At 39.4% G+C, this 105,670-nt stretch overlaps 1 protein-coding gene across 5 annotated transcripts; it reads right to left on the bottom strand.

The window, feature by feature from the left end:
• Nucleotides 1–18,968: 18,968 nt before the first annotated feature.
• Nucleotides 18,969–104,706, bottom strand: RNF8 (ring finger protein 8). 5 transcript variants are annotated; one of them, XM_072641971.1, is made up of 9 exons: nt 104,413–104,661; nt 79,270–79,467; nt 73,277–73,405; nt 58,626–59,363; nt 51,395–51,457; nt 48,757–48,846; nt 37,367–37,474; nt 34,325–34,529; nt 18,969–20,397 (listed from the first exon to the last, which is right to left on the bottom strand). In XM_072641971.1, exons 2-9 carry the CDS (start codon nt 79,270–79,272, stop codon nt 20,381–20,383), a joined length of 1,353 nt encoding a protein of 450 aa, XP_072498072.1. In that variant the 5' UTR covers nt 79,273–79,467; nt 104,413–104,661; the 3' UTR covers nt 18,969–20,380. The 5 variants fall into 5 exon arrangements, with proteins under 5 accessions (XP_072498072.1, XP_072498069.1, XP_072498070.1 ...); XM_072641968.1 differs by lacking the exon at nt 79,270–79,467 and having other exon boundaries at nt 104,413–104,706; XM_072641969.1 differs by lacking the exon at nt 79,270–79,467 and having other exon boundaries at nt 18,969–20,394; nt 104,413–104,706.
• Nucleotides 104,707–105,670: the final 964 nt, after the last annotated feature.

Here is a 105,670-nt window from a genome sequence, read left to right as displayed (position 1 = left end):
CCTGTGTATAAGGCAGCATGACAGAAGGAACAGCCAGCCTTGGAGAGGGTGCCCAGAAATGTTGGTATCTTCAAAAGAAAGCTAGATTTCACTGGGCACCAGAAGATGGAAGGATGTGAAAGGGAAAGATAAAGATGAAAGTGAGCCTGTTAGCAATAAAAGAGGGTTCCTGAGGGCACAGTGGAAAAGGAGGGCAAAGAAAGACAGAGACTAAGGAGGATTAGGACTGAGTTTATCCTAGGGAAGTAGAGGTGATCAACTTGCCATGTCTTAAATATTGATTCCTATCCTTTCTCCTCACATTCCAAGATGATCCATACTTATTCTGTTTCTGGCCATAATTTGTATGGTAAATATCATCTTATATATGTAGGAATTTAATAAGTGCTTGTTGAATCCATTTGAACTGAATTATAAATCTTTACTGGCTCTGTCTTACTCATGTGCTACTTGGTCCCAAAGTTTAGAACTAGGACTAATGGGTAAGAAGTAACAGAGAAACCACTTTGAGAACTGCCCTCAGTTTGGGGCTGCCCAAAAGTGCAATGGGATATGTTGGTAGGTGGTGAGTTCCCTGTCACTCAAGCTCTTCAAAGATGGCTCACCTTTCTAGGAAATGTAAAGGTGGTTCCTCTTCAAGAATGGATCAGACTAAATGACCTCTAAGATCCCTTTCAAGTCCGAGATTCTGTGATCCTTCCCAGACCCTTCCTACTCTTTGATATCAAGATATTAAGGGAATTCATTTTTCAGTCATTTCACAGTTGTTCTAATAGTTATTTTTGCTATTTGTCCTTCATTTTCAAAGAGGACCAATGATCTCATGAAGGTGATATCCTGACTTGCATCTGAACTGGATTTAAGTGAGACTGGGCTGCTCAAAGTCATCATTTACCCTCTCTCCTCCAGAGTCATTGGAGTCCAGGGGCAAGATAAAAGGTCAAGATGAATGGGATGAACCAGGATGCAGTAGGCAACCTTGACCTTTTTAAATTGAGGTCTTTTTCAGGTTTCAGTTTAGAGAAAGGGTGTAGGCCAGTGATGGAAAGAAGATGAGAAACTGAAGAAAACAAGCTGTGACTATTAATCTATTGACCCATGAGGGGGCCCTTGTCTTTCTTCCTTTACAGAGGGAGGCACTGGTCTTGTTTGCCCATTCCTAGAAGAGGGATAGGGTGGGGTGGGGAGAAGATAAGGAGAATAGAGAGAGCAGCAACAGCCTACAACTGTGGACACTACCCAGTGTCCTGACCTAATGGAAATATGGAAAGATAGGAGCCCTAAAGTTTCATCTTCATCCCCACTTTGAGCTTCAGGGTCCTAAAGGCAAGCTTTGCATGGGTGGGTGGATGTGGAGAGGGACAGAAATAGGATTGATGATCAGAACAAAGACCTCAAATACAACCCCGCATGAAAACAAAACACAGGGATGTGAACAGGGACCATTACTGTCTACAAAACTACTCTCCCCTTGGCTTCCTGCCCTCTAGTAGAGTCAGCTAAATTGTGACTGCACTATAATATCTGTTTTGTAGCTGCTATAAACCCTTTTATAATGTATATAAGGAATGCGTTTGTTACTTAGGATTTTTGCAGCTGCAAATATTACCCTTCCTTTGTGAATGAATTTGCATTGCTTGCTGGAAAATGTGTCACGGGAAAGCCCTAAAATGCTTGAGCAAAGCCTCCATTTATTATCTTTTTACCAAACAGCATGCCTCAAGGCTGTTTCTCTTGGCAATGATCAAGTTATTTGGAGATAAATTAATTCCATTAGGACACTATTAGGATACACCTACTAGCTGTGAATTTGCTTGCTTGCCCATACCTACTGCTTTCTACTATATTCCTTTACATCCCTAAGTCAATGAGGATAACTTTCCCTGTTCCTCCCATGTTACATGCATGGAGAATGATCATGGAACAAAAACTCAACCTCAGAAAGTCCTGGGTTCAAGTCACATCTCTGACATACATTGATTGTGTGACCCTGAACAAGTCCCTTTAGTACCCCGGTAACTCTCTAAGACTATAAGTTGCAGAGCAGGTGCCAAAGAGTTTCATACTACTGGTGAAATTACAATCTGGCCCCCCCAAAAAAGTAGTTCTTAAAGGTGTCTTTGTATCACCCTAGCTCCTAGGATTATAAATATTTCATATTTCAGCATCCTCTCATTAAGAGGGTTTGAGTGGAGATAAGACACGCTATCTTAAAACTACCATGATATTTAGCCAATCCCTGTCATAGAATCTCTGGAAAACATGCCAAAGATTGAACCTTTTCTGTATAAAAAGGAAACATTGTTGAGCTGTCTCTGGTGCTACTCTATCTGGGGTGCTGCCAAGGCTAAGAGCCTGGTGGTGTTACAATCCCCACTGGAAAGCTGCCACCTTTCACTAGCAGATCAGAGACCTGGGGACTTCAGTTGAAGATAAAGCCCTAGAACCACAATGTTCCCATTTCCAACTCCTCTGAGACCTCTGCTGGCTGTAAAGAATATCATTCAATAAATCTTATTAGAACACAAAAGTTCTTAGCTAGTTTACCACAACACCATTAAGAAATAATTGCTTGCTAAGTGACAGGGAAGAAGGGATGAGAGAATTTGAGGGCTCAGAATGTGTACTCAGAAACAGCATTAGTTCATATTCATGCAGGGAAACCACTTAAAGATATAATATTCTTTTTTTTCTTTTTTTTGTTATTATTTCATTTGTTTTCAGTGTTCTATAATCACTTCCATATAACTCAGATTGTTTTCCCCTTCTTTCCCCTCTGTCCCCTCTCCCTCCTTCTTCCCTCCCCGAGGCAGCATACAATTTTATATAGGTTCTACACATACCTGCCTATTAAGTACATTTTCACCTTAGTCATGTTTCATAGAAGAATTAAAATGAATGGAAGAAATCATAAAACAAATCAAAATGTAATACAAAAGAAAATGATCTGCTACATTCTGTGATCCAATTCCATAGTTTTTTCTCTGGATGTGGAGGCATTTGGCCTTAAGAGGCCATTGGGAATTTTTTAGTCCTTGCATTGCAATAAAGTTCTAAATCTACCAGAAAAAATTCTCTCACACTGTGGTTGTTGCTGTGTATAAAGTTCTCCTGGTTCTGCTCCTTTCACTCAGCATCAGTTCATATAAGTCTTTCCAAGCCTCTCTGAAGTCTTCCTGTTCATCATTTCTTATAGTGCAATAGTGTTCCATTACATTCATATACCACAACTTGTTCAGCCATTCCCCAGTTGATGGACATCACCTTGATTTCCAGTTTTTGGCCACCACAAAGGGAGCTGTTATAAATATTTTTGTACATGTGGGACCCTTTCCCATTTTTATGATCTCTTAGGGATACAGTCCTAAAAGTGATATTGCTGGGTCAAAAGGTATGCACATTTTTGTATCCCTTTGGGCATAGTTCCAAATTGCTCTCCAGAATGACTGGATCAGCTCGCAGCTGCACCAGCAGTGAATTAGCGTTCCAACCCTCCCACATCTTCTCCAACATTTATCATCATCCTGTTTTGTCATGTTAGCCAATCTGATAGGTGTGATGTGGTGAGATGTAACATTCTTAAAGAAGACAGAGGAGAACTGGAGGTCACAGCTCCAATTCCAATGTCTAAGACACTGGAACATGACTGGCCATGCATCCAGACGATAGAAGCACTGAGATGGTGGATGCCTAAAAGCTAACTCACTCACTCATACTAACTCACTAACTTGAAGAAATCACTGCCCCTCTCTGGTCTCTTCATGTTGTCAAATGAAGGGATGAGGAGGATTAAATGGCTTTTCTGGGTCTTTTCCAGCTCTAAGTCCATGGGCAAAACGGGGGGCTAGGTTACTAAGTGCAAACTTCAGAATCTGGACCTTTGGCCGCGCCCCTCCCACTCTTGGGTGGCATTCATTGGCTCTGGTGCCAAGGACTACGAACAAAGAGAAGAGCCTCTCTGCAAGCAGCTGATCCCTTCTTTGACCCAGGCAAGTCCCACGAGCTGCTGGGAAATAGGCACTGTCTTTTGCCTTTCTTTGTATCCTCAGCTAGCCTATAAATAGGTATTCAATACATGTTTGTCCTTCGTTGCCGAAGAAGACCACGCCATCAGAGAAATGATGGCATGACTTTCACTTGACTGTGTTCTGAGTGAGGGAGGGCTGCGCAGGTCACCAGCCTCACTTCTTCTCCAGAGCCATCTGAATCCAGTGGCCAGATATTTATCAGGATGGCTGGAGATGACCCAGGATGAGACAAGTGGGGTTAACTGACTTGCCCAAGGTCACACAGCTAGTGAGTGTCAAGTGTCTGAGGTGAGATTTGAACTCAGATCCTGCTGACTCCTGCACTGGTGCTCTATCCACTGCACCACCTAGCTGCCCCAGATATTCAATAAATATCTGTTGACTGACCAATTACTGTGGCTCGTAAGAACGTGATGCAAATTTAAGAAGATCTACAAAATTAGTGCCCAGAGCCTGAAGGAATTGTCAGGCAGCTGAAAAAAATGGATATTGAACAAATCCTGATCCTTCATAAATGTGTATATACTACAGAATCTATGAAAAGTCAAATGCTTCTGTATATATAGTAAGGTGAGAGCAGTAGGCAGTGTGGCTGGGTAAAGAAAAAGAATAAGCAAAGACCTAGGAGTACACATTTTATTAAGGAGCCTTAGCTACAGTGTTAGAGAATAATCTGAAAATACCTCAGAAGTAGGATCATCGTCAAGTATTATGTCAAACTTAGAACAGATATGTCTTTAATCTGATCAATGGGCAGGGTAGCAGCTTACACTATTCACATTTTCAGGAGCACTGGACTTGTCAACAAACCTGGATTTGAGTTTCAGCTCAGCCACCTTGGGTCCTTGATCACATTATCTCCTATTGGTTTTCTCACTTGTAAAATGAGGGAGTTGGACCTTTCCTGTTCTAATATTCTGCTATCCTATTCTGCCAGGGGCCCCTGTCATGAGAAAACTAATCTGGATTAAGAATATGGTCTGTGAAAACCTGGAAAGATTTATATGAATTGATGCAAAGTGAAGTGAGCCGAAACAGGAGAACATATATGATCAATTACAACGATCCAAGACAATTCCAAAAGACTCATGATGGAAAATGCTATCCACATCAGAGAAAGAACTGATGGAGCCTGAATGCAGATGGAAGCAGACTATTTTCATTTTCTTTATTTTTTCTAGCTTTTTTCCCTTTTGTTCTGTTTCTTCTTTCACAACATGACTAATATGGAAATATGTTTAACATGATTGCACATATATAACCTATATCAAAGTGCTTACCATCTTAGGGAAGAGGGAGGGGAGGCAGAAATTTGGACCTCAAAATTTTATTTAAAAACAAAGAGGACTCTAGGAAGATGGCAGGGTAGGTCTGAAAACTTTTGGCTCTCCAAATTTTCTCCACAACAAAAGACAGAACATCACCACAGAGCAACAAAATTAAATATGAGTTAAAGTCTAAGACAATATGAGAAGACCCCTGGAAAGACCCAAACTCCAGGGGTGGAGGTTTGGCCTGAGTGAAGAGCAAATACCTCTAGGTTAACTGCAGAATCAACAAACAACCAGCCCTGGGGACGGCTGAGTTGAGAGGCAGCCTTAGCCTTAGAAATTTTCATCTTGTAGACAGTTGGGGGTCTGATGACTGAGTAGTAGAAGACTGAAGGATCTTCCACTGTTGGGGATGCCAAGCATAGCTGTATTGACCAGACCGGGTTGTGAAGAAGGAGCTAGGACACACCTGATGAGTGCAGTAGTGAGGGGCAGGGACACTGTTGGCTGTGGGCACTTGCAGGAGAGCAGAGTCCCTGGTTTCAGTTCCAGGGCAGAGAGTACAGTTGTACTCTGCAGCCACCAGAGGGAATGCAAGGAGCAAGATCGTTTGTGGGATAGAGTAGCTGGGGGCCCTGGCTGTGACTGAGTGGAGAGGAGGACCCAAGGTTGGGTCCCTAGACAGACTTCAGAATATAACAGTAAGGATGACCTGAGGCTTGGAGCATCATTCTCCATACCTCAGGACTACAACCTGATTACAATAATAGCTTCTAAAAACAAAATAAATAATTAAAAATGAATAAGCAAAGGAGAAAGAACCCAAACATAGATAGTTACTATAGGGATAGAGAAGATCTGGGTTCATATTCAGAAGAAGATAATGGAGCTAAAAAAGCAATTCCTTTTTCAATGAGAAATTTCAAATGGTCCCAAGCACAAAAAAAGTTCTTGCAAGAACTTGAAAAAGACTTTAAACATCAAAGAAGAGAGATTGAGGAAAAAAATAGAAAAAAGAGCAATCCAAGAAAATCAAGAAAATTATGAAAAAAAGTCCAACCAACTGGAAATAGAGAACCAAAAACTTAAGGAAGAAAATAATTCCTTGAAAACTAGAATTGGGCAAAGGGAAGCTGATGATATTCTAAGACACCAAGAAATCATAAAACAAAAGCAAAAGAATGAAAAAAAAGAGAAAGTGAAACATCTCATCAGAAAAACAACTGATCTAGAGAACAGATCAAGGAGAAATAATATAAAAGTAGTTGGACTATCTGAAAATTATGATGAAATAAGGAGAATCTTGATACAATATTACAAGATACAATATTACAATTATCAGGGAAAATTGCCCTGAAGTTCTAGAACAAGAAGGCTAAGTAGAAATAGAAAAAAATCCATTGATCCCAGGAAGAAAACTTATAGGAATATCATAGCCAAATTTCAAAGCTTCCAGGTTAAGGAGAAAATATTGGAAGCAACAAGAAAGAAACCATTTAAATATCATGCCGCTGCAACAAGATTACACAAGACCTAGCAGCTACTACGCTGAAGAACTGTAGGTCTTGGAATACTAGATTCTGTAAAGCAAAAGAGCTGGGGTTATGACCCGGGATAACTTACCCAGCAAAGTTAAGTATAATCCTGAATAATTTTTTAAAAATGGATATCTAATGACTTTCAGTATTTTGTGACAAAAACCCCAGAACTTAAGGGAAAATCTGACATATAACTATCAGGCAAAATATAAGGTAAACATTAAAGACCAGTTATGAAGGACTCAATGAGGTCAAATTGTTTACTTCACATATGTGAAAATATTAGCAATGCTCTTACAATTGTCATCATTATTTGAGTAGTTTGAAAGAAAGAGTATAATGGAGTGATTCTAAAAAAAATAAAACTGTGTAGGGTGAAATAAAAAAGAGTAATAATCTCATACAAAGGAGGCATAAAAAGAAAAATTGATACAAAAGCTAGTGAGGGAGGAGGGCAGGTAGTCCTGGAACTTTTCTCTCATCAGGAATGGGTTAAAGAGGGAATAACATATATCTAGAAAGGTAAAGGTCTTCTAAATTCAGAAAGAAATAAGAGGGCAAGGGTGTAGGGTAGGGGGAGAGGATAAGGGACTCGTGGGGTAGGTAGGTTAAGGAATAGTAGGACTAGGTAGTAGGTAGAAGTAAAGCATTGGAGTGAGGAGGGAGGGTAAATCGAGTAAGAGGAAACATAGGAAAGAGGAAAATACACAATAAGTAATTGTAGCTTAGAATATGAATGGGACAAATTTACCCATAAAATGGAAACAGAGAGCAGATTAAAAATTTAAATTCAACAATATGTTGCTTTCAGGAAATGCTATAAAAATGAGATATATACATAAAGATAAAATAAAGGGCAGGAGTAAAATTTAGCATGTAAAAAAAACAAGGATAGTAATCATGATCTCAAACAAAGTTAAAGTTAAAATAGATTTAATCAAAAGTGAAAAACAGAGAAACTACATTATGGGTCAGCAATATTATTCAATATTGTTTTAGACCATCTAAAATACCTAGACAGTATAAAATGCTTGCACATATACCTGCCAAAACAGATCCAGGATCTATATGAACATAAAACACTTTTCATACAAATAAACTGAGATCTGAACAACTGAAGTAATATTTATTGTTCGTGGGTAGGTAAAACCAATACAGTTTTAAAAATGACATTTTTACCTAACTAATCTATTTATTCAGTGCCATCCCAATTAAAATATTAAAAATTATTTTGCTGAGTTAGAAAAAATAATAACAAAGTTCATTTGGAAGAACAAAAGATCAGGAACTTCAAAGAAACCAGGGGGAAAGGATATAAAGGAAATAGATTCAGTAGTATCAGATCTTCAGTTATATTATGAGGTAAGAATATTGTTGAAGTATAAAAAGGATGATATCAATTATTTTGAATTAAAATGTTCTTGTATAAATAAAACCTATGTAGCCAAGAATGGAAAGAATGCAGAAAACTGGGGAAAAAAACTTTCATAATTCTCAGATAGGATGTCATTAGGTTGGAATATTGCCGTGGTATAGGAAATGATGAGTTGGTTGATTTAGAAAAACATGGAAAGCCTTGGACTTAGGAAGGAAGATGCTATCCACCTTCAGAGAAACAGATGATAAGAGAAATAAGCATAGTATGGTGTGTCAGTAAGCACCCCACAAACACACAGACGCCTGCTATCACAGGTTCTTAGATCTGCATTTCTAAAAGGAAAGTAACTTTGATGGGGTAAACAATCTCCTTTAATCAAGCACATATATCATTCACCCATAGAGAAAATACAAAAAGAGAAATAAAGACCAACAGACAGGCTTCCAAACTGTCTGATCATTACATTCATATATAGTCACCAGAGAGGGAAGCGCCAACATGTTGGTTTTCAAAGCCCAGGAGGAGCACCCCCCTGGTGCTGCTTACCAGTTTCTCAGAGTTTCATCTGGCCCCCAAAGCTTCTTCCAAAAACTAAGCCCCAAAGCAAAACCGCACCTGAAAGTCTTTATACACTTTTTAGAGACAGAGGGCCTCACAACCCTAGAGAACCTGTGCCTCTTTAACAAAAGGTGTGGGCCTTCCTACAAATCTTCCCAGGTCCATGAATGGGTGGGGAAGATCTTCAAATCAACAATATAAATACATATACTGTCTCTAGTTTAAGAAACTCTTGTTTCTGTACTTTATTCCTAGTAAAGACTCTTGGTTGATAAAGGCAAGATTCAATCAGAGGCCCTTGATTATACTAAAAAACAGCAAAAGATCCTACTTTGCTTGCCCTTACATATGGTCTTACATGTATGTGTATGGGTATATTTATATAAAAATATTCACACACACATATGTCCATGCTTAATTCTAACCTTCTTTAGGGTGATGAGGGGAGGGGAAAAATAAAGTAAAAAGTGCACAGCAGAGAAAAGAAAACCAACAAGGAAGCAAAGAAAAGATGGGCTGTTTTGAAAACAATGTGTAGTATTTATTACACAGGCTTTCTTGAAATGGAAATTTATTGTGTTATATTGAACCCTCTTTTACGGTCTGCTGCGTACATAGCAATGGTTTTTTTTTCTAATTTTGTATTTAATTTTAAAATAAAAAAAATTACCAAAAAAACATCTTTGCAAGTAATTGGAAAAAATGAAATACTATTTAAAAGAAAAAAACAGAATATGGTCTATGGCTGTGAAAACTTTTCACTTTGTGAAGTGTTAGCAACAGGCTTGACACACAAAAAGGTATCAAGGAAAATTTATTAAAATAGAGTTCAGAGAAATGGAACACTTTGGCCAAAGCTGATTCCTTCCACATTCATTCCCTTGAATGAACGTGTAGCTTCCAAGTAAGGCTACAGGAAGACGACAGCTTGGTCAGACTAATGGAAGCTTCTTAAACTGTTGTGAATTTTGGACTCTGCGCCCCACCATCCCCTGCCCATATGATTTCATATTCTGCTCTCTGATAGGCTTTCCCTCATACAGCTCATCAAGCCTGTGCACAAATTTCTGACCTCTACCTGACCGTGCTAGGTCACAACTCTGTGGAAACAGAGCTTCCTTGTTTCCCATAGATGCTAAAGATTTTAGGAAGATAAAGCCCATGATTCCATTAGTACATTAGCTTCAAATGAGCTAACAAGCCCAAACAGGGATCTAACCAATGTATATCAAAGTTAGACTGTGGTCTGGCCACAAGGACCAGGAACTTCCTGATGATCTGAGATCACTGTTTTGCCCATCCTTACTTTACATCAATTTCTTTGCCAAACAGAATCGATCATTATAACTCAGCAGTAGCCTGGAGGGAGAATTATTGTTGGGACAGTATACTTCTGTAGCACTCTAACTCTCTTTGGGTTATTTTAGATTGACTTGGAGAAATATACCCATGGAGCCAGTATGTGAAAACCTTTAGCACCATTGGTGAGATCTGCCCTGGTTAGTTCAGATTTTCAACCCAACCACTTGTTGGGTGACAACCTGCAAGGACCACCAGTGATAGTCTTATCAGTGCACAAAAGTGATAAGGACAATGGCTTTCTTCTTTCACTAAGAGCTGACGCACCTAAGGAAAGGTGCTATCATAAAAGGTGAAAATATTGCATGTTAACATACAGCAGAATTGGAGTATTTAGCCACACGCTGGTCTTGATGTAATCTGATGACTTGGGATGAACTGTGCCAGGAGCTAGAGAAAGCAAACCCTTTTTGGGTTAACATAATCAGATGAATATAGGACGCCTGCCAGTCACTACGAAGCAGACTATAACTGGTTGAATTCATTTGCTTTAATAATAAACCCCAAACCTCAAACAAACCTCCCCTGCTCAGTTTCTCAGAGCATCAGCGTACAAGAATACATTCCTAATTAGAGCTAGGCAGCACAGCACATTGGTGGGGTTCTGCTAGGGTAGTTCAGTGCCTGAAGGCAGAAAAAGTTTTATTTTTCCCAGGCAAGCAAAATGTAGATGATTTCCTTAATGTCAGATGTCCCTCCAGGGAACAGTCACTCAACAGCTCCCGGAAACAAGATGAGGGGCTTTGAGTTTTGTTTGTTTCTGTTTTTAAAATGTGACATACAGGTTCTTGTTCATGAACAATGCAGTCACATTTGGACTGTAGGAAAGAGAGAGACTATTTGGAACAGAAGGATGGCAAGTCACCTGTGTTTCAGTGCCCTAAGAGGACAGTGAAGACTTTGCGGGTTTCAAGCAAGAGTTCCATGCCCATTCTAGTACCCCCAAGGAGAGGGAAAGGGCGTACTACATATGATGGCCTCATTGGTTGATACTCAGGGATCATCTTCCAGGAATGGGAGAGGTCAAGAAATGTCTTATTCTTAGCCCTTACCAGAGGATCACAAATCAGAGATTCAGAGTTAGAAGGTTCCTTAGGGGTGACTTTCTCATTTTATGTCAATTAGTTTAAAAGACAACCAACGCAGAAACTGAATGCCGGAGAATCCAAATCATTCCATTGCTCCCATGCAGAGATCAATCAAATCCTACTTCCATGGTGGTGCTCCAGCCCTAGAACAAGGAAGATGGGTGCAGCTGCCCTTTCCCATTAAACATTGCTACAAGAAGCAAAAGGTCAAATAAAAGGGACTGTGTAACAAGTTTGATCTCATATGTATCAGTGGGACTCGATGAGATGAGACTCATGACCAGAATAGGGCAATGAAAGAGTATACTAACCAAAAGAAATGGGATAGGTAAAGGGGGTATAGTGGCATAGCACTATGTACTAAGAAAGCATACCCATTGGAAAAAAAATTCAGGAATCTGGAGGGAGACAGGAATATAGCAGAAAATATTTTGGTAAAGATTAAGGGATACAGAAATAGAAGTGATACTGTCATCTGAGAATACCACATAGATAAGTAGTTCTGGAAAGACAGCACAAGCTTGGCATGATGTATCAGTGAAGGAGGATTTCAATTATCAGGACATCTGCAGAAATCCTAAAACCAAAAGCAGAGCAAGTTAATTTCTCTTAACCTGCCCTAATAATTTCATCCTTCAAAATAGGTAGAGGAACTAACAAAAGGAAATTTTGTTTTGCATCGTAATATCCCTACTGCTTAGCACAGTGCCTGGCATGTAGTAGGAAGATAATTAACTTAACTGACAAATAGAATGATTGTTGGGGTGGAAGCAATGGGAACTGGAGGGGGGGGGGGGAAGAAGTGACCACTCTATCTTAGAATTTGAGACAAAAGAGGGGAAAGTCAAAAAGAGACTGATGTGCAGGTTCAGAGAAAAGGCAGGTAAGATCCTGTAGCCAGAGCTTCTTAAGTTGTGGGTCACGAGTGGAAAGTTTAAGAAACCCTGTGCAGATTAAAATTCTACATGAAAAGTTAATTCAGGCGGGATAAAAAGACTTCAAGACTGAAATTCTTAAGGCTCAAAGAGAAAGAAATATAAGAAAAAGGGGGAGTTGAAAAGAGAATGCACTAAACCACTGAGATTTTAAAAGGGAATTACAGAAGATGAAAGCAAGGACAGCAAACAGTTGAAATACAAAAGTTTAGCATGGTCCTGTAAAACGTCAGGAGTGTTAAAATTGACAATGACCTGAAGCTGGTTAGGAAAGCTAAGGATAACAAAGACGATTTGCCTGAGCCATACTGAGGAAAAGACAAGGATCAAAAAAGAGGAGAGAATTGATGTGGATGGGGCAAGCACAACTTGACAGCTGTTGACACAGAAGCTGCTTAAATATTGCTTTGCTTCTGTTTTCTCTGCCAAAAATGATCTTTATACTGGAAGGGCCAAAACAAAAACGGCTAATACATAGTTGATATCCAAGGAGAGAGAGAGATCATGAAACAGTCCCCTCGCCCAGATGCATTACAACCAGCAAACACAATTGCTGAGCATTGTCAGTGGTCTTTGAAAGATAATAGAATCACAACCCTAATTGCCTCGCCCAAAAAAGAAAAAAATAATAGAGGATGGGAGAAGTACTATAGGATCTGAGACAAATGAATGTACAGAATCTGGGTCCTCAAGTGCGGCCCTTTGACTGAATCCAAACTTAACAGAACAAATCTCTGAAGGCTGTACCCGAGGACCTAGAAGATCACATGCGTCCTCGAGGCAGCAGGTTCCCCACTCCTGGTCCAGATTGTCAAAAAAGAAAAAGAGAGAGGGAAAGGGGGAGTAGGAGGAGAGAATGGACTCTGTAAATTGTAGACCAATGAACTCAACTTTTTGATTCCTGGTAAACTTCTAGAATATATTGGTAGAGAGATAATAAAAATCCACAAGATGAGACAGATCATAAAGAGCCAAGTGGCTTCATCAAAAAACTGGGTCTTTCCAGACTCGTCTTTTTTTTTGTTGGCAAGCTTACTAAGCTGGTACTTCAGACAAACACAGTAGATGTAGTTCACCTGGATTTTAGCATAGTGTATCACTCTCTCATGCACTTTTTTGGGGAGTGGGGGGGGAATGGGAGATATGGACTAGAAAATAGTATAAGTAAGTAACTAGGTTTGGTTCAGTTGGCTGGTACAAAAGGTGGTCACTGATAGTTCAGTATTAGCTTGGAAGGTCTCCAGTGGGGTTCCAAAGGGATTTGTACTGTTTAACTTGCTTTTTCTTTTTTTAAACAATTTGGAAGACTGAGTTGCCATGTTTTGAGTTTGCAGATGGCACAAAGCAGGGAGGGAGAGCTAACAAGTCTGGATGGCAGTCAGGCTTCCAAAAAAGTTTGGATAGGCTACAGCATTGGGACAAATCTAAGAGGAAATTTAAGAGGCAAATGGTTTACACTTGGCTTCGAAATGGAGGTATGCCTGAAAAAGACATATGGATTTTGGCAGGACAGGGAAAGGAATAAGCAATTAGATAGCATCTCCTTTGTGTCAGGTACAACTCTGTGTGGTGGGTACTATTACTATGCCTATCTTACAGCTGAGGAAACTGAGGCAAATCCTTGTCCTCTATAATCCATCACCGTTAGTTTTGGCTGCCCAATCTATTGTAATTGAGGTTCTAGGTAACAATATACAACCATCCCTACCCAGGCCGCCCCTATCCCCACCTGCACACCAGACTTGTTTTCCTATGAATTACTGTCTAGTCATATTTCTCCCATTCTGTACTTGTGCAAATTTTTTTGAACCCAAATTCTGGTCTTTATTTTTGTCAGTCAATAAATAGTAAGTGCCTACTATGAGCTAGGCACTATGGATAGAAAAAGAGGCAAAAAGACAATTCTTGCCTACAGAGTTCACAATCCAGTGGAGAGACAAGTAAATATGTACAAACCAGCCACATATAGAATGAGTAGGAACTAAGAGAAGGAAAGCATTAGAATGAAGAGCAGTTGGGAATGGCTTCGTTTTAGTTGGCAATTCAAGGAAGCCAGGACAGGCAGTAGGTGGAGATGGTGATTCTTCCCTAGTTCTCAAAGAGAAGCAATGACAATCACCTCACTGTCTCCTCCAGAGTCACTGGAATTCAATGACAAGACAAAGGTCAAGATGACTGGTGAAAGCTCAGGAGGCAGTGGGTAACTTTGACCTTTTTAAATAAGTTCTTTCCAAGGTCTCAGTTTGTCTGAGTCTAAACCCAGTCCATTAAATGACCAAGAATTAGATGAGAATTGAGAAAAAATATGGCCTAATTCACCATCCCAAAGAAACTAATCAGTTTCTGGCCAGTACAGAAAACAAGTGCTATTTACACTTATCCTAAGCCATCAGTACCTAAAAAATGAGCCACAGAGGCTTCGGTTGGGTCTATTACTGATCATTCAAAGAAAGCAGAATGATTTGGATTTAAAGGCTTAGTCAAATAGCTCCATTTCTGTTCAAATTGGACATCCATTTCAATATGTCTGAAAGACAGCTTGAGATATGAGACTGCAAGTCAGGTAAGGCAGCATGGGTAGATTTGAAATTAAATTTCACTTGAGGAAGGTGACCACCTTCCATGAAAAAAGATCAGTATAACATCGATAGCCCATCTGACTAACTTCTTATCTTTATTTTCATCCTTGAAAATGGGAATGGGGGTGGTGAGGGCAGAGACAAGATGGTTGAGTAAAAGCCAGGACTTGCTTGAGATCTCCTCCCAATCTCTCCAGATACCTGTAAAAAATAACTCTAAGTAAGTTTTAGAGCAGAATAAGCCAAAAAAATGACAAAGTGAAACAAATTTCCAGCACATGATGACCTGGAAGATCGACAGGAAGGCCTGTTGCACCAGGTTGAGAGAGGAGCTCAGTTCAACATGGGTCACACCAGCACAGACTGGGCCCTCAACAAACGTGGAGCAGGCCTCAGGGCACTGAATCACTGGCAGCTGGATGATTTCCATTCTTCTCAACCCACACATGCCAGAAGACAACTTAGAAGGTCAGTGGGAAAAGTCTGCCGGATCTGGGTGAGAGAGGAGCATGGTTCAGCCCTAGCACCAGGGTGACAGCCTTGGCTGCTTCTGGAGATCTGGCACCACAGATGGTGGGAGGATTATGCAGCTGATCAGAGCGAGATTGCAGGGATCTCTTTGCTGGCCCTGAGGCAGGATTCTCTTGCTTTGCCAGTGCTTGGATCTGGATCACAGTCCTGGGTTTAGGTCATGGACCAAGGAGGAGTATTGGCATAGCTTGTGGAAGCAGTAGAGAGGGAATCCTCACAGTTCCAAGGCAGAAAAGAGTGCCTGTGATCTCACACAGACCAGAGGACAGGCCAGGAGACGAGTAAACATCTCTCCTTTGATCATATCACCGTGGAAAAACTGAAAATTTACAGGTCCTTAGAAGCATCTGAAAACAGATGCACAGAACCCCTGGAGCTTCGGACAGTACACCCTCCATACTGGAAACAGAGTCTTACCTTAACAAAGAGTTAAAAAGTCAAGTAATTGGCTGGAAAAATGAAAAAACACAGAAAAAACCCTCAGACTATAGAATCTTACTTTGGTGACAAAGAAGATCAAAACATACAACCAGAAGCCAAAAAAGTATCTCCAAGAAAAATACAAATTGGTCTCAAACCATGGAAGAGCTCAGAAAGGATTTTGAAACAAGAGAAATAGAAGAAAAATTGGTAAGATAAATGAGAATGATGCAAGAAAATCATGAAAAGCACGTCAACACTTTTCTAAAGGAGACACAAAAAATGCTGAAGAAAATAAGACTTCAAAAAATTAACTAACCTAACCCAAATGGCAAGAGGTCCGAAATGAACAATGAGAAGAATGCCTTAAAAAGCAGAATTGGAATGAAAATGGAAAAGGAGGTCTGCAAGCTCAATGAAAAAAATAATTCCTTAAAAGTAGACTGGAGTAAATAGAAGCTAATGACTTCATGAGAAATCAAGAAAATTATAAAGCAAAACTAAAAGAATGAAAAAATAGAATACAATGTGAAATATCCTATTGGAAAAACAACTGACCTGGAAAATAGATCCAGGAGAGATAATTTAAAAATTACTGGACTACCTGGACGCCATGATCAAAAAGAGCCTAGACATCATCTTTCAAGAAATTATCAAGGAAAACTGCCCTGATATTCTAGAACCAAAGGGTAAAATAGAAACGGAAAGAATTCACCAATCACTTCCTGAAAGCGATTTCCAAAAGAAAACTCCTAGGAGTATTGTAGCCAAATTCCAGAGATTCCAGGTCAAGTAGAAAATATTGCAAGCAGCCACAAAGAAACAATTCAAGGAAACACAATCAGGATAACACAAGATTTAGTAGCTTCTACATTGAAGGATCAAAGGGCTTGGAATATGATATTCCAGAGGTCAAAGGAGCTAGGATTAAAACCAAGAAATCCCCCACCTACCTAGCAAAACTGAGAATAATTCTTCAGAGGAAAAAATGGTCATTCAATGAAATAGAGGACTTTCAAGCATTCTTGATGAAAAGAGCAGAGCTGAACAGAAAATTTGACTTTCAAAAATAAGGCTCAAGAGAAGCAGGAAAAGGGAAACAGTTAAGAGAAATTATAAGCTGATTAAAGTCAAACTGTTTACATTTCTACATAGAAAGGTATTTGTAACTCATGAGACTTTTCTCAGTATTAGGGTAGTTGGAGGGCACACACACATATATATAGAGGACACAAGTTGAATATGAAGGGATGATATCTAAAAATTTAAAAAAAGGGTGAGAGAGGAATGTGCGGGGAAAAGGAAAAAGGAAGAAGTAGAATGGGAGTAAATTATCTCACATAAAAGAGACAAGAAAAAGCTTTTACAGTGGAAAGGAAGGGGGAAGTGAGGGGGAATGAGTGAACCTTATTCTCTTCAGATTTGACTTAAGGGAATAACAAATACACTCAACAGGATACAGAAATGCATCTTACCCTACAGGGAAGTGTGGGGGGGATGGGGCTAAGGGGGCATGACAGAAGGGAAGGCAGACTGGGGGACAGGTAATCAGAAGCAAACACTTTTGAGGAGGGACAGGATTAAAGGAGAGAACAGAATGGGGGGAGTGGAATATGATGGAGGGAAATAGTCTTTCACAACATGACTATTATGGAAGTGTTTTGGATGACTACACATGTATAATCCGTATTGCTTGCCTTCTCAATGAGAATAGGTGGGGAGGGAGGAAGAGAGAGAATCTGAAACTCAAAGTTTTTAAAACAAATGTTAAATTTTTTATATGCACCTGGGAAATGATATACAGGCAACAGGATATAGAAATCGAACCTGCCCTACAGGAAAATAGAAAAGGATAAGAGAAGGGGTGGGGTGTGATACAAAGGATGGCAGATTAGGGGAAGGGGTAATCAGAATGCATGCCACCTTGGGGTGGGAGGGAAGGGAGAGATGGGGAGAAAATTTGGAACTCAAAATGTTGTGTAAGTGAATGTTGAAAACTAAAAATAAATATCTATTAAAAAGAAAATGGGAATGGGAGTCTTTTGCAAACAACATTCTGAAAGGTGGAGGGCACATAAAATCTCACTTTTTTTGCTTATTATAAAAACAGCTTTTGATTCAGTAGAACAAAACGTATTTTTAAAGGATCTCCTCCAACATGGTATTCCCATGAAGATATTATGGTAACATAACACTCCAATTGAAATGACCAAGGTAACTTTGTTGATCCTCTGATTATTACCATGCGGCCGAGGATATGTATTCACCACTCATTTACTGCCATCGTGGGAGGATGTCCAGGGGAGTCCAATTAGAAGAGGGTTTCCCTATAGATAGCAAGTTCTGCCTGATGTTTGTTTGTTGATGATGAACTGAATGCATTCCGTTTTTCACAATACTGGAGCATAGCCTAAATGAGGTACTTCACGACTACCTAGGTCAACCTAACAATCCAAACAGGAAAAAATAGGTGGAAGAAAAACTATTATTTTTTTTTAGCAGGTCCCTCCAGGGCCAATATTTAAGATATTAAAACACGGAAGAGGTAGATCTTTCCCCCTTAATTCCAGTGCCATTCCTCTGAGGACCATCTCCAATTTATCCTGTATATAGCTTATTTGTACATAATTGTTTGCACATTGTCTCCATTAAACCATTAGGTCCTAGAGCACGGTCGATCTTTTGCTATTCTTGGTATCCCTAAAGCTTAACACAGTGCTTAGAACATAGCAGTCCCCTAATAAATGTTTACTGACTGAAGTAAAAAAGGAAGACAGAGGGCATTTGGGAAGTGAGACAGTGCCTTCAATGACTGCAATCTCTGAATTAAAAAAAAACAAACAAAACCTTTTTAATACTAATATTCTTCCAGATATTCTGACTGCAGATCATGGAATACCATAGTCTCCAGAGAATCAAAATTGTGTGTCATTCAAAAGGCAGTGGGGAGGGGGCATATGGTGTACATAAACATGCTACAGCATGTTACCAATTCTGAATTACGTGCAAGAAGCAATCTGTCAAAAGGCATCACAAAGATAAATGCCTGGGAAAGATGGGTCAGTCAGGAGAGGTCAGGTAATAAGGCAGAGACTCAGGCAGAACCTGGTGGAGAATTTATGGGAGGACGTTGACTCTTGTCCATCGTCAGGATGAGGTCCCAAAGGGACTGTGATCTATACCAATGGAGCATATCCACATGTATGAGGTGATCCACTGAACACACTTGTACTGAGCAGCGCAACATATGCGGAGGATGTTAACCACTCTTGCTCTAGACAAGTTTTTAAATCAGTGTGATTTATTAACATGGCTTATGATCACATCAGATCCTTTTGGATCCTCATTCTGTCAACAAAGCAGCTATATCTCTTCCGGGTTTGTGGCATTTGTGAATATAGTTAAGTATGACATAATTATAATAACTCACATCTGCAAAGCATTTCATTTACAAAGCATTTTTTTTTTACAAGAATCCTATGACATAGACAGAACAAATACCATTATTACCATTTTTATGGATGCCATCAATGTCTTTATCCAAATCACTGGCACTGTGGCGTGCCATGAGAAATCTGCATTCAGGTTCACAACAAACCAGTAATTGACATTTTTTGGATACGGTTGTTCGACCAGTTTCAAATGCATATAAATGTATCGAGAGCAGATCAGGATACATATCACACAAATGACAACAACTGAACAAAGAGTTTAACCATCCTAGGAGGGTCCCCCACAGTAAGAATTTCTCTTCCCAATTTTTATACCCATCTATCTTTCCACATTCTTGTCGTCAGCAGCTAAGGATCCCATTAGTAGTCATAGAGGCTGCTGCTTCCCACTAGATACGGACACTTTTTTTTATTTTATAGAAAAAGAGGGAGTCACATAAAAAACTAATTTTTAATTAAATACCTATACATATATACATAAATACACACAGTTCTTAAGAAGGTAGATCATATTTTTATGTCATTTGGTAAAATGTGTTGGCAACTCCAGCTGTACAGCTGAAGGAAGACAAACGCCTCAACAGGACTGCAGCAGGGTAGAACGACATATTGGAGCAGAAAGGAAAACATGATTGTGTGAGGTCTTACCAGAGCACATCTGCTCTGAGGCAATGAGATCTGACTTGGCCTCCCTGACTGATGTCCACTAGTGTGGTATCATCTGTTCCTGGATACAGCTGCTTTGCTGCAGTCAGTGAGCTGCCGGTGTTTGCTTGTGTTGGAGCTAAAAGGGAAGGAAGGTAAACATTCCAAAGCCCAGCTGAGCAGCTGATACATTTTATTACTAGGAAATGACATCTTGTTTGGTAGGGGACCACCTAAGAGAGGTATACCTGTCTTCCTCCGCAGCAAGACACCTTAGCCATCCCAGGGAAGTTGGGTAATTCATAGGTTCCTCAGAAAGTCATTGTGGATGCTTTAACAATAAAATGAAAAGAAAATAACCCCCACCCCCAAAACCCCATTTGATGTGTGATGAAGTGCTTATGATAAAGCATCCTCCACAAAGTGACAAGTAGATATAATATCCAAAACTGGGGAGCTGTTCTGGTACACAAGATGATAATGCGGACGGTGACAGGGCGTGTCCAAAGGCAGGAAGGAGCTACTTCTGAACAGCGTCCCTCCAGATCCACGCGGAAGTCTTGTACCTCCATCACATGTAGTGCAAGAAGCTCAGTCTTCAGGGTCGGCTCTCTGCTTTGGAGGGATGACAGACAAGAATTAAAAATAGGTTGACATTGCTCTTTGACAGTGTAAACTGAGATCCAGAGAAAGAACTACAGAGTCTGCATGTAGACTAAAGCATACTATGTTCTCTCTCTAGGGGTTTTTTCCTTTTGTTCTGATTCTTCCTTCACAACATGACTTTGTGGAAATATGTACATGCAGAGCCTATTTCAAACCATTGGCATTTGCTGTCTTCGGGAGAGGGATGGGAGGGAGAAAAAAATCTGGGACTCAAAAATCCTATAAAAGTGAAGGTTGAAAACTACCTTTACACGTAATTGGAAAAAATAAAATATTATTTAAAAAGACTGTAAATTGAGAGGGGGAGTAGGGAGAGAGAAGGGGACAGAAGAGAAGAGGAAGTGTGTTGGGTGCCTGTGCACATGCATGTGTGTGTGCGTGCATGCACACACGGTATGAAAGAGCTGACAGCTTCTCTCTTACTCTGAAGGCAATGGAGGGTGTTCAGGGATCTGAAGGAGTGACTGATTAAGAATGAGGCCATGTTGTGAACTTCCTTGACTCCTTTCCTTTAGCATAAGCCAAACTTTCCCATTTCTGTCAAAGATGCATCAGTGTCTCAGGTTTATAACCCTGGAGTCATCCTTGTTTGTTCACTCTTTCTCATCCCATATATCCAATCACTTATCAAACCTTGCTGTTTCTACCTCTATAACATGTCTCACATCCGACTCCTCTCTACTAAAATCGTTCCCACTCTAGCTCAGTCCCTCATCACCTCTTGCCTAGATTACTGAAACAGTGTCCTTGCCTCAAATCTTTCCACACTTCAGTCTACTACAAACAGCAGTTACAGTGATTTTGCTTAAGAACAAATCTGATGTCATTCTCCTTCTCAATAAAGTCCAGGGGCTCCCTGTTGCTTCTAGATTCATATAAAGTTTTTTTAAGTCCTTTACAAACCAGGGGGCAGCTAGGTGGTGTAGTGGATTGAGTACTGGGCCTATTGTCAGGAAGACTGATCTTCCTTAGTCCAAATCTGGCCTCAGATACTTACTAGCTGTGTGACCCTGAGCAAGTCACTTAATCCCGTATGACTCAGTTCCTTCCTCATCTTTAAAATGAGCTGGAGAAGAAAATGATAAATTCCTCCAGTATCTCTGCCAGGAAAACCCCAAATGGGGTCACAGAGTTGGACACGACTGAAAAACAACAGGACTACAAACTGCTCCAACCTTTCTTTATAGTACACAACTTCCCTCCACCCTCTCTCATGATCTATGATTCAGACAAGGGAGCTCTTTCTGTTCCTTACACAGGGCACTCAAACACTCCAGAAACCCAAAATCCTTCCCCTTGACCCTGCTACCTTTCTAAGCTATTATCCCTTCTTTCCATCACTGCCAAACACCCATATAAAGAGAAATATGGCAGTTTTAGAGTCTAGAAACTGGCTGTTTCTAGAATCTAGAATACACTTTCTCCAAGATATGGCTAATATCCTCCTTTCCAAACTACTCTGTGTTTAATTACCTTATATTTATTTGAATTATGTCCTCTGTTTATTCTATATATGACTAAATATACTCCATTAGAATGTAAGCTCCTTATGAGTAGGGATAGTTTTATTCTTTTTAATTCCTAGCAAGAAACACAATATCTGTCACATAGTAGGCACTTAATAAGTAACTGTTGATTGATTAATCCACTCAGTGTCCTAACATATTCTCTGTTTTCCTGCCTTCCTCCTGGTCTCAGAGGACGATGTGGTCATCCTTCCCCAAGTCCCCTTCTCTCTCACTTGCAATCTCATGCACAGAGGTGGTGAGGAAGTGGATTTTCCTGAGTACAGTAGAAAGAATACTGGCTTTGGAGTCAGTTTCAAGTCCTATCTCATTTATTACCTGTGTCACTTTGGGCAAGTCATTTAGTCTCCCTGGACCTTGGTTTCCTCCTTTATAAAAGGAATGAATTGGGCTGAGTGGCTTCTAAAGGTCCCTCACTTCCCAACACTAACTCCAAATCTAGAGTCCTTTGCTGATAAAACAAATAGAAAAGCCCTTCCCCAGATATGGCCATTTCCTGAAGCTACACCCTTTTCTCTCCTTCACTGCCCAATACCCACATACACAGTAGTCTACACTTAGTGGCCCTTTCTTCCTTCACCACCCACTTGCTACTACTCAGTCCTTGACAAGAAGGTTTCCATTTCAACCACTCCAAGGAAAAGCTTGCTTTCAAAGCCACTAATGACATCCTTACCATCAAACCCAACTCTTTTCTCTCCTATCCTTCTTGGACTTCTGACTTTTGTCTTTTTCCTCCACTGGCTCTTTCAACATAGGTTCTCCCCAAGGTCCTTTTCTCTATCTTAGGACTCTGCTTTGCCTTCACTGTCAATCTCTACTCAGATCTCTCAGACCGTTGTTTTAGTATTATATTCCAGTACAAGCCTGTACTTCCTTCTAGCTACGTCTAGCTGCAGTCCTATCTGCACCTCAAATTCAACACACATCTAAAACTGAAGTCACCATCTTATTCCTCCTACCTTATTTCTGCTAGACTCTTAAGCTCAAACTCATCTTTGACCTTTCTCTTTTCCTTACCCCACACGGCCAACCAGTTGTTAAGTTTTTGGTCATTTCTACCTTTACAATCTTGCTGGCATCTGGTCACTATTTTTCACACTCCTTGCAACCATCCAGGTTCAAGTTCTCATCTTTTGTCACCTAGATTATTTTAACAACCTAACCAGTCTCCTGCTAGTCTATACAGTCTATCCTGTCTATTTCTCCTCCAAGCCAATAATACCCACCACTTCCCAGGCACTGTTCTTCACACACTACTCTATTCTTCTTGGAGTTCTCCATTGTCCAAAGAAAAAAAGTAAACATTCCTGAATCTGGTATTTAAGATACTTCCACAATTTGGCTCCAAAATACTTTAGTCCTTTCCATGTACTGCACATTCCAGTCAATCTGGACTATTTTCTGTCCCCATCCCTCTTATACTGTCCCTAAAACTTAAAAGAGTCCCCATATCTCCATCTGTGCACATTCCTCTCTTGCTTCAAGGCCCAAAAAAGATGTCAGTTCTTCCATGAAGCCTTCTCTGTGTCTCTACCCTACTTGAGCTCAAAGTGATCTTTCTCACCTCAAATTTTTCCTCACATTTTATCTACACCTCCACTTTAACCGTACCTCACTCAATCTCATTTTGCAGTTATTCACATACTTGTCATTTGGCTGATCAGACTGTTCAACCTTTTGAGAAAGATCTATTACTCATCTTTTCATCCTCAGTGTCCAGCACAGCACAAAATAAACATCAACATTTGTTCACCTGAACTGACCATGCTGTTCTTGGAGGTAAGGGAAGAAGCAGGAACCCGAATCACTCTGCATATATTTTAGGATCCTAAGGATAAGTTCATCTACTTCTAGGAATATTGCCTCACTATTTACCTTACTACAACTGTCTGTATAACTCCTCTCAGAGTCACTTAACAAAAACTGCTTTATCAAGATTAGTCCAAACAACACTGAATGATTAGTAGCATACATCTATATTCCTAGGTTCATGACTCCTGAAATGTCAGCTAACCCTATGTAGCCTACATATCTCTACATCTTCTCTCTACACTATGTGTAAAAGGGCTTGAAGGAGATCACTGATCTTGGGATTCTGGCTTTGCCAAGTTGCGCTCATTTCATCCACCAGTTTCTCAATAGAAAAATCTGTCTCTCACAAATTCTCTCAAGGCACAAATTAAACCATGTTTTTCAATTGCTTGTTTTATTTCTTTTTGAGTGTTATTCAAAGAGACTGCTATAATAAGCAAAGAGGTTAAGTTATAGTTTCCATTCAAGCAACTGATGTTTACCCAGAGCCTACTAATTTAAAGAGAACTTAAAAAAACAAAGAAATGAAACATATATCTGATACAAAATATTCTGGTCTCTAATCCTACCAACAGAGAGGAAAAGTTGCCACCGGAAAATAATTCTCCCTTTCAACGAAGCCTTATACCAGTGTTTCAGATATTCACAACCAATCTTCAACAAGCATTGAATGAGTAACTAATGTGTGCTTAGCACCAGAGTTCCTTCCAACCCTTACCCCCACTTTCTTTCTGGTACCCAGTGCTACACTGCTTTTTCCAAACCTGTCATCTGAAATAACTTTAGGTAGACACACTAAGAGGTAAATGGTTAATGAAGTTTAAAGTGTTATCTTCCCAGGGCATTAAGTGAAATGAAGGAAGAACTAGTTGTGGAAAGGCTAATCAGTGAGAGAGTGTGTGTGTGTGTGAGTGTGTGAGTGTGTGAGTGTGTGTGTGTGTGTGTGTGTGTGTGTGTGTGTGTGTGTGTGTGTGTTTTGGTAGTAAGGAAGTAAGATTTTAGGGCAATAGGGCCTTTGGATTCCCTGAAATTAATCCCACCAAACATTTCACAAGCGCTTGCATTCACAAACAAAACCAATGCAACCAAGATTAGAAGGAAAACAAAGTTGGGAAACAATTTTTACAGCAAGCATCTAAGATAAAGACTTCATTTCTCAAATACATACATACATATATATGCATAGAACTGAGTCAAATTTAAAAGAATATGTCATTTCCTAATTGATAACTGGTCAAAGGATATGAACACGTAATTTTCAGAAGAAGAAATCAAAGCTCTCTACAGGCACATGAGGAAATGTTCTAAATCACTATTGATTAGAGAAATGCAAATTAAAACAACCCTGAGGTACCACCTATCAGACTGGCTAATAGGACAGAAAAGAGAAATGATAAATTTTGGAGAGGATGAGGGAAAATTGGGATATGAATACACTGTTGGTTGAGTTGTAAACCAATCAAACTGGACATCAGTACTAGAGAGCAATTTGGAACTATACAGAAAGGGCAATCAAACTGTGCATATCCTTTGACCCAGCAATACCACTACTAGGTCTGTACCCCAAAGAGACAAAAAAAAAGGGAGGGGGAAGCACCTATATGCCCTATATGTACAAAAATATTAACAGCAGTTCTTTCTGTGGTGACAAAGAACTGGAAATTGAGGGGATGTCCATCATTTGGGGAATGGCTGAACAAAGTTGTGGTATATGAATGTAATGGAATACTATTGTGCTGTAAGAAATGACGAACAAGCAGATTTCAAAAAAACCTGGAAAGAATCACATGAACTGATGCAAAGTAAGCAGAACCAGAACACTCTAACCAGTAGCAGCAATACCAAATGATGATCAACTATGACCGACTTAGCTCTTCTCAGCAATACAAGGATCTAAGACAATTCCAAAAGATTCATGATGGAAAATGCTATCCACATCCAGAGAAAGAACTGTGGAGACTGAATGTGGATGAAAGTATACTACTTTCATTTTATTTTTTCCTAGTTTTTTTCTTTTTGCTCTGTTTCTTCTTTTACAGTATGACTAATGTGGAAATGTTTTACATGACTGTAAATATATAATCTATAACAAATAGCTTACTGTCTTGGGAAGGAGAGAGGGCAGAGAGAAAATTTGGAACTCAAAATTCTATTTAAAAATGAATGTTAAAAATTGTTTCCACATTATTGGAAAAAAAAAATACTATTTAAAGGGGAAACCAATAAGTGCTTGTGTTCAGAACACTGCTATGGGAAGATCCATACTTATCTAAGATACCGTCCCTGACTTCATGGAGCTTACAGTACAACAGGGGCATAAGACACAAAGATAACTCTAAATACACATGAGAAGTTGGCTACAGAAGTGCCTAACAAAACAGAAGTTATGGTCCGAAGAGGAAGACTTTTTTTTTTTTAAACTATTTCACCACAGTCATGTTGAATAGAAGAATTAAAATGGATGGGAGAAAACATAAAACAAAAGAAAATGGTCTGCTTCATCCCGCGATCCAATTCCATAGTTCTTTCTCTGGATGTGGAAGGTGTTTTGCCTCAAAAGTCCATTGGGGATATTTTGGGTCCTTGCATTGCTATGAAGGACTACGTCTACCAGAAAAATTCCTCGCACACTGTGGTTGTTTCTGTGTACAAAGTTCTCCTGGTTCTGCTCCTTTCACTCAGCATCAGTTCATATAAGTCTTTCCAAGCCTCTCTGAAGTCTTCCTGTTCATCATTTCTTAGAGCACAATAGTATTCCATTACATTCACATACCATAATTTATTCAGCCATTCCCCAATTGGTGGGCATCCCTTTGATTTCCAGTTTTTGGCCACCACAAAGAGAGCTGCTATAAATATTTTTTTACATGTTGGGACCCTTTCCCATTTTTATGATCTCTTAGGGATACAGTCCTAAAAGCGATATTGCTGGGTTAAAGGGTATGCACGTTTCTGTATCCCTTTGGGCATAGTTCCAAATTGCTCTCCAGAATGGCTGGATCAGCTCACAGCTCCACCAACAACAAATTGGTGCTCCAACTCTCCCATATCTTCTCCAACATTTATCAGGAAGACTCTTTTTTTTTTTTTAAGAGGAACTCGGCAGTCATTTGAGTAGGATGCTGGAGGATAGTTAAATACCCTAACACAGTGTTGCTCATAACTGGACATCTTCTTAAACTCTGATTTTGGAGAGCCAGTCTCCTGGGAATGATCAACTAGAAGAGAGATGGCACTGGTGCAACTTCAGAAGTATGACAACTACAGCCATGCCAACCTTGGTTCCTGGACCCAAAGTTGAGTCCTAATTTAAACTACTTTGCACCAGGGATTTGGATAACACAAACTTCCAATTGGCCCTAAAACCAATTATTTCCTCTTTGCACAAGAGGGTAGTATATGAACCAAAAATTTCTCTAACTCCAACACTGTAGAACAGTAAGACTGCTGGTAACTCCAACATACCACTCTCTGAATGAGAGCTCAGCAGCCTCTTGTTGGGCACTGGGGAAATTCTCAAAGGCTATGCTTGCTTCAGTAACTGCAAAAACAAAGAAAACATGCCAGGATGGCTTTCAACCATTTGTGTGCAGCAGGAAGAGAGTTTTTTGTTTAATATGTTGGCTCTAATGTTGCCAAATAGGAAAAAGGAAGAGCTTTCTTTCTCTCTAGCTTTTAAAAATAAAGGAATTAGGGCAGGCTTCTGTTAGGGTGGCTGAGTGGTTGTGCCTAAGACACTAAGCTCAGCTATTCCTCATTATATCAAAGAACGCACCAAATAAAGTGAGAATACACAAAAAAGAAGGGAAAGGGGGAAAAGGAGTAGGAATTAAGAAGCAGACTATTCTGCTGAATAAAATCTATATAATGGAGCAGAGGAGAAAAGAGTTTTCTCCTTTTCTTTCTCTTAATTCATGAAAGATATTTACTTACAAGATTAACTACTGTAAAATATACAGGGCTCTTCCTCTAGACTTCAGCTTTAGTTGCTTCCTCAAGTTTTGACTAACTCTCCATCCCTTGGAAACAGGTAAAAAGCAAGGCTACCCCCACCCCAAACAACTCTTCTCAGAGGTGAAAGAAAATGAAGACTTTCTATTGGCCGATTCTTGACCTACCATGCCACAAATTCTCTAGATAGAATAAAAGGGTGATTTTTAAAATGATTAAAATTAAAACCCAATACTGTTCTCACAGTGGATTTAAAAAAGGAAACTTTAATAAAAAGGTCACATATATAGCAGATTTCACTATCTACATATAAAAGCAAGGAAGGACACACATCTATATGTGACCAGAGGCTGGTATGATGTTCCTAAGGTATTCCTAACAAAGGAAGACAACAGAAGGTGAGTTACACACATATTGCCACAAAAACAACGACTAGAATCAAAGGTAACATTGGTCATATCACCAAACTTCACCAGAGAACTGAAGAGTTAAGAAAGGATTTCTGCTATGCACTAGTGCCCTCTGCTGCAGACACTACCACCATCCTTGAAGCCTGAGCCAGCTAAGCAGGGCACAGACCCTTTTCACTTACTCAGCTAGGCGAACTGGAGTGCTGGCCAGAGCCTAGTTCACAAGTTATAGTGATGAACATCTCTTAACATTTTTAATCTGGCAAAACACTGATTTCAAGGCCATCTGTGTTTTCCAGAAGGGATGATTTATACCAACCCTCCTCAAGTCTGTCTGCTGTGGGTTGCAACATGAAGGCAATCTGTCAGTTTTACTGGTAGTTGGTATCTCACTCCTAGGAGTATTTTTTATCCAGGTTTGGGGATAGAATGCCAACTTTTCCCGGGTCACCATTTAGATATCATTCGTGTATATAGTGCACAAGGCCCAGAAAATCAGGAAGGGTGTTATGAGCTGAGCACTGGTAGCAATCAATGAGCAAATATTTATTAAATGTGTGCATTATGTACAAGTACTGAGAAGGGGAGCACGATGGTAGAAGGAAAAAAAAATCTGGATGTTCAATGTTGGGACTAAAAATTCAATTATGTAAAATATATAATATACACATAATCAAGAAGAAAATTAGCAAGTATGTTGGTTACAATGTACTGATCAAAAACATCTCCACCCTCCCACATGTCAGAAATGCTGTCCATGGGTTTTCTAAGCATAACTTGCTTAGCACTCATACTTCTTGGCTCTGAGACAGACTGGTTGAATGTCCAGATGCATGAGCTACTGTGGTGGTTGTCTCAGGCAAGCTCTAGCCAGTCCAATCAGGAAGGGTTCACTAGGCAGCTGTTTTCTACTCATCAGAGTCAGAATATTCCTCAAAGTCCCTAGAGTCAAAAGTGCTTAGGAACGGGAGGCAGCAAGCTGAAGAGAATATTCTTACCAGCTGTGGCTAGGGATAGTAAGGCCTCCTTCTCTGGCATATCCACAAACACAAATGTACACCGCCTAGGCTAATAGCCAGATGGTGGACAGCACCTGGCGGGGAAACTAGTTGTTGCTATTTCCCTTGAACTATGATGCTTTGCCTCAGCAAACAACATTCTAGTAATCTGACTCTGAGGTTTCCCCTGAAGGCAGTACTTTATTGGATTACTGTGGGGACTGTACATATCATCCCATAATAATCAGATCCTTCCTGCTTTTGTTGTGGTCTGTCCTCTCTCAGGAGGGATGCTACGATCTTACCAACCCTTTTCAACCATTAACTTCTATGTGTTTTGCCCCAAGACACAAAGACTGACAGTATAACGATATCCAACTGCTAGGCAGGTAGTGAGGAATCCAGCAGTGTACATGAAAATAGTTCTCACCAGCCCCCAGCAGGTCCCAAGAGCAGCCAGATCATTTGGCTCAATAGGAAGATATCCATCACTGGGGCCCGGTGCAGAACTCTTTAACTCCCAAGAAAGAGAGAAATATCAGCAATCTCTTTCTGAGTTTCTTTTCTACTCTTGGAAGGCTTTTCAATGACTTCTCTGTGATCCACAAGCACAACCTTTGGGACAGGGTCCCATACCTGTTTTACATCAAAATGTCCTGACTACCAAAGGTCACAATGGTGAACACCCTGGTATGACATAACAAAAGCTGATTAGGTGGTTCCTAACTTCTAGAGGCTTCAGTGGTAGAGGATCTCTAAATCCTTTTATTCTATGACCTAAGGACTTATCCAGTACCTTTTCCTCAGGTTTCTGAGGAAGGACCAACCAAAAGGCTCTGAGCAACAGTGTTAAATTTTGGACACAACAGTACTTTCTTCCTTCTCAGAGGGACGATGCTCCCCACCATAGCTCCCCTTGTCTATTTCACTGCTCACAGGCTAGTTAATTCCATTTTAGATATCTCTCAAGCATACTTTCTTTCCACTGTCATTCCCTTGTTTTTCAAATCTTGTTCAGTTATTCAGAAAGATTCTTTTCCCTTTGTGATTCTCCGGCTCCTTTCTCATCCTATTTGGGAATCAGAACACAACTCTAGGCAAAGGCAGTAAGTTTAGGAGGAGTGCAAGTGATCTCCATTGTCACTTATGAAAACCACAAGTTCTGAAGTGAAACTAGATGCAAAAGAACTGGTGAAATCAGTGTAATACATCTTGAGAATTCCCACGAATACCCTTCAGAATCTTGATCCAAGTCTCCTCATCTTTCTCTTGTTAAATGTGTTATTATTCCTCAAGTAACATTACGACTGTCCTTTTCAATTTTAAGTTCTGTTTGTTTTTTTTTATTTTTATTTGTTTGTTTGTTTTTTACTATTTTTCATGTATGGTCCCTTTTAATTACATTATGGGGATAAACAAACTTTTAGTACCAGGCACACTTCCCACACACTGGGAACTATATGAATACCACTACAAAACAGTCTTTATACAAAGAAAAATAACCTGAGAAAAATTAAGTGTTCATAGGCAGGCCAAGCCAATATAAAGAAATGCCAATACTAGCCAAATTAATTTACTTACTCAATGCCATATCAAATGCTCAAAGGATTATTTTAGATCACTAGAAAAAACAACAAAATCCATTGGGAAGGTCAAAGAATGATCAAGAATATCGAAAGGTCAAAGGTGTTAAAGGAAATAATGAAAAAAGTGGGAAGGAAAGTGGCATAACAGTACCAAACTATACTACAAAATAAGGATCATCAAAATAATTTGGTACTGGTTAAGAAATAGAAAGACCAATCAGTGGAACAGATTAGGCACCCAATATACTAAATAAAGCAGCACAGCAGGCTAGTGCTTGACAAAGCTCAAGCTCTCAGCTACCGGAGTAAGAACTCACTAGCAGACAAAAAACTGCTAGAAAAGCTGGAAAACAATTTTGACAGAAACTAAGGATACACCTTATTTAAGCTCCAAATGGCTACAAGACTTAGACATAAAGGGTGACATTACAACAAATTACAAGAGCAGGGAGGGAGTGAGGGAAGAAGGGAAAAAGAATTTATATGGCTCCTATTATGTGCCAGGTACTGCACTCAGTGTTACCAATATCTTACAAGAAACTACTTGTCAAATCTATATAAAGAGGAGTAATTCTTGATCAAACAAGGGATAAAAAAGATCACAGAAAATAAATTGGACAATTTTCATTACATAAAATTAAAGTTTTTGCATAAACAAAGCCAATGTAGTTAAAATTAGAAGATAAATAGTTCAATGGGAAAAAATTTTTTTGGAGCAAGCTTCTCTAATAAAAGTCTCATTTATAAGCTATCTAGAGAATTGGTTCAAATTTTTCAGAATAAAAGCCACTTTCCAATTGATAAATGATCAAAAGATATGGCCAGTCAACAAGCAACTCTGACCAGTGACATGATCATGATTCCAGAGGATGCAGCCTGTTTGCTGTACAGAGAGAGAGCAGAAGAGGCTACCAGAAGGAAGAGCGGTACAGTGGAAAAAGCAATAAATTTGTAATAAGAGGACCTGGTTTTGCATTCCAGCTTTACAACTTAACACTTGTACAACTTTGGGCAAGTGACTTGACTGCTCTGGGTCTCACCTTCCTCATATGTAAAATGAAAAGATTAGACTATGAGACCTTCCAGGTCTAATGTATGATTCTATAATATCAAAATAATTTATTAAAGGTCAATAATAGTGACTTGAAGAAGAGGTCAATAATAGTGACAGCTTAATTCTTCTGATTCCTCCCCAACCCCAAAAGGCAAAGCAGGTTCAGATGAGTTTGGGAACACAGATAGTTTTCTCAGGACTGGTCAACAATATCTTATCCCAGGCAACAGCCTGTGGAATTAGAGACCCAAACCAAAACTATTCATCTACCTACTCAATACATACATCTTTCTGTTTAATGTACCAGGAGCTGGTAGTTACAAAAATGAATAAGACATAGATCAAATCACAAGTCATAGACTGAAAGCTAACAGAGACCTTAGAGTTCATCAAGTCCAACTTCCTCATTTTTCAAATAAGGAAACTGAGATACAGAGAGGTTAAGGTGCTTGCCCAGGAAGCAGTAGGCATTTAGTAAATGTTTGTTGAATTGAACTAAATCCATAGTCCCATGTGATAAGGAAAGTCAGAGAGTAGGAGGCAAAAGGGGTATTGAGCAGGACAAGAAACTGCTCTGAGTCCCCTTGAAAGACACCAGCATCATCCTGGATTTCTCATTTTCCTTTACCTCACATATCTAATCAGCTGCCAGGTCTGGTTTATTCTATCTCCAACATGTCGCTTATCTCATCCCTCCTTTTCTCCATTCATAAAGCTTCTATTCTAATTTGAGATCTTATCTTCCCTTGTCTGGTCTATTGCAATACCCGCCTCATTGGTTCCCCTGCCTAACAGTCCTTCTCTTCTCCACTCTACCGTCTACACAGCTGCCAGACCTATACTCTTATAGTACAGCACTGACCAAGTTGTCCCTTGCAATAGTAACTCATTCCATCTAAGATCAAATATAAATTCTTTCAAGTGGCATGTAAAGTCTTTTACAATCCTGTTCCAATCTATCGTTTCAACCTTCTCTCTATGGTCTAGTCTAACTGGCTTTCTTCTGCCCCTCACTCTATCTGGATCTAGGCTTTTGTACACATTGGAGATCCCCCTCTAGCCCCATGATACCTTGAGAATACATCTTCACCCTTGCCTCCCTAAGAATGAGTAGCTTTGTGTAAAGCTCAGCTCAAGTACCAGCCCTATATGAGGATTTTCCTCATTCTCCCAACTATTCATAATGGTACAATTGTGTGTGTGTGTGTGTGTGTGTGTGTGTGTGTGTGTGTGTGTGTGTGTACACACATGTATAGATAGAGATAGTACGCATTTAACAAATACTTGCTGACAGGTTAATACCTAGAGGCCTGAAAAGAGGGACAGATCTCTACGTTTTTATATCAGGTAACATAATACATTCCAATCCCACCTCCAATCTCTTGAAATACCATTAATTAAATCCCAGGGAATAAGCATTATTTAAAAAATGAAAATGCCTCTGGGAGAGCTGGTGGGATAACAGATACTGTGAATTAGTTTAATCAGATTTGCTTTTCTCTTAACATCTAGCTGGACTCATTCCATGGCCCTAAGATGTATTTTTATTGGGGAGAGAGGCATGTAGCACAGGGAGGGCAAAATAAGAAGAAGGCAGAAATAATTCTGGAGCAAGGTATATTGCTGAGAGCAGAGGGAAAGCCTGTGTGGGACATCACTGTAGGGGGCTTTGGGCAGCCAGAAGAAAATGGGGTGAAGAAAACATTAGGAAATAGAAAGATATCAAAGGCAGGCTTCCCCTATTTTAAAATGTTGCTTAAGGGCATAGCTGTTCCCTACTCCCTCCCTTCAGAATACATAACCCAAAAGGCAAGGGAGCTCCTTTGACAACTGGTAACAGATTGGGTCTGGGTTTCCACCCTGGCAAAATGGGATTATTAGGTCCCCTAGTACCTCACAGAATGGTAATGAGAATCAAATTATATAACGTTAATTACATAACTTTAAGTGTTTTACGAATCAGGTTTTTTCTACATATATGCACACATGCACATATATGTAAATATACATTGATAAAGTAGATGAAAACTGCATTAATGCAGATAGACTGTCATTTGCATGCAAGTGGGAATCCCAAATATAAATGCATTTGTCACAAAATAAATTCCTATATTTGTACGTAACGTATACACTTGACAGTGATATATATTGTTGAATACAAAACAGGACAGGAAGTGGTGTGTGCGTGCCTGTGTTTGTGTGTGCATGGACACTTAAGAGAAATTGAATCCTAAATCTAATTTGGAACTAGCCTAACTAACTAGGTAACTAGACAACCACAGAAGACTAGAATCACTCCAGTCTCCAACTCTTGTGGAAAAAAGTCAGATTATATGCAGCTTAAGGGTGGGGATGATGTCTGACATATTTATGGTATGTCCACAAAGATAAGTACTTGAATAAAAGTTTGTTGAATGAATAAAATGAACTATTTTCTCACGTCTGACATGTTATTTAAATACTGAATGCTCTGTGGTGAGGGATCAGGCTCCTCACACCTCACACACACAGAAGCTTCCCCCCCTTCTCTCCTTACCTCTTCTTTCATTAATTAGAATTTCTCGTCGCTCTTTCATTTCAGAGCTCAGTTTCTCAACCATCTTGCTGATGCAGTTGTCTAGCACGAGTGAGCGAGTTTGAGATACAATATCTTGTCGACAGATGGGACATTCCACTTTTCGCTTCATCCACTCGTTGATGCAGTAGGAACAAAAGCTGTGGGCACAGTTCAAGGTGACTGCCTAAAAAGGGCAGGAGGAAGCACGCATCAGGGATCTCACTCTTGGATGCTTTTTCAATGGCAAAAGAAACAATATGATAAGTAAATCAGAACGCGGTCCACAATGATCTATTAAGTGGTTACTGCCCGGCTAGTTCAGCCAGGACTTTGTAGGAACCTACGAATCCATCCCAGGACTGTGCTCAAATACCATCTTGAACCATTTTCTTTCTTTTTTTACTATGATTAAGGTCACTGAGTCACAATTAGTGATAGACTAGAAGTGCAGAATGAGATACACATTTTCTGAAATTCCCAATCTGTGGATTTATCTTGGCTGATTATGCTTATTTGCTTCAAGCCAGGGATTTTATTTTGAGAGGAGAGATTTATGAAGGGATAGAGATAGGAAAACAGATAGTGATGCCAAAACAAAAAAAAAACCAAGAAAAAGAGCATCCATGAAACATTTTTTTAAATGAATACAAAAAAGCAAGTTCAAAAAAAAGAGAAAAGGAAATTCAGAGGGAGACTGGGATAAGAAGCAAGGCAGCTTTGGAACTTTCATGTAGCATTTATTATACACTTAAAAACAACAACTAAGGTGTATGTACTAGAGATCCAAGGATTCACATATAATCTCCTTTTTATTTTGCATAGGGAAAAAATTATGATTGTTGTTTTTCAAGTTCATAATAACAATAAAGGAAAAAAATTTTAACTTAGGTGGGAGCCATATTGTAGAGAACTTTACATGGCAACTTGGTATTTTCTCCTAGAGGCAACAGGGAGCCATTTATGATTTTTCAGCAGGAGAGCATCAGTTTTGAGAAGGGAGATCTGTGTTTTAGGAATATCAATTTGTCAGCTATAAGGAAGACGGACTGGAGAGGGGAGACACTAGACAGAAGCAAATGATCAATGAGGGAAACTACTACAATAGTGTAGGTGAGAGGTGATTAGGGACTGAGAGTGGGAATAGGAGGAGAAAGACTGAAGAGATAATCTGGAGATAGGATAGCAAGACAGAACTTGGGATGTATTTAGATATAGAATGAGGGAGAGTGAAAAGCCAAGAAGGCAGCTAAAGCTAAGCAGCATGGTGGACAGAGTGCTGGGGTCTGGGATCACTGAATTCAAATCCAACCTCAATTGCTCACTAGCTGTCAAGACACTTGACCTGGGCAAGTCAATTAACTGTTTGCCTCAGTTTCCTCATTTGTAAAACGAGCTGGAGAAGGAAATGGCAAACCACTCCAGTATCTTTGTCAAAGAAACCTCAAATGGGATCATAAAGAGTCAGACACAACTGAATCATAACAACAAAAAAGCCAAGAATGATTCTCTAAGACCAGTGAGTTTGATACTGATTACTGGGAAGATAATTAAAGAGATGGTTGGCAAACGTCTGAAAAGAGAAGGGGTGACTGATTACAAAGACCCAACATGGCTTCATCAAGAGCAAATCATGCTGGACTAACTTCACATTCTTCTGAACTAGTAGATGAAGGGAATGCTTTTCATATACTTTACCTAGAGCTTAGGAAAGCTTTTGATAAAGCATCTCATACTTTTTATGTGTAAAAGATGATCTATGAAATAATACAATTAGACAGGTTCAGAACTGAGTGACTAGACTTAAAGAGCAGTTCTGTTACTGGGGCAAAGCCAACACGATACGGAGTCTTCAGTAGGGTACCAGGGATCTATGCTTTGGTATTATGCCATTTAACATATTTTGATCAATGACTTAAATAAAGGCACGGATGGTACGCTCATCACATTTTCAGATGACGAAAAAACTAAAAGGAATAACTAACACCAGGATGAAAGCTAGAGTATTGGACTAAACATAAATAAGATGAATTCAATAGGAATCAATGCAAAATTTTACTCTTGGGTAAAAAAACCCAGTTTCATCAGTGCAAAATGGAGGAGGCATTGGGTAGACAGTGACTGTTTTCAAGAGGATTTGGTGGTTTTAGTGGGCTACAAACTCAATGAGTCAAGAGTGTGAGGTGAAAGCCAAAAATTTAATGCAAGCTTGGGCTGCATTAGAGGCACACCTGAAAAATGGAAAAGAGGAAAAGAACCCACATGCACATATATTAGCACTTTTTTTTGGGGGGGGGGGGAGGTGTTACTAAGAGAGTGGCCGTAGGCTGAAAAATGGCTGAACGAGTTGATGGTATATCAAGGTAAAGAGATAATATGCACTGTAAGAAATGACAAAAGTGTGTTCAGAGAAACTAGGGAACATCTGTGTGACCTGCTGCAGGGTGAAGTGAGCAGATGTAAGAAAACAACTTATACAATAACAACAACGTTGTAAAGGCAGAGAACTCTGAAAGACTTAACAAGTCTGGTAAATGTAATAACCAACCATGATTCCACAGGGCAGGTAATGAAGCATACAACCCACTTCCTAATGGACTCAAGTGGCAGAAGGAGACATATTTTTGGACATGGCCAATGTGGGACTTTGTTTTGCTTGACTATGCATATTTGCTACAAGAGTTTTTCTTTTCTTTTTTTAAATCTGAAGGGGGCAGAGGTGAGAGGAAGAGGGAGAAGAGCAAAAGGGCTGCCCCCCCAAATGAAATCAAGATAGCTTTGAAGATCATACATCAAATTTATTATATACTTAGAAAGAATAATAAAACGTACGTGTTAGAGGTTTGCAGCTTCGTGTACAATCTAATTCTTTTATTCCATCTTGTATATCTAAATGCTCATTTTATTTGGCATGTGTTAGATTCACAAATTAAAAACAAGCACAAAAGCGAAGTGTACAGCCCAGATGAGATTTTGCCAGGGGACAGGGTAGGAGGGTGAAGAGTCCTTGTGTCTTGTTATTACCTCGATGAAGTGTTCCGAGCAAATGATGCACTGAAGCTCATTTTCTAGCACGTCGTTCATCTGGTTGAGAACCTCTTCCTTTTGTGCTCTCACCTTCTCTTTTTCTTCCTGCAAAGGTATACAACCCTATTTAATCACTAGAAGAATTTTTGATTGGTTTACTGATTAAACAAGAGAAGTGGAGTTCAAATGATTCAAATGGAAGAGCCCACTTCTAAGAGTTACTACTTCTCAAAAGTCATACTAAATTTAGGCCTTCCTGGAGAGTTCTATTTTTAAAAACTTCTTTCTATTTTTTTCCTTTTAAAATAAAATTTTATATTTTCTTCTCCATACAAAATTAAAAAGGTAGGAAACTGCTTTGTAGGCTGATACTACTCTTCATTAGAAACCTGCGATGGTACTTTAACACTGCAGACACAAGACAACAAGCATACTTACTTCAAGTTTGGAATAATGAAAATCTTGGTTTTCAAGAAACATACCTATTCCTGAACAATGACGAAACACTACACCAGAAGCAGGTTATTAAAGAGCTACTCTCTTCATGGTACACTCTTTGCCAAGCACACTGTACGAGAAGGCAGAAGACCTGGGGTCTATTCTGTTTTCTACCTCTTACAGGTATGTCATCCTGGGGGGGGGTTATTAAACCTCCCTCAAATTCAGTCTCACCCATTAGATTAAAATAATGCTATATATCGACCTGAAAGAAGAGATTTGAGCCAACTGCATTTCCAAAAAATTTACTGAGTCCTGATAGATTCAAGAGAAAATTCTATCAAACTTTTAAAGAACAATTAATGCGGGGAGAAAATTTGGAACTCAAAATTTTGTGGAAATGAATGTTGAAAACGAAAAATAAATAAATAAACATTAAAAAAAAGAACAATTAATGCCAGTAATATAAAAACTATTCTCAAAAACTGAGAAAGCTACAAGACTCCCTCAATAAGACAAATGTAAAATAAGAAATAACTAAACCTTGGAAGGAAAAAAAACCATACAAGAACTACAGAGCAACATCATGAATGAGTATCAATTCAAAAGTTTTAAATAAAATCCTGTCAGACTAGAGTGATTCATCCATGAAACCAATCACGATGATCACACTGGATATACCAGAGATGCATGAATGGTTTAACATTAGGAAAATCATCAAAACAAGAAACATACAAAACCATATGATTTTCTGAAAAGATGAGAGAAAAGCCTTTGAGAAAGTACAACACTCATTTATGTTAAAAAATTCTTTAAAGTATAAGCACAGAGGGATCTTTTTTTTAAAACATCATAAAAAGTATGTACCTGAAATCAAAAGCAAGCATCACATGCTACGGGGGTACACCAGAACCTTTCCCAATAAATATTAAAGCAAGGATGCCCACTCTATGATTATTTGACACAGTTCTGGAAACGCTAGCAATAGGAAAAAAAAAAGAGCTGGAAATTAAAGGCATAAAGATAGGCAACAAAGTTGACAAAACTGTGCTTATTTGCTGATGATACTACGGTTTAACTTAGAAAATCACAGGGAACCAGTAGAGACACTCACTGAGACAAAAGCTTTAGCAAAGGTTTTGCAGGCTACAATATAAACCCTTCATAATCAATAGTATTTCTCTATAATAATAACAAAACACAAGAGGCCATTAATAGAAAAGGAAATCCTATTCCAAAAAATTACAAAATTCATAAAATACCTGGAGGTTAATCTAACAAACAACACAAAATATTCACATATCCAATTACAAAATAGTCCTTAAAGAAATAAAAAACATAAACACCTGGAAAAATATTCAGTGCTCAAAGCCGGGCCACACCAATGTCATAAAAATGACAACACTTACCCAAGTTAACTTACTGTTTTAATGCTATGTCAATTAAATTTTCAAAGGGTTACTTAGCAGAACTTGATAAAATAATAACAACATTAATTTGGAAAAATAAAAAAAATCTAGAATGGCATGTGAAATAAAGAAAAACGGAATGGATAGAGGGGAACTAGCTCTTCTGGAGCTCCAACTACATTATAAAAGTAACACTCATCAGAACCATCTGGTTTTAATTTAAAAAGAGATAAAATGATGGAATGGACTATACAAGGGAGAATCAGAAACAATGGAACTCAATAAACTAGTGTTTGATAAGCTAGAAAACATAAATTACTAAGGTAACAAAATCTTATTCAATAAGAATCTTGCAGGAAAATTGGAAAGCTGTTTGGCAGAAATTAGGTTCACACCAACACCTTTTGTTGGAACACTTATTCATTGTCAGTGGAGCTGTGAGCTCATCCAACCATTCTGGAGAGCAATTTGGAACTATGCCCAAAGGGCTACAAAAATGTGCATACCCTTTGACCCAGCAATATCGCTTCTAGGACTGTATCCCCACAACACATGTGGACGTGACCTTAACATTAAAGACCATACTATAAAAAATTAAAGAGAAACATTATATAACTCTTATAGCTATGGGTAGGAGATGTATTTTTTTTGTTTAAAATTTTTTAAAATTATTTTATTTGTTTTCAGTGTTCTACAATCACTTCCACACATCTTGGATTTTTTCCCCTCTCTCCATGTAATCTTATATAGGTTCTACATATACATTCCCATTAAATACATTTTCACCTTAGTCGTGTTGAATAGAATTAAAAGGAATGGGAGAAACTATGAAATAAAAGAAAAGGAAATGATTTGCTTCATTCTGCAATCCAATTGCATAGTTCTTTCTCTGGATGGGGAAGGTGTTTTGCCTCAAAAGTCCATTGGGAATTTTTTAGGTCCTTGAAGGACTAAGTCTGCCAGAAAAATTCCTTGCACACTGTGGTTGTTTCTGTATGCAAAGTTCTCCTGGTTCTGCTCCTTTCACTCAGTGTCAGATCATAAGTCCTCCCAGGCCTCTCTGAAGTCTTCCTGTTCATCATTTCTTATAGCACAATAGTACTCCATTACATTCCTATACCACAACTTGTTCAGCCATTCCCCAATTGATGGGCATCCCTTTGATTTCCAGGTCTTGGCCACCACAAAGAGAGCTGCTATAAATACTTTTCTACATATGGGACCCTTTCTCATTTTTATGATCTCTTGGGGATACAGTCCTAGAAGCGATATTGCTGGGTCAAAGGGTATGCACATTTTTGTAGCCCTTTGGGCATAGTTCCAAATTGCTCTCCAGAATGGTTGGATGAGCTCACAGCTCCACTGACAATGAATAAGTGTTCCAACTCTCCCACATCTTCTTCAACATTTATCATCTTCCTGTTTTGTCATGTTTGCCAATCTGATAGGTGTGATGTGGTACCTGAAAGTTGTTTTGATTTGCATCTCTCTAATTAATAGTGATTTAGAGCATTTTTTCATATGACCATAGTTAGCTTTAATTTCTCCCTCTGAAAACTGCCTGGTCATATCCCTTGACCATTTATCAACTGGGGAATGATTTGTATTCTTGTAAATTTGACTCAGTTCTCTATATGTTTTAGAAATGAGGCCTTTATTCACAGATACTAGTTGCAAAAATTCTTTCCCAGTTTTCTTCTTCCCTCCTAATCTTGGTTGCATTGGGTTTGTTTGTGCAAAAACTTTTCAATATAATGTAATCAAAATCATCCATTTTGCACTTCATAATGTTCTCCGTCTCTTGTTTGGTCAAAAATTTCTCCATTCTCCATAAATCTGACAAATACACTACTCCTTGCTCCCCTAATTTGTTTATAGTATCAATCTTTATACCTAGATCATGCATCCGTTCAGACTTTATTTTTGTGTACGGTGTCATAGGAGATATATTCTTAAGTAAACAAGTGACAGAAACAATTACAAAAGATAAGAAAAATAACTTTGCTTATATGAAACTGAAAAGCTTCTGCACGAACAAAATGAGTACACCTAGGATAAGAAGGTGAATGGGAAAAATTTTTTCTGCATTAAATTTTTCTGATAAGGACTTAATATCCAAGATATAGAAACAATTAGCAGACATATACATATATATTTATGTGCATATACATATGTGAGTATAGGTATACACCCATGCAACCATATTTATTTATAAGACTCAAAAAAGTGTTCAAAGGATTTGAACAGTTCTCAAAACAATAACTGCAAACTTGCTCCATATCATTAATAATAAGAGAAATGAAAATCAAAACAATTCTGTGGTTTTGCCTCATACCCTGCAAATTAGCAAAAATGACAAAAGATGGGAATAGTCAATGCAGGAGGGATTGTGGGAAGTGAGTCCCATAAGTGAATTGTCTGTGGAGCTGTGAATCAATACAAACATCCTGGAAAGAAATATGTAAATAAAGTGACAAAATATCCATATTCTGTACCCAAAGATTCTATAACTAAACTTGGGACTCCAAGGAGGCCAATGATAAGAAAGTTTCTATATACATGAAAATACTTACATATAGCAGCTTTTTTTATTTTTTGGTGATAGCAAAGAACTGGTCACAAAGCACATGCCCGTTGAATGGGAAGTGGCTAAACAAACTGGGGTTCATGAATGTAATAAATGCTATAAGAAATGGCAAAACAGAAAAATATGGAAAGAGATATAAGAAGACATCTCCACTGCTTTGCAGGGTGGTTAAGTCCACAAGTGTTTTATAGTGTGTATATATATATAATTCTTCAATGTATTGATCAGTTATGTTGATTTTCTTCTTTTGTTTTTTACATTAAAAATTACTTGTTATATGAGATGACTCTCTGGGAAGGAGAAGGGAATGAATATGAGGTGAAATTGTGGTACCATAAAAAAAAAAATCAATAAAAATTTATTAAAAATAAACAGATTGGAGCATATGTTATCAGATATATATGTACAACAGGTTGCTTCATTTTACTTGTTACGATGGAGAATTCTATTGGGAAGTGACTCATATGGAAAAAAAGACTCAATAAGAATTTTTTTTTAAAGTGTAAAAAAGTTTATTAATAACCTAGGATACATAAATATTCTTTTAGGCACTGAGGATATCAAGACAGAAGACACAAGTCCTGATCTCAAGGTGCTAACACTGTAACTGGAGAAAAGGTATATTTGGAAATAGTCAAGGAAATGATCATCTGACTTCTGCCTGAAAACCTTCAATGAGGAAGAATCCAACATCTCCTAAGTGAGCTCATTCCACTTTAAGAAAGCTCTAATTGCAAGAAAGTTTTTCTGACATCAAACATAAAATGACTTCTTTTTAACTACCACCCATTGCTTCTAGTTCTGCCTTCCAGGGTCAAGCACAACAAATCTAATCTCTCTTCCTTATCATACCTTTTCAAATACTGTACCTCCTCCCTCTGCCCCCATCCCAGTCACCCATCCAACATTCGTAAGTATTCTCTCTTTCCAGGGTAAACACCCCCAGTTTCTTCAATTAATCCTCACGTAGTATAGAATGATGGCTCTTCACTATCCTGGCTGCTGATGTCTGGACCCTCCATCTTATCTTCATCCTAAACTGTGGTACCCAGAAGAGAACGTAATGCTCTAGACATGGAGTATGGTGAAGACAGAAAAGAGTATGTTTTCTCATTCCTGGAAGCAATTCTCTTCAATGCAATCCAAGACCACATGACATTTTTTTGGCTGTCATATCCCTACGTTGACTCATATTGAGCTTTCAATCACTGAAAACTTCTAGGTCTTTTTCCAGACAAACTGCTATAGAACTATGCCTTAATCATCTTGTACTTGTAAAACTGATTTTTTTTTTAAACCTGAGTGAAAGACTATATTTATCATACTTAAATTTCATCTTATAAAATTCAATCCAGTGTTCTAGCCTGTTGAGAGATCTTTTTGGAACTTGAATCTCTGATACTTTCTGGTTTTGTGCTATTTGGAAATCTAAGTATGATATCTGTCTTCATCCAAATCATTAACAACAGGGTTATTAATAAAAGCACAAAGTAACAGTACAAATCCCTGAGGTATTCCACTGGAGACTTCCTGCCAAGCTGGTATTAACTACTCTTGGGTCTGACCAATTCTGAATCCATCTCACTACTATTACCACCGATCCCACATTTCTCCAACTTTTCCCCAAGAACAAGAACACTGCTAAAATCTAGGTTAAATTATCTACAGTACTCTCCAGATCTACTAGCTTAGTAACTCTGTCCAAAAAGAAAAAAAAAAGGAAATAGGCTACTGTGGCATTTTCCTAGAAATGCCTATTCCCTAGAAAACTATGCTTCCTTTTCTACATGATCAGAAATTGCAAAGCTATATAGCACTGCTCCCCCCACCCCCTTCATTTTACAGATCCTCAGAAACCGAGGCTCAGAGACGCGTCCAAAGTTACAGTCAATAAGGAGCAGAGCTGGGATCTGCTCTGATCCTCTCTGATTCATAATCCAGCACTCTTTCAAACTATGATGTTTCCATCACAACCATCTCTTTATCTCTTTAATAATCTATCAAGATAATGGCTAAGTTTAGCCTCAGGGAAGGCTTCAGAAAATACACCTTCTTCCCTTCACTGAAGAGGTGAGGGAGGAGAGAAGTCAAGAACACCTTCAGGGATAGCTCAATGGGTAAGGGAGAGGAACAGACACATTTCAGAAACAAATGTGACTTAAAAAAAAGTTATCAATAAAACAGATAAAATTTAATAACTAAAAAAATCAATTTTGTAACTGCCAGAAATTGAAGTTGAGGTCACCGGCCTATGACATAACAGACTCTATTATCTTCTCTCTTCTTTTTTTTTTTAAATCAAGACATTTGTCCTATTTCAGGCTTCAGAACTATCTTTTGCCTTTCTTTGTATCTCTGGCATTAAGTACTGTTCCTAGCCCATAAGATCTTGGCTCTAAATAAATGCTTATTCATCAAGTGCTGTCAATTATCATCATTCCATCCACCACGAGCTGATTAGATCCACTTCTTTGATTCTCAACTCTTCCCCAATATACCTTTAAGATAACAACAAAAATTCTTTTCATAGAATTTAGCTTTCCTTTCAGAATCAAGTACATAGAGGCCTTTCATCAGGAGCTCCTCCTTCTCTCCTATTCCACATCTCAGAATCCTACCATGTTATTCCGCGTTCTCTTCTCTGCTAAGGTTTTTCAGAAGTGTTTGCCCTCCTCTCCTTGCCTAGACCAAGGTTAGGCAAACCATGAGTCACAGGCCGTATCTGGCCTGCTGCCTGACTGTCTTCATAAAATCCATGACCTAAGAATGGTTTTTACATTTTTAAATGGCTGGGAAAAAAAAAGTATCTCATGACAAATGAAAATTATATGAAATTCAAATTTCAAAATTCAAATTTGTCCATTAATAAAGTTTTATTGGAACACTCATTTGTTTACATATTGTCTTGCTGTTTTCACACTACAATGGCAGGGTTGAGAAGCTGCGACAGAGCGCTGCTCTGAACTGCTGTGTGGGGCACTCTAAATCACAGTGACATAGTTGTAAAATGACAGCATTTCAAGTGCCAGGCATATCACCACACTATGACATTTTTATTTACATTTTATTACCAGGGCATACCCATCAAGGTAATAAGAAAATGAAAGGAAAAAAAAAGTATTGTGATTTTTTTGAGCTCAGGACTGAGACTGAATTTTTCTGAATGAGAACCACCCAATAGTGATTTACACTATTATTGAAGAATGAATGGCTTCTGCTGCAGACTTTATAATTCTTCCTAGAGAACTCAGTCTAAAATTACAAGGCAAAACAGTGCTTGTATGTGAAACGTGCTACAATAAAACCAATCTGACAATAAGTTATGTTGTTTGGATTACAACAAATGTTTGAATGTCAAGCTCCTTATATAAAGGATATAAACTTATATAAACTTCCTATGCTGTCAAAAGTTAGAATAAGAATTGAGATCTACAATTCCACACAGATTTGCAGGGAATTTATTTTCCAACTCAAACTGCCATTCCAGCAGCATATTCTGATGCTGATGCAAATACAAAAGACATACCCATACTTCAAAACCTATTTGACTGTGAAGTTGAGGACCTTTCACCCAACCTTCATGAGAAGTTATTAATCTATAATGTAATGATATGCAAAAATGTAATGTCAGGTAAAAATCAAGAGAAGGATCTAATCAAGCAATAAAAATCTCAATTAAAATCATATGCTCATGGATTGTTATCAGTATTTGGCAGTACCTGTGGGAAAAGACATTTTCAAAGATGAAATGCATAAAACCTAATTGCACCATTACCGGATGATGATAGGGAATACTAATTTTGAACCCCAATTAAGTAAAAAGTTACTCCCCAAAAAAGAATTCTGTTCTCATTAGTAGGCCTGTATTTCAAAACACTGCATTCAACTGAATTTTGTCAATAAAAAGTCTGTGGAAGTGACTTTTCTCTCATCTAAGTACCTATGCACTAACCTCAGTTTTGCCTCCTGGCCTGCAAAGCCTAAAATACTGCAGACATTTTGCAGATTTGTGGCCCAGACCAACAACTCCAGTTGTGTTTTTTATCCTATCCCTTCCTGGATGTGCTGTGAGTCTGTGCTAGCCTTTTTCTTTCACCTTCAATCCCTCCCAATCCACTGGCTCCTTGCATAACCAGATCTCTGTTCTTAAGAAAACATTCACCTGAAGAGGACAACTTTTATTTGGGGTAAGACCAGGGGCAGTAGAGTTGATGGTAGCAGTGATACTACCACAATCACAACAACAAACACAACAACAACAAAAAAGGAAAAAATGGTGTTGAGACTATCATGTTAAATTTAATATAAACCTTAAAAATAAAAAAGTAAACTGGATATAATAGAAACTCAGAGTTTTATATACAATCCTCTTTTTCTGTTCTTTGAATAGCAAAATGTTCATGTTTGTTGATGTTAGTCAAGTTCATAATAAAAAAATTAAAATAAAAACTTAGACCTGTCACTTCTTAAACCAGGAGTGGGGAACCTGCAGCCTTGAGCCACACGTGGCCCTCAAGGGCAGTCCTTTGACTGAATCCAAACTTCACAGAACAAATCCCCTTAATAAAAGGATTTATTCTGTAAAACTTGAACTCAGTCAAAAGGCTGTACCCGAGGACCTAGAAGACCACAGGTTCCTCACCTCTGTCTTAAACTATTCCCCTTCACAGCCAAATTTAAAGGGGGAAAAACAAAACCTGTCTGTACTCACTGTCTCAATTTCCTTATTTCTCATTGACTTCTTAATCCTCTGTAATCTGGTTATTGATACCACTGTTCAAGTACAACTGTTCTCTTCACCTTTAAGCCCAAAAGCCTTTTCTCATTCATCACTGTACTTGAATTGAACTCTGTGCAACTGCTGACCACCTCCGCCTCTTGTATCTTCCTCCTTTCTGGAATTTGGTGTGCTATTCTAAATCGGTTCTTCTTTCTCCAATAACTCACTCATTTCCTTTAGATTATCATTCATTTCCCACCCATTAAGTGGAGGTGCTGCCTAAGGCTCCATCCTGGGCCTCTTCTTTTCTCTAGCCTTTCCCCTCAGTTATCTTAGTTCCCATAATTGCAACTAGCATCTCTATGTGACTGTCCATACTGTATATCCAAACTTAATCTTGCTGAAGTAGCTGAATGACTAACCACTTGAAACAAAAGTACTAAACCAAGCGTAAGCATCAACATTCTGCAATTTGCCTTTTGGTGGAAAAATAAAAAATCGATGTTCTCTCATGTTCAGGATATTCCTGGGACCCATACAACTGACATTTCCCCTCCACTGAGGAGAAGCCAGAGTATTTGCTCTAATAACTGTTCCATTGTAGGGTGCTGGGATGTTGCTAACAAACAAATTACGTGCCTTCATTTCTTCTCCTCCCACTGTTAACTCCCCACGGGCTGGCTTCCAACTTCTCCATTTCACCAAAACTGCTGCCTGCAAAGCTACCAATGATCTCATAACTGCCCCAACGGCCTTTCCTCAATCTTCATTCCTCTTGACAGCTTGGACATCTTTAATGCCATCAATCACTCTCTTGCCCTTGATATTCTCTTCTCTTAGGTTTTTAGGACATCCCTCTCTCCCAGTTCTCATCTGACGGCTCCTTTCCTGACTCTTCATTCAATTCTTATCCACTAACACTGGGAGTCCCACAGGGCTGTGTCCTGGGTCCTCTTCTCTTTTCCCTCTATACTATTTCACTTGGCAATTTCATCTTGGATTCAGTTATCATCTCTATAATGAAGATTCTCCAGTCTACTTATCCAGCCCTAACCTCTGAAGAACTCCAGTCTCATATCTCCAACAACCTATCAGACATCTCAAACCGGATGTCCTATAAAGCTTAAACTCAGTATGTCCAAAAGGGAATTCATTATGTTTCTTCCTAAACTCTACCCTACCCCAAATTCTCAACTCCCTCCAAACCTCCCTATCAAGGAATCTCTCACCCTCTCATACCCAGAGCCTGTTGATTTCACCTTTGCAACATTTATTGAATATGATACCTTCTCTCCTCTGATACTATCAGTACCCTAGTGCAGGTCCCCACTCAGCAAGTCCCATTTCCTAATACTTGGACTACTGCAGTAGCCTGCTGATGGGCTGGCTGGCCTCAAGTCTCTCCTCTTTCCCATCTATCTTTTATTGAGCCACCAAAATGATTTCCCTAAAGCACCCCCTAACCCCAAGACACACACACGCACAAACACACACACACATCACACACACAGACATCACACACACCACACACACACAGACATCACACACACACACACACAGACACATACACATCACAAACACACACACAAATATACATACACATCACACACAGACACACATATACATGCAGACACACGCAGACACACACATATACACACACAGACACACACACATCACACACATACAGATACACATCACACACACCACACATATACACACACACACACAGACACACACCTCTCCAACTCTTGTTTGGCATTTATAGTCCTTCATTATCTATCTAGCTTCTCCTACCTTTCTAATCTTCTTAAACCTTGCACCCCCATCATATACTTTCTGACCCAGTGATACTGGCCTCCTTGCTGTTCCCTGAAGAAGACACTCTATCTCCTGACTCTGGCTGTCCCCCATGCTTAGAATGTTCTCCCCTCATCACCTACTGACTTCCCTCAAGTCCCAAGATGAATCCTACCTTCTTTAGGAAGAGATCCCTTGATCCATCTTAATCCTAGTGCCTTTCCTCAGTTGATTATTTACTATTTATCCTGCATATTAGCTTGTTTGTACATAATTGTTCGTATGCTATCTCCATTCGTCTGTGAGCTCCTTTGAGGACAAGGACTGTCTTCTGCTTTTCTTTGTATCCCCAGTGCTTAGTACAGTGTTTGGCACAGAGTATGCACTTGATAAATGCTAACTTACTGACATTGAAATCACAATTTCCTTTGAGTACCTTGGTCAGTTCCAGCTCTTTATTCTTGGCTTGAATGATTGCTTCAAAGTCCTTCTTGCTCCGACTTAACTCTTCCATTAGAATGTGATACTGCAGAAATACAGCCAGATAATACATTTAACACAGCCTTTACTGTATCCTCCCCTCTCTAAAATACTCACATACTAGCAGCTCACTGAAAATGAAAATTTTATTAAAATTCTTCCTTTCCTGGATTCTAACAAATCTCACTCTATATTTTTTTTTGAAAAGGAATAGGAAAGAGAGAAAAGAGAGGAATCAGAGATCCCACATCCAGTAAAGAAATAATAATCTCATCTTATATTTGTATACTGTTTCACAGTTTCCAAAGCATTTTGTATGCTCATTTAATTTTCACAACACTTCTGTACAATTCGCCAGGCAGATATTTTTATCCCTATTTTATACATGAGAAAACTGAGATCCAAAAAGCTTACGTCACTGGGTCTGGGTCACAGTTAATACGAGGCAGAAGCCAGGGCCAGAATACCTTTCCTAACTCTGAGTCCACTGCAGAATTAGGACATGCAATCTGCAAAGAGGCAGGCTTTGGCTCAGTGCAAGGAAAAATTTTCTGGCAATTACAAGTATCTCCAATGTTCCTTACAAGTTAGTGTGTACTCCCCATCATACGAGGTTTTCAAACAGGGTGAAGAACAATTCATTTTCTTGTTGAGAGAATTGCTGCTAAGGGATTCATTGGACTTTGAGGGACTATCACTAGTGAGATCAGATAGGAAGCCTGATAAGGGAACTGAGGATCCAGAAAGTCCAAGTAAGCACACTGGTTGAAATAGAAAACTATCTTAAATAAACTACTTGAGCCAGTGCTGTCGTGGCTATTCCCTCAACCCATATGCTGCCAGAAAGCTAAACACCCCTAGTATCTGCTAGAATTCAAGAAGGCAGTAGTGATAGGAAGCTTCCATTTCATTTCTCAAAATTGTCATGCTATACATTAGACAGGGTGACTTATGGCTTGAACTGGGCATGAATCTGCAGTTGTAAATGCAATTTAAACAATTAACAAAAAAGAAATTCACAAATTCGACACAATTTATATCACAGTAATGACCACTAACTAGGGATAAAATATAAACCATTCAATAAAGAACACTGTTGTCTGGACTTTGCCACTCTACCTATGTATAAACCTCAGTTTCCTTATTTATAAAGTGGGGAAATACCTGCCTGACACACCTCACAGGCCCAATGGGAAATAAAGTCAGATTATAGTTGAAAAGGTACTCCAACAGCTTTTTCCTTCTTTAAAAGAACTATATAAATTTAAATTATGATGATTCCTTTAAGCCTAGTTTCAAGAATGGTATATAATTTAGGCTGCTTCTCACCCCTCGTGCCTGGGAAGTGGCTAGAATTTGTTCAGTTGTAAATTGAGAAATACCTATGAGCCAAGTAACCAAGCACATAGCAGCTGTTCTGTGTTTCAACATAAGATAATAAAGGGAGTTGTGTATTTCTCAAGAGGGAGTAAAAAGATATGAGGGGAGAGCAGATATTCCTAGAGTATCTTCATATAGCAGAACTTGACTCTTTTTTTTCCTCAATCGACCTCAACACCGCAATAAGATTTTTGGCAAATGTGATCATGCTAGAGAAAGGGAATATGTAAATAAATAACTTTTGAAAACAAAAAAAGTCTTCTCTTGAAAAGAAAACTAAGTCAGCACTGATTTCTTCAACATTCCTTTCCCCTAATGGCATTTATATGTTCTACTTGGGGAGTCCTGGGTGCCCTCTGGTATGGATAATATGAACCAGAAGACTGGTCCACAGGTCTGAGAGAGAAGAGCATGGAGTTAAACCTTCCAGGAGCTCTGCTCTCAGAACAAATTCGTGTTCTAATGCTCATCTTTGTTAAGGAGGCTTGAATCCATTTTCTTATTACCCTAAACCCTGACCATAAAATAAATTTATATTTCACTTGTATTCAGGATGAATAAAGGAAGGATAAGCCAAGTTTTCAAAGATTCCAAAAAAAAAAAAACTTATAGAAAGAACAAGGGAAGAAAACAGTGAGTAGTTAAAATAAATGAACTAAATTACAAAGAACCTTTATCAGGATTTCCACTCTGTACTAGCTTCTTGTCCTTTCAGTAAATGGATCTGCTTCACTGATTATTAAACTGCACATTCTCAAACTGGCTTGAAATGTTTCATTGCCATTTTCTGCTGGTCACTGCAGTTCCCATCTTTGGCTGGCTATAGCTCTGAATCGGTGAGGTCAGCAGGGGCAGCAATGGGTCCTACAGCCTAGGCACAGATGACATTTTCCCCCCCTTACCTTTCTAATTGCACAGCCTGCCCCAACCCATGAGCCTCACCATTCCCCAGAGCTCTTAGTCCGTTTTACTAGAGGGAGGACTGCTCAAATGAAGTTGGAGGCTTTCGTGCCAAGGCCTGGCATGTCTGTGGGGCTCCACATCTCTGAACTGATGATGTGAGCAGCTGCCATCTGCTCCATCTGACAGACCGGAGGTGCAGTAGAGGTGGAGGATAAGTAGGAGAAGCAGCCGTCAGTCATGCAAGGCTTGGCTGCACCCCCTGCCCTATAGTTGATGGAACAATCTCAGCCCAGTGGCAAGAGATGAGTTACCTCCTGCAGGGCCTGTGCCAGCTGCTCCTTCAGGTCCTTTTCCCCATGCTGTTTTTCCAAACCCTGCAAAGCCAAAAACAAATGGAAGGTTTCCTTGAGGGGAAGCGAAAGGAGGAATAAAACCCAGCACCATGCAGAGCAGAGTGGATGGCACGAGCATTTGGGAGCAGTGGGAGGAAGGTGGGGCAAAGGGCAGGGAGGGGGGGGGGGGGGCAGGGAGCAGGTGGGATAACTCCTGTTTTCACTCAAGCTGTTACCTACAAAGGGATTTAAGCAAAGCTGCCTGACTTGACAGTGCCTATGATGAGATTTTCACCTTTAACTCATTCCCAGGCTACTCTGGAAATACACTGAATTGTTCCAAGCATCTCTCACAAGATAACAGTTCTTTGATGTAAAAGAGCATTTGACTTAACCTCAGTTTCCTCAACTATGAAATACAGATAATATTATCTGTACCACCTACCTCACAGGACTGTCAAGAGGGCTTCTGTGGTAGAAAGAGCCACGGATTTGGAATCAAAGGTCTTGGGACTAAATTTAACTGTGCTGGTTGCTAGCTATGTCACTTCGGATAAATCACTTAATACCCCTGTGTCTCAGTTTCCTCATCAGTCAAATGAGGAATTGGATTGGCTGATCTCAAAGGTCTCTTCCAGCCTGAAACTCAATGAACTCCAATATACAGTGTTTCAGAAACAGTAGACATCTGATTGCAATGTCTCATTCTGGTCTGTAAGACCATTACCTTTCCACTTCCCATCTCACAGGATCATAGTTTTAGAGCTGAAAGATATCTTGCAATTAATTCAAAAAGTTTCACCCCTTAATTTTGCAGATGAGTAGTACAGTCACATAAGCAACGCGCAGCAAAACTGAGAACCAAATTCAGATGTTTGGACTCCAAAAATCAGTCTTCTTTCCACTGTACCAAACTTGCTATTCTCGAGTGGGTTTGAGAGCTGGGGAGTGGCACCTCTCCATCCCAGTATACATATTCTGTTCATTATCCTTTCTGTCACAGTTACATTTCTTCCTCTGTCCAAGTGTCTGTTGGCCTCATTTTTACCAATTTATGTCCATCACCTTCTATGTGAATTTTCCCTTTGAACTGCTTTAGTTCCCTTAATACAATCTGTATCAAACCATGCAGTTATTTACCATCACCTTAAAACTGTTCGTTGGTTTTTCCATGTGTGTTAAGTCTCATTTCCTCAACAAGATCGTAACTTCTTTGAAGGTGAGGACTGAGGTTAAGTTTCACCGTATCCCCAGATGACTTAGAACATGCACACAGTAAGAGCTTAATAAATATCACTGAAATAGTAGGATTAAATTAAATTAGGATTGAAATGCACTTTCCAACTTCTTACATAGATGAATAATCTTATCAGAAAATGTACCTGTTCCCTCTGTCAGGGAGGGGAAATAGGACCCGTAAGTGCCCAGAAGGTAATGCTGCTTATAAAGACGCATCACTCCCCTCAACTTCCACATATCCAACCCTCTTCTCACAATTGGCAAGTGGGCAGTGGAATTCTTCAACCCAGTTGTTTTTTTTTTGACTGTTGCTTTGCTGGGTCCAGGGGTAGTTATAGGTAGTTGTCGCCACATTAGATTTTTTTAAAAAAATTTTTCAGTTAATAAGTATTTATTTTCTCTCCCTGATGTCTTTTTCCATTAGGAAGAGAAAAGAAAACGCTTGTTTTAAATTGTAAAAGGTCATTTGAGCAGGTAAAAGGTGAGTAACCCGGAGGGGAATGTCCTCTGTTAATTTCCAGAATTGTACCAGGCTAAAGGCAGCAAAGATTTGCATACAGGCAATCAGCCCAAATGCATAGTACCCCATTTGCTGCCAATCACTTATCACAAGGGCATGAGGAGGACGGAACTTAAAATTCCTCAGAAATAAGAAAATTAGGTTCAAGATGAGCTTTTACATCAAAGAATTAATAAGCAGATGATTAATGTGAACATTACAAATGATCTTGTCCCAAGTCACTTGATTCAAAGGTGAAAGCTAGTCTTTACATAACCTTCTGGATCCTTGTCTCTTAATTTTACTTAGCTCTTGACCAATTTGATACTAAGTAGGCAGGGTATATGCATATACGATTCCTGCCGTCATCAGGAACTTGATGTTCTGAAGCATGCTGGTCTGCAGGCCACAGAATCCACTTATCTAACCTCATACCTGAGCGTTTAATTTAACCAGAAGTGATCCTTTGATTCACTAGTCATGATGAGAGAACTAGAATACTCCTTGTTCTCACTGTCATTTCCAGATTCTCCCTCTTCCCCTTGTTTTAGCTGTGTTTATCACCCAATCAAGATTGTGGAGGCTCTTCTCTCCTGAACTCCAGGACTCTTGCTTTCCTTCCTCAGAGAGTTCAGTACCTGATTCACAGTCTTTCCTCATTTCCCCTGTTGAATGGGACTTCAATATACATACTGATACTCCCTCAAACATCTTAATTTCCCACTTCCTTAGCTTACTCATTTCCCGTGAGTACACCCAAAAGTGGTCATACCCTTGATCTTGCCATCCCTCACAAAAAAGCTCCACTTCTATGAACTCTGAAATTCCTTTATCTGATCATAATCCATTCCACCGGAATTTCCCTCTGCTATGCAACCCCCCAGCCCCTAATCCTCACTGTGACTGCTAATAATTCCAACTGAATAGTTTTCCCAGCCATCACCCCTGCACTAGCTACATTTTTCTCCATTCTCTACCTTGACCCCCCCCTCTATCTTGAGTTAATTCAATTCTACCATATCCTCTTAAGTCCCTTGTCCGTGATCCTCTGGATAAACTTTCCTTGCCAAGTCTCAAACCCTGAATTACTCCCACCATCCACTCTGCTCCTATTCATATGCTGCTCAATGAAACTGAGGAAAATCATGAAACCGTAAGAACTGGGTTCACTACAAATTTATGGTTACGTAGTCTTAAATAGGTCCTTACTAAGGAAAGCAATCCTACAACTGTCTGATTGGTTCACTATTCTAGTCACCACAGTGGCTTTTAAAAACTGTTTCATCCCTCCTCAAACCTCTCATGCCTCCTTCTCTCCGCCCCCCCCCCACCCTCTCAGTTACTAATCTTGCTTCATATTTCACTGAAAAAACTAAGGTGATTTGCTGAGAGCTCTCTCTTCACTTCTCCTCATCTGAATCACTCAGATGTTTTCCATCACTCTTTTCTTTAATCTCCGTCTCATAGGAAGACGTGACCCTTCTCCTTTCCAGGGTTAAGACTTCTATGTGCACCTTTAATCTCATTTCATTCTACCTTCTCCAGCAGATTCCTCCTCTATCAATCCCCATTCTCCCACTAATCCTCAGTTTCTCCCTGTCTACTGGATACCTCCCTACTGCCTACAAACATGTGACTCCTCAAAAAACCCTTACTTGATCTGGTCATCCTTGCTAGCTGTAGGCTTATATCTCTCCTCCCTTTTGTGGCTAAACTCACAGAGAAAGTCCCCTGTAGTTGGTGACTCACTTCTAACATTCTCTTCTTAATTCTCTACAGCCTGGCTTCTCACTTCATCATTCAGCTGAAACTGCTTTATCTAAAATTAACAATGCTACCTTCACTGCCAAATCTAACGATCTTTCCCCAATCTTCATCTTTCTTGACCTCTCTGCAGCCTTTAACACTGTCAATCGTCCTTTTGACAGCCTCTTCTTTCTAGGTTTGAAAGGTCTCTTTCCTTGTTCCATGAGACTGCTTCTGCTCACCTCCCATTTCTTCACCCTTCTGCCCTTTCTTCCACCTTTACAGTGCCGTTCACCCTCTTACTACTCTCTAGATTTTGGTGACACTGCATTGGCTCTTCATCCAGGTCATACCCACTAACCAGAGGTGTCTCCCAAGACTGTCCTGGGCCCTCTACTCTTTTCCCTCTATATCATTTCACTTGGGCAGCTCATTTACTTCCATGGATTTAATTATCATCTTTATGCTGATTATTCCCAGACCTACTTTTCTAGCACTAACCTCTCTTACCTCCAAGGCCCACATCTCCAACTGCCTATTAGATATCTTGAACTGCATGTTTCAAAGACATCTTAAACTCAACATGTCCACTGAACCCATTACCTCTCTACCCTCCCCCAAATCTCCCTTCTTCCTCACATTCCTAATACTGCTGTGGGGGAGGCAGCTAGGTGGTACAGTGGATACATCACCAGTGCAGGACTCAGGAGGACCTGAGTTCAAATCTCACCTCAGACACTTGACACTCACTAGCTGTGTGATCTTGGGCAAATCAATTAACCCCAACTGCCTCATCCTGGGTCATCTCCAGTCATTCTGATGAATATTTGGTCACTGGATTCAGATTGCTCTGGAGGAGAAGTGGGGCTGGTGACCTGCACAGCCCTCACTCACTCAAAACATAGTCAAGTGCAAGTCATGTCATTATTTCTCTGATGGCATGGTCTTCTTTGGCAACGAAGGACGAAAACACACACTACCGTGGGGCACCATCATCCACCCCTTTGCCCAGGCTCACAACCTAGGCTGTTTCTCTACTCCTCCCCATATCCAATCAATCAGTTGCCAGGTCCTGTTGATTCTAACTTTAACAACAAAACTGATATAAGTCCCCTTCTCTCCTTTGACACAGACCACTCTCCTAGTGCAAGACCTTATCACTTCAAGCCTGTACTAATGCAATACCCTTCTGTATGGCCTCCCTGCCTTAAGGCTCTCCTCACTGAAGTCCATCCTCCATTTAACCTTCAAAGTGACCTTCCTAAAACGCTAGGGTAACAACGTTATACCTGCCTCTCTGCCACCATGCCTCCATTTAATAAGCTCCAAATCCCTGTTACCCCAGGGATTGCATGTAGAATTCTGTTTGGCTTCTGAAGCCCTCTATAAATTTGCTCTTTCTTACTTTTCCATCTTCTCACACCTTAATCCCCTCTACATACAATTCATTCACAATGGTCCCTTGGCTTTTCCTGGAAAATGATCCTCCATCTCCCAACTCTGTGCCTTTTCCATGGCTATACCACGTATCTGGAATTCTCTCCTTTCATCTTGGTCTCTTGGCTTTCTTTAAATCTTAGCTAAAATCCCACCTTTCACAGAAGACTTTTGTGAGCCACCTTAATACTAGTGCCTTCCATTCAAGATTACCTCCAATTTATCATTTATATATAACTGTTTGGATATAGCTGTTTGCATGATGCCTTCTCCACTAAACTGAGGTCCTTGAGAACAAACTGTTTTTGCTTTTCTTTATATCCCCAGAGTTTAGCATAGTGTTTGGCACATAGCTGATGCTTAATACTTGCTGATTTGACTTAACGAGGCGTTCAGGGATAGAGACATGGACACAGTTCTGCCTGGACCACAGCCATGACACAACTAAACCAGCATGTCTTTCAAGATCAAAATTGTCAGAAGTGGGGCTTGGCACACCAAACATACACCAAATATCTAAGTTGTGGAGGATCCAATACCTCTGTTGCTGGCTGTTTAAGATGGGGAAGGATCCTAAAACCTAACTAAATCATAACTTTGTCCTCTGCAGCTGAATTATTATCAAGGTCTGGTTTTGAGGGTTGTTCTAGTAAGGGCAAGAAAATCTGTTACCTGAAATTTGTCTTCCAGGTAAACATATTGAGCTTTTTATAAAAAGATGAAAGGTATCAAAAACCAATGGCAATAACCAAATCATTTCTTCTTCTTTTTTGGAGGCTGTTAGAGGTTAAGTGACTTGCCCAGGGTCACACGGGTAGTAAGTGTGTAAGGTCAAATTTGAACTCAGGTCCTTCTGACTCCAGGGCTGATGTTCTATCTAATGTGTCATTAGTTGCCCCACTCCAAATCATTTCTATGAGAAATGCATATTAAAACAACCCTGAGGTTTTACCTCTCACCCACTAGAGAAGAAAAAGTGACAAAAATTGGAAATGGTCATTAGTAGGGTTGTGGAAAGATAGGAAGATAATACACCGTTGGAGAAGTTGTGAGTTGGTCCAGTCCTTCAGGATAACAATTTGGAATTAGAAAAAAAAAAAAGCTGTTAAATCGCTCATATCCTACTGCTGTTTACATATACCCTAAAGCGGACAAAGACAAAGGAAAGTTCTATATATTCCAGAGTGCTGAATTTTTTTGCAATAACAGAACGCTGGAATTCTGTGCCCAGTGATTGGGGAATGGTGCGCAAATGGTGGCATATAAATGTAATGTGACTGAATTGTAAGAAACGATGAAGAATGCAAAGAAATGTGGGAAGACTTGTATAAACTGATACAGAGCAAAGAAAACTGAACCAGAAGACTGCAATAACAGGAAGGAAAACAACAGTTCAAGGCATCCACCGTCCACTTCAACATAACGAGCAATCTATCCCAGAGAACAGACAGTAGACAGGTGAGGGACAGAAGGCATGGAATCTTACATGCGCTTTCAGTGTTAGTCAATTTATCGATTGGCTTTCCTTAGGTGTTTTTCTTTGTTACGGGGAGGAGTCAGTGGTGCCATCATGGAAATGACTATGATGTAACAAACAAATAAAGAGCCAGAAAACCAACACTGAACTAACGGGCCATTTACTGTGGTGTTCCAACACCTGGATCTACACTGGCTCACTTTTCCTTGATTCACCCTTGTTCTGACTATGATGCTCGCCTTGAATGCCAATTCTAGTTTGGGTCCCTCTTCATCTACTGGTTCTGATTCTAGATGAGAAGGAAGGGAAGGGAGATGAGAATAAGCATTCATATAGTACCTATGATGCGCCAGGCACTGCACTAAGCACTTTACAAATACTATCTCATTTGTCCTCGCAACAGCCCTTTGAAATAAGTGCTATTATTATATCCATTTTACAGTTGGGGAAACTAAAGCAAACAGGTTAAGTGACTTGCCCAGGGCAACACAGCCAGCATCTGAGGCAGGATATGAATTCAGGTCCATCACTCTACTGTACCACCTGGTTGCCTCTGGGTTCCTGGGCTATGTCTGTCACTCATTTGGCCTATCCTAATTTCGATTCCAACTCTGACTTTTGTCTTACAGAATTCCCTTCAATCCTCAACCATGGATTACTTGGTCTCTGTCCTAAGTTTCCACCTCCTCTATCTAGTGCTCAGCTTTTATCTATAACAATATGAATCAATTCAGGACACCAAGTCTCTGGAAGGGACAGGTACAAAATTTATACCTCTAAGAAAATGCCATTTATTTTCTCACATTATGTACCTCTAAGTGCGGCTCCTTCTCCTGGAAATTCTTCTCTAGCTGCTCCACTCTCTGCTGCTGCTGGACCTGCTCTGTAAACAGCTGGTCCTGGAGCTCCTGGAGCTCCTCCTCCATCTTCACAATCTCCTTCTGGGCCCCCTTGTGGCTCTGCTTCTTAACACTCAGAACAGCTGCCTGCTTCTCCTGAACCTTCACCTTCAGCTTGAGGATCTTGGCCATTGTCCTCTTAAACATGTCCAAGTTGCTCTGAGACGGTGACAAGCCTGGGCCTTTGTGCTCCTTGCTCGGTGACACTGTGGCTGTCTCTGAAACAGTCTGAAGGTCATCCTCTGCCGTTCTCTCCCTACTTGGTCCAGGAGAAGCCAACTTTCCGTCCACATGTTTAGGGGCCTGTTCGGTCATTCCGGCTCTTCCACAGGACTTCCCTGACTGCTCATAGTCATGGGACACCTTATTTACTTTAGTTCTGGAGTCCGAAGAGCCCTCCGCTCCAGGGCTATCCAACTCCTCTAAACTAGATTTTCTTTTGGTTCTTGAGCACTTAATGACTGCCCTATCATTCCTCAGGGCAAGATAAGAGTGGACTTTTTCCCAGTCTTCTTCTATTACTTCGTATTCATATTCTGCATTCTCCCTATTTTCTAGTGGAACTCCAAGCTGAATTCGGTCTCCCTCCCGGATAGGATAGGCCTTTAAAGGTTCCAGGCGTTCCCTGTTCAGCCAAACACCATTCAGACTCTGGGGAATGAGAAGAGATAGAAATGAATGTCTCACAATGTTTATTCTCTTTAATGGGGCTCTCTCTGCTACAAATCCTTCTGCATGCTCACAAGGAACACTCTTGAGAACAAATTGCAAGGAACAACAACTCTTAGAAACAGCATTTTTCAAGTGCAGCTTTGGTCTATGTCCTACATATTTTATTTTCATGCCTCCACAGAGAACTACCTACAAAACAGGTGGGAATCATTTCATTTCTGGTAGTAACAATAATAATTAGTACTTAACACTCTGAGGTTTGCAAAGCAGAGTAGAATACAATGTTATCTTATTTGATCCTTACAACAACCCTGGGAGGTGGCTGCTATTATTATCCCTATTTTGCAAATGAGGCAACTGAGGCTAAATGAAATTGAATCACATGTCCAAGGGTCACAAAGCTACTTTCTGAGGAAGGATTTGAACTCAAGCCTTTCTGATTCCAAGTACAGCACTCTTGAAGAATCACTAAAACAAATGCAACAACACTGAAGGAAAAGTGAAATTAAGCCACACCTCTTGGTATCATGAAATGGAAAAAATTCAATTCAACTGTAGACAGTTTCTAATGGTGATGTCAGTGAAGAAGGATATGCCTAAGAAAGTCACTGAAACACCTGGACACGCACTCAAAACCACTGTGGAACTTATTACCTGGGAGCAAGTTACTTCTTCTCTCTGGGTCCTAGTCTCCTTACCTAGCAAATGAAGGGGTTGGATGTTATCCAAGTTCCCTTCCTGTTTCTTATAATCTGGTACACATCGGGAAAATGTGGCTTTGTGGAGAGGGTATGGACTTGGAATCAGGAAGACCTGGTTTTATGGGCACTTCAGATGCTTCCTGGCTCTGTGATGCTGGGCAAGTCAAGTAAGCCCTTTAAACCTTCTTCTTCACCTCTAAGATGGGTACTTTCCCACGTCCATTGTGAGGATGAAAACGACAATGTAGATAACAAAGCTCTCTGTCAAACTGAGAGTGCTATACTGTCAGCTATTATTATAATAACACTTACCAAGTACCCACAAAATCAAGGAGAACAGAATACCAAAGCCTTGCAGTGGGCATCACTATTCTGGAGGCTGAAGCAATGAAGACACCAAAGACCCTGAATTTTGTCCAGTTGATTCATTCATTAAACACTTAAGACCTACCGTGCTCAGTGATATAGGAGATAATTATGAAAAAATGTAAATATGGAGATGATACAGGCCCTACGCTTGAAGCATTTACAATCTAGTTGTGGAGACAAAAATGTACACACATGAAGCCACAGAACAATACAAGGTAATATATTAGCAAATATGAGGTTACGTGTACCAACCATAAATTCTGTAGTATTTCATAAGGGAAAAAGAATCAAGGGGTCAAATTTATTCATGGGAAAAAATAGTTATGAGCTAAGATTGAAAAAACGTGTGAGATTAAGAAAAGTGGGGGACATCTTAAGAGGGCTCATATGCATCCCAGATCCCAGATCTAACTTTGGGGCTAGGGATGGAGATGGAGCTAAGCCCTAAAATAAAGCTAAGATACGGTCAATCAGCATAAACGTGTCACAGTCAACTCCTGACTCTTATCTTTTTGTCAAAAATTAGGGGTAATATAAAATAGCATAGTAATTCAAGAGCACAGAGTAGGTAGCATGTGATACCTCCTATTCTCCTTTTCTCCATGTCTCTCCAAGGCTCTCAATTTTGCACACAAGATTTTCCCTACTATAATCTCCGGGGCTTGTTTTTCTAACTGAATATTTTGTTGAAGAGCTAGGCTAAGGCCAGTATGATCCTTTGGTGACTGTGCCCTAACACGGCTCACTTAGTCAACCCATTCCCCAAATTGTTTCAAGTCAGCCTGGAAGGGACCAGTTCTCACTGATGGCAGACCTCTGACTTAATACCTGACACATTAACAAAGAACAAAGCAGCTACCATCTGGGAGCTATTAGAAACAGGAATGACCTAAGAAAAAATTAAATTTGATATTGTATACATAGCAAACTTCTCAAAGTAAAAAAGCAAGCTGACCATGAGAGTGTCAAAGGTTTAGGTACAAAAATTTAAATAAACCTAAAAGGCAACAATGGACTTAGTCATCAGGTACCAAAACAGTGAGAGTTAGTATGGAACAGAGGTTTAAAGAGAGGTAAAGGGAACTGGTGCAGTAAGAAGCAACAACGGTGCCTAAGAGGTCAGTCTAAGATCGTGATAGCACATTATGACCCCCATGTACTTTCTCTACATGCTTTCTCAGTGTTCATTCTACTGGACAACCCTTGCTTCCCTATCTCTTAACTCCTGGTGCCACCTGGTGGCATAATTTATAAATCTTCCTACATCTGTCTTTCAACTCTGCTTTTCAGTTACAGGTGACACCAGAAAAAGAGGATTCAATCCACACAGATGCCTAACGTGCCATTCAGATATTCAGATTGCAAAGGATCATAGATTTAGAGCTGGAAGGGACTTCAGAGGTCACATGGTTAAATTTCCTCATTCTACAGATCAGGTAGGTTAAGTGACTTGTCTAACTAAGATCAAGGCAGACTAGGTCCCAGAGGTAGGAAGTAACCTATTCAAAGGTAGTATGTTCACAGGGTTTTTGATTCCACTGCTGTGTCAAGAGGTACAAAGTACTACATGCAATTTCAAAATGCTAAAAACAAAAATGATGAAATATGGAAGCAGTCAATGTTAGATGTGTTTGGGTAAGAGAGAAACACTAGGACAATGTTGGTGGAGTTATGAACTAGTCTAATCATTAAGGAAAATAATATGGATAATTATGTAAGAAAGTCATATATCCCAAGAGGCTGTATGGGGGAAAAAAGTGCAATATATAACAAAATGTTTGCTGAGGTACTTTTTGTGGTAGCAAAACACTGGAGATATAGTAGGTACCTACTGACTGGAAAATGGATGAATAAACTGGAGTCCATGAATGTAATGGAATATTACTGCACTGTAAGGAACGGTGAAAATGGAGGATTTGTACAAATATGAGAAAACTTACGTGAACATAAAAGAGAGAACAAAGAGCGGACCCAAAGAACAACACAGCTTGAAATAAGCCAATGGCTACAACAGCGTAAATGAATACAAGACATAACGACAGGAGGTTCTGGGAGAAACACAGTGGCCATCGTTGGTTCCATCTAATATTAAAACACACTTTCCTTAAGACATGGCCTACTGCTGGGTGAGACGGCAAATGCTTCTAATCCCTGCTACTGGGAAAGCTGAAGCTGGTGGATCTCTAAAGCTCAGTGGTTCTGAGCTGCAGCAGGCTGAAGCAATCAGGCGTTTGCAGTAAGTCTGGCATCATTCCCGTGAACCTTCATACTCAAGAGCTGCCTAAAGAAGGGTGCAGTGGCCCAGGTCAGAAATAGAGAATGGGTCATTGAGGAGCCACTACTATTCAAAAGAGATACTTAATCTTAAGAAGGAAGTTGAAGGAAGGAAGGGAAGAGGGAGGGAGAAATGGAGAAGAAATGGTCAATTAAAAGTAGTCAAAGACCCTTTTCTTTTTTCAAAGTTCTATCAAAGTCTTTCCATGTGCTATGGCTTATAATCATCTACAAGGATACATCACTGTCATAAGTATTTAAATGAGTAGGAACTAAAACACTCAGAAAAAATAACTTGCCTAATGTTTCTCAACAAATCAATGTGGGGGGAAAGAAACAGGTCAATAAAGAGATGATATTGTAACACCTCTTTTGTCTATTTCTTAGCACGCTAGTCACCCCAAACATTCAGGTATTTTTGTGCATTCCTAAGAAGAAAAATGCACCAAGGGTAAAGGAAAGAAAGAGATGATGATGAGACTATGTTCACTTGGCTACCTGAATACAGCTAAGCTGTCCTAAGCACCTATACTTAAAAAGCCATTGCTGAGCCCGAAGTCTGAGAATACCAATGAAATTTATCAGTTAAGGAACACTTGCACTGTGCTAGGCTGGGGATACAAAAGCAAAAATATGGTTCCTGTGCTCAAGGAGCTCATATTCTAATGGGAAATATAACATACAAACCAATATGTACACAAGATATATACTCTGTAAATGGAAGGTAATTCAGAACGAAGGCATTCACAGCTGGGGGAGTCAGGGAAAAACCTTTTTGGGGAAGGGGGACTTGAGACTTGAAGGAAGTCAGGGAAGCCAGGAGGTAGAGGGTGAAGAGAAAAGGCATTCTAAGAATATGAGACAGTCAGTGAAAAGGCATAGGCTCAGAGGATGGAGTGAGGTATAGGGAATAACATAAGAAGGGAAGTGTTGCTGGATCATACAGTACACAGAGAGAAATAAAATGTAAGACTAAAAAAGGCAGGAAAAGGTCAGCTTGTGAAGGGCTTTAAGAGCCAAATGGAGGATTTTATATTTGAGCCTCAAAGCAATACAAAGCCACTGGACTTCACTGGGGATGGGGTGTGTGAGGGGGATGAGGGTATGGCACTGTCTTCAACCTGTACTTTAGGAAAAATCAATTTGACAACTGAGGAAGGCGTGGAAAGAGAAAAGACTTGAGGCAGGAAGACCAATCACAAGTCTACTGTATTAGTCCAGGAATGAGGTAATAAAGACCTGTACCAGAGCGATGGCTGATGGAGCAGAGAAAAGGGGATGTATAGCAAAGACGTTGTGAAGGCAAAAGCAACAAGACTTGGCAAAAGAATGGATATGTGAGAGGAATATGAATGAGGAAGAGAAAATCACACCAAAGTTGTGGGTCTGAGTGACTGGGAGGATGATGGTGCCCTTGAAATGTAACGTAGAAGAGGATGCTTTAGGGAAGAAAGATAATGAGTTTTGTTTCAGATACGTTCAGACAGTTTGAGATGTCCAAGAAGCAATGAGTGATTTCAAGAATGGAACTCAGGAGAGAGATTAGGGCAAGGTGTCTGGGAATTAATCACATAGAAATCATTAACTGATGAGATCACCAAGAAAGATGGTACAGAGAGAAAAGAAAATGAGACCAACAACAGATCTTTGAGGGATACCCATGGTTAGTGGACATGATGTGGTTAAGGATCCAGCAAAGGAGAATTAGGACTGGATGAGAAGGACAGGCAAACCAGAGAGAGCAGAGAGGGCACCCAGGAGAAAAGGGTGAGCAAATGTACCACGGGAAGAAGAAAGGACAAGACTGGAGATGAGCGGAAGTAATGTCATCGGAAGGGTTAGGGTCGAGGAATCAGTCTGAAATGTCTAAAGGAACCAAAATGTTCCCGTTTCATGTTGTCACTAACCTATATTTTACACTCTCTTGAAAAAAAGAATGGTAAAAGCATTATGTGATCAGACACAACAAACACAAGTCTTCTCAACCACTTACTAAAAGCTGTGAGACCGAAAACAAATTCAATCCTGATGTTAAACTTTATCACAAGTCTTTTGCATATTTGTCTCTCAGTGTTCTTAAAAAACAAACTCAAAATACTGCAAACCCCATCAAACTTTCATAAAAAAACCAACAATTCCTGACTTCATATTTAAGTGTTCATTCTCCAACTATCCCAATAGACAAAACTGGCCATTCTGTGACAGATTATGGTGAGCTGAGTCTTTTTTTTATTAGAACAATACATCATCTAAGGGTCTCTCTTAGCATACATCCTCAGGCAAAAATGGAACAATGAAATTTTGAAGCTAAAACTCAATCAATCACCAACAAAGGGAGGAAACCAGGGTACTGAGTATACCACGTAGAGGGAGCTACACCAAAAGACTGCCTAGCAAAAAGGGAATTTTTCTCCCAACAGCTGCTTCCCTGACAACTCCCCTTTCCTACCTCAGGGATACCTTTCTGAAAGAGACAAAATACAGCACACAAACTTAATAAATGCTAATTGTCTTTAAATGTACATAAATGTTTTAAAAAGATCTTTTGCCAGTAATTTGCCTCTTTATTAGGAGAGTAAAATCTGAAGGGAGAGGTCATCTGAGAAAGAGAGCTCTACAATAAAGGAATATAAAGTTAATACTGAAACATGGTCTATGTATATAGCAAGGTCTTGCTTCTCAGAAATGTTGTCTTTGTCTGTTTCCCTGTTGAGGCTGTTCAACAATTTTTAAAATGTGCTAATCTGAAGGCTTGGGAAGGTCTCTTAACTTCATCATTAATCCTTTTCTTCAAAGAAATGGGTAAAGCTACCACATGTTTGTACTTTCTTTCCTCCCAAGGAAAGAAAAATCATAGGAACACTTACACTCCCATGCAGACCCTTAACCTCATCAACACAGACTACCAAAAAAAAAATCAACTCTTGTCTTAAAGTAGTTTTCTATAAAATTGTGCATAATTTCACGTTCCCTTCAAAATCCTGAAACCAACTATGGCAAGTTAGCCCTGATGTCCCTCTTGCTAAGACTGCGGAGTTAAACGATTTGGTATTTGTAAATCAAAACCTTCCTGCTACACAGTGTAAAAGCAACTCCATCATACAGCAGGAAGGTGCTTTCTCAAACAACATGAATTCTGCATTCATGTTTGTACAAAATGAAGGCCTGTTGGCTCTCATGGAGTTCTGAGCCCTCTTCATCCACCATCTAATATGCTCTTCCCTAAGTCTTGGTTCTGGCATTAATAATGAAATTCACAGCTACAGAGTTTCAGCAGACACAAGCATTATTGAGTTAACAATTCCCTGAAGGTGTTCATACATTAGAGATGCCTTGCGGTCAGATCTTTAAAAAGATATAGAGAGATTAAGGTACACACTATAAAACATTTGGGAGTGTACCTGTCAAAACAAACCGAGGGACTATATGAACACAATTACAAAACATATTTTGCACAAATAAAGTCAGATCTAACTAATGGGAAAAACATCACTTGCTCATGGGTAGGCTGAGCTAATAAAATAAAAATGACAATTCTACCTAAATTACTTTACTTATTCAGTGCCACACCAACCAAACTACCAGAAAATTATTTTCTAAAGCTAGAAAAAATATCAAAATTCATCTGAAATAACAAAAAGTCCAGAATATCAAGGGAATTAATGAAAAGAAATGCTAGGGAAGGTGGCCTAGCCATACCAGATCTCAAATTGTATTATAAAGCAGTAATCATCAAAACCACTTGGTATTGGCTAAGAAATAGAGGGGTAGATCAGTGGAATATGTTAGGTACAAAAGACACAGTAGTCAATGAATATAGCAGTCTGTTTGATAAACCCTAGGACTCCAGCTTCTGAGATAAGAACTCATTGTTTGAGAAAAACTGGTGGGAAAACTGGATTATAGTGTGGCAGAAACTGGGCACAGACTAATGTTTGACACCGTACACAAGAATGAAGTCCAAATGGTACATGATGTGGTTATAAAGGCTGATACTATAAACAAATCAGGGGAGCATTTATGGAGACTGGAGAAATTTATGACCAAACAAGAGATAGAGAACATTATGAAATGCAAAATGGATAATTTTGATTGTGTTCATCCTTTGTTTTCGAAGAAGACCATGACATCAGAGCTATGATGACATGACTTGCACTTGACTTTGTTTTGAGTGAGGGAGGGCTGTGTAGGTCACCAGCCTCACTTCTCCTCCAGAGCCATCTGAATCCAGTGATTAGGATGACTGGAGACAGCCCAGGATGAAATGGGAGATGTTAGCCTTTTGAGTCTAGGCCTTTTCAGGTACTCTCTTAGAGGGAAGTAATGCCCATTGAGTGAGTAGGCCTCTTTAGGAAGTGTTTAAGGAATGGCCTTGAATCAATACTATATAAAAACTGGCCTAAGGAACTAGGGATATTTAGCCTAAGGACACAACAGCTATCTCCAAATATTGGAAGAATTAGCTTTGTCCTACTTGGTTTCAGAAGATAGAACTAAGAACAATTAGTAAAAACTGAAGAGATACAATTAGGCTTTGTAAAAGACAAAATTTCCTAAAGATTAGATTTATTCAAATGTGAAACAGGCTATACCTTGGGATGTAATGGATTGCCCCTCCTCACTAGAGCTCCTAAAGCAAAGGCTAGATTGATCACTTGGTCAGGTATATTGTAGAGGGGATTCTTGTTCAAGTCTGAGTTGTATTAAATGGCCCTTGAGGTTCCTTCTAACCCTGAAATTCAACGATCCTGAGGTCTAAAGAAACCATTAGAGCACAAGAGTTGTTAAGTGCTTTGCATTTCCTGTCAAGTTAAATAAAGACTGTTCAATGTTTGATGTTTTATTTGCCTGAGTGCTTGCATGAGTTAAGACCCTTTTCCTTTTTAAAAGAAGGCGTGTATGTGTGCATGTGTGTGTGTGCGTGTGCATGTGTGACAGAAAGGAGAGAGAGAGAGAGAGGAGAGAAGAGGGAGGCAGAGAGGGAGGAAGCAAGAGAGAGACACGTTGGTGTAAATACAATTCTGATAATCCTTGGAGAAACCCTCAAAGAGAGTAACTAATAAAAACTACTCAAGATGAAATGGGACATACATGAAAACAGAGGTTCAGTTCCAGGTCACAGAAATCTCTTGTTGAAATGAAGCAATCTGGACATAAAATTGTCATCCCTCTTTTCTCTCACCTCACTTAGACCTGGCGGCTCCTTCCAATCTGCCTGAAATAAACTAAGGTCTCTACGATCCCACAGAAGCCTTCCCATTTTATCTTCTCTTCACTGCTAATGACACTGAAAAGCTGCCAAAATCTGACGCCTTTACTTTCTTACTCATTTTCTCAACTCTTGGAAGAGGGCTTCTGCCTTCAGCCACTTTACAGAAATTCTTCTTTCAAAGATCACCAATAATCTCCCATTTCCAAATTCAAAAGTGATTTTTTCTAAACTCTTGACCTCCCTATAGATTCTGATACTGTTTATTACTCTCCTGCTTCTAGATATACTTCAGAGAAATCACATTCTGGTGCTTTTTCTTCCTCTTTTCCTTCTGTTTCCTTGTATTTTGGTAAGGGAGGAGAGAAGAAAGGATTATAATTCAGAGTAATGTTTGTTAAGTCAGTGCTAAATTCTGTTCATAGATTTACACTATAGAGTATGTGCGTATATCGTAAGATCACATTAGCCTTCTTGGTCAGTTGCTCAAGAGAGTAACAACATGAAAACAATGTTTCAGGAAGATTATTCTGGCAGCAGGACACAAATTAGCCTTGAAAGTCAAGGGTTAAAAGTAAGGAGGGCAACCACAAAGCTACTGCAATAGTAGAGATGTATTAGGTAATAAGACCTACACTACAGTGCTAGGCAGCAATGGGAACACAGAGGAAGGGGTGAATCAAAAACATACAATGATTTTTCAAAACACACTAACCATATTATCAAAGGCTTCACAAAATTACAGGATGTGAAATTCTAAAGTGTACCTTCTTTTTCAATGTTCCACCACCCTAATCCTTCCCACCATCAAAAAAAAAAATCCAAAAACCAAATGATAGACGAATGCTTATCTGAGAGATAGGGAAGAAAGAAAAGTCTAGGAAACAACAGAGACTATAGTGAAATAGAAGTAGGAAAAGGGAAGAACAAGATGCAGGGATACAGCTACTGCCTCAGCAACCCTGCACGTGCTTCAGGTGCCTTAACTGGAGAGAGGTCAAGGACATTTCTAGGGGTAGCTGATGAGCTGAGGCAGGTATTGTGGATATAAAGCCTACTTAGGGGAACTGGATAGATCCATTTTAACTTAACAAAAGGGATCAGAAAGGAAAAGCCTACAGATTTTAGCTGGTCAATTTCTCATCATGCTTTTAGCCTTTTCAGAAGAGGCTTGAGCATGACATTCAAGTGACTTGCTGGGATTGTTTCTTCACCCTAATCCCTAATGAGCAGGATTTTTTTTCCTTTTCTGTTCACTAAAACTATATTTGAGTGACAAAACTACAGCCCGACTACCCTGAACTTCAGCCAATCAGCTCAGGAAACTAGCATTTATTGTACACCTACTATGTGTCAGGTAAGTGCTGGGAGATACAATCACTAAATGACCTCATTTTATTCCAAAACTGAACCTGAACTACCAGTTCAGGGAGAGAGAAGCATTTGGATAGCACCCACTACTTGCAAAGCACTGTGTTAAGGGCTTTTACATATATTTTCTCATTTGAGCCTAACAACAACCCTGGAAGGCAGGTGCTATTATCCTCATTTTATGGTTGAAGAAACTGAGGAAAAGAGGTCAAGTGACTTTCTCAGGCTCACACAGCAACCAAGTGTCTTACATCACATTTGAACTCAGGTCTTTCTAACTCCAGGCCAAACACTTTAGCCACTATATCATTACCCGCTTCTGCCTGAGTCAGGCCCAGTCCAGGATATCTGGTGCTCTCTTGAGGGACCGGAACATAAAGAGTTCAATGAAGGGAGGGAATCGGCAGTGCAGAAGAAGATGAGCCTGGATTGGCCGTCAGGCTTCTTTTTAGTGGCACTTTTTATGATGCCTTAAAAGTGTGAGTTGCCCACTGTGAGGCACTCTCCACTCATGAGAGATTAGAGAACAAACTGCCTGTAGCCATTCTACAGCAAGAAAACAACACTACACTGCTGACCTGTCTCCCTAGGACATTCTCTCTCTTGCCCCTGCACTGGGTATTCTTACCAACACCCCCCTCTCTACTCCAGCTCCCTTTGATAGATTTTCCTCCTTCCTTAGAATGTAAGTTCCTTGAGGACAGGCACCATCCTTCTGTGGGTACAGAGTAAGTGCTTAATAAATGACTTGAAAGGCAAAAAATACCATCCCTTGAAGTATGAGGCAGGTAAATTTATTCCAGAAAACAGTTTGTACTTCAGATATATGAGAAACCACAGAATCTAGCAAATTCAGAGGTTCCCCAGGGGGAGGGGGCATCCTAGACCTATTCAAAGGAAATGCTTTAAGTAGGAAAGTCCTGGATGCCCTGATCAGTTTCAAGCCTGACATTCTGTTTTTAGCACCTCATATCCTGTCCCCTCAAAACTACTGTCAAAATTCAAACACTTATAGCTTAAGCTATACAACTCTCTTCCCAGACCTCATACCTCCTCCTCATAGTCAAAACACATTAAGTTATATACGAAGGAAAAGAAATGGTCAATGTATTTTACGAGACATGTAAATACTCAGTGCTTAGAAAAGCTGCCTGTATAGCATGTCACCGGCCAGTTCTCACACTCAACAGGAATACCTCAGTTTAGTTCGTTTTCCTGCATCCTATTGGGGGTCTCCTGGTACCACACATTAACCCAAGACCTCACAGGCCAGTATGTATGAACTTCATCATGATCCAAACCAGACTGTCAGTTTTGCTTCCTAGGAATCTGTATGATGGCACTGAATTCACCCTGCCTGCTAAGCTTATAATCAGCACCTTGTCAGACTCCTAAAGCTAACTCAGCACGCCCTGGAGCAGAGAGACCAACCAGTCCACAGATCTATACAGATATCCTCACACCTGAAAGCTCCAATTCACAGTGGATTTTGATGAACTTTACCTACAGACAGACAAAACATATTCTACTAGTAATCCACTTTTCTTGGCAGTGTTCCTAAAAAGTCTATATCAACCGAACTGACACATATGGAGAAGGCAGACCAAGGAAACAAGATGCCCATTCAGGTGCCACCTTGTTGCAAGCACTGCCTCTTCTCAGGCCTCATGTAATATAAGCACTCTGCTTTAGCAAAGGTGTAATTACCTAGTATCACCCAGAGTATCAAAGACCACACCACCTCTCCCTATTAAATAATTTGGTTACATGCAGCTCAGATGTGCAGAGAAGTCAGTATTCTTTCAATAACCAATGGCATACTGGATCCTGAAGCTTCCCAGAACTGCCTATACCATCGTATGAGAACTGGAAGCTGAGGAAAATGAGGACACCAGGCTGAGAACAGGACAGAAGAAAGGGAAAAGAATCTTTTTTAAAGTTTATAGGATCAATTCAATTCACCAAACGTGTACCTACTATATGCAAAAGACTGTGTTAGACAGCAAAGGACAGAAGGAGAAAAATGAAACCATTCTGATCCTCAAGTTTATATTTTCCAGAGGCTGGAAATGGGGAAAGATAAGTATGTACAAGATCATTTGAGAGAAGACATAAACAACTGGAAGTAGGAAAGGGAAAACTCTGGAAAGGTTTTAAGGGCATATGGTGGTAAAGGGAATCTTGCTCAGGCTTGGCTTCTCCCAGATGACTTCTGAGACCAGAGGCTCATGGAATCAGAAATGGAAGAGAGTTTGGAAGAAGAATTCTTAACCTTTTTCACATCATGGACTCTTCTGGTTATCTGATGAAACCTAAGGTCCCTTCTTATTTTTTTAACACTGTTAAATTAATAATTTAGCATTGTTAATGGAAACCAATCATAATGAAATAAGATACATATTTTTTCTCTATCAAAGGTTACAGGCCCCCTGAAATCTATCCATGAACCACCTGGGGGGGGGGGGTGTCTGTGGAAGCCAAGTTAAGAACCCCTGACTGAAAGGGTCATCTTCAACCCCTTCATTTTACATATGAGGAAAATGAGATCCAGATAGGTTAAAAAACTCACTTAACAGCACATAATTAATGAGTGTAAGAGCTGAGATTTGAACCCCACATCCTCTGACCTCCAAATTACATGCCCTTTCCACTGTACCACACTGCCTCTCCAACTCAGATTCCATTCTTTTGCTGTCTTTTTTCCTTTCTATAACTCCTTGGTGATTTTATTTGTTCTACCAGTTTTAACCACCATTTCTATGCAGATAACTCCCAGGTCTCTAATTCTGATTACTTTTCCTGAGGTTCACACCCACAACACATACTTCCTAACAGGCAGCTTTACAAAAAGAAGCCCCAAACTAAGCTTCTGGTAGAGAGGAAACACAGAACATGGAGGAAAGAGCATCATATTTGTTATCATGAGCGACTGGAGTGCTGTTCCTCTGTTATGAGCTGTATGAGTCTGGGAAAGTCACTTAACCTGTTTAAGCATTCATTTCCTCACCTATAAAAATAGGATAAAAATAATTTTAGTACCTATCTCACAGGGCGATAGGAGGCTCAAACAAGAAGCAATCTGAAAACGTTTTAAACAATGTACATGGCCATTATTATTTCCCCCTAATCCAGCTCCTCCTCTGGACTGTGCTACTTCTATCTGAGGCAATATCATTCAACTAGTCTCACATGTTCATACAATCACCAGATCATCTTGATTCCACCCCAGCAACACTTTCAAAAGCTGTCCTTTCCTCCCTATTCCTTCTGCCACTACGCCAGGACAAGATCTTCTAACTACCTGTGCTTACAATCACAATGGTGTTCTCTGGACACTAATAATCTTTCTTAGGAATAACTCTGATACCACCTTTCTTTTCAAAAACTTCCAGAGACTCACTCACTACTAACTGAATAAAGTTAAAATTTCTTCACTTAGCATTCAAGGATCTCCATAAACTAGCAGAGTATTTTTCTGCTAGTTTTCCGTAGAATATTTTCCCAAATTTTCTACACACTCTTATTCTTTAGCTAAACAGAACTACTCTCTGCTCCTATAATACATAAGGAACTTTCCTGCCTCCCTCCACCTCTGCTCATGCTGTTACTTACAACTGGGATGCCCTCCTCCCTTTCTGCACCTCTTCCATGAGGCCTTCCCCGATTCTACTACCTCCACCATGACCTCACTCCATGGATCTCACACAGCACTGTGCAATTCTCTAATGCATTTATCATACAGTACTGTGTATTATAGTAATCTGAGTTCCTATCTTCTCCTCCTCTGAGACTGTAAGCTGTATGAATACAGGGACTATCTTATTTAAAACTTTCTATCTCCATATGGAAGGTATGTAATAATTGTTGGGTGAATGAGAATGGTCCTGGAATAGCATCTGTCCCAAAGGAGGTATCACTTCTGAAGACCATGAGAATGAGTACTACATGAGTACTATGAATTCTTCTACCTTGTTGTCCATAATTGTCCACTGGCCCTCGGCATTCTGCTTGAAAACACAGTGGTTTCGGGAAATCATCAATGGACAAATTTTAGAAAGCAGCTGGTACGTGACATCGAATCCTCGACCAACTGTTACCTACAAGGACAATGAAAATGAGAGGCAAAAATTAGATAAAATATTGAAAGAAAAGGTGCTTACAATGATATTAACCAGTAGCATTTAAACCATTTTACAGGGAAGATCAGAATTATCTTTAGGCTAACTAAGTGTGTTCATATAACTACAAATAAAATGTGCCTTGCTATCTGGGCAACTTCAACCAGTGCCCACCTTTTCCTGAATCCCAAGATCATTAAGTGTTTTATCATTCCAACATTTGACAGCAGATAAAAATAACAATCAAAATAAAACCAAAGGCAGAAAGAACTTCAGGTAAATTCTGAAAGAAATACAAAGCAAATATTTTGTCTGTTAATTTGATTCTATTTTGTTAAATGTTAAGGGTCTATAAATTGTTTTTTATTCTGCATGTATGATTTTGTTATTGATTACATTATAAAAAGAAATCACTCATTTCTAGAATGTCTTCCACACAACCACTCTATGAGGCAGGTAATAAAAGCACTATGAACACCATTTCTAAAAATATAAATTTTTATTAATGTCTTTTAAAAATCACTTATATTTTCTACTATATCTCTCTCCCCATGTCCCTCCAAGGGAGCCATCTTTGACAATAAAAAATTAAAAAGAAAAAAAAAGCTCCATAAACCTTAACTGCAGTGTAGGGGACTGCAAATAAAAAGAAAGAACCAACCTACACAGTTTTAAAGGCTCAGAGCCCCTCAGGACTTGACTTTATATGCCATCTGGGACAAAGAACCAGTATGATATCAATGAGAGACTGCCCAGTCATCTAATCTTAAACTATGGGTCATGACCTCACAGAAGTGCTGAAGGGGTCCCAAGTTTCAGGAAAAGTTTAAGAAGCCCTGATCTAACGGACCAGTAAAACAAGGAGAAAGGAGCAGGGAAATAAGAGGCTGTACTCAAGTTGGTTTTCAGCTGTGCACATTAGCCAAAATAACCAAAAAAAGGTGATATAAGATGGAGTATTCCACAAAGGGGTGGATATCATCTCATTTATCTTATTTGAGATCAATTCTGGTTGTTATATTTTATATAATTTTATTTATATATTTATAGTTAAAATTTTATAGCATTTTGCTTTGACTATTGTTGTTCTGTCCATTGATGTTATTACAGTTTATTGGGTGTGCATGTATGTGTGTGTGCATGTGCATGTACGTGTATGTATTTTCCTGGTTCTGCTTCCACTACTTCAGACTTTCCAGCAGTTCATATGAGTCTTTCTATACTTCTCTGTATACACAATGTTCATAATTTAACTTTTATTCAGAACTTAAACTATTGCCCAAGAACATCCACAGAAACAGCAAGATCACAAAGTTTATTTTGCTTGTATTTTCTTCCTGATATTCTCCTCCCCCCACTCCTATCCCTCCTCTTTCCCTTCCTAAACCCTCAGAGGAGCACCAATCTGATCCCCAAGTCCTCGGTAGTTATTGTTGCTTAAATTTAACACAATGACTGCCCTTTGAAGGCTTAAGGTTCTGAAGGGACACTAGTTTCTACTCTATCATTATAAAATCCTATATATACACCAATAATAATAGAAATAAATAACAGAAAAAATAATAGGTAGCAATGATACAATGCTTTAAAGTTTGCAAAGTGCCTTCCATATCAATCTATTTGATCCAAAACGTTCCTATCATTTTTTGTGGTTGTAAGAAACTAGAAACAGATTACTGCTTAACGGCTGAACTGAATAGGAATGGTTGCTTTATTTACATCACTATATTATGGTACTACAAGGAACAACTACAAGAATTTAGAGAAAATTGGTAAAGTTTATAAGAATAATGCAACAGACCAAAGCCTGACTCTGCACACAAGAATAAAGTTCAAATGGATACATGATCTAGGTATATATATATATATATATATATATATATATATATATATATATATATATATATATATATATATATATATATATATATCTAGATTGATACTATAAACAAATTAGGGGAGCAAGGAATAGTGTGTTTGTTAGATTTATGGAGAAATTTACAAACCAACAAGAAATAGAGAACATAATGAAGTACAAAATGAATAACTTTGATTACGTTAAATTGAAAAGTTTTTGCACAAACAAACCCAATGCAACCAAGATTAGGAGGGAAGCAGAAAACTGGAAAAGAATTTTTTCAATTAGTGTCTGTGATAAAGGCCTTATTTCTAAAATATATAGAGGACTGAGTCAAATGTACAAGAATATCAGTCATTTCCCAATTGATAAATGGTCAAAAGATATGAACAGAGAGTTTTCAGAGAAAGAAATTAAAGCTATCTATAATCATATGAAAAAGTGCTCTAAATCACTATTTGTTAGGGAAATGAAAATCAAAACAACTCAACCACATCACACCTATCAGACTGGCTAACATGACAAAACAAGAAGGTGATAAATGTTGGAGAAGATGTGGGAGAGCTGGAACACTTATTCATTGTCGGTGGAGCTGTGAGCTGATCCAGCCACTCTGGAGAGCAGTTTGGAACTATGCCCAAAGAGCTACAAAAATCTGCATACCCTTTGACCCAGTACTATTGCTTCTGGGACTCTATCCCAAAGAGATCACAGAAATGGGAAAGGGTCCCACAGGTACAAAAATATTTATAGCAGCTTTCTTTGTGGCGGCCAGGAACTGGAAATTGAGGGGGTGTCCATCAATTGGGGAATGGCTGAACAAGCTGTGGTACATGAATGTAATGGAATACTATTGTGCTATAAGAAATGATGAACAGGAAGACTTCAGAGAGGCCTGGAAAGACTTATATGAACTGATGCTGAGTGAAAGGAGTAGAACCAGGAGAACTTTGTACACAGTAACAACCACAGTGTGTGAGGAAATTTTCTGGCAGACTTAGTACTTCATTGAAATGCACGGACTTTAAAAATTTCTAATAGATTCTTGAGGCAAAACACCTTCCACATCCATAGAAAGAATTATAGAATTGAATTGCAGATAGAAACAGAACATTTTCTTTTGTATTACGTTTTATTTTATGGTTTCTCCCTTTGATTTTAATTCTTCTATGCAACTTATTTAATAGGAAAGTACATGTAGAACCTATATGATTGCATGCCATCTAAGGGAGGGATTGGGGAGGGAGGGGGCGATGAGGGGAAGAGAAGGGGAAAAATCTAAGATATATGGAAGTGATTGTTGAACACTGAAAACAAATAAAATAATTTAATTTTAAAAAATATGAATAATGCAAAAAACAGAATTAAGTGAACAATATGCACAATGAACAAAATAAAGGAAAACAAAGGTAAAAGGTGTCTAAACTCAAAAAACTGTAATTCTAGAGAACTGATGATGAAATATACTTCTCCTCTAGGTAGAAATGTGAACTACAGGTATAGGATGAGGCATATACTCACTTTACAGAGGAAGAAATAAATGATGTGGCTTGTTTTGATTAACAATATTTTGTGGCAAAGTACAGTGGGAAATTTAACAGTCGTTTTTAAAAGAGCACAAATTTTTTTTTAAAGATGCTCCACTGACTTGTGATCCTGAATGCTCTCCCAGCCTTGTTTCCTTCAACTATAAAATGGGGATAATGTCTTTACTACCAACATACAGGACCATTGTGAGGATGAAAGCAAGTATGTCAAAAACAACTTTGAAAAGTTTCCTAAAACATTATACAAAGTTACCAGGCATTAACAATTATGATTCAGACATGCTACCCATCTCTGACAGACAGGTGACAGATTCAGGTTACAGACTTTTTTTGGAAACATGACCAACATAGGAATTTGTTTTGATTGATTATACTTGTTTGCAATACGGATTCTGTTTTTTTCCTTTCTCAAAGGTTAGAGAATGCTGATCTTTGTAAAAATACAATTAAAACAATTCTGATTCAGAAACCACTATGTTTAGCTTCTATCAGAAAAGCAAAGAATCCATTCTTCAAGCAGCACATTATTTAAGAAACCTTCCCTACCACTACTTTTATTTTATTCCTCTACTCTAGGTTTCCTAAGCCTTTAAGTATAGAGGTTTTACTTTACTATTTGTAGTTTTTCATTGATTACTTTTTAATTATTCTCTACTTGTTTCATGCAGCCTGGTGTCATGGAAAAAGTGCTGAATTTTAAATGCATCTGGGGTCAGATCCTGGTTCTGTCAATTAATACGCCTGTACAAATAGCCTTGGACAAATAGCTTCTCTCTCTGGGTCTCAATTTCCTCATCTGTATAAAGAGAAGGCTGGACTAAATTATTTTTAAAGTTTCTCCTAACTCTATGATCCTATTGCACATCTCTTGTGTCTCCTCCAACTAGGCAATGAAAAGCACACCAAAGTGGGGAGGGACTCTATGGTTTAATATTGTACTCTGCATTGAGAATGGCAAAGTTTTGAATGAATTTAAAACAAAAAGTACCTACCCTCAGAGAATGCATAACCTAGTTAGGCAGACATTAATACTTCAATATATCCATGATCTCTTCAATATGGGTATATCCCCTCCTGCTTGCAGACCACAGTCAATCCATAACATCCAGTTCTGTGCATCTCTATGCTCATCCATCCACATAGGCTCCTCCAACTCTCAGGATAGCTTTTCACCAGGCTTTTTTGCAATTTGTCGTTTTTTTTCCTTTGGATTCACTGGCTACATTTCTTGCTCAAAGATCAACCCTTAAACCCAATTTACTCTGGAGCTCATAGACTGGACAACATCCACCCATCCACCTAGCACAACTGAATGTAATAACTAAATAGTAATTGTTTCTCTTTTACCCAGGAACCCTGATGGTCTTCTCCTCCCAGCTTGATTTTTTTTTTTTTATTAAAGGGGTCATCCCTTGAGTAACTTAAAGAAGCCTATTCATTGAATGGGTGTATCTCACTCAAAATGAGCATGTGATAAGACCTTAGCCTGAAAGATCCAGGGTCTCCCACTGCATCCTGGGCCATATCCAGTTGTCCTGAAGAATATCAGGCCACTGGACCCCAGATGGCTCAGGAGAAGAAAGTAAGGCCGGTGACCTTGCACAGCTCTCCCTCACTCAAATCAAAGTCAACTGCGAGTCATGTCATCATCTTGATGTCATGGTCCTCTTCGAGAACAAAGGACAAACACAACAACAGTGGCAACAGAACCACCTCATGTCCTGCAGCAGGAGAAGCTTCCCCCTGTTCTGATCATACTTTTCCTTTTTGATGCCAGATCACAAGGCTCACATGCAACTTTGATTTTTCAGAGACCATGGTATTCTAATATTCACAACTACATAATGCTAGGAGAGATGATCTGTATTTTAAAAGTGGATCTTTGTGTTGTGAATCAACTTAGCTACATGGAACAGTGGACAGAGTTGGACTTGGAATCAGCATGACCTTGGGTCCGGAAATTACTAGTTGTGTGACCCTGGACAAGTCACTTAATCTGTCTGTCTCAGTTTCCTCATCTATAAAGTGGGGATAAAACAGCATCACCTCTCAGGGTTCTTGTGAGAAATATTTATAAAGCACTTTGCAAATTTTAAAGTGCTACATAAAAGCCAAGTATTACGTGCTATTATCTTAAGGGAACATTGAATAATTTTCCAAATGTAAACCCTTGCATTCTTCCTCCAATTCAGCTCTGAGTTCAATTGTCCATCTTCAGTGCCCGCCTCCAGACATATGTGCTACGGTATTATCACAATGCACTCGTCATTCAGTGGCACGTCATAATCTGGAAAAGTTATTTTCATTCATCTAGTTTGCCTATATGGATTAATAGACTCATATCATTTAAGAATTCATGGATTTCATTGAGGAAGCAGCCCTCAGTGTTGCAAGGACTGACATCTGTCCAAAAAACAGGAACATTTGGAGAAACTCACCATCTATAGGAAATCCCACTAAGATTTAGACCCTGCAGAAGACATCTTCTATAGCAGTAGTGAACTTCTTTAGTGAAGATCCATCTCTTTGATGCCTAAAGTGACATTAATACTAGTCGCAGTGTCACAGAACAGTCATCAGTGATGCAGGAATCACTTTAGTCCTTCATGCATTATATTAGAAAATAGAAATGGCAACTAAAAAGAAAAAGTTGGGAAGAACTGCTTAATTAGACTCCAATCAGTACACATAGAAAAAGTTTATGGTGGAGGAAATGTAGCTTACAACTTACTGTTTGTTTTCCAGAATATCTCAGAAGAGGAAGATACCAAAAGAATGGAAAAAATCATGGCTCATGTTAACACTCAAAAAAAGGTGAGTGCAAGAACATTACTAACTATTGACCGATATGCTTATTTTCTTATGTATATAAATATTTATGCAAATCATCAACATAGCTACTGAGGGCATTTTCAATGAAAACAAGAAAGGAAAGGGGAAGGCTTTTGCAAATGATTCTCTACAGGAGATCACATCTTTTCAGTATGCAACTGACTACAAGTTGCAGAGAATATCAGATCCCACTGTGTTTACCATTTGCTGCTTTAAAAAAGCATCTGACTTGGTAAAGCAGCCTCAAAAACAAACAAACAACCTCTTGTGTGAATACAAGTCTCTGATAAATTCAGTCACTAAAATCTATTTAATCTTCTGATTAACATGAAAAATACTTGAATGAACCAACATGAAAAGACAAAAACATTTACAAAGTGATCTTTCATTCACTCCTGTTTAGAGGTCACCATAGTTCTCAAAATCTTTATCAGAAGCATACGTGTCCTAAAAAGTTCTAACCAGGTTGGAATGTTTTTATCATGTGATAGCAGCATCATCTACCAACGTCCTTGCCACGTAGGCTAAGCTAGTTTTTCCACACAAAAAAGTAATGAGCCATTCTTGAGACTTTATTGGTCCAAGAGACTAAAGCCATTTCCTGGTAGCCCACTGCACAAGGAGTCAGGAGCTCTTCCAGCTTGACACCTAATTCTGGGCAGGCCATCATGATAAACACAAAACCAGGAGAGCTATGCCTTTAAACAATGCTGTTTCCTAACTGAAAAGTCTTTCCATGTTATTGTTAAGTAGAACTCTTTTGTTAAAATATTGTATGATGTACTGTTGAAAGGAAAATTCTTCATTTGGGTTTTTCACCCTGATTAATGAGGCAAAACTCAGGAGAAAGAGAATTAAAAAACATGTTGCCTGGCTGACCACTGAACATCAGCAATGGTTTCAAGATGGGGACAGTAACTTAAAGACAATTTAGACAGGTCTACTTCTGCAAAAGAGGTTGGGTCCTTGCATCTCAGTTTCTCCCCAAGGTAGCAAGAATGTGACATTGCAAGTAGGGGTGTGTGACAAAGAACAGGTAATACAAAAAACTGCAGGCTGGATGACTCCTTCCCCAGCAGAGCCTCCCTCTACACTGATTGACAAGCAAGGAACAATGAGATACTGAGTCAACGTAACTTTCAACAGTACAAGTGTCTCATTTCATCCTAATTTGAAGCCTAACCAACTGGACTGCCCATGAGTCAGGTCAGGACCAAGATCATCTGCAAAAATCATTAAGATTGTTCAATATCAATCAAGTTTTTTTTTTTTAAATTACTGTTATCTGTTGAGGTTTGGGGTGCTTGGGACCCCAAAATATCGACAGCCTGGGTCCTGCCCAAATGAATTGGAAGCAAAACTTCTTATAGTCAAAGAAAAACAAAGTTCATTTAAGATCTGCCATATTGAGTTGACTCTTAAGAAGCCTCATCATTTTATATACAGAAAGACTGGGGGGGATCTAGGGGTGATCTAGTAGTCTGGGGTGATGGGAAGAGTTTAGGGAGGGTCATGAGGAGGAGTCCAAGGAAGATTTTGATGGGACTGGGGTGACTAGAGATCTGAACCAAGAGAGTGGGATTTTGATGTGATCAAAGTTGTGGAACAGCTGGAGGCAATCAGGAGGTAACAGACAACAGAGGGTTAGGGTGGGAAGTGGGGGAGGGGGGCAAACCAGAGGTAATAGACAATGGAGGGCTAGGTTAGGTTAAGGGTAACAGATATGGGCATGAAAAGCCAGAGTAAGTGGGAAGATTCAAGAAGGGTTCAAGGGGATTCCCAAAGTCGATACCCCATCATATCCACTATATGCTAGACACTATATACTAAGTGTTAAAGATACAAAGACGAAAATATAATATTCCTGGCCCTCAAGGAGCTTCCGTTTTATGGGGAAATAAAACATGTACACAAATGAGAACAGTACAAGGATAACTGAGGGGTATTCACTAACAAAAGGGCAAATCAAAGTGTAATGGAAAAGATCCTGGATTTGGAGTCAGAGAGTTTGGGTTCAAATGCTAATTTACCACCTGTTGAATCCCATGTATGTCACTTTATATCTCTAGCTCTCAGTTTCTTCATCTGTAAAAGAAAAGGTTGAACTAGATGACTTCTGAGGTTTCTTCTGGGTAAGTCACTGACCCAGCAAGATGACAATCTAAACTGAGCCCAGAAGGAAGACAAAGCTTTTCAGTGGTAGACATGAGAAGTGCCTTTCAGGTATGGGAAACAGCTTGTATGACTGATGAAAGGTTTTAGAGTTTAGAAAATAAGTTCATTTTGACCAAAACAGTTCATAAAGAGCAGTAGTGTGAAATAAGGCTGAAAAGACGGGTGGGAGCCATATCTGTAGTAGTATTTTTCAAATATATAGAGATGCTGTTGTGACTGATGATACAAATTCAACTAAAAGCTTTACTGATTTCATGGAAGTTTTTGTAATCAATAAACAATTTTCTCAATCAATAGATAGTAATGGCATAAAATCCATGACCCAGGTTATTTTGTCTCTTAATAAGGTGCAATGGAATTGCAAATTGCCATTTGCAGAGGTAATTACACCAATAAAAATCACAGACCCTTCAAATACTAAGGTACAAAGCAATATCAATTGAAAGAGTAGTGTCTTAAAATTTGTCTTAGATCCTTACTGCCACTCTACTCTAGGCGTTTATTATTTTATGCATCGAATCTTACATTGGCCTCCTACTTGGTCAACTTTCAGTCTTTCCTTTTCATATCCACTACACCACCAAATCAGTCATCTTGAAACATAACTTTATGGGATCATAGATTTAAAATCGAAAAGGGTCATTAGAGGTACAGGGCCTACATTGTACAGATGAGGAAATTACACGTCTTGCACAAAATAACAAAGGTCCAGAGTTTTCTACAAAAGGTTTTCATTATTGCAAAGGAAGACTCAGAACTCAAGGAAATCTGCTTCTTTTATTGTATCAAAGAGATGTATAGTTTCCCTCTAATTTAGTGTGAATAACTACGCTAACAAGGATATATTCCTTCTTTTGTAAAAACTGAAAATCCTCTTTTCTGAGTAACAAATACACCTTTCCTTTGCTTTCTACAGACCAATAAGCATGACTCCTCTTTTCTCTGTATTATTAAGAATAGTAGAAATATTACTAGAATAATTGTAATGGACACATGTCAGTCACCCAATGGCGGAGAGTTATTTCACTTGGAATGAATAAACTGTAATTTTAAATGTCTCTGCCTCATGTGCTGACTATTTGACAGAGGACCCAAAGAGAATTTATGAAGTAATTTTTTAAGTCAATATTGATAGATTATAATCCACATAAGCAAAAGTTCTTTGGGTGGTCCTCAGCAATGTTTAAGAGTATAAAGGAGTTTCCCAAAACAAATGAAGGAAAAAATTCTTCCAAGGAAGGGAACGGAATCAGGGGTACACAAAGAGTGAAGTCCCACAGGTATGGCAAATATGACAGGTGACATAGTTCTCTAGTCCTTGTTATAATGTGAGTGACCCTGACTGTGAAGGGTATTCTCTCTGTACATTAGGCCTTGACACCCTTTGGTATTGACTCAACGCAGGGTTCTAAAAAGGCTCAAGAAACCCAAACCAAAAAGGAAAGCAGCAGCCAAAAATTATTTCTTTTGGACAGAGTCATTAAAAATTTTTAAAAAGGGAGCTCAGGAACTGATGACAGTTTCTTGGGGACTCTTGTTGCATATTCTGTGGGACAGCTATTAATGCAATTTCTTATTCTTTCAGTTCCATCTCTCCTGTATAGAAAAGAAAGCTCATTCTGACCAAGGTGTCTTTGGAGAGCTTATAAGGCAGACCCAGCAGCTAAGTGAGCTCACTTTTAAGTCCTTTCCTAGTTCTCTGTTGTTTTATACCTGGTTCTAGACTTCATATAGTGAGGACGCTGTTAGCTGGGAGATTATCTGATTGGTGGCTATATGTTTGCTCATGGTAGAAATTGATAATGGAGCATTTGCAAACACTGAGCAGTAGTAAACTTTTTTAATGCTGAACAATTCTAGGAAAAAGAAATTTACCTATCTTACTACACACTTTAAAATATTCAGAGGTGATTTTATCCCTCTATCCATATTTACATGCAATTATTCTTTGTAAATATAATGCTAAGGTCTTAAAAGACACAATGGTTAAAAGTATGTGTTGAAGAATGGCAGATAATATGAGTAAAATAAATCTTAGTAATGGAGGAGATGTGGGAGGGAGGGGTAAAAAGGGTAAGGGGTACTTTAGAGAAAAGTGTTACTAGCTCATTTTAACTCAAAAGATCATGAAAACTTTGACTATTCTGATTAAGCAAGACCGACATTTCTCAGGTTATCACACTAAAGTTGATAGCAACAAGTATTACAAGAAAAACAAGGCCCACACATGATTGAAATAATTCACCATACAAAACTATTTTAATAATGACTTTTGAGTTGAATATTTTTAACCACAAATTTTAGACAGCTCTTTTCTAGTTCTCTCAATCAAATAAGATCCAAAAAGCACAAATGCTATTTATATTATCTCATGGCTCCATACAATCAACAGAAAAAAAGGATCCTCACCATTTGCTTTTTCGTGGAACTTTTACAGCACAGGCAAGCACCTCCCTTGTTAAAAAGGTATCTTCTGCACATTTTAGGCTGTGTTTGATGCTGCTATCTGGAGGATCACTAAACAATTTTATCTCTGTGGTTTGTATCTATCAAGGAATATGGAAGACCTTAAGACCTTTTTTTTTTTTTTTTTGCTCTGAAGCAATTTTTATTCATTTTTGGTAATCAATAAATCAAGAAAACAGTGGAGTGGGATCTTGTATTGCCAACATCTTTGTCAAATGTGTAATTGTAGATGTCATGTTACAGAAAAGTCTATAAGAAACATACCTGTATCTTTCTTACAATCCCATCAAAAAACACCTTGACATAGAGGGAGTTTGGTGGGCAGTGGACAGAGTGCCTGGAGGCAGGAAGACCTGAGTTCAAATTTAACCTTAGACACTGATAACATTTAATATCATTTTTGGACTTTGGTAAGTGCCAGGGCTTGAATTAATCAATCAGAAGAAGAGCCTGGACCTAACAGTCTCTTGTTCTCTGAAGTAAACTGACAGAATACCTCTTCCTATGTCAACAAGGCCAGTTAGGGTTGACTTAGCATACTTATGAGACCCTTAACCCGAGACACTATCTTGAATAATGGGACTTTTTCTGTATCTTAATATTTTGTGGACATATACTATGTTATGGCATGTTAAATGGTAAAAAAAAAAAAAACCCACAGAAGTCCTGGGTTGTAAGTAATTTCAATTGACACTTTGGCAACTCTCTTATTGTATTTACAACCTATCCAATTAAGAAAATTCTTTTCTCATGGAATAGTTAAACACATATAGAGACCATAAATCTGAGGGATACAGACATCCTTGGATTGTCCTAAAACAGATTTAAGCCTGGTCATCCCTGTAACATTCAGTCAGAGATTTCCTTCTCTGGCTCCATGGCTATGTAACTGCTAGCTTTAAGGGAAAAAACAATAATGAATTTAGTCTGTTTGCCTTTTTTAACTGAACTTTCAGGTCAACAGTACCCTTGTTAGCTATGTGACCCTGAGTAAGTCTGGGTAAACTTGTCTGCCTCAGTTTCCATAACTGCAAAATGAGAGTAATGACAGCATTTACTTCGAAGGCTGTTGTGAGGATCAAATGAGATATTTTTTTAAAAACATGCTTCAGGGCAAAAGGTCCATTGCGCTGCAGACGCGGAGCCCAGCCCAGCCCAGACCTCCTGCGGCCACAGCACCAAGAGAAACAGACCCGAGCAGGCTTCAGGGACTGGATCTCCAGCGGCCGCACAAGTCCCTCTGCCCACAGGTGACGGGGGTCGGTGAGAGAGTCTCTTTGGCAGGTGGGGTGCCCCCATGATTCGCCCCCGCCCCCGGGAGGTAGAAGCTGAGAGGCAGCTGCAGACCGGGGCTCCCCAAGCGGGCGGGAGCCTGGATCCATTGTGGAAGGTCTGTGCATAAACCCCCTGAGGGAACTGAGCCTGAGAGGTGGCCCTGCCCCGACCTGACCACCTGAACTTAATTCTCACACTGAATAGCAGCCCTGCCCCCGCCAAAAGCCCTAAGGTGGGAAGCAGCATTTGAATGGCTGGGAGGACCAGGAGGCGAGGTGGGTGTGAGGAGAATATTCAGACGTCAAGACACTGGCTGGGGAAAATGCCCAGAAAAGGGAAAAGAAATAAGACTATTGAAGGCTACTTTCTTGGAGAACAGACATTTCCTCCCTTCCTTTCTGATGAGGAAGAACAATGCTTACCATCAGGCAAAGACACAGAAATCAAGGCTTCTGTGTCCCAGCCCACCCAATGGGATCAGGCCATGGAAGAGCTCAAAAAGAACTTTGAAAATCAAGTTAGAGAGGTGGAGGAAAAACTGGGAAGAGAAATGAGAGAGATGAAAGAAAAGCATGAAAAGCAGATCAGCTCCCTGCTAAAGGAGAACCAAAAAAATGTTGAAGAAATTAACACCTTGAAAAGTAGCCTAACTCAATTGGCAAAAGAGGTTCAAAAAGCCAATGAGGAGAAGAATGCTTTCAAAAGCAGAATTAGCCAAATGGAAAAGGAGATTCAAAAGCTCACTGAAGAAAATAGTTCTTTCAAAACTAGAATGGCACAGATGGACACTAAGGACTTTGTGAGAAAGCAAGATATCACAGAACATAGCGAGAAGATTGGAAAAATGGAAGATAATGTGAAATATCTCATTGGAAAAACAACTGACCTGGAAAATAGATTCAGGAGAGACAATGTAAAAATTTTGGGACTACCTGAAAACCATAATCAAAAGAAGAGCCTAGACATCATCTTCCATGAAATTATCAAGGAAAACTGCCCTGAGATTCTAGAACCAGAGGGCAAAATAAATATTCAAGGAATCCACAGAACACCGCATGAAAGAGATCCAAAAAGAGAAACTCCTAGGAACATTGTGGCCAAATTCCAGAATTCCCAGGTGAAGGAGAAAATATTGCAAGCAGCTAGAAAGAAACAATTCAAGTATTGTGGAAATACAATCAGGATAACACAAGATCTAGCAGCTTCTATATTAAGGGATCGAAGGGCATGGAATAGGATATTCCAGGAAGTCAAAGGAACTAGGACTAAAACCAAGAATCACATACCCAGCAAAACTGAGTATAATACTTCAGGAGAAAAAATGGTCTTTCAATGAAATAGAGGATTTTCAAATTTTCTTGATGAAAAGACCAGAGCTGAAAAGAAAATTTGACTTTCAAACACAAGAATGAAGAGAACCATGAAAAGGTGAACAGCAAAGAGAAGTCATAAGGGACTTACTAAAGTTGAACTGTTTACATTCCTACATGGAAAGACAATATTTGTAACTCTTGAAACATTTCAGTATCTGGGTACTGGGTGGGAGTACACACACACACATGCACACACGCACACATACATAGAGACAGAGTGCACAGAGTGAATTGAAGAGGATGGGATCATATCTTAAAAAAAAAATGAAATCAAGCAGTGAGAGAGAAATATTGGGAGGAGAAAGGGAGAAATTGAATGGGGCAAATTATCTCTCATAAAAGAGGCAAACAAAAGACTCATTAGTGGAGGGATAAAGAGGGGAGGTGAGAGAAAAATATGAGGTCTACTCTTATCACATTCCACTAAAGGAAAGAATAAAATGCACACTCATTTTGATAGGAAAACCTATCTCACAATACAGGAGAGTGGGGGACAAGGGCACAAGCAGGGTGGGGGGGATGATAGAGGGGAGGGCATGGGGAGGAGAATGCAATCCGAGGTTGACACTCATGGGGAGGGAAAGGATCATAAGAGAATAGAAGTAATGGGGGACTGGATAGGATGGAGGGAAATATAGTTAGTCCTATACAACACAACTATTATGGAAATCATTTGCAAAACTACACAGATTTGGCCTATATTGAATTGCTTGCTTTCCAAAGGGAAGGGGTGGAGAGGGAGGGAGCTAAAGAAATTGGAACTCAAAGTGTTAGGATCAACTGTAATGTTCTTACCACTAGGAAATAAGAAATACAGGTTAAGGGGTAAAGAAAGCTATCTGGCCCTACAGGACAAAAGAGAAGATGGAGACAAGGGCAGAGAGGGAGGATAGAAGAGAGAGCAGATTGGTCACAGGGGCAATTAGAATGCTTGGGTTTGGGGGGGGGGGGAGGGGATAAAACGGGAGAAAATTTGTAACCCAAAATTTTGTGAAAATAAATGTTAAAAAAAAAAAAACGTGCTTCAGAAACAAAAGACTATTGGATACATAATTGTCATAAGGATTTCATAAATATGAAAAAGTACCTAAATGCATCAATAATTGATTCCTTCTATGTAGGTTTTTTTGAGGGAATAATACCATCTGTGAACTTCTTTATTTTAGAATCTTCCTCTTTGAGAAAACTGATCTCCTGGTAATACTAAAATTATGTCACCTTCAGCATATATTACTTCCTACATTTTTGGTTGTTCTTTCAATTCAATTTTTAAGCATTCTCAGAATGATCTCGGTTAGTTCTGTTCAAAGCAGCACTTTCTATTTGCTCTATTTCCCCCTACCTGGTTTTTCACGGTAAGATAATTACAGTTCTAACTATTCCACTGCCATTCTCTCCTCCACAACTGCAAATAGCTGCAATTAATTGAAGTAAAACACAAGATGGCAGGCAGAAGGGCCACAAAGTACCCTGGAAGCTCCTAGAAGGATAACCTTTTTTTACAGTTACGCACAGAATCATTAAGAAATACAGATGAAAAAATGCATTTCAATATTAACATAAAGATGTGCATCTACAGGTTTTCCTAGACTCTGGCCACCCCCGACCCAGGATTTTCAGAAAAACAGAATTCAAGTGTCTACACTTACAGGAAAATAGATGAAAGGGGATAAGTGAAGGTGGGGTGGTGACAGAAGGGAGGGCAGATTGGAGGAAGGGGTCATCAGAATGCAGTGCTACCAGAATGACTTTACTTTTAGTTGGAGGAAACTTCCCATGATAGAGAACCTTCAGAAAGTAGACGGCAATGGGGCTAGGTATTGAATGAAGGAGGGGCATGATTTAAGGAACTGGAGAGGAGGATAGCCATTCCAGGCATAAAGGCAACCCCAGAAAATAAAGAGAAACAGAAAAACACTAGAAGAGTTTGGGGAACATTAATAGTCCCATTTAGCAGAATCACAAAATAGAATTTAATTGCTTATAAATCAGCTTAACGTTCTCTTTTCAGAGGTCCAAGTCTTATCTCCCCAAAGATACTGGGCTTCCTGAGGACAAAAATTTTTTTATAAACAATTTATAATTACATTTTTAAAAAGGGTTACGGCAATAACAAAGAATAATTAATAATAGTTCTTCTGTCTTGGAAAATCTGAGCCACTGATAACATAATTCTTCCATATTTTCCACAGAATCATCCAAGTATTCAAATACTTATTGAATGAAACTGAGAAGATATGAAACCTAATGACGTGTGTGCTAATCAAGCCTTTTAACTGGAATAATTCTAACTCTTCTCTTACCTTCACTAAAGTGCAAATTATTTTCATTAAAATGTTATCAAGGTTGGAAAAGAGACAGATAGGTCAGCAATTACTGTTATTTTCTTGGTTACCTTTTGGGGATCAATACCAAGTTCTAAGCTTTCTCCCCCAGGCCTTTTGTATGCTTTTTCAGGTACTCTGGGAATGGATCCCTCTACATCCCAAAAAAACACATCAAAACTGCTCAGGGTTCAACAGAGACTGCCTCATCTCTGTCGATAAAATACTGGAGTTGGAATCAGCAAAACCTGAATAAAATCTTGCTTAAGTCTTATACTTAGTAACTGTGCTATTCTGGTCAAGTCCCTAAGCCTCAGTTTCGTAATCTGTAAAATGAAGATAACAGCACCTACCATACAGGATTGTTGTCTTTTATGTTTTTTGTTAGACAAATCTAAATCCTGAAAAGGGTATGTTGAGGTCTTCCACTATTATAGTTTTATTAATTCTGCCTGTAATTCAATTAACCTTCTCTTTAAGTATTTAAAAGTTATTCCAGGGGCCTCATGTGGCCCTGTAGGTCCTCAAGTGAGGCCCTTTGACCGAATCCAAACATCACAGAACAAATCAGTTTGGATTTGGTCAAAGGGCCATAGTTGAGGACCTAGAGGGCCACATTGGGCCTCGAGGCTGCAGATTCCCCACCATCTGGTACATATAAATTGAGTACATATGTTGATTTATCTTTAGCACCTTTAAGCATTATGTAGTCTCCCTTTTAATCTCTTTGGATTTATTTTAATGTTGTCTTATCTGCAGGATCATGACTGCTATCCCTGATTTTTTTTTAAAATTAACTTGAAACACTAGATTTTGCTCCAGTTTTACTTAACTGTATGAATTTTTTTTCCAATGTTTTGTTTCCAATTTCAAAAATACTACTGGATTCTGTTTTCTAATCTATTCTCTCCTCTTCTATTTTGTTCATGTGTAGAAACCATTCATGTTCAGATGAGACTGTGAATTTTCTTCCATCCTATTCTCTTAAACTTCTTTCCTCTCCATTTCCCTCCCCGACCCCTTCTCTACAAAGAAGTGGTGAAAGAGGAGTGTGCCTAACACTCCTGGTCTAAACTGCTTCTGTTCACTGCCCCACTTTTCTTCTCCTTGACTAGACCCTGACCACAAGCTCTTTTTTTTTTCTTTAGTCTTAATTCCCTGTTCATGATCAGGGAGACTGTTCTGCTTATGACTAATCTCTCAACAATCCCATCTGCTCCCTGTACCTCTTTCTTGGTGAGTTCACCTTCTACAAGGAAGTCTTTGCATATGTATTCCATTTATCTTACAGGAGAGTTGTGAGGATCAAATGAAATAATATATGTAAAGTGTTTTGAAAACCTTAAAATGCTACATATAACTGCAACATACTTTTTTATGTTGCACATAAGGATGGTAATGTTGAGAAAACAAATGTGGTTACTGTTACTTATGGATAAAATAGTTTATTATAAAAATCATGACTACTCCTCACTCATCTTTCATCTTCCATCTCTGTCTCTGAAAAGGTGGTTAGGTTCCCACTCCTTCCTAACACCTACCTCTCTGAATGCTTTGCTCCTTCTTCGTTCAGTACAGATGTCATACTACAGGAGGTTTTTCCTGACTGCCCCTCCCTCCTCAAACCCAAACTGCTTTGTATCTACATACTTATTTGTGCATAAATTAGTGGTAAGCTCAAATAGAAACAGATTCCTAAGGCCAAATACTGACTTTAGAAAACCACAAATTATTACTATCTATGTGGCATTTTAATTTTGTTGAATATTTCTCAATTACATACTAAATAGGTTCAGCTGCATGGCAAGAGTTTTGGGGCTCTCAAGTTTGATGTCTCTGGTGTACATGTTGTTTCCAATACAATTTAAATTCCTTGAATGCAGAGACTTTGTTTTTGTCATTGTATTCCCAGTGCCCCACAGTCTGACATGCCACAATAATGTAATATATTCTTGCTGACTGACAGATCTTTTCCATTTTTTTATCCATTATTTGTCTTTCTTCCTTTTCAAATATTCCAGGAATGATTTTGCTTAGATGAGGTCTCTAGTAATTCTTTCTATAAATGTGTTTCTTCCTACATTGTTTCTTTCTGTTTTATAACACATCTCAACCTTCCACTAGTCTCCTCTAAGATTGCAGAAATACGCTTATCACACTGCTTATTACACTCAGCAGTCATACCACTCTACTTAGGTAAAAAAATCAAGTGTTCTCTGGTTGAAGCGGTTTCTAAGCTCTTATGGTGACTGCAGCAAGCAATTTCCAGATGTTACTGTTTGCAGATGAAACTGTACAATTTGCATCAAACCCCAGGATAAGCTTCTAAAGAAGATACATAAGTTTAAAAGAGTCTGACCTAAATATACACACAGGAAAAACCAAGTGGATGAAAATGAGCTATTGTTCAGAAATGATGTACAGAGATAACCAAAAGCTAATTTACAAAGGCATATATCTAAGTGAAAACACTGTGAATAAATTTGGCCTAGAAATGGAAAAGAAAAAAAAGAGTGGGTTGATTTGTCTATAAGAAACTATGTGATGCTTTTTAATGACTTCAAGCCTCTCCCTAAAACAAAGCTTCATCTCTTTAAGTTTTAGTGACATTTGTTGTTAACATCAGTCATTTCCCAACATACTACGAACCCCTCTCCCAACTTCTGAACCCCTTACTTATTGGCAAAACTAACAAAAGAGCTATTTTAACAGTGTATGCAGCGTTCCAGAGCTCAGGTTCCATTGCTCACATGGTGTTTCTAAGATCCCTCATAAAACCTATGGTGTATCACAGCTACTCAGTGCTGATGGAGCCACATTGATTAGTAATAAGGACATGATCCTAGAGAAATGGGCTGAACAATTCCATAGTGTTCTCAACAGACCATCATCAATCAATGCTGAGGCCACTGACCGTTTACCTCAGGTTGAAGTCAATCTCTCCTAAGCTAAACTTCCAAGTGAAGAGGTTGTGAGGGCCATTAGGCCCCTTTCATGTGGCAAAGCAACTGGTGCTGATGCTATTCCAGCTGAGATTTACAAGGTAGGGGGACCATTGCTCATACAAAAGCTGACTGAAATTTTCCAGGTTATATGGCAAGAGGAAGATATCCCCCAGGAGTTCAAGGATGCCTCCACTGTCCATTTCTATAAAGGTAAAGGGAATAGACTGTCCTCTGACAATCACTGGGAGCTTCTCTCTCTTAGTCATTGCTGGCAAAATTCTTGCTACAGTCCTCCTTAATAGGCTGACCTTTCACCTGGAAGATAGTCACAGACCTGAGAGCCAGTGTAGCTTCAGAAAGGGTTGAAGAACAGTCGATATGGTGTTTGCTGCCTGACAACTCCAGGAGAAATGCCAGGAGCAGAACAGAGGTCTGTACACATTTGTAGATCTGACCAAGGCCTTTGACGCTGTTAGTTGTGAGAGCTTACAGAAAATTATGTCAAAATCTGGCTGCCCAGAGAAGGTCATCAGTATTGTACGTCAATTTCATGATGGCATGTTTGCCTGGGCTCTGGATAGTGGACAATGCTCTCCTGCCTTCCCAGTCACCAATGGAGTGAAACAGGGCTATGGCCTCGCTCCCATACTTTTTAGTATGATGTTTTCAGCCATGCTGTCAAATGCTTTCAATGAGGATGAGCACAGCATCAAGGTCAACTACCATACTGATGGTAAGTTCTTCAATTTGAAAAGGTCACAAACCAAGACCAAAGTGGAGAGGGAGTGTTGGTGCATGATTTTCTGTTTGCAGATGATTATGCACTCAATGCAGCCTCTGAAGATGAGATGCAACAAAGTGTGGATCAATTCTCTGCTGCCTATGCTAATTTTGGCCTAATAATTAACCCCAAGAAAACACAGGTGCTCCATCAGCCACCACCACCCCATCCATATGTGGAACCATTGGTTACAACAAATGAAGAAGTTTTAAATGCTGTGGATAAGTTCATTTACCTTGGTAGTGTACTTTCCAGAGATGTACACACTGACAATGAGATTGACACACACATTGCCAGAGCCAGTTCAGTGTCTGAGAGGCTCCAAAGAAAAATTTGGGAGAGAAGAGGTATATTAGAGTGACTACCAAGCTGAAGGTCTATAGAGCTGTTGTGTTGACCTCATTGTTGTATGCCTGTGAAACAGATAGTCTACCAGTGCCATGCCAGGAAACAGAACTGCTTCCATTTGAATTGTCTTAGGAAGATTCAGAGGATCACCTGGCAGGATAAGGTACCAGATACTGAAGCCCATGCTCGAACTAAATTGCCAAGCAATTAAACTATGCTTCAAAGAGCACAACTCCGATGGGCTGGCCACAATGTTCAAATGCAAAATGTACACTTACCAAAAAGACTATTTTATGGAGAACTCACATGGAGCAGGCGATCACATGGTGGTCAGAAGAAGTGATACAAGGACACTCTCAAGGTCTCTCTCAAGAACTTTGGGACTGATTGCATGACATGGGAGACACTGGCACAGGACCACTCAGCATGACGTGCCCACATCAGAAAAGGTGCTGTGCTCTATGAGCAAAGCAGAATTGAGACAGCACAAAGCAAATGTAGGATGAGCAAATTTGGTGTATCCACCCCAAATATCCACACAGACTATCTGCGCCCAACCTGTGATAGAGCATTCCGAGCTCATATTGGTCTGATCAGCCACAGTGGAACACAATGAAACTTGAGTTTATCATGGTGATGTCATTTTGGTCTTCTTCGAAAATGAAGGACAACAACCACCCAACCACTAGTGTGTAACACTGGGCAAATCACCTAAACCTGTCTGCCTCAATTTCCTCATTTGTAAAATAAGCTGGAGAAGGAAATCTCAAATGGGGTTACAAAGAGTCGGACATGCGTGAAAAACAACTAAACAATAACATCTCCCTACCAACGGAGGGCCTCTCTTTTTTTTTTTTTAACAATATTCTTCTGATGATGTTATGACTATGAGTCAAGAAATACCAATCTCCAAGGATTTAAGTTGAGAAACATCAAAATGAAGAGAACCCAAAGAACTTAGGTAGGATACAACACATTTCTAATGAAGAACTGCAAAGGAAAAGATTCTTTTTTTTAAATTATTTTATTTGCTTTCAGTTTTCTACAGTCACTTCCATGTATCTTAGATCTTTTCCCCTCTCTCCCCCTCCTTCTCTCCTCCCTCCCTACTCCCTCCCCGAGATGGAATGCAATCTTATATAGGTTCTATACATACATTCCTATTAAATACATTTTCTCCTTAGTGATGTTGCAAAAGGAGAAGATTCTTAAAGAATGTAGTGAAAGTAACATATGAAAAGAAAGTGGGTTGATCATGTAATGAAGGCAAGAGGTAACTGTTGTATAGCATGGGAGCTCCAATGGTTTCCAAGCACTGCCCAGAACAGTAAGAAACCTCTATGGTGTTTGTTCAGTCTTTTTGTAGAGTAAATATGGAATGAAGTGAACAAATGATGCCTAAGATAAGATGGACAAAGATAGGTTTCAACATGCACCACAGGATGGATCACAGCTTTAGAATTAGAAAGGACTGTCTAGTACAAACCCCTCACCCCTTACAGAAAAACAGAGCAAGGCCCAGAGATGAGATAACTTCACTAACGTAAGACAGAGCCAAGTTTTGAACCCAGGTCCTCTCTACCATACCCACTCTCTCAGTTATCTTCAATTTCTAGCTGTCTGCTGGCTGCTTTCTTACTGCCTACAAACATTCCTATGCTCTCCTATCTCACCTGATCTACGTATCTCCATTATCATTCGATCTTTCTTCATTTTATGGCTAAACCCCATTGAGTGGGTTATCTATAATCAGTGTCTCCACTTCCCTTCCTCCTGCTCTCTTCCTCAATCTCTATGGTCTGGTTTCCAGCTTCACCATTTAACTGAAACTGTTCTCGCCAACGTTACCAACAATCTCCTAACTTTTCCCAACCCTCAGCTTTCTTGGACAATATCTCTCTACATTTTTTTGACACTACTGAGCACTCATTTCTCCTTCTAACTCTCTACTCTAGGTTTTCACAACACTATTCTGTCCCAGTTTTCCTTCTACCTACCTGAGCTGATTGCTCCTTCTCAGTCTCCTTTGCTGGATCTTCACTCAGGCTACCCCCAATAACTGTGGGTATCCAATAGGGCTCTATTTTCATCCCCTTCTATCTCTATAATATTTCACTTGGTGATCTCAACAGCTCCCATGAATTCAATTAATATCTCTACACTGAGGATTCTCAGATATACTTAAGCCCACTCTACTCTTTCTGACCTCCAGTCTCACATATCCAAATGCTTATTGGACATCTTGTACTGGATTGTCTTGTAAACATTTTAAACTCAACATACCCCAAACTGAACTCATCCTTTCCCCTAAATCCTAACTCTTCCCCTCTTCCTAACTTTTTTTATTATTATCAAAGATACCACCATCCTCCCGGGCACCAAGGCTCAAAACTGAGGTGTCATCTTCAACTCCTTAACTAGGTGATACAGTGATCTAGAGTTAAATCTTGCCCTATACACTTACTACTCATGTTTCCCTAGTCAAGTCACTTAACCTCTGCCTCCATTTCCTAGACAGTAAAAATGGGAATAATAATAGCACCTACCTCACAAGATTGTTGTGAGAATTAAATGATATATTTTGAAAGTGAATAGAACAGTGCCTGGACACATTAGGGGCTTAATAAATATCTGTTTCCTTCCTTCCTTTCTCCCTTCCCCACCCCAATTCTGTGATTTTATCTTTATAATGAGAAATTTTATATCTCTTATATGCCCCCTTCTCTCTTCTGATAATGTCACCACCATGGTGCACTGCAGGTGCTCATTACCTCACTCCTGGACTACTGCAATAGCTTGCTGGTTGGCCTCCTGCCACAAGTCTCTCTCCACTCAGCTGTCAAAGTGATCTTCCTTGAGCACTAATCTGCCATGTCACCTCCCTATTCAATAAACTCTAGTGGCTCTCTGTCACCTACAAGATCAAACATAACATTGTGTTTGGTATTCAAAGTCCTTCATACGATTGCATTTTCCCACCCCCACCTTTCCAATCTTTTTCACCTTATACCTCCTTCCCACCATGTACAAGACATTCTATTTCCCATTTTTAGATATTATCACTGGCTGTCCTCCACGTATGGTATATTTTTCTCATCTCCACCCATTGGTTGCCCTGAAGTACTAGATTTCAAAATTCCACCTACAGGAAGCTTTTCCTGATGCCCATTCATTCCAATGCCTTCTTCTCTGTTGATTATCTCCAGTTTATCTATATAACTTGTTTGTACATAGTTATGTGCATGTTGTATCTCCCCTGATTCAACAGAGCTTCTTGAGAACAAAGGCTGTATTGTGCCTTTATCATCCCAGCATTTTGTACAGTACTTGTTTAATATGCCTACTATTAATAAATGTTTATTAAAAAATTGTTGTCCTCTGCACAATTTAGATATAAAAGCTGATACTATAAGCAAACTGGGAGAGCAAGAAACAGTCTACCTGTCAGATTTATGGAGAACGGAAGAGTTTACAACCAAACAAGAGATAGAGAACATTATGAAATACAAAATGGATAATTTTGATTACATTCCATTGAAAAGTTCTTGTACAAACAAAATCAATGCAACCAACATTAAGAGAGAAATAGAAAAGTGGGAAAGAATGTTTACAACTAGCATCTTTGATAAAGGCCTCATTTCTAAAATATACAGAGAACTGAGTCAAATATATAAGAATACAAATCATTCCTCAACTGATAAATGGTCAAAGGATATGAACAGGCAGCTTTTAGATGAAGAAATTAAAGCTAGCTGAAAGGATGAAAAAATGCTCCTATCACTATTGATTAGAGAAATGAAAATCAAAACAACTCTGAGGTACCACATCACATCTATCAGATTGGCTAAGGTTGGACAAAACAGGAAAACTATAAATGCCGAGGAGATGTGGGGAAATTGGAATACTAATGCATTGCTGGTGGAGTTGTGAACTGATCCAATCATTCTGTAAATCAATTTGGAACTATGCCCAAAGGGCTATAAAATTGTGCATACCCTTTGACCCAAAAATACCACTTCTAGGGCTGTAGTCCAAAAAGATCATAAAAATTGGAAAAGGATCCACATGTACAAAAATATTTATAGCAGCTCTTTTTGTGGTGGCAAAGAACTAGAAACTGAGGGAATGTAATGGAATACTATTTTGTTATGAGAAATGATGAGCAGGTGGGTTTCAGAAAAACCTGGAAAAACTTATATGAACTGATGTTGAGTGAGGTGAGCAGAACCAGGAGAACATTATACAGTTACAGCCACACTATGAGATGACTAATTTTGTTAGATTTAGCTCTCCTCACCAATGCAAGGTTCTAAGAAAACTTCAAAAGGCTCATGATGGAAAATGCTATCCACATCCAGAGAAAGAAGTCTGGCTGCAGACTGAAGCATACTGTATTTGCTCTCTCTCTCTCTTTTGTTTTATTCTGTTTTGTTTCTTCTTTCCGGTGGTTCATCCCATTGGTTTTAATTCTTCTTTACAACATGGCTAATGTGAAAAATATGTTTAATATGAATTTATATGTAGAGTCTATATAAGATTGCATGCTGTCCTGGAGGGTGGAGAGGAGGGTGCAGGAGAAAATTTAAAACTCAAAAGCTTGTGGAACTGAATATTGAAAACTAAAAGTAAATTAATAAATAAAATTTTCCTATTTTAAAAGAGTAAGAAAACGGCCCTCTGACTCTAAATCTAGTATCCTTTCTACAATATCAGATATCAAAGAAAACCAGTTTTCTAACAAACTAGGTCAAATATATAAAGTGAAGTGACCAAAAACACCGCTCAATTTTGGAGGGAAAGGATAGAAAAGTGGAAGAAAAGTAGACTTTTAAAAAATGAATTTAATTGGTGTCTTCTGTTTTTTATACTAGTAATTTATCCTTTATAGCCTTATGTTTGCTTAAAAAAAAAAAGCAGTTAAGCAAAACCAACTGAAAAGTCATGGAATCGGACAGCATATACAACATTCTACACTCATAGTTCCTGCATAACTTCTTGGAGTGTAACATTACCTGTTCCAAGATGGGTCATTTGCAAGTAAGCAACTGTTGGCTGCCTTTAGTGTTGTCTTCATTCACAATGTTGTATACATTTTTCTCCTGGTTCTATCTCTGCTCTGCATCAATTCATTCAACTCTTCCCATTTTTCTTCAAATTCCTTATATTTGTCTTTTTTATTGCATCATAACATTGCCCTATATTCATATATCACATTTGTTCAGTCACTGTCCACTTTTGCACTACCACAAGATGTCCCCTATGAATAGTTTAGTATATCTAAGACCTTTCCCTGTTTATTAAAATTTTTTTTTTAAATTATAAGCCAGAGAAGTATTAACAAATATCCATTTTTGACTCTCATGTATATGCCTAATACTGGCATCACTAAATTCAAAAGGTATGACTCATTTAGTCACTTCCTAATTCTCAACTGTTTTCTAGAGTGGCTAGTCAATCCTCAGCTTCACCAACAATGTATTATTGTGCCTGTCTGACACTGAAAATTTCTGTCTTTTATCATCTTTGCCTATTTGATGGACTCAAGGTGAAACCTCAGTTGTTTGAATTTGCATTTCTATTACTAGTGGAGTATTTGTGATTATTGATCATTTGCATTTCTTATTTTGAAAACAAGCTTCAAATCCTCATGTACTACAGAGTCTGTCTCTTGCACTTACATATTTGCTTGGCTAGTAGATTTTTATCAGAGATATTTCATGAAAAAAACATTCTCTATTCATTTCTTTGGACTTTATTTCACTGACTTTATATGAAGTTTAAAACTTATCTTCTTCTCTCAGCCTCACTTCAACTACCCTTTCCACTGTCTCTCAATGTTTCTAACCTTTATCCAGGGAATATTTCTATTTCTCCCCTCTCCCTGGTCTTTTTGTATATCACATTAGCATAGATTTTAAGCGTCCTGAGAACAGCAATACTGTCTTGCAGTTTTTTTATCCTCTAAAGTATAGACATTTATTCCTTAACTGATCCAGCTCTCCCTTACATCTTTTCTTCTTTCAATCCTAGATCCTTTCCATATTTCTCTTAGTTCAGTGCCCTAAAGCTCAGTTCCATCTTGTCCCAGCCTCAGCTACCATCCATCTCTATGTTCAGGCATATTTTCTCATATCCATCCACACAACTCACTTCTTTCATACTGCACTCTGAAGCCCATGGATTGATTGGACAACAGGTTCCTGCCCAAACTCCACCTAATGGCTAGCTTAGAGTAATTATCAATAGTAACAGGTTCTCTTTCCCTCCCTGCTTGATTTACTTATTTTTTTCTACTCATTAAAGGGGCCATTCCCTGACTACTTCTTAAAGAGGCCTGTTCACTGAAAGGGCATTACCTCCCTCTAAGTGAGTACCTGGACAAGGCCAGCCTAAAAAGGCCAAGGTCTCCCACTGCATCCTGAGTCATCTCCAGTCATCCTGATGAATATCTGGTCACTGGATTCAGATGGCTCTGGAGGAGAAGTGGGGCTGGTGACCTGCACAGCCCTCCCTCACTCAAAACAAAGTCAAGTGCCAGTCATGTCATCATTTCTCTGTCATGGTCTTCTTTTGGCAACGAAGGACAAACACAACAATAATTGCTTACTCATCCACAACTAGTATAGCTCTGTTTTCTATCCCCATTTCACCCCATCTATGGTTATTGATACACATTTATCCCTTCTACTTCATAAGTTCTTTCAGTGAAAGGTTTGTATCTTTTTGATACTTGTATCCCATAAACTGGCTATTATGTAACTGTCCTGCAGAAATAGTCTCAATTCAAATACTAAGTGATTACTATGTAGCAAAGGCACTGTCAGCTAACGAGACTCAAAGACATAAGAGACAATCCCTACCTTAAAGAGGCTCACACAACATACTAAAAGAATGAACATGTAAAGAGATAAGTAAATATAAGGTAATTAGAGGAGGAAGGGAGTACTGACAATGTGTACTTGGGAGAGGAGATTAAGGTTCCACAAAAGTGGTTCCTGAAAGAGGCCTAAAGAAAAATCAGAGCCAGGGCTCAGGACAATGAGATTCTGGGCTTGTATGAATGCACAGAGAGGGGGCCAGCTATGACCGATTTGAGGTCCAGCTTGAAGTAGTTCAGCATGGCTGGAACATAGGGTGGATAAAAAGAAATAATATGAAATAAGACTTGTGGAGGAGGGCCTTACATGCCAGGATGAGGACTTTGCATTTTATCCTAAAGGCAATAGGGAGCCAGTAAGGGTTTTAGCGTAGGAGGTGCTATGGTCACAACTGTGCCTCAAGACCTATTTTGTCAGCTGTGCTGAAGATGAACTAAAAGGAGGAGCAAACTAAAACAGGGAGCCTAATCAGGAGAGTCTTACAAATAGGAAGCACAGAACTGATGAGTATAAATCAGAATGGCAGTACTGTGAGTAGAGAGAAGGAAAGAGATTTGAGAGGTGGTAGGGAGAGAAAACTGCCAACCAGGCAACTGAATATAGCAGGGTGAAGAAGAATGAAGGTGATTGATGTCATAAACTTTAATTACTGGATGGCCATGCTCTCAAAAAAAAAAGAGGGAAATTTAGAGAAGGAGAAAATGGGTTGTTCCAACTACAGTAAATTCAAGACATTGATGGGACATGAAGATGGAGGTATTTAGCAGAGAAACAGAGCTATGGGAGAGGAGTTCAGGGTGTAGCAGACAGAGCACTGGACTTGGAGTCAGGGAACCCAAAGTTCTGAACCCTTATTCAGATATCTACTACCTGTTCAGTCATTTTAACCTTTCAGGCCTCAGTTTTCTCATCCCTAAAATGAAAGGGTTGGTCTGGATTATATCTAAGGTCCCTTCCAGTTTTAAATCTATGGTTAAATGATCCCCATGAAATTAGAATTGAATATCTCACACAGAGTCTCCAAAATGGGATACGTAGGAATTGAATGAGATGCGGGAAAAAGTATTAGACCATCTACTTTTCTTTTATCTAAAAAAGAAATTAAGCTTTATCAATATTTAACATAAGAAATGACAGGGGAAAGAATTCCACAACATGGAAAGATTGATGGGTGACATACTTATTCACTGACTTTATGCATATTACAAGGTAAAAAATATTTTAATGTCTCTGGTTAAGTGGATTTACACATTATGTTATCTACTGTTGACTAATCTTCATAAAATGGAGAAGTTACTTTAAAAAGATTCTTGAAAAGAAAACTAGGCATTGAAGATAATACCAACATTTGAGGCACTGGTAAATAAGAAACTGGCAGAGCTGACACTTCTATTACTGCTATAAGCATTTTATCAGCTACATTACAAACTAAAAACACACAATCTAATCAGATATGATAAAATTCAACCAAAAATATAAAAAATTATTCCTCCTCCAATACACATTAGTTGTGTGAACCACTTAATTTCTTTGGACCTCAGTTTCCTTATCTGTAAAGTGAGAGGGTTGGACTTGATAACTCACCTTTCTAGTTCTAAATCCACAAACCTATGATTAAGCAAATGTGGCTTTATTTTTATTTATCTTTTATTAATGAACAACTTCACCCTAAGTTTATATTGTGCTTTGAGATATTAGCTAATCACAGCATGAAGTTAGTATTATTAGAATGACCTTTAAAACTAAGCTTCTGTTGCCAGAAACAATGTATGTCACTTATAAAAACTATCTGCACACTTAAATTTGCAAATTTTACAGCCTATTTAGAAATCTAGCAAATTAAAAGTTTCAAAAGGTTTTCAACTCATTTGTTAAAAAAAAAAAAGAAAGGTACTATCTTCTGAATAGTTTGTAAGAATTGACACCAGGGAAGATGGAAGTTATTAATAAAACAAATTCAACAAAAACTTATGAATAATTGTCGTGGCTGGGTTTGGAAACTGTGTTTCTTGATTTAGCAAACATAACCAAATGAAGCATTTCTTCCATTCGGATCGACAATATCTTTATATGAGGTTATCTTTTTCAGCTATGCCAATCATTAAGATAAAGTATCAAGATACACCACAATTAGCACTAGGCCCCTGTATCACAATCTGTTTAACCAAAATGTATTGTTAAATAAAAATTTGAAAAATTGTTTATTTCATCTATCTCATTTTTTTATGTTTTGTATGTTTTATAATATGTCTATATGCATACAGTAGTATGCAAATAATTTATAAATACACAAATATAGGGGTGCTAAAAATCCCTTTCCAGTAGAGGTTTACAAAAAATATATAGTTTGAGTTCATTAGCACAATGGATAGGAAATGGGCTTGAGAATCTGTAAGACCTGGGTTCAATTTCCTCTTCAATCTCCTAAATACTGGGTGTGTGAGCGGAGCAAATCACTTCTCAGCACCTACCCACCTGCACTGGTAGAGGGAGTTTCTTGAGGAGAGCTTCTTATGCTAATAAAATCATAGGTTTAATCCAAAAACAAAAATGCTGAGTCATAGATATATTTAAATCCACAGAAACAAATGAGATCACCAAAGGTAATAGAAGGGAGCCAAACAAGGGAAGCAGACTCAAAGGTCTAGGTAGAAAAAGAAAGAATAGGGAGAACCATCAAGGAAACCAGAGGATGAAGGAATATCCAAGAAAAGAGGTGGCTGACAACGTGAAAAAATGAAGAAAATTCAAGAAAGAAGCCTTAGAAGAGGCCATCAGACTTAACAGTTAAAAAAGGTTATTTGTTTAGCAGTTTGAGCAGAATGGCAACGTCAGGAACCAAAGAGAAGCGATTTGAGAAGTGAGGTACTGAGCTTTTAGTGAGGCAATGAGTTTTTCCTAGGAGCTGGGCAACAAAAAGAGAAACAGAGTGTTGTATGTGTCTGGGGGTAAAAAAGCAGGGTTAAGGGAAGGACTGTGTAACATCTGAGCATGTTTTTAGGCACAAAGGAAAGAGCCAGTGGATGAGGCCAATATCCACCAAGAGAATAAAAGATGGACTAAACTGCTGAGGGGCAAGCTCCGGCCAGGTGAAAAGGAAAGGGCTCAAGAAGGGTAATATTTGGCAAGCAGAAGTGTCACTTCCTTGTAAGAAGGTATCTGAACTGTTGCCATGGTCTAGTGATCTCACCTTTGCAACATCTTTCCCATCTGTTCCCCTTCTCTCCTACGACGCTGTCATAGTACAAGACTCTCACCACCTCCTATCAGGACTACGGCAATAGTCCGCTCGTTGATCTTTTTCCCACAAGTTGTCTCCCCCTTTCAGTCTATCTTCCACTAAGTTGTCAAAAGTGATCTTCCTAAGGTATAGATCTGATCATGTAAACACACCCCTTGTTCTCCCCCATCCCCATAAATTCCAGAGGCTCTCTATCATCTCCAGGTTCAAATATTAAATCTTCTGGTCTTCAAAGCCCTTCACACCCTAGCCCCACCACCCACTTTTTTATTCTTTTTACCACCACCCCCCCTTCTTCCCCCTAATCCCCCACACATACAATTCGATCCAGTGATACTGTACTCTGTTCTGCCAAAAAGACACCTAGTCTCCGGACCCAGGGCTTTTTCACTGGCTCTTCCCCAGGCCTAGAATTCTCCTCCTAGCTTCCTTTAAGTCCCAACTAAACTCCTATCTTCTACAGGAATCCTTTCCCAAGCCCTCTTAATTCTGGAGTCCGCCAATTTCCTTTTTATCCTGTCTAAAGTTTGCATGTTGTCTCCATTAAGACTGTGAGCTTCCCAGCGCAGAGCACGATGCTCGGGACATAGTAGACACTTCATAAATGTTTACTGATTGACTATGAAGGGATCTAAGACTGGGGTGGGGGGTCGAAAAGGCTCATCATAAAACAGGCACTGATTTTCTTGCCTCTCATTTCACTCCTCTAAGGCCACCCCCTCCCTTCCTTCTCCCGGCAGGGCAGATTTTTTTATTTTTTGCCCCGCTTCTCCCCCTCTGCTCTTTCAGCAGGACACACACTCCCCCCCCCCCCCCCTCTCCCTCCGGTCCTGCGGAGGCAGACACACTGGGTTCACCCCCCGGGCGGCCTCATCTCCCACCCCACCGTCCTGGGGCCTCATTCTCCTCCCTCGGCCCGGCCAGGCCGCCCCTCCCCCCTCACCTCGCTGCGATCCTCGAGCAGCAGCCACTGGGCGTTTATCCCCACCCGCCGCAGGCACCAGGCTCGGCGGCCGTCGTAGTCACCGCCACCGGGATCCCCCATGGCCGGCCAGGCCGGCACAGACCCAGGCCCGATTCCGGTCTCGGACCCGGACCTAATCCCGGCCACGCTCTCAGTCAGCACAGGGCAGGGCCCCTGCCGGGCCCCCGGGCCCGGCCGTCCCTCCTCTGCCTGCCTCCTGGAACCTCTGGCTCCGCCGCCGCAGCCATGTCTAAGTAACAGACCGAAGCAATCAACGCTTCCGGCCTACGCAACTGCAATCGATTCCACGGACGCTCGAAGGCCCCGGCTCCCGTTCCCGCCCCTCCCCGCCCCAGTCGCGGCACGTGAGAAAGTATCAATCCTTCCCTTACGCTCCTCTTCCCCCACCCCCGCCCCGTGAAAGCACTAGCGCATGCGTCCTTGAGGCATTAAGGAGGTGGGGAGGGAAACGGGAGAGAGGCGGGGGAGCCGTGGGGGCTTCTCGTCCTCTGTTGTCCCGGGTCGGGAGGCGGGGTCTCCTCACCAGCTGGCTGTTCTCGGTGAACTTCTGCTTGTAGTCAGAGCCACAGAGCCGCGCTGATGTTCTCCCAGCTTTATGGAGAAAGTAAAGTTGCGGCTGAGACATTGTTACATTCGCTGGATGCCTAATTGCGGTGCGAGAAACTGACATGCTGGGCCCAGACAATGAATGGGGGAGGGGGAGGGGAGAGGGGCAAAGGGAACAAACGTTTATTAATCGCCTTCTGCGTGCCAGGCACTTTGTAAAGCGCTTTACAAACATTTCATATAAGTGCTTATTGTGTTCATGACGTTTGAATTGTATTGATTCAAAAGTTATTTTTAAAATTATGAGCGTTTGGTAGGCTTAACGTATTTACTTTTAATAAATACACTACTTGGAAGTACTTGTACTTTATTTCCAAAATGATGTTATTTTATTCCAAAACAAAAAGAATCAGTTAAGCCCTTACTTTGTGTTAATATACTGGGAACTAGTATTTCAAAGACAAAAATTAGAAACCTTTCACAATACATTTTAAGTGGAGTTAAATAATTTATGAGTCTTCTCAACCCTGAAAACAGATGATCAGAGTCTCTTTTAACTCCGAAAATACCAAAGAGCTCACACAAGTTATCCCAACCATAGTTAACTCTGGAAAATAAAATAAGACCAAAGAGCTAACAGTAGTTAAAGCAGAAAAGCATTTTTTATTTT

Source organism: Notamacropus eugenii, chromosome 2, assembly GCF_028372415.1.
Source record: "Notamacropus eugenii isolate mMacEug1 chromosome 2, mMacEug1.pri_v2, whole genome shotgun sequence".
Taxonomy (NCBI): Eukaryota; Metazoa; Chordata; class Mammalia; order Diprotodontia; family Macropodidae; genus Notamacropus; species Notamacropus eugenii.
Note: the sequence above shows the minus strand (reverse complement) of the source record. Positions and strands in the feature narration are given on the sequence as shown.

Excerpts from the sequence above, each read along its gene's own strand:
- RNF8 (XM_072641968.1), bottom strand. The coding sequence starts at position 104,514 with ATGGGGGATCCCGGTGGCGGTGACTACGACGGCCGCCGAGCCTGGTGC. Across the intron at positions 51,458-58,625 it reads AGAAGGAGCCGCACTTAGAG|GGTTTGGAAAAACAGCATGG; the intron begins GTACATAATGTG and ends TTGGCTTTGCAG. Across the intron at positions 37,475-48,756 it reads AAGAGCTGGAACTGACCAAG|GAAGAAAAAGAGAAGGTGAG; the intron begins GTACTCAAAGGA and ends ATACCTTTGCAG.